General features: G+C 42.3%; 2 protein-coding genes across 6 annotated transcripts; one reads left to right on the top strand and one right to left on the bottom strand.

Annotated features, from left to right (window-relative positions):
* Positions 1-2,568: 2,568 nt before the first annotated feature.
* Positions 2,569-24,602, bottom strand: DDX24 (DEAD-box helicase 24). 4 transcript variants are annotated; one of them, XM_081172938.1, is made up of 9 exons: positions 24,486-24,602; positions 19,346-20,067; positions 14,919-15,302; positions 13,757-13,910; positions 11,608-12,123; positions 7,719-7,794; positions 6,694-6,882; positions 4,422-4,551; positions 2,569-3,477 (listed from the first exon to the last, which is right to left on the bottom strand). In XM_081172938.1, the coding sequence occupies exons 1-9, from the start codon at positions 24,563-24,565 to the stop codon at positions 3,233-3,235; spliced, it is 2,496 nt and encodes an 831-aa protein (XP_081029064.1). In that variant the 5' UTR covers positions 24,566-24,602; the 3' UTR covers positions 2,569-3,232. The 4 variants fall into 4 exon arrangements, with proteins under 4 accessions (XP_081029064.1, XP_081029065.1, XP_081029067.1 ...); XM_081172939.1 differs by having other exon boundaries at positions 24,378-24,506; XM_081172941.1 differs by lacking the exon at positions 24,486-24,602 and adding an exon at positions 24,174-24,197.
* A 13,525-nt stretch (positions 24,603-38,127) lies between these two features.
* On the top strand, positions 38,128-118,953 carry PPP4R4 (protein phosphatase 4 regulatory subunit 4). Of its 2 annotated transcripts, none has more exons than XM_081172810.1 (25): positions 38,128-39,893; positions 40,859-40,932; positions 67,730-67,832; positions 78,893-79,040; positions 80,051-80,124; positions 84,496-84,602; positions 86,880-86,987; positions 93,006-93,127; positions 93,282-93,404; positions 96,737-96,906; positions 97,708-97,827; positions 99,836-99,913; positions 101,400-101,483; positions 101,934-102,116; positions 103,841-103,946; positions 105,509-105,656; positions 107,892-108,036; positions 108,837-108,878; positions 108,969-109,043; positions 110,440-110,515; positions 111,744-111,821; positions 112,489-112,582; positions 113,978-114,045; positions 114,644-114,786; positions 118,758-118,953. In XM_081172810.1, exons 1-25 carry the CDS (start codon positions 39,774-39,776, stop codon positions 118,833-118,835), a joined length of 2,667 nt encoding a protein of 888 aa, XP_081028936.1. In that variant the 5' UTR covers positions 38,128-39,773; the 3' UTR covers positions 118,836-118,953. The 2 variants fall into 2 exon arrangements, with proteins under 2 accessions (XP_081028936.1, XP_081028937.1); XM_081172811.1 differs by having other exon boundaries at positions 38,131-39,893; positions 114,644-114,794.
* Positions 118,954-119,881: the final 928 nt, after the last annotated feature.

Here is a 119,881-nt window from a genome sequence, read left to right as displayed (position 1 = left end):
GTGATGGGGGCGGGCACAGCCAGCCGATTCAGCTTCCCCTCTCCTGATCATTGCCAATTTAAGATCAGGTCCAGCTTGTAATCCAGAGGAGCATCATCTTTGGAGGCAACCTCCATTTGATCAACTTTTGAAAGCCTTCATTTTAATAGCATTTGCAGCCCCAATAGCAAAATCTGCATGTAGGCTTTAAAAATTGAAACTAGATACTGCTTGCTCAACAGAGGTAAGGTAAGGTAAAGGACCCCTGGACAGTCAAGTCCAGTCAAAGGCAACTGGGGTTGCGGTGCTCATCTCGCTTTCAGGCCGAGGGAGCCAGTGTTTGTCATAGACAGATTTCCAGGTCATGTGGCCAGCATGACTAAACCACTACTGGCGCAACAGGACACCGTGACAAGTGCCAGAGTGCACAGAAATGCAGTTTACCTAACAAAACACGCCCCACCATAGTGGCGTACATTAATAACCTTTTTTGACACCTGGGAATTTCCATCTGAATTATTCCCAACAAAAAGGACTCTGGTTTTTCTGGAAAGGTGCTTTTAAACATTTTTTCCCCCAATTCATTATAACTTATTTCCTAATAATAATTTCCCTTTTACATGTCCACCACATATGAAAGAACATACCCTCGACCTCATTACATCTCCAGCACTTATCTGATTCAGTCTTATACATCTTAGCAAGTCTGCTTAGAGTTAAATACCATCTGTAAATCATTTTTGGGTAGTTCTCCATGAGTTATACTGTCATGGGAGGGGGGAACTTTTCTCTATGCACATTCTCCAGTTTGGAAACTTCTATCATGGCACTTCTTACTCGCCTTATCTTTAAATGAAATCCCCAAATGCTGATGATGATCTCCTAATGTCTGCAGATCAAGCTGCTTTCAAAGGCAGAGAGGTTTCAAAAAATAAACCCTACCTACATCCAACCTCCATGCGAGGGCGGTGACTTAAAATCTGAAGGTGCCAATGTTTATTACATCTGGGATTAGGTGTTTGCATTGTACAGCTCTTCACGGAACACCTCCTGGGTACAGCTATATTTGTAACAATGCTAATTGGAAATGTGGCCTAGAAAATAATAGCTCTATAAGTCACTTAACAGTCCCAGGAGCTCCCTTGCTTTTTGTAAGGTTGGTCTGAAAAGCTTCATAGCCTGAAATTGACAAGGAGATACTTGAAACTGTCAAGCAAAACCAAAGATTTGCACAGCCAATGTGGTGTGCCATCTGTCCTGCCCGTCCACAACTCCTATGCATTTAAATAAGGGTATGAGAACAAGAAATCCCACTGGAGCAGCCATTTCTGAATTCTTAACAGTGATGGCAGAAGCTTCACTTCACTCAGGGTACAGAACTTGTGGCCCTCCAGATACAGTTAGGACTACAATAGCTGACCTCCAGCTACTGCTGACAAAAGACCCTCAATTTGGGGGATGGACTATTGCTCCAACTTTCTTTCGGAAGTCTTGAGGATCCAGTTCTTCCTCATGGTCATGTGTAACACAGGAATACTGCAGGTCCTTTTTCAGCAACCAGTTGGCATCCACCTGCCTCAAGAAACAATGGAGTGTGCCTCTGGGGGTGAAGTCAAATCAATGGAGAATCACAGCACCTGCTGTGACTGCAGAGACCAGTACCTCAGAACTGCAGTCGCCTGCGTTGTTTTTGCTGTGTTAGCAGCACCAAAGTGACCCCTCCGAAGTGCAAGCCTGGGCAGTGCGTAGGGAGGTTCTGGGCTGCCCAGAAGACAAGACCCCTCTCTCAGCCTCACTGATGTGGACCAAAGGAAAGCAGAGCAGTACATTTGGCACCAGCTTGACTGCAGGAGTTGCTGGAATGAGGCATACAAGGCGTCATCCAAGCATTATAGGGACTCAACTCTGGATTTGTGCAGGATTTACTCCTTAGCCTTTTCTTTTCCTGAAGCCATCCCACAAGGCAGTTTTACGTGCAAGCTCCTTGTGTCTTGAATGAATTTCATTTAATTATTATTTTATTACTGAATATAGCTTCACAGAGCCTCCAGGGCAGCTGGCTAACACAAATAATAATAGAAATATCCCCTGAGTTTGAGAAAGGTATACATCTTTCTTCAGGTAGGAAACAGCTGTAACACAAAGAAATTTTGGTAAACTATTCCAAAGTTGTGAGTGGTAGAGCATATATGTAACCAAATGATCTTGTAAAGACTGTCAAGCAGGATAGTCGTGCTTATCCTCCTACCCACCTGTTTTTCAGTCAGTAATTTTCCATTGCAAACTAGAAATATACATAACTTACTTGAACTGATTTCCTGCATGAAGTTTCTAAGTTGCTGAGGGCAATGAATTCTGAAAATGTAATTTGCTTTCGAACGCCTCCATAAAGCTACCCTTCCCCCTGATCTTTCTGTAAACAAGCAAACAAACCCACCTCTCCAGTGGATCAGGGATTTTCCTGAACAGCAAAAAGAGAAAGATGGGCTGTACCTTCTTCTCCCACAACCACTGGATGTATTGGAAAGGCCAATATTGTCTCATTGCCGCCGTTTTATGTGCTTTGTGTGTAATAAAAATGCTAAGAAAAAGTTTTACAAATATTTTAATAAAGACTTCAGCTGGGCAAGTTAAGAACAGGAAGAAATTCATTCTCTAATTTACTTTAGGGTACAGTCTATTTCCCCCCCCCCAACATGTTTTAGTTTCTTCTTTCCGCAGAAGAGAAGATTCCCCACGGCTGCTACGATTTAAAGCATCAAATGCTAATGCAAAATTCGAAGAATTACAAACATAGGGTTTTCTTTAGAAACGCATATGCAATGCCCTGCAACACCCTGCAACTTAAATGAATAAATGAACTTGATTAAAAGGATACAGAACTGATACACACACATTTATGCTTACCTGCTCCTCTGGGCTCACTGCTACCTCTGCAGTTGCTTCCACACAACCCCAATCACATGCAATGATTTCCACTCACCTGGTTCTTTCAGGTGGCATGTTTTACACAAAACTCAAGACACTGGACACCACCTGCATGTCAAGTAAACTCAGCACCAAGAAGGACCATGTGGGTGGGTGTCTGTACATGCATGTTGACTGACTTGAGAGCAGCAACAGGAGAGGAAGCAGCAATCATTCTAGAACAGGTCTGTGCTTAAAAGGAGTCTGAATATCCAGTGGCTGAGAAGGGGAGAATTAAGTGTTCCTTATCCTGCACCCCCGAAATGTCCCATCACTTCTTTAACTTCTATGCATTTTGCTGTGGTTTCTTCTTCATCTTCTTCTTCGCTTTTGCTTTTGACATGGTGTCCAACGCAGACTGAGAACGTTCTTCCGAAATATCGGACAAGAGCAGTTTCCCAGACTGAGTTGGGTATTTGGTCTTCATCAAGCTTTTAAAAACGGACTGAGAGAGCAAGTGTTTCAGATGTTTCTTCATCCCCTTTAGCATCTTCTGTTTTTCACTCTCATTTTGCTCGTCGGGTCGGCCTCCTGTAGACACACACACAGGGAGGGGGGAAACATAAATCCCAGCACAAATAATCAAGAGGGGTTCTAGACGTTTTGTTACTTAAAGATGGGGGCTGGTGAAAAGCATAGGGAAATCTACTGATAGATCACTGGACAATTTACAGTACATAGTTAAGGGTTTCTGACTCCCAATAGTTAAATGATGACATGTAAAACAAGATTCATTGTACACCTTTAGGCACCAGGCAAACCACTCCTCTTTAATCTTGCCTAGGCAAGATGAAACATGAACATCTGCTGCACTTGGACTCCAAGTGCATTGATCCTTCAGGAAGCATTAAAATATGAGACTGGCATTACTGAGGTTTGCAGAAGAAGAAGAAGAAGAAGAGTTTGGATTTGATATCCCGCTTTATCACTACCCAAAGGAGTCTCAAAGCGGCTAACATTCTCCTTTCCCTTCCTCCCCCACACCAAACACTCTGTGAGGTGAGTGAGGCTGAGAGACTTCAAAGAAGTGTGACTAGCCCAAGGTCACCCAGCAGCTGCATGTGGAGGAGCGGAGACGCAAACCCAGTTCCCCAGATTACGAGACTACCGCTCTTAACCACTACACCACACTGGCTCTCTAGTGCAGCTTTTTCTTTTTCTGAATGTCTGAACTAGCGCTAAGCTGTGCCCACTCTTGCTGAGTTTGAATGAAGCTTATGCCTTACCTGCTCTCCCCCCACTGCCCAACTTGTATGCAACCTCAAACGTTTTCCAAATGCATTTTAGATAAATACAAGAGTCCATAAATAGAGCTCTTTAGATGTGTGAGAGTACCCAGGTTATTGCCTTCATTGCTGCATGCAGGAGATATGCCCCTTATTACACCTTTCTCGGGGTGGTTCCTCCCTCCCAAGCCCAAACACACACACACACACACACACACACACACACACACACACTTGACTGCTACTTGCCTATTAGCTCATCATCATCTAAATCAAGCTCCAGTGCTTCTGCAGCTTGCTGGAGCCATGAGTTGTGCTGCTTCGCTCGGCTGTTGAAATATTCCACCTTCTCAATCTTTCTTGCCAAGTTCACCCGCTCCTGCAATGAAGCACAGTGAGGTTATGCAGGGACAGGATGTGGGCACTCAAAGCAGTACATGGACAAAGGCAATATAAGGGCTAAGTTAGACATGGCACTGTTTTCACTGGGTGGGACTTTCATAATTGCTTTTTCTTCAACAAATAGATGGTACAGGTCTGTGGATGTTTCTGGCCATTGTTATTATTATCATTATTAATATTTTAATTACCTGCCCTTCACCTTGTTAGATTGCTTCTCTCATAATAGCAGGGGAGATGAAAAAGCTTTCACACACTTTGCCTTTGTAAGGAATTCACGAATTCTAATGAACTCATGGGACCCTAGGTTAACCATTACTCCCTAAATTTTGCCATCCCTGTTATCTTCTGGACATACTTCAAGGTGATGGTTTGTAAAGTAACCCTTGGACCTCAGTCTACAAACATTACTGGCTTACAAAGGGGTCAAGCTGACTTGGAATGAGGAGACCACCTGGGTTGGAACTGGCACTCAGTTGCAAAGTTCACTGGGTGATCTTGGGTAAATCATGGGCTAGTTTGTCCGGCTACCTTGTTTTGCAGACTGCCATTAGGCCAAAATGGAAAGGGGGTCTAAGTACATTAAACTTAAGCTCCAGCATGCCTTACATTGGTCTTTTATGGAACATCAGCAGACTCAAATGGGGAAGGAGGAAGCCAACAATTCTGAATTAGAAAAGCTTTCCCCAACGACAACAATTAGTTATCTTCCACTTGTAACATGGTGATGTACAAGCTCGCCTTAAGAAGTTTGGGTACAGTGTAACTTAAGTCAACCAAGCTCTGTGCATATAAACATATCCTATGTTTCAGTGGTTTAACTGGACTTTTGTTCAACTGCAATTATTAATAAAAAGATTGGAAAATTATTTGTAAGACTACTGCTGCTTCCTCTATTTTGTTACCCAAAACATTTGGGATGGAGCAAGCTACCACCTCAAAACAGACAGAAAAAAATAATATAGACCCAGCTTCAAATTACATAGCATTCAAAACAAGGAAAATGACAAAGAAACTGGAGGGGAAATATATTTATTTTTCACTGTTATTTTATTAATTGAATTTATATTCTGCTTATCCTCCTAAAGGAGCCTTTTCTACAATGCAAAGCAATGGAAGCGATTATGCTCCACTAAGTTATATCAGAACCACCAGAGCAATTCACAAAGTCTTTTGCCCTTAGCTTTCAACACATTTTAATTCAACCATTCTGCTAGATGAATGTTCTAGATGAAAAATGAGATCTGGCAGGGCGCTGCCAACATTAAGAGCTTAGAATGTAGGCACCAAAGAAAGTCCCACGCAAGTCTGCAAATGGGACATGGTGATTTATCTATGCCTATATTCCATATTTAATAAGGGATTAAATTATTAAAGCCGCAGAAGTGACAGCAGGGTGATGAGCAATTTGAAATTCTTAAGCAGCCAAATAAAGGAAAAATTAGTCCTGAAAAACATTCATTACCTGCAATCAACTACTGAAAACTAAGCTCATTAAAAACAGCTTTGATTTTAATGTCTCCACATAACTCCTGCTCTCCTCTTGTCTTTCCTCTACTTGTGATAACATAATGTCTTCTTTTCTGGTCTTCCAACCCTGGCTGGCAAGATCTAAAGGAGAGATGAGCACTGAAGAAGCTGAACCCTGGCTCTACTCGAGTGCAGTAGCACATATCTGTCATGGATGCTTTGGTTTAGATTCCTGCATTGCAGGGGGTTGGACTAGATGACCCGTGGGATCCCTTCCAATTCTACAATTCTATGATTCTATACCCAACTTTATGCCACCTTGCTTTCAACAACTTGTCACAGGTGACCAGGACATTAATGCGGGCTAATATGTTGACTGGCAGAGAAGGGATGGATCACTCTGTCTCTCCTCTACCAGCGCACTTGCTAGAAGCATTTTTTAAAGCAAAAAAAATTACAGCAAGCTTGGCTCATGAACAGCCATCTCAGTCAGAACCACTGTTCCAGATCTCACTTCCCAACCAAGTTCCAAAATCAGGTGTTAGGAACAGACATCTGTTACGAAGCCTTGAGCAACTGTGAAAAGCGCTGCGGTTGAGAAATAAAATAAAAACCACGAACACACTACTTTCAAAGGAAAGATCTATTTCACCTTGATTGCCGTCATGCATTTTGTTTCGACGGGGAAAAAAGGAAGCTCTTCGTTCTTCCCCAGTGTCTTGTAAATCCTTTTGAAATTCATCATGTCACTTGGGCCAATCAGAAGCAAGCTCAGGCCCTCATTGGCAGCTCTGGCGGTCCTGCCGCTTCTGTGCACGTAAATCTCAGAGGTGCGAGGAACCTGCAACAGCGAAAGAGATTAAGCACTTCTGTGGGAACGGGTCTGAAGTACACCAAAAGAGAACAACGCATAGCGCTCCCCAGCAGCAAGCAATTTCACACCTACTATGGCACTGTTTCAGTTTATCTCAATGTGCGCTAACTCTTGGGAGATATTGGATTCCACAATTATGTGCAAGCCCAGAAATGTCAGAGATATCTGAAACGACAGGCTGGTTGGCACATGCCACAGTTACAAACAATGCTACTAACCAAAAAAATCATTTCTGCAGGGCTGAGCAACAGCAGAATAAAGCAGAAAGGAGCAACACTCATAAGGTCCAAGTGTGTCTGTTCCTACATTCTCTTAAGTTTACCTAACAGACTACTAGTCTTGAGAACCTACATGGGAATATTTTAATGACAGTCCATCTATAGGTAGAAGAATGGAAAACATATAAATTATATTGTGGACATCTGTCTTGGAAGGCAATGGAGGAGTGTGCCTTTGTTATATACAGTGCAACAAACAGACACACACCTTGGCTTTAAGAATTAAAAAACAGTGTAAATAATAACCTATTCAGTTGCAATTAAGAGCTAAATTTGCACCATGAAGTATAAATGGAAAACTTGATTTTCAATCCCCCTTAAATCAATGATTTAAATCAGCTTCCCTGCCTCCCTGGTAACTGAAATCATCTTGATTTAAACCAATCCACCATGCCTCTCTTTCTTCTTCTGTGTTACAACCCAAAGACAGGCCACGAAGCTCGCTTGTGGTCTTCAATTTACCGCCAGCCATCAATGTATTACAAATTCATGAACAGAGAACAGAAGTACATTTTGTTCTGGTACCTGGTAATGTATGACATGCTGCACGTGAGGAATGTCAAGACCACGAGCGGCAACATCTGTTGTCAAGAGGGCACAGCTGAAATTGCAGAAGTGGAGACAATGGTTGTTTTATTAAGGAAAGGGGGGGGGGAGCTCCCTAAAGTGTCCCTTAAGTGCATTAACACTGAATTCAGTATTACCAGAAGGCCAGATACAGTAACATAAGCAAAATAGGGCTGTGTCATAAGTACTGCAGAATGAAAAGAAAGACAAAAGGGACAAAAAAGAAGATAACCTATCTATTTAAGACTGCTTTACTTAGCCTGTGAAGGATGGGTGGAGAAACCTTCAGGGGCTACTGGTTTGTTTCCGGTTACAATTCAGACCGCTAGTTTTTGCCTGCAAGTCTTGGGAGTAAGGTTATCTGAAAGGCTTCTTCCATGTCAGCCTGCACAGGTTTTAAGATCTATGGGGGAGGCATCTGAAGCACACAGGGCAAATGTTCAGTAGAGAGCCTTCTTGATGGCTGCTCCCAAGCTCTGAAAAAGCCCTGGACACAAATTTTCACGGCCCTCTAGCAGCCACGGTGCATAGCTGTCAATTTTTCCCTTTTCTTGTGATGAATCCTATTCGGAATAAGAGAATTTCCCTTTAAAAAAAGGGAAATGTTGACAGCTATGCTATGGTGGCTCATCTACCAGAAGCGATGTATTTAGCGATAGATCTTATACCCGATTCTGACCAAACTAAGCCTTCTGATGCAAATCATGCTCTAGGAGGCTTAGTTTGGTCAGAATCAAGTATAAAGTTCCATAAGGTAAAGGTAAAGGGACCCCTGACCATTAGGTCCAGTCGTGACCGACTCTGGGGTTGCAGCGCTCATCTCGCATTATTGGCCGAGGGAGCCGGCGTACAGTTTCCGGGTCATGTGGCCAGCATGATTAAGCCGCTTCTGGCAAACCAGAGCAGTGCACGGAAGCGCCATTTACCTTCCCGCCAGAACGGTACCTATTTATCTACTTGCACTTTGAGGTGCTTTCGAACTGCTAGGTTGGCAGGAGCTGGGACCGAGCAACGGGAGCTCACCCTGTCGCAGGGATTCGAACCGCCGACCTTCTGATCGGCAAGTCCTAGGCTCTGTGGTTTAATCCACAGCGCCACTCGCGTCACATATACTTCCATAGTTAATGCTAAATAAACTACTTCTAGTAACTGAGCCACCATAGCTGCTAGAGGACTGTGAAAATGTGTGTTCTGGGCTTTTTAGACTCGTCTACCCATGTACTATCTGAAACCAGATGTGAAATATATTGGCATTATTTTCAGTTCTCCTACCCACACTATGTAAATAAGTCTAATTTGTCTTTTATGAAGTTTTACCTGCCTTGGGTTTTTTTTTACTTTGTATCTTTTTCGTTTCATTGCAATTTATCATTTGATTTCAGGAGTACGTTACTGCTGCTCGCTGCCTTGAGCAGCATTTGCTAAGGAAACCAAACATCCAACCCACGTCAGTCGCTCCAACTCACGTTAAGTTTGCTTACTCCCCTGCACAAAACAGCTGTCCTGTACACTAGGAGTCTAGGGGGGAAAAGATGCCTGGCCCAATTCCAGTGGCCCTGAGGGAGGTGCTGCTGCCGCCTGGCTCTCTAGTTGCCACCCTAGAGGCAAAAGAAAGGTGGTTTACACACACTGCGTGTGCAGCCGCAAAACACTGTGTGATGCCGACTTTCATGTGTGAAGTTGAGGCCCGCTAGCTCTCACCCCTTCTCTAGCCAGTCTTCCAGGACAACTAGCCGTTAATCAAAGCTATACAGTGTGTGTGACAACTACACATCATAGATTCTTGCTTTGTCTGCACTGGTTGGTAGTTTTGTTTGTGGGAGCAATTCAAATGCTCAGGACTGCAATACTTCAAGGGCTGCCTCTCCCCCTGTGTTCAGCATCTGAGGCCCTTCTTCGTGTGCTTCCTCCAGGTGAGGTCCAGAGGGCGGCAACACGAGAACGGGTCTTCTCTGTAGTGGCTCCCCAATTGTGGTATGTTCTTCCAGGTAAGGTTTGCCAGGCACCTTCACTCAGTGCTGTACCAGCTGCACTGGCTCCTAGTGGAGTACAGGATCAGGTTTAAGGTGCTGGTTTTACCTTTAAAGCCCTATATGGCCTAGGACCCTCGTACCTACGGGACCGCCTCTCCTGGTATGTCCCAGGGAGGAACTTACGGTCTTCAAACAAAAACAACTTGGAGATCCCGGGTCACAGGGAGGTTAGGCTGGCCTCAACCAGAGCCAGGGCTTTTTTGGCCATGGCCCCGATCTGGTGGAACGCTCTGTCACAAGAGACTAGGGCCCTCCGGGAATTGACATCTTTCCGCAGAGCCTGCAAGACAGAGTTGTTCCACCAGATCTTTGGCCAAGGAACAGTCTGACCCCCCTCTCGCCTTCTGTAATCCACATAGAACTCTAGCCCAATGGCTGCCATTAATTTGATTCTGAATTGATTTTAGAATGTATTTCAATTAATTGATTGTGATTTTATGAAAATGGTGTTATTTTTACTGTTGTTAGCCGCTCTGAGCCCGGTTTTGGCTGGGGAGGGTGGGATATAAATAAAAAGTATTATTATTATTATTATTATTATTATTATTATTATTATTATTATTATTATTATTATATATTTTAGGCGCCAGGAGAAAACGTTTCTGTTCAACCAGGCCTTGGGCTGATTAATATTCTATAGCCTTTTAAATGTGCCTTTGGGAAGGGGGGGTGTGTTATTGTTTTGCTGTTTAGTTTTTAATTATTTTGTATTTTATTCCGTGAACTGTGCCGAGATCAAATCATTCAATAAATGTTCCCATTCTTACTGACAAAGCCCTAAAGGTATTCGAAGGTCCACCTCCTGTTCTTTAATTGACAGCTTGACGTTCCTCCCTGAAGAGTCCCCAAGGAAGTCAACAGCACCACATCAAACCACACAGTATCCAGGACACAAGAATTAAAATGAAAGGCATGATACCCCTCAGCCTAACATTGCCAATCCCCTCCCAAAGGCCTGGATAAATAGAACTGCCTTCGAATTCCTCCCAAGCACAGCTAGGGGATGGGGACTGCACCATTACCTTCAGGAGGGGTTCTAAACGTGGTGGGCCACTACAGAGAAAGCCCTCTTGTGCACTCTCATCCTCCTTGCCACTGCTTTCAGGGTGTCTGCCCTCCACCGCAAATTATGGGTTGCGGCATATGGAAAATATGGCTTCTTCAAGTACCCATTTAAGGCCTTGCACACTAGTTCCAATACCTAGAATTGGGCCCAGTATCTCCCCAGCACCCAGTGCAGTGCTCTCAAAATTGGAGCGATGTGCCTTTCTCCGGCAGCTCTGCCCTGCCCAGAGCTACTGCATTCCACTGCTGCAGCTTCTGAACCATCTTCAAGGGAAGCCCCATGTAGAATGCACTGCAGCAATCTGCACAGGAGGTTAGCAGAGCATGGGTAACGGAGGCCACGCTATTGGATCCTGTCATTCAACTGTGTTCAATATCAAAGGCCTTGCTCTGTGTCCTACCTCCACTGCAGGTGTAGCTGGTTGGGACTTAAGAAAGGGCCTTCTCTACTGCGGCCCCCATGCTTCCCACAAAGAACTCCTTCCCAAATTGGATCCCTCCGTTTTAAGCTTTAGGCGAGTCGTTATTACTTTTCCCCTTAAAAGTTTCACCCAGCTTTAAATTCTGGTAAGTTTTTCAGCGTTTACTTGCTAATTGTGCTGCGGCGCATTACTCCGTTCTTGTTCTCATTGTGTTTTTGTCAATTCAAGCAATCCACTTTTGAAAAGCGGCATGATCTTAATTGATAAAATAAACCAAAGGGGGGGGGGGAGAGAGAGAGAGAGAAAGAGAGAGAGAGAGAAACCGACCTGGGGCGTTCAGCAAACCTCTCCAGGTTTTTCAACCTTTGCTTTTGGTGCATGTTTGCATGAAGAGGCAGGAGGTCGCAGTCCAATATCATCAGGAGGGCAGTGAGCCGCTTGATGCAATCTATACTATTTGCAAAAACCATGGTTCTGCCTGGGTACTGAAGGAGGAAATAATACAGGTAGTAGTCTTTCTCCTCTGTATCGCAGTGGATCCTGGTCTCGGTGAGGGTCTCCACGGTGGCCTCTTTCCTGGTCAAGTCTATCACTTTGGGCTTGCCCTTGATGCCAACTTTTTCCATCAGCATTTCCAGCTTGGTCTTCTTGTCTATTTTGACAGCTCTCTTCTTGTGGAGAACCCTGGTTGGAGCCTGGTGGATCAAAGTCAGGGTGGCAGAAAAGACAAACGTCTGGCGTTTTGGGTTATATTGCGAGTCGCTCAGCATTTCCAGCAACTGAGAGAGTTCCTCGAAATGCCCCCTCTCCACCATCCGGTCCGCTTCGTCGATCACCAGGCACCTGTCAGACGGACGCGAGAGACAGTTTTAAGAGCGTTTCGTTTTGAGATAAGAGGAGATCCGACACGCTTCAAAAGAGCCCTACCTGCTACAGCGCACACAGAAAAGAACAATGGCCTGCGGTGAGTGAACAGAACCACAAGCCGATTCTTATTCCGTATGCTTGTATAGATACCAAAGTGGGAAACCAAGGTGCAAGGAAACAAAAGTCTGATGGAATTTGCACCAGCAAATTCAAGGACTTTGCTGTTGCAAAGTGACGACCGCTAGGCCTGGTGCATCAATGCATCTCCCAGGACTGGTTTGAGGGCCAGAGCATGATGGCGCCTTCACCCGACGGTAGACTGTGGGTGAAACTGCCACCACTCCTGACCGTAAGGTGCCAGAGCTGATGCAGCTTGTTATTCCCTTAGCACACTGGTGGCAGAGGAACTCTCTGTCGCCAGCACCTGGTAGAATAGGTTCCATCAGTGCTATGGCCAATGGAGGTCATTATTCCCTTGGCATGCCAGGCACTGGCAATGGAGGGACTCCCTCTGCTGCCACTGCTTGGCGCACCAAGGGAGGAATGAGCACTGGTGGAGGAAGAGGAGTGCGGGGGGAGTGCCCCGCCTCCGGCAGGGTGCCATCACAACTGCCCACCCCAGGATGCACGCCAGCCCTGTCCCCTGGTGCCGGAGCATGAAACTCCGCAACTAGGAATGAGCTGTAGTCCGGGCCCAGGAGGAACCAGGGTGAAACTGATGCCACTCCCGCTAACCCGCAAATGAAATCTTAAATGTAGGTTGTGGTTGCTACCATGGAACGTCTAGGCGCCATTTCTTTTCAATGGGATTTGTTATCATCATCATCTTGTTCATTTCTATACCACTTTATATTTTAAAGAACAAATCTCAAAACGGTTTATAGCATATTGAAACATCAAATAAAGCAATCCGGAATACAACAAATTCAGGCTTCAAGAAAAATATTTCAGATCATTCCCTAAGTGACATTTTGGTTTCCCCAGAGATCTCCAGGTGATCACAGCTGGACCCACGGCAGTCGCAAAATGCACCTGGCGCCTGGCTGATTTCTAATACTGGTCGCCACTTGCCAGTGCCTGGAAATTTGCTTTGAAACGTGGCATGAGCTGGGTGGAGGAGAAAATCTGGTAAGTCAGGCCAATTATGGAAACCGTTTCCATCCTCCACCCACCTCAATTGTTCTATAGTAGCTTCATGGTCTCTGCTGTTCATCTGAATGAGCCACAGTATGTTCAGGCAGGTGCAACAGAGCTAAGCAGTCCGAGTGCAACATCAAGCATGCATAAGTGTCCTCCGATTCTCAAAGCAGCAATTGTGAACTTCAAGGGAAAACCCTGAAAGATCCTGCAAAGTGTTTACTGCAGAGGTGGCTAACCATGGTGCCCTTGGTGTTGCTGAACTCCAAATCCCATCAGCCCCAGTGAGAACCACCAACGGTCAGGGCTGATGGGAGCTGTAGTCCAAAAACATCTGGAGGGTGATACACTGACTACCTCTGTACTATTGCTTAAGCAGGAAGTTCTTTAGCACTGATGATCTTAAAAATACCCAGATAGTATTTGCTCGTTTGGGAGAAGGAAGACATATTAGAAAAGGGATCTTGAGTACCTGAGTTGCCGCAGGTTTGAGAGATGTGGCTGCTTCTCCTGTATTAGCTCCCACAGGCGCCCCGGGGTTGCGATTACAATCTCGGGCTTCCTTTTCAGAACTCGCTGCTGCTTCTGAGGTGCCATTCCTCCAACAAGAATGGTTGCTTTAATGCCTAAAAGACAGAAGACCAATAGGACATTAAGGTCCCTGGAGCATTGTTGCAGCAGCTATATTTCATAAAATGTTCTGGCATGAAAGTCATGAGATGCTGCACCATGTTTGTAAGAAATCACTGGATTTACCTCCCCTCTTTTTAGGAGCACAAACCTCCACAAAAGTATTTCCCAATGTTTTTTTAAAAAAACCAACGAACTACAAAGATGACCTGCGTCTCCAAAACAGCATTTATCCCGTATTCAAGATGGTGTGCGCTCCTCCTAGTAGTGGATCATTTAAAAAATTCAAAAAATCCTTACTGATGCGATGCTGAGCCCCCCCAAAAGTGGAATTCTCAACCTGTATAAATTATGCAAATAACAACCACTCTTATTCTGAATAATTTATCTTGGCTTTCTAGTTGTGTAAGAAAATGAACCGGGCTGGTCATTGAAGCGCCACCACCAATCACTGGACATCTTACTCAACCACCTCTCTGGGTTCTCAGATGTCCACAGGCCATGCCCAGACACCTTCAAACACAGCCTCACAGCAAGGAAGGTCAGAAAGCTGCATTTCAAAAAAGAAAAGAAAAAAACACACCAAGGATTTTCTCAGGAAACTGATTGTGCATACCAGTACCATAGTCTGTGCTTTCCCTGCAGAGAAGACAGAGAACTGTAGGAAACTTTCTCTGCAGAGCATGTTTCCATTTTAGGAAAGGGAAACTGAAGCAATGTACTTCAGCAGCAAAGTAAAATAACGGAAGACAGACCTTTATATGTATGTTAGAGGAAAATAAAAACTGATTTTATATATGCTATTGTCTCATCTCTCTTCACTCTATTGTAGAATCACTTCTAGATGTGTTATAGGAAGCGATTCACAAATGAAATAATAACCACAACAATAGCATTGATGGATGGCCATCTGTCATGGGGGCTTTAGTTGAGATTGCTGCATTGCAGAGCGTTGGACCCATGGAGTCCCTTCCAATTCTATGATTACCAGGAATTGACATTACCTGTGAATCTGTTCACCGCATCAATGTGATGTTTCACTTGGACAGCAAGTTCTCTTGTAGGAGTCAAGACCAATCCCAGAAGAGGATTGTTTTTATGTGCAGCAGTGTTAGGTTTTGGGGAACCCGGATCACGTTCTGTACCCTCCGACACCTTCAGGTTTCCTGCTGCCAAAGACTTGTCGCCATCGCCATCGCCACTAGCTTCACCCCCATTAGGGCTCAAGCCTCCTGTATCCACACTCTCTTCCTGCTCGGGTACCTCATCCTCACCGTCCTCTCCTTCGTCAAGCGGGCTGTCCCTTCCACTTGCCAGTCCTGTTGACTTGCGCCACTGCAGAATGGAATGGATCATTGGAATGGCGAAAGCAAGAGTCTTACCACTTCCTAAACACGGACAAATGAAATGCAGGTTAGAAACCTAGGAACACAAGAGGAGCCTGCTGGATCAGGCCAATGGCCCACCTAGTTGTCACGGGGTTGCCAGGGTACGCCTTTGAGGAGCGGGAACAGTCAGAGGGAGATAGAGAGGAAGGGAAGGATGGGGAAGAGGGAGAGAGCCAGGAGGCGGGAAGGCTCTCTGATGCTGAAGCAGAGCCCCCGAACCGCACAGGAAGTTCAGGAACAGATGGAGAGCCTGTCCCTGTGCCGTCTGCACAGGAAAGGAGAGGGTTAAAACGCAAGGATCAGAGACGTCCCATGAAACTTCCCTGCCTTTTCTGTTGGAGGAGAAGCCGAATCTCGCCGAATCTGAACTGGACGATTCGGACGCATGATTGTAATGTGCTGCTTGTACATATGTAAAATAAAGAACTGTAAATACCTCTCTGAATGAGCAGAGGGTGCTTATTGTGAAGAGCAGATACAAGCCATCACACTAGTCGAGCATCTTGTCACAGCAGCCACCCAGATGCCTGGGGGAAACAGGCAAACCCAAGAGTCCCCCCCCCCATGTGGTTTCCAGCATTGCTGCCTCCAACCATGGAGGCAGAGTCTAGACAACCCTCTTTGAAAGCCATCCAAGCTGGTGGCCATCATTGCCTCCCACAGAACTAAGCTCCAGAGTTTAACTAGGCACTTTCTTTACCCATCCTGAATCTTCCAACATTCAGCTTCATTGGATAAGTTCCAGTGTGAGGAGCAGGGGGGGGGGCATTCCTCTATCCACTTTCTCCATGCGTAATTTTATGAACTTCTACCATGTTGCCTCTCTTTGCCTTTTCCCTAAACTAAAAAGCCCCAAATTCTGTACCTTTTTTTCCACAGGGGACTTGCTCCACCCCATTTCTTTTTAACACATCTTTATTTTTGTTTTTAAAAAACTCATATAACAAACCATCCCCATTCATCCCCACACCCCAAGAAACACGCCATCCATATATAGTGTAAATGAGAGTCAAACATTCAACAGGTTACTCTTTTCTGAATGTTTTCTAAACTGCCATACACTAGTGTACCCAGGTAATTCCATATCAACTTTTTTACCTGGTGTCATCCAATTTTCTTAATATTTTGTATACTTGTTGAATGATCAAAACTAAGCTTAAATCTAAAATTAAGAAACCAAACCAGCTGATTTCCCCCACTAGTCTGGTATTGTCTACTCTTCTTTGACTGCCAGCTCTTTTCCAGGATCTCAGGCAAGGGATTCTTTTACTTCAGCAGTTTCCTGCTCCTTGAAGTTGATGAGGATTGAATCTCAGAAATTCTGGATGCAAAGTATATGCATTATCCCTCAGCCAGGGCTCCCTCTCTTAATTAAAGGAAGGTAAAGGGACCCCTGACCATTAGGTCCAGTCGTGACCGACTCTGGGGTTGCAGCGCTCATCTCGCTTTATTGGCCGAGGGAGCCGGCGTACTGTTTCCGGGTCATGTGGCCAGCATGACTAATCCACTTCTGGCAAACCAGAGCAGTGCACGGAAACGCCGTTTACCTTCCCGCCGGAGCAGTACCTATTTATTTACACCTATTTATCTACTTGCACTTCGTGCTTTCGAACTGCTACGTTGGCAGGAGCAGAGACTGAGCAACGGGAGCTCACCCTATCACGGGGATTCGAACCGCCGACCTTCTGATCGGCAAGTCCTAGGCTCTGTGGTTTAAACCACAGCGCCACCCGCGTCCCCTCTCTTAATTAAAGCCATGTAAATATATGTAGTTGCCTTATAATGAGTCAAATTGGCACTTCTTAAAGCAGGCACCTGTCGTTGCTTATCTCACCAAGGCACTTCACAGTGGGTTCCTTTTCAACAGTAGCAATTAATAAATATAAATCATTGTGAAATCTTTTGAACAGATACATATTTTTTAAAACCAACAAATAAGTGCTTGGACTCTTAAAAAGTACTGGTTCCTTCGCAGGCTGCTAGTCTGTAATAAGACTCATCGCAAAGCAAAATGGATGCTGTGCTTAAAAAATATATTAAAAATTGCAGTGGTTTTGGGCCTGCTTGTTGTTGGGTGTGCAAAGGCTGCTCTGAGGCTTCCACCATCCTAAGGTAACATACATAGCAGTGTAATGCTATTGACGTGCAACATGTGTACTTGGTTGGATTTTTCCTTCTACTCTCTCTCTTTTTTAAAAAAGCTCTATAAAAGGAATTGTCTTAATTGACAGCTCTGATCAGCGCTCTCCACACACAGAAATGAAAACTAGGCCAAGGACAAACTGCATTCTACTCAACTCATCTCTCGTGATGCAATTATCTGTTGCTGCCATTGACATTTTAACTCCTTCTGTAAGAAATATGGAGTCACTAACCCAGAAGTTTCCCTCATAAGGAGTGGAGCTACTTTTCCCAAGTGAAAACTGGCAAACAGGAGGGCCTCTCTTAATCCCTGCCCCCCACACCAAGTCCCCCTGCGCATATGCCCCAGGTCTTGTGGTAAAGGTTGTTCACCCAGGCTGGCATCTGAATCTGGAAGACAGTCCACCTAGGGAAGGGGGAATTGGCAGACATTTCTTCTATCACGCCAATGCTCCCCCTCAGTAAGTGTTGAGATAATGTGAATTCAGGGGAAACGAAGTTGGGACCTTCTCAATTCAAGAAGCCAGGGGTGGTTAACCTGCAGCCCTCCAGATGCTGAACTACGAATCCAGTTGCTGAACTACGAATCTCGTAAGTCCCAGACAGCATGGCCAATGGTGGAGGATTATGGGAGTTGTAGTTCAGCAACATCAGGAGAATGGCTCTGTAGCTTTAGCTCTCAAAAAAAAATGAACGATTCTCTCCCCACCAAAATGAAACAAAACCGAGAGGGGAGTTGCCCAGAGCTCAAAAGGGGACAGGGTGCAATCTGTCATGTTGACAGACAGGTCTTGGCTTGAATTACAGATAATTATTTTCTCAGGGCACTCCAATCACAATGTAGAGATCTCTTACGCTTCTAGGGAAGAAAAGTTAAAATCCCAAAGTCTTAGGGGGCATGGGGAGCTCACACACTCCACCAGTAAACCTTCTACCACCACCTTATGATTCATTCTGAAATTCAGAAGGCTTCATCCCCTCAGAAGGGGTGGTGATGCCTGCAAACTGCATCCAATTTGGCCAGAACATCAAAAAAGTAATGGACTTTTCCTTTAGTTGAGATTCATCAAATTTTAGAGGCGCCCTTCATGAAAATTTCTCTATCGGTCTACAATTTGGCAGGCTCACTGCATTCCGGAAGGGCATTTGTCTCTCAAAATTTTATCCACTTTGGCCAAAAAGGGGAAAATGTTATAGTCACTACAGGTTCCCCATTACAGTGAATAAGGAAAACATAGAGCTTTGTTTTAGGCATAGTGGCTTAGAAGCCAGAGCACAGATTGAAAAAGAGAGTACAAAGCAACTCGGAACAGATTGGAATATTTAAAAACACACAAACACGCAGATACAAGTTGAATCTTAGTGGTCGTGCAGCTGTCTGTCATTTGTTACTGACAATTGGCAGGTTATAAGAATCCATATTTGATGCCTGCCAAATTTAGCTGAGAGAGGCCAACAAATCTAATACACTGAAATTGCCATATAAAATTTTACATTCAAAAAGCACGTTTCAAAGTTGAAAATTTGCACTTTTGCTTTTAACTTGTATTTTATTCTGTGAACTGCCTTGAGATCTTACGATGGAGAATGTTATATAAATTTAATAAATAAAAATAATAAATTGTTGTGGGGAAGAGGGCATTGCTGGTCTTGCCTACAGCAGTAAAATGTCTTGGGCCGGCCCTATCCTCACCACTGATGTCCTGTTGGCCCTCTTCAATTTCACCAGCCCCTGCACCCAAATATTTTTCACCCACAAAAGAAAAAGATGAAATTCTCAGCACACTGTACTTTCTGCTCAGTTACCAAAATCCATGCTTCTTTCATTTGCTTATGGAGGTACAGAATCAACACAACTTGGACAGTGGAAGCAAAACAACCACCGTGGCAATGAGTTATACCTGTCTCTGCAGCTCCAAGGATGTCCATGCCATCTCGAATTGCAGAAGGCAGAGCCAGGGCCTGAATCGGAGTTGGCGCACTGAACCCTAATTCACTCAGTGCCTGAAGAACGGGCTTAGGAACGAAGAGGCCTTTCCATGCAGACATATCCACTTCCTGACCTGAAGATAAAGAAAGGACTTCTGCCGTCCAGTTTTTAGCCTTTTTAGAAGCTTTAGCTGGTTCAGCAACATCTTGGGGAGGACATGTTTTCTTCTTCAACTCTCTCTTCCTCTTTTTCTTCGCTTTCCTTTTCAGGATTGTGGTGTCTCCTTCCACTCTCTCATCCTGCTCAAAGCTAGGGGTGGCCTCTTTACATTCAGCCTCCTGCTCAGTTGTTACCAGTTCCTTCACTTTGGGTTCATCACCACTCTTCACCTCCTGTTCCAGATTCTTCTCCTTCTTCCTCTTCTTTTTGGGAATTGCGCTATGTTCTTCCTCTTCTCCAGGCCTCCTACTAGATTTTCTCTCCTTGGCATTTTCTTCTCCCGCTTTCGAGGAAGACACCAGTTTATAATCTGTAAGCTCCTCAAAGCATACTAAGCCTCCAAGTTGCTCGTCGGCAAAGAGATTTGGGTCAATCTCAATGGGCTTCCATGCCCCTGTCACTTTGATGCCTCTTCGCTTAAGTTTGGATGGAGTCTTAAACTTACTTGAACCTCGCTTGAGCTTCATGACTGACCTTCAAAGAAGAACAAAGGAAAATATTTCAAAAATGGCTATCAGTTAAATTCATTATATAAAGTAAAGGTAAAGGTAAAGGGGCCCCTGACCATTAGGTCCAGTCATGACCAACTCTGGGGTTGCGGCGCTCATCTCGCTTTATTGGCCGAAGGAGCCGGCGTACAGCTTCCGGGTCACATGGCCAGCATGACTAAGCCGCTTCTGGCAAAACCAGAGCAGTGCACGGAAACGCCGTTTACCTTCCTGCTGGAGTGGTACCTATTTATCTACTTGCACTTTGAGGTGCTTTTGAACTGCTAGGTTGGCAGGAGCTGGGACCGAGCAATGGGAGCTCACCCCGTCGCAGGGATTCGAACCGCTGACCTTCTGATCGGCAAGTCCTAGGCTCTGTGGTTTAACCCACAGCACCACCTGCGTCCCATTATATAAAGTACATAACATGAAATTGCACAAAAGGAAGAGATGAAAGAAAAAAGGATACTACTGTGCACTGTTTTAACACTTTATGCAATTTTTTTTAAGTGACTCATAATGCAGAAAAAGTGATAAATGGCAGTACATCATGAAATTTGTTGTTTTTAGAATTAATAAACAAAGTCTGTTTTGTGCTGCTATAGCTGCTTGTAAAAAAAGCCAATCTGGATATTAAAACCATGTCCCAGATTTTCTTAAGCCAATCAGAATTTGTGTGGTTTTCAAGGATTGAGCTATATATTCCTGCCACTGTCAATAAATTTAATATTAATTGTAAATCTACTTTGCTCTGCCTCTTCTTTGATTTGATGCAAGGGTATATCTTTATAAACTGGACTAGGCAGGTGTATCTGATGAGGCCATTTCAAATCAAAATGTAATTCTCTACAGCTCCCAGCTATGAGCATCTCTCCTTCATGCAATCAGCAGTCTAGTTTCTCTTCCCCTCTTGGGTCCTCCCTAAGTTCATTCAGACCATTCCCACCCTCCTTTCCTAGTCCTTCCCTGCTTCCCACGCCATGCTACCTCCTCCCAAGACCCTCTCTTTCCCTAGACCAGAGTTTCCCAACCTACTGCATTCCAGATGTTTTGGACTACAACTCCAATCATTCCAGACCATGGGTGAGCGGGTATTTGAACCCTGGTCTCCCTAGCCTGACACCCTAACCACTATTCCAACAGCATTTAGAGGGCACCACATTGGCTAACTAGCACAGACCTTCTTCTTACAGTCATCCTTACAAGCCTGCTAAGTCCATTCATATGAAAAGTGACAACAGCTACTAGGACTTTTACTGTTAACATTTATCTTGGGGGCTGGGGGAGTTGAATAATCACTCATGTGAGCAACTCCTACAGCAACATGTCTCAATATGCCCTTCATAGGCTTGTGTTCTCTTCCTGGTTCTTTGAACATTTGGTTCTACATATTTTGTTCTGAACAACAATCCTCTCAGATTTGGTAGTGACTGTATTTTTAAAAAAAAACTTTCAGGCAGCAAGCATGGACAACGCTAGCTATAACTGGCAGCTGTGGCACTGGATTCATTAGACTCAAGAGCTGATAGAAGATTACATGTACAAAAGGAATAAAAATTTTCCTTCTGAAATTTGCAAAGGGAAGACATGAAATGAAGTGGTGCCTTGTACTGTCAGCTGCATATTCCCTTATAAAGGATCCTAAACATACAGCTAGGCATTCACAGAATCATAGAGTTGAAAGGGACCCCGAGGGTCATCTAGTCCAACCCCCTGCAGTGCAGGGAATCATAATCTGAATAATATTTATTTGCATCAGCCACTGGCCGTAGCAATAAAATAAAATAAAATGTACTGAAGATAGACGTAAAAGCTTAACTATACAAAATAAATTTGCAATGCAGGATCTTTTGCCCAACGTGGGGCTTGAACCCATGACCCTGAGATTAAGAGTCTCATGCTGTACTGACTGAGCTATCTCAGGCATTTGACCAGTCCCATAATGGTCACAATAAGGTTACAGCAGGAGGACAAATGCTAATCAACAGGTTTGACACTTAGATGGCCCTTACAGTGGTATCTTGAATTACAGACGCTTCAGGTTACAGACTCCGCTAACCCAGAAATAGTACTTCGGTTTAAGAACTTTGCTTCAGGATGAGAACAGAAATCGCGCCGCAGCAGCAGGAGGCCCCATTAGCTAAAGTGGTGCTTCAGGTTAAGAACAGTTTCAGGTTAAGAACGGACCTCCGGAACAAATTAAGTTCTTAACTAGAGGTACCACTGCACTAGCTGGACCATAAAGAAGGCTGATCGCCGAAGAATTGATGCTTTTGAATTATGGTGCTGGAGGAGACTCTTGAGAGTCCCATGGACTGCAAGAAGATCAAAGCTATCCATTCTTAAGGAAATCAGCCCTGAGTGCTCACTGGAAGGACAGATCGTGAAGCTGAGACTCCAATACTTTGGACACCTCATGAGAAGAGAAGACTCCCTGGAAAAGACCCTGATGTTGGGAAAGATGGAGGGCACAAGGAGAAGGGGATGACAGAGGATGAGATGGTTGGATAGTGTTCTCGAAGCTACCAGCATGAGTTTGACCAAACTGCGGGAGGCAGTGGAAGACAGGAGTGCCTGGCGTGCTCTGGTCCATGGGGTCAGGAAGAGTCGGACACGACTAAACACCACCACCACTGTACTAAGAAATAATGACATCAACTTTTTAAAAAATGTGATATATTATTTTAATTCTGCCCATCCTCCACAGGACCCACATTATCAAGCATACTACCCATTCCCCATTATTCTCCTTGGAACAGCCCTGTGAAGCAGGCTGTGCAAACTGTGTGCAACTAACCCAACATCACACCATAAGCTTCATGACTGAATGAGGAACCGAACCAGTCCTAGTGGCTTCTGTAACTGATGGCAGCTTACTCACAGAAGCTTGTGTGCCTGTTTGGAAATGCCTGCAGTTTCATCTGGTAGCCAAGGGGGTACATTTTTCCATGCTCCTAGGTCCAGCCCCCCCCCCCCCAATAGGGCTAGGGAGCTGAAATAAAAGAGTGATCTTCTACACCTTTATTCAATGTTAGTCATACTCAGAACAGACCCACGGAAATATGCTGAATTAAATAACTGAAGTCCACTGGTTGCAATGGGTCTACTCAGAGTATGAGCTGGCTATCGCTCAGGGGCTTACTTCAAATATCTGAGTATTTAACATGGTTAATTGTCCAACATGTCAAGCCTAATCCTAAACTACAGTTTTTGTGGGATTCAGTGTCCAGGTTTAAACATACAGTTGTTAAAACAGGGCTGCAACTTTGGGAAAGTAAGGCATAAGTACCCACATTAACAGATGTACAATAGGTGGAAATTAAATAGCTGCATCTTTCTCCATCCTATACTGTACCTGCAATGATTTATTTGGGAGGGGGCATTGTTCACATCAAATTTGGCTGTCACCTATGCTAAGGTCATGTGATTTTAACAAAATTTTTAATTTTTTTATATTATTGTAAACCCCTGTGATTGATATATAATATATATATTAATAAGCAAACAAATAAATAACAGAAAATGTTATTTACCCCAACCAATTTGCAAGTGAACAGAGGACAAGGAAGAATAAAAAATAGAAATGAACTGTAAGTGTTCGGTTTTCAGAGAATGAGAGACTTTCGGATCTCTGCTAATCAGCAACCTCCCAATTGACCAGTCCACCCAGTAAAAGTGGTACGCAACAACATTAAGTTGTGAGCTTGCGTCCAACACGCAGCCAACTGCACGGATTAACAGTTGACCAGGAAGCCATCCTAAATATGTTTTATTCAGAAGTTTATTCAAAACCGGGGATCTACTTCCAAGTACTGAGGAGAACAATCTCCAAACCACCACAGCGCCATGAAGCTCAGTGGGGTGAACCCCAGCTGATCCCCCTCCCCAGCCGTTTCTCAACCAATCTTACCGTTACTGTCGCGAGATTAAAGGGGGGGGGGGAGAGGGGAGAGAAAGGAAGGAAAGAGAGAAGGTATGTGCCACTCTAGGCTCCTGAGAGGAACAGCGAGGCATCAAAGCGGCAATAACAAGCATTTTTAAGGATGCAGCCTTATAAATGGTAATGAAACTACAAGAACAGTAAATAGCAACCTCGATTTTGCTTCTTTGGGGTCTGCCGTCTGTCCTTTCCTGCTACGCGGTTATCTCCTTCCAAATTCTTATTATATATTCTTATTAGTTGAACTTATTAGTCGCTTGTCACCCAAGGTCTCCAAGAGACTTACACTGAAATATCTATATGCATAAATATATTACACCACACAAATCTCTACGACTGCCAAAAGTAATCCTTGCCTTCCTTCCTCCGCTGGCCTCCGAGGCTACTTCAGCGCGCTTGCCGGATTTAACAGCCCAGCGAGAACCGTTTGCACCCGCCGAGAAAAGTCCCTGCGAAGATCCCACCAGACACTGCACAGCGACGCTTCCGAGAAATCCCACCACGTGGGAGCCTCACGGGGGCGGCCATGATGCCGTGACGTCATCCCTCAGCGCCGGGCTCGCTTCAGAACTTTTATCAGGCTGCCTGCCTGGCTGTCTCTCCAGCATTGGGGAAGGCTGCGGTTGCTACATTGGGGCGGTCATGACTCTGTGGGAAGGGTGGGGGAAAGCACAGGATGAGGCATCCGATTCTGCTGGTTGTTGTTATCCGATGGTCGGTTTAGATGAGCGTTATTGCTCTGGGATAAGTTGAGTGGAGTTTTGGAAGAGTTATGTTATCAGGAAGGGCTCTTCCCCACCCCCGTTGCTTAATTATGGCTGTTTTTTTATTGTTGTTGTTATTATTATTTTATCCTCAGAGAATGTTCAGCACTTCATTAGCTCGAGTAACCGAGGCATAAAGGTAAAGGGACCCCTGACCATCAGAGTCGTGACTGACTCTGGGGTTGTGGCGCTCATCTTGCTTTATTGGCGAAGGAGCCGGCGTACAGCTTCTGGGTATGTGGCCAGCATGACTAAGCCGCTTCTGGTGAACCAGAGCAGCACACGGAAACACCGTTTACCTTCCCGCCGGAGCGGTACCTATTTATCTACTTGCACTTTGACGTGCTTTCAAACTGCTAGGTTGGCAGGAGCAGGGACCGAGCAACGGGAGCTCACCCCATCACGGGAATTCGAACCACCGACCTTCTGATCAGGAAGTCCTAGGCTCTGTGGTTTAACGCACAGTGCCACCTGCGTCCCTCTCCAGCTAATCACAGATTAACAGGAGGATGGTATTGCACGCTTTCTGAGCACTTGTGCTCTCATGCCCGTAGTCTCAGTATGAATCGTTTGGCCCTGTATTTTTTCTTATTAAAAGTTGCTGAAGTCTTTTCACCTTGTATTGTTGTTGCTGCTGCTGCTACTTTTAAAATTGATTTTATTAATTATTGAAAAGGAGGGATGAGAAATTGCATCCAAAAAACATTCCCCCTCCCCCCAAACCCAATTCACAATTTTATTTTTTTAACAATGTCCTGTATAGAATAACAGATTGAAGCAGTAAAAATGTCAAAGTGTAGTCAATAAAATAAAATCATAATTTCCCAAGTTGTCCATTTTCTTAATGTTACCGTCTTTCACGTGACCTATTTGCCCATTTTTCCCATAAACGCCAGATTCAAATCTTGTGCACAACAAACTGCGAATAAATCCACATCCATCTACTGTTACTTGTCCTTCACCAAAAGGTCCAATTCTTGCCATTTCAAAATGCAATATTAAAAACAGTTTAAATCAAATTAGTCACAAGAATAGGGCAGGTTCTGGGGGGGGGGGGGAAACCATACATAGCTCAACAGTAGAGCATATGCTTTGACTACAGGCTCAATTCTGCCTTTCCACTTAGGGGGGGGGGGACAGGTTGTAGGTGCTGGGAGAGATCTTTTTCAGGGACGCTAGTGAGTAGCTGCCAATAGCAAATACTTAATGGACGAATAGTCTGGCTTGATTTGGACAGCTTCCTAACTGCATATTGTGCATTGAATTCATTTATGGTGCTGGCTGGGCTTTGCAGGGGATTAGAACTACTGTGACATCTGCAGCCCTCCTGTTCAGGATGGATATGGCAAAAGTGCAGGCAGGATTATATAGGCCTGGATTAGATCTAATACTGTCAAGTGATAGCAGTGGAAACAGCTTGGTTGCCCCAGATTCCAGGAATGCCCTTTGGTTGGTTGGTTTTCTTGCAGATAGCTATCCCAACTTCAGCTGGTGGGGAGTCAACTGGGAGAGGTGGGCAGATAAACCTCACTACCTAATCCACCTACATTCTGTTCAGTGCTAAGTGTGTGTGCATTGATTTGCTATTGCTCGATCATGGGTTTAAAGCCCACGTGAGAGGGTTGAGGAGCATCACAAACCAGTCTTGGTCCCTGCTAATAAACCTTGCTGCTACATCTCCACCTTAACAACCATACATTGGGTGACCATGTGCAGGAGCCCTGTGCATGTACCAATGCACATCACATTTCTCCATCTGAGAAAGGACTCTGACTCAGGATACCATCCTTACACAGAAGAGCTGTGAGTGTCTATGTCAGTAGAGTCATACCTCAGATTACAGACGCTTCGGGTTGTGAAATTTCGGGGTGCGCACTGTGCCGAACTCAGAAGTACCAGAACGATTACTTCTGGGTTTTGGCGCTTGCACAGAAGTGCTAAATTGCGACCCATGCGGGTCGCGGGTTGCAAACACTATGCAAACATGCCTCCCGCACGGATCACATTTGCAACCCAAGCATCCATTGTATACACAAGTCACCCTTCTCATGGTTGCGGTGTGGCTGGCCTGCTAGCCTCCTGACATGTTGGACGGACATGTGACGGGCTGATGGAGCAGCAGTTCTTACCTGCAATCATAGTTCTACTGAGTCAAGTGGCTGCCAAAGGCCCATCTAGTCCATCCTGCTCTCACAGTGGCAAGCCAGATGTTTTTGGGACTCCCCCAAGCAGGACATGAATGCAACAGCAGTCTCCCCCATCAGTAGCCTTGGACAGCTGTGAATGTGAAGATGCATTTCCGGGAATTCTCTTTTCTGCCCAGCTGTTATGGGAGCAGCCCCATCTTCCGCTGCATCCAGTAACCTTAAAATAGTCCTCACCAACTGATAGAATTAAGGAACAGGGAGTGCAGAACTCCTCTGGAGTGCTGTGCAGTTATATCATTTCCCTTTAAGTGTCTGCTGTTCTGACCCAGCAAGGCTGTTAATGTTCTTAATACAATGGCTGTATGGATTTGAATGTCACTTCAAGCTTCACCTAAGAAAGAACCATGTTATTTTCTCGTACTTTTCCTATTGTTCTCCTTCTCTTGCCCTCCCCGCACCTCCGGTGTTTTTCACTGAGAGAAGGGGCATGTGGAGAGTAACATGATGAACGGGGGGGGGGGGGGGGGAGTTCCAAGTAGCTAAAGTGCACTGCCAGAAGACACAGCATGTTATTTTCCCCTGTGTGATCGAGAGCATTTTGCAGGTTGATCTTGGCAAAAAAAAATATCTACGGCTTAAATTATACACCAGAAACAATGGAGAGTTTTTGAGTTAAGCATGAAGACAGACAGATGGCCGGAACAGCTTCTCTTACACTATGACACATAGGCAGAGACAGCAAACAGGAGATTTCTGGAAGGGAAAGGATGGGGCCAGACAGTGAAATGCAATTATTGCAATAATTAGTATGATTTCATCTCTCTAAGACTATCTCCAGTTGCTTCTCAGTCATTGGGGTGCTTGAAAATTATTCCTTGATGCATCCGTATTAGTAAAGAGAGACTGAAAAGCAGCACCTTGAAACCATTTTCTGTCCTAGGAAATCATTACTATACGTTACCTCAGAGGCACAGGCATAAGGAGATTGAACCACTCTGCCAACTCTTTAGGCTTTGAGGAGGACTGTTCAGGTGGCTTCTGCAACTGTGCTTTTAACAGAGACTTGATATGCAGGGATTATGCTTTTCAGAGCAGGAGAAAGATTTTATCATCTGCTAATAGCTACAGATCAAGCTGCTGTTACAGTAGGGTAGCCATGTGTCCAACTTTACAGCCCTCTATTTCAAGGGAGGTCAAGAAGGTCCTATGAAGGGCTCTCTGGTCCTAGTCCAGTTTAAAAATAACAAAACTAGAGAAAGAGGAGCAGGGGATTTGAAGATGCCCATCAGCAATTACCATCCGGATAGGAGACTGAGCAGGCACACAAGCCACTATCTTCTCAGTTATGGTGAGATGTGTTTCTAGTAATTATTATAGTAAATATTTATAAATGTGCATCTATAAATATAAATTAGACTATGCAAGGTTTACGTTAATTTTTTTGGCCGCTTTTTTGTGTGATGCATTCCCCTCCGCCCTCTTTTTGGCAACACATAAGTTGCCCTATGTTACAGGCACAGCTGCAGAAGGCCATTGGAAAATTGGGAACCCTATTAAAATCTATCATAACAAAGAACTGATGACCCCAATTTATTATTTGTTTGTTTTGCAAACTGGCACCTTGCCTGGCAGCTCCTCAAAGTGGATGACGCAAGTCCAGTAAAAATGAAAAAATGCAGAATTAAACTCAACATAAAAAAGACTTTGATCTACAACATGCTTACTGACACTTCCAAATAACGCTAATAGCATTGTGAAACAGGGCTTGTCCTTCAGAAGCCATGCTGGCTTTCCTTCAGCAAGGTTCATTATATGCTTGTCAACTTTTAAAAAACGAAACAATAAATTCCACCAGTTTTCGCAGGAAAAATGTTAAGCTAACCAGCCTATAATCTCCAGGATCCCCCCGCATCCTTTTTGCAATATTGGCGTTACATTGGCTTCTTTCCAATTCTTCAGAAATGGAGACTGATCTGAGGGACAAGTTACGTGTTTCCGTTAGAAGATCAGCAATTTCACATTTGACTCCTTCCTCCTTGAAGCATTACACCTTCACATTGACAGAATTACATATCATGCCAGTTCTTTAAAGTACAATACACTTTAAAGAATTTGAAAGTCGTAACACTTGAAGTTCCTAGTCTTCCCTACCAGCTGCACAAACATTGTTACATAAAAAGAATTCAGGGCCTTAATGAATTAAACAATTTTTTTTGTCAAGCCTCTTCTTTGCAACTTAACTGGAAAACGGTTTCCACTTATAATTTTTCAATGCTATTACAATCACCTTTTGAGGAAATCCCTTCCATAGAACTTGCTTGTGTCAATTGATTTTGAACCTCAAGGAGACATTTTCTTTTGAGAGACTGGCTCATTTATTTATTTATTTATTTATTTATTGAGTGAGTGAGTGAGTGAGTGAGTGAGTGAGTAGTTTTATGCAATGTGATCTTGTGCCACCTTATTAACAGAACATCAAGGTTTTATGATAATGATTATGTTTGTGTTTCTTAAATATTCATTGTGTTTTGTAAGCCTCCTTGATTTCAGCTTAGAAGACACGGTTGAAATTTAGAGAGCAAATGTTGAATAAAAATGAGGCCCTTTTGAAAAGCGTTTATAAAGCCTTAAGGGCTTCAGTGAGGCAAAAAAAATTCACAATAGTCCATAATTTAAGTGCCATACTATTATAACTTCTGTCTGAGCCATAATGCCTGCTTTCAAGTTATCAAAATGTGTTCATGATTGTCTCTGACTCAATATCAACTAAACAACCAGTATCCAGGTTCTTGAGTCACGAGCCAGATCTAAGTGTTCTTGGAGGAAACTGATTTTCTAAATCCATTACAGTTGGGGTTTAGACCTGGATATGGTACAGAATTCATCATGTGAAACGCTGGGCTGGATGAATCCCTAGCCGGAATTAAGATGGCTGGAAGAAATATCAACAACCTCAGATATGCAGATAACACAACCTTGATGGCAGAAAGTGAGGAGGAATTAAAGAACCTTTTATTGAGGGTGAAAGAGGAGAGCGCAAAATATGGTCTGAAGCTCAACATCAAAAAAACGAAGATCATGGCCACTGGTCCCATCATCTCCTGGCAAATAGAAGGGGACGAAATGGAGGCAGTGAGAGATTTTACTTTCTTGGGCTCCATGATCACTGCAGATGGTGACAGCAGCCACGAAATTAAAAGACGCCTGCTTCTTGGGAGAAAAGCAATGACAAACCTAGACAGCATCTTAAAAAGCAGAGACATCACCTTGCCAACAAAGGTCCGTATAGTAAAAGCTATGGTTTTCCCAGTAGTGATGTATGGAAGTGAGAGCTGGACCATAAAGAAAGCTGATCGCCGAAGAATTGATGCTTTTGAATTATGGTGCTGGAGGAGACTCTTGAGAGTCCCATGGACTGCAAGAAGATCAAAACTATCCATTCTTAAGGAAATCAGCCGAGTGCTCACTAGAAGAACAGATCCTGAAGCTGAGGCTCCAATACTTTGGCCACCTCATGAGAAGAGAAGACTCCCTGGAAAAGACCCTAATGTTGGGAAAGATGGAGGGCCCAAGGAGAAGGGGATGACAGAGGACGAGATGGCTGGACAGTGTTCTCGAAGCTACCAGCATGAGTTTGACCAAACTGCGGGAGGCAGTGGAAGACAGGAGTGCCTGGTGTGCTCTGGTCCATGGGGTCACGAAGAGTCGGACACGACTAAACGACAACAACAATGGTACAGGAACTAACTGCATTCATAGAATCTTAGAGCTGGAAGGGACACAAGGGTCATCTAGTCCAACTCCATGCAATGCAGGAATCTCAGCTGAAGCATCCATGACAGATGGCCATCCAATCTCTACTTAAAAACCTCCAAGGAAGGAGAGTCCGCCACCTCTCGAGGGAGTCTGTTCCACTGCCAAACAGCTCTTCCTTTCAGAAAGTTTTTCAAATGTTTAGTTGGAATCTCCTTTCTCACAACTTGAAGCCGTTGCCTTGAGTCCTACCCTTCAGAGCAGGAGAAAACAATCATTCCCTCTTCCATGTGACAGCCCTTAAAATATTTAAAGATGGCATTGATTGCTCTGTATGATTACCTCTGTCAGGATAGAAACAGGGAAAAGGTGTCCCTGTTCATTTTCCTTGACTTTTCAGCAGCTTTTGATATTATCAATGGCGGTATCTGGTATCCTTATCTGCTCCATCTGGGCTGTGCAGAAGAGTTTCCCAGGTGATTCGCAAACTTCCAGATCGATGCATATAAACTTCCACCCACCAGGTGCAGTTGGTTAAATGTGTTGGCCCTACCTGGTGCTAAGTTCTTATAATATTGGCATAGCTTTTTCTGAAGAGGAGTAGTAGTGATAGGGAATAGTAGTCTGTTCAGTCCTAGTTCCTGTCCCCTTATGTGATTAACAATTGTGTGAAGCATGGGAGTCTGTAGGAGTTTTTCTGTAGAAGGCTGACCAAGTAAAACACTGAAGGGGGCAGACAAACCAGTTTTCACTATATAAAAAGAATGGAAAGAATTGTGGCTGTACAAATTTGTCTTGTATCTTAGGTTCTAGAACTGCTAGACTTTTTTTAAAAAAAAAGAAAGCAAGGGATCCAGAAATTATCGTTCATCCAGGGTGGGTGAGATTGGTGAGGACTCCCCCTACCCCATGGATGCCCATGGTATGAAGGGCAGAGTGAAGCATAGATAGAGTTCTGCATCCAGAGGAAGTTGATGCATGTAGAGCAGACTTACCTCTATAGACATGCACCCACAAAACACTTGGATTGTAGGGGAATTACACATTGCTGGGAACTGCAGCTGGTCAGAGTGCTGCTGCACTCATTTCCAGCTTGTTTGCAGGTTTCCCATAGGAGGTCTACATGGCCTGATCCAGGAGGGTCATCTTATGTTTATTTATTCAATTTATTCATTTTTATGCCACTTTTCTCCCAAATTAGGACTCGTAGAGCCAATGGGGATATGGGTGTCAAGGGTGCTGCCTTGCTCTCTCTTGCACAAACTGTGACAACTGACAAAGGCTACATTGTCTTCTGAATGTGGTGTAGCCTTTCTTCAAAAGACTGGAGTCCTGCTTTCTCTTGGGATATGAAGATCTCTGTAGCCAAAACACATACAGATACTGTGAGCAAACCATTCAGTAGAGCCCATGTGTTTTTGGTAAAGAAAAAAAGAGATGGTACTTTTGAGGCTTTTCCTACATTAGTAAAATGAACTGTTTTCACTAGGTGAAATTCCTACTTTAAATATGTTGTCATTTTAGACTTCTGGGTTGGTGCCTCCGGCAATGGCGGAATTCCTCTGATTGGGAGGAATTTGCACCGTGGGAATTTGGGTCTGTACCGCCATGGCGAAGGCGGAGACCCGTAAAAATCACAGGCGGGAGAAGCCTGTGAACGTGGGATTCGGCGGGCACCTTTTGCGCCTCCCCTACTCGCGGGGAAACCTGGTTTCGGGGATCCGGAGCGATGTGGGGTGAGTGGCGCGGTGCTTCGAATCGTCTGCTTCTTCCAGGGAGCGAAGCCGCATAGCTGTTGTCGGAGAGCACTGACTTTTTCCTGTAGACAATTTGTCTCTAAAGTAATTACCCGTGAGTAGAGCTGAATTGGGAAGAATTGGATTTTTAAACGTTTAATCTGGCATCGAAACGGGGAGGTTCAATACAGGAAGTCTGCCTCCCCCTTTTGTAGATAAACTGAAGCAAGGAGGCTGCAAGCTAAAGTCTTGGAAAGCCTTTTGTAAAAGACTAAATTTCCATCGGTAAAGAACTAACCCCCCCCCCCTTTTTGGAGATAGGAGAAATGGGGGGGGGGAAGTGGTGGACTGAATATGCCTGTAGGAGAGAGTTAAGAGAGTTAAAATACCACTGCTCTGACCCTGGAAACGGGCTGCTAGCAGGATTGATGTTTTTTGGAACTTCCATTGACAGCGTTTAGAACATTCATTGACAGGTAGCTAAACAAGAGAATACATTGTTTCTACTGTCTCCGGTTGTTTTCAAAAAAAGGAGGAAAGTAACTGAAAATTGAAACTAACTTTGGATTATTGAAACTGTGTTTAAAAGAGGACATACTGACCGATACAAATAGAAACTGTTTTCCCCTAGTGGAAGCTTTTGAAATTGGTTACTCTGCAGGAGCTGGGCTAGGGGAATTTCCAGCTGCAAGATAAAAAAGTGTGAGACTTTGGAATTGACCTTGAATCTCTTAAGTGTTATGGCAAATGGAAAGGAAAAAACAGACGGGATGTCAACAGAAGAGGCCTTAGTGGCTGAATTATTGAAAATAAACAATTCGCTGGAACAACTTCACAAGAAAACAGACGTGATAAATGTGAAAATGGATGCTGCAAATATTGAAATTGACTTAATCGTAGAAAGTTTAAATAACTTGGGACAAAAGGTGAATACCAATTCAGAAACCACCCAGAAACTGACACAGGAATCTACTCTGATACGGCAAACTGCAGATGAAGTCAGGGAAAAAACCCTTGCTGCTGAATCTAAAGCAATACAACTGGAGAGGAGAGTCCCATCCATACAAAGACAACCTGATGAACATAAGCTGACATTTGTTATGATTGAACTTAAAGAAGAACAGATGAATTTGAGGACCAGGGCCCTATCTGAACTGGAAAAGGAAAGCTTGACAGAGTTTCAGGAGGCGACAGGACTAACATTGGTTGAGAAAGAGAGGTATTTGGGGGTTAGTATGACCGCCAATAATGTGAATCTGTTTAAGGATAACTGTGAAGGATGTTGGATTGAAGAGAAGGGGGATTTGGAAATATGGACAAATCAGAAGTTGTTACTGTTGGTCCGAGTTACTGTGGTGGGGATGAGGGCTGCTGTGTTGCTGGGGATGTTGCTTTTGTTTCAAACATTGCAAGCTTTGGATGGGATGGAGTGTTTCAGGAGGTGGCAGAGGGATGTTTCTAGAGTTGTTTGGCAGGGCAGGAAGCCTCGAGTAAAACTTAAGATATTGATGGATGCCAAATAAGGAGGTGCACCTGCCCTGCCAGACCTTTAAATTTCGTTGTGAACCATCTGCTTTTTGCTGGTTGAGAGAATGGTTGCTTCTTGAAAGCACTGAAGTGTTGGACAATGGCAGACGAAGTTGATGGACTATATGGAATTGGCGGAAATGACTGGCAAGATCCGAGACCAGGGAGAAGAGTCGGTGGAAGAAGACTGGAAAAAGTTTAAAGACTATTTATAAAAATATTGTAAAATTAAGGACTGTTAGAAAAATGTTGGAATGAAGTTATATGGCTTTAGTAGAAATGTCATAAGGAATTAAGTATAAATAGATTAATAGAAAATTAAAGGAAAAATAAGGCAAGAATGTGTTAAGATAATTATAGGATAGAAAACAGAGTAAGATGGAAAGGAATTGCTGAAACAATTAATAGAAGTGGAATACAAAAAGGGAGGTGTGAGGAGGTCGCTGGAAATAAGTGAATGAAATATAAGATATTGAAAATGTTTGAGGTGTTTTCAAATTGTTTTTGTTTGTTTTTGCTTTGTTTTGTTAGTCCATGTAGCATTTTTGTATTGTATTTGTATTGTTTTTTCTCTTTTCTTTTTTGTTTGTAGTGTTGTATTGGAAATGTTGAAAAAGTAATAAATATCATTTAAAAAATAAAGAAATATGTTGTCATTTTAAGTGTTGGTTTCTTTCTCCTTTTCTTGACAAAACATTTGTGCCTTTAAAAGCTGCACAACTGCCAGAACTTCAACAGACTAGACCTCATTACTGTTTTTCAATCTACAGAAAAAACTGTCCTAGCTGAATTACTACATATTGGGCAGTTGCTAAATGCACAGTGCACCTATCTGGATAAAAGGTAGTAATCACTGTTGTCATCATAACCTCCTCATATATATGGCAAGAGAGAGGGTGGGGGAAGTGAAATATCTGCACGTATAAAAATTCCTAGAATAGAGATGCCAAACTGCCAATACACACAAGCCCCGATAAAAATAAGAACATTACTTAACACAGCTTCCAGTTTGTTGCTAAGAAACTACTGCTTCATAGTTTCATTATTTTCGTTTGCAGAAACATTACTGGTTGTTCTCTTGCATCTTGGTGTCTGCTTAGTATAAAAAGTATAATTAGAATGTGCATGAAGTCAAATAATATTTCACATAATTTGATTCCCCCCCGCCCCAAGCCTTGTGGGGTTGGTCGGTCTACCATTTCCTGTTAGCGTAGTGAGTTATCCAGCATAACATGGAGGGAAAGGAAGAGTTACAGGAGTCTAGAGAGGCACTAGCAGCAAAGCATTTTGAGCATAAGAACCGTCTACTGAAATCATTTTTCAGTACGGCTTTCAGCAACAGCAGAGTAATTTGGGGCTTGTAGCCTTGGGGTGCAACCCTAAATCCATCTGTATAAATGGAGGTATCTCCTGTAATCAATGCTGTTCCATTTGTACAATAGCACTCAGGCCTTTCCATACTGTGAGTGAAAGCGTGCCCCTCCTTCATTTCAAACCTTGCTCGCCTCCTGTTTCCAAATGCTCATCTCCAGTGCCATACGCTTGCTATCCATGACCAACTGTGCCTGTTTTCTGCTACCTGTCCCTGATAAAGAACTGTCCCTGTTTGTTCCTCTTTGTTTCTGCCTTTTCCTGAGATGCTTTCAAAACTCTGTTGGTGTGCCTGTGATGTAATGCTCTAGAGAGCTTTCAAGGAATTTATATATAAAACAATATGAAAGATTCCACAAAACAGCATGGCAGGGCTATGGAGGTGGGATAGATGTGCATGCAACTCAGCGGAGTGCAGTAGAAATGCAGCCCTGTTTGGCACATGCAGTATTTAAATGGAATGAGGTCAAAACTCAAATAGAAAACGCCAGACAAATAGGATGCGAGCCATGAAGACGTCAGGGCAGAATCACACCGTTATCTATGCTCATGGAGAGTAACGTCCAATGTCTGCTTATTCAGGGTGTATGTCATTTTAATCATTTTACCCTATCTGTGGTATAACCCTGTTTCTTTTCAACATTAAGTACATCTCAGATTATTATTCCTTACTTTTTAAAACGAAAGCTAAGAGTCTGGGGGCCCTGCTGCCATGGGGTATGGTACATGTGCACAAACCTGTGCTGTGTAGAGCAACAACAAATGCAATTCTTGCCTTTGAGCTGATGGCAACATTCCAGTCACACACAACTCAGAGGGTTCTGTAGCCTCCTCACACATCTCTCCATGGAAGAGGAAAACTTCCAGCCCGGCAAAACAAACAAAAAACAACTCAAGACTGCAGGGCTGGGGAGGGTGCATGAACTTGGGAGACTCTGTACTTGCCAGGCAGTGTGGCCTGTAAGGCCACATCCAGCCCCAGGGCCTGAGGTCCCCCAGCCCACTGAGAACACAAAATTGAGGAAATTGGTTCTCCATATTTATTCCTAGCAACTCTTGGCAGAATTTTCCCCAGGAAATGTCAGTTCACCCTGCCCTTTGTAGGATCTGTACGATGAAAATTTGTGTATCTACCGGTAATTCTGATTCTCCAGTGCTCTATGCTAACAGATTGACATTTATTGGTTAAAAGTAACAGTTAATTGTCTAATTAAATTGGCGGGCTCACCAATAAATATATAAAGTGCCAGTAAAAAGTGTATTCAGTCTTCCATTACATCTTATTATTGAAAATGAATTTTGACATGCCTAATTAAGAAGCAACCACCCCCAGGCCCAACCTTAACATGAAACAGCATGAAAGGTTTGCCTTGGGTAGCACATCCCTCCTGTCTCTTTGCATATTCAGAGTCGCCTGATTCTTAAAAGTGACTTCTGAAGTATAAGCAGGGGAATAAGAAATTGCTTATGTCCCCACAGCAGTATGGGCAAGTTGCAGAGACATCTAGGGCTTGTTCTATCCTGCCTGGGGATGCAGAAGTGAGGAAACACTACCACATTTAACTATTTCTCTACCATGAACCAAAGCAACTCTCAGTGTGCTTCCAGATACAGTAGGTGTTTATTGTGGAAGGGTACTCCTCATGCATGCAAGTTTTTTACAGCATCCACAAGACAATGCCGGCTTGCCTTTTTTTTTTTAGTCCATAATTTCCCAGATATAGCTGGGATTCGGCTTTAAAAATAGCTCAAAAACTTCTTTTTTTGAGATTCTGCAAAAAAGCTCCACAATCTTCAATCTTTTGAAACATGGCAACCCTAACTGTTGTCAGTGACCAAAGATCAGCCTGCAAATGAAGCTCCCACCTGGATGTATGTGCCCATAAGGTGGCCTGTCTCATTACAGTGGCCAATGCGCCTGAGTTGATGCAAAAAACTAAAGATGAATTTCAATAGGAACAAATGTTAAGTTTCTAAACTTAAGACACAAATAACCACCTGAACAAATATAAGATGGGGGACACCTGGCTTGCTAGCAATACATGTGAAAAGGATCTAGGGGTCTTGGTGGACCACAAGCTTAACATAAGCCAACAGTGTGATGCCGCAGCAGCAAAAAAAAAAAAAAAAAAAAAAAAAAAAATAAAGAGGGGGAAGAAAAGAGCTAATGCTATTCTAGGCTGCATCATCAGAAGTATAGTGTCCACATTGAGGGAAGTAATAATACCACTCTATTCTGCCTTGCTGGGGTCTTTTTGTTTTGGCATGGGAGGCCCAAGAGCATAAGGAGGCCCTGCTGGATCAAGACAGTGGCCTATATTTTGATTACATATTTTGTTCTGTGAACTGCCCTGAGACCTCTGGGTATAGGGTGGTATATGAATTCAATAAAGAACAAGATCGGGTCTAGCCTCCTGTTCTCAAAGCATCCAACCAGACATCCCAATGGGAAGCAGGGCCAATACATTTTGGCACCTGAGGCAAACCACTGTGAGGCCTGTTGTACAGGTGGCGTGGCGGTGTGTGTGCGTTGCTGATAAGGGGGCAGATTTGGCTTTCACAGAGTGCACTGCTGTCGCTGTGTCAGCGGGTGATGCGTTCCTAGGGGGCCAGGTCTGCTGCCCCTGCTAATCCCCCCCCAAAGGCCATCACCTCACCTTGCCTTACGGGTGGGCCGGCCCTTGGCCCCGGAGCACGTGACCACCACCCCCTCCCGAGGGGGAAGAGCGCAGCCAACCAACGGCCAGCAGCCGTGGATTAAAAAAGCCGTTTTGTCTTTCACCACCTGAAGCGGGGCAAAGGGATTGACGGTGCGCGTAGCAGGCGGCGACGGCGGCTAGTTTCTCATGAGGCGGGCCCGTGTGGCAAACGGGAATTTACCTCAGGGAGAGGGGTGGGAAACAACAAATTAAGCCGAAACGGAGCCTTGCCCCGTCATACATAATATAATACTATATATATGATGTGCCTGGACCGTCTTCCCGGGCGCGTTGCGATATTGGCGCGCTCGGGTCGGCCCTTTTTGCCCCTCCGGGGCCTCTGTAGCGGCTTCGTTGCCCTGGCGACGGGCTCGGCGCTGCCACACTGCCCGCGGAGGCGAAGGCGGCTCCGGCTCCCTCGCCCCTCGGGCTCCTCGAGTCGCGGGGGAGGGAGCGCGGCGCCTCTAGGAGCTGCAGGGCGAGGGAAAGCAGGCAGCCCGCCTGGGCCCATGAAGCCGCGTCCCTCGGAAGGGCCCTGAGTGGCCCAGCATCTCCCGGGGTTGGCATCCGGCCTTTCCGGCTTGGCGCTCTCTTGTCTCTCTCCGCTCGCGGAGCCCCATCCTGGCCCGTCACCAGGAGGGGGGCGGGGGAATCGCTGCGCTTCGGGGGCGGCGGGAAGGCAGGAGAGCCGCTCCTTTGGCGGGGGTGGGAACGCACCGCACTCTCGGGCTTATATATATGATAGAGTCGCTGCGTTTCCCTCCGTAAGCGCACCCCCCAAAAAAATCCATCTTTCCCGCCCTACAAAAAAAGGGCTATAGATCTTGTCATTCGCCCACCTCCCCGTTCTGCCACCCAAACCACCCCGTCCCCCCCCCGGGAAATCTTCTCCCCTGTTCTTGGAGCATCTAGGAAACGGTGCCTGCCCTCCCTAACCAACCCTTCTTGCGGGGGTGCAGGTCCCTCTAATCCGCACGCCCCCTAAATTCACATTTAAAATACAAACCGATAATCCCTTTGCACTCGTTCGGGGAAGAAGTTGTCGATTTCTCCTCCATCCCCCCCCCAACTGCAAAACCCTCTTCAGTGTTAGCTTTCAGGTGGGCATCTGCCCCCATCTGTCCTGGAGCAGGGGGTCCCAAGATCTGCCTCCTTTCCTGGGCCAAAGAGGAGAAAAGTTGCAGCCTCAGATCCGCTTCCATCCCCCACCCCCACGCCTTGCATTTCCACCCTTAGCGCCCCCACCAAAAAAAAAAAAGAGAGAGAAAAGCAATCAGGAGCGAAGTGAAAGGAGGGCGTGCGTATATGCGTATGTGTGGTGGAGAAGGTGGAGGAAGGGAGATGTTGGTGTCTCCTTCTCCCTGGAAACGCTGGAGGGACTGAGGCGAAAGTGAAGCAGCAGGAGTGAAAGTTTCCTTGCCGGAGCCTGGGCTGAGTGGCGAGTGATGCTCTTGGAGCAGCAACGGCGGCGGGTTGTGCTGGTGCCGCATTGTGTTTGCTGAGGCTCCTCCTGGGCGGTGGGGGCTCAGTAGCGTCCTACGAAGAGGAGGAGGAGGAGGAGGAAGCAGCAGCAGCAGAGCAGCCTCTACTCGCCCACCTCCACCAGTGCATCCTTTTAAGACGAGAAGAGGGTGTTTGTTGCCTGCTTGCTCTCCTCTCTCTCTCCAACCCTCTCTCCCTCTCTCTGGCCTCAGTGCAATGTGAAGCTTGCACACAACCCTGGTTTTGTCAAAGACTGGAGCTCCAACCTAGTACATGCATCCGATAATCATCTTCTCCTACAAAATGGATTTTAGCCAGAACAATCTATTTGGTTATATAGAAGATCTGCAGGAACTTACTATTATTGAAAGGCCAGTACGCAGGAGTCTAAAGGTATACCTCTCTCTCTCTCTATATATATATATTTAAAACTGTACTTTCTAATCAAACTGCAGTTATTTCAGATTGGAATCTATTAAACAAATGGTGCTACTATCTGCTATATGCAGGCTCAGCTTGTTTTACAATGAAGAGATAGTTTGCACAGATAAGGGCATTAAATCATGTCATCTTACAGTAGAATTATTTCAGAAATGGGGTTTTAAGTGTGAGGTGGGGGAAGAAATACTAGATATAAACTGCTTTAACTTGAATTAGGTTTTGTGATTATATAATTTGGGATCTTTTCCCATTCCTTTCTTTCAGGATGTAGTTTAATAAATGGTGTGTGTGGGGGGGACTATTCCTGATTTTTAAAAAGTGCACTACCTAATTTTTGAAATGTTATCGGAGATTCTGAGTATTAAAAACCAAAGGCCTCAAAACCCTGGAACTGTTTATAGACTTCCAGGAGACTGTTCCAGAGAAAGTGAGTTAAAAATTACAGCCTGACATTCTGATTCAGAAACTGAGGAAGGGGACAGCTATAGACCACATGTTTTGCATGCACAAAATCCTAGCTTCAGTTCTTACTGTCTCTAGTTAGCAGGGTCAGGAAAGACCCTTACCTAAGAGCTTGGAAAGCAGATGCTAGTTGGTATAGATCCTATTGAGCTAAATGGATCAATGGTCTGACTCATACAAGACAGCTTCATAACCAATTAAGCAGGAGCACTTGAATTCATTTTCCATTGGCATCTTTTTAATTTCATGTACTCTGATTTAACTTATTTGTGTTTCGAGCTGTACAACATAATTAACAGCATCATCCTAGGCATAGTCACTCAGGAATAAGTCACAGTGATCTCAATGATTAAGTATATTTATGTACTGTAAACTTGGGTTGGAAGTAGTTTTTAACAGATTCAAGCATGGACTTGAGATGTTAATTATGTTAATTTGTGTTTCACACTTGACAGACACCAGAAGAAATAGAGAGATTGACAGTTGATGAAGAACTCAATGATATTGAAAGGGCTGTATATCTACTCAGGTATTTCTTCAGATAATGTTGTAGAGGGTTTTTTAATGTTACTTTTTATCTAAATGTTTCCATCTCCATTCTTCATGTGGTATTTTTAAGGTTTTGTTTTTTTTAAAAAAAATAGGTTTGGAATAACACCATGGAAGAAAGTTTAAAATGTGTGATGGTAGCATTTTAATTATTAAATTTGTATAAGGCCCATCAAGCACATAGTAGCATGAAGAAACGATGGGCATGCACAGATGCTTAGCTACTTTCTATTAAGTTGGCTACAGTACTTTCTACTATGATCCTTCCCTCTGATGAGTTGGGCTGCTATTGTTTTTCTTTTTGAGGGTCACCAAATTGTGTGGTGGTATTAATAAGATTTCACATTGACTAACTCCATAGTACAACTTTATGTTTTAAAGGATTTGTTGTGTAGCACCTGAGAAATGCAGAGATGCAGATAACATTGTCACAATCATATCTGGTACCCTTCCCCACCCAGTCTGCTTGAAATGCTTACTTAACAGATGTTTAACTGCCTTGAACATTAACTGTCCGAAACATGGGCTTCCTTTGACTTTCATGTAGATATCATCTTTGAAGGAGGTGCTGTTCTGAAAGATTTTCATTTAAACTTGCATTTTTATACAATGCTCACTAATTGAAGTGCCAGCTGTAAGCTTCTTTTCAGTTGATCAGTTATTTTTAGAGTGCTCCAGAGCCATGTTTGTCTCATTCTTTAAAATGTGCTCTGCTAATATAATCTATTTGCCACTTTTTAAGCCAGCATTTTTATCTGCCACTTATGCTTCTGATAATAGTTCCTATCTGGCAATAGCCATCATCTTGCTCTTTTTTTGTGTGTGTTTTATTTTTAAATTATCTCACTCACATGTGATTTGGAAGTACTTGCTTGAATTCACCATTTACCTGTTTCATTGTTGTCAATAGTATACAGTTCATGCAGATATTGGGTTCCATAGCTGTGGGTGACCTTTGCGTTGTTTGGAGACATAAAATAATTTTGTACATGGCTACTACCTCCACCTCATGAATATTGTTCCTCCAGTCTGCAAACCACCTCATATTTAATCACTTGCCTGGTCAACTTAGATGAAAAGGAATTGTATACAGGAAAGCGAATGGACAGACAGAGGATGGATGGAACACTCCATTGCTGCTGCTCCAACCTCTCTTAGCAGGCTACAAACCTTTTAGGAGGCTAGTAACTTTGGGGGGCCTGTTTAAAAAGATATGGTAAATAATGAAAAATTCTTCTTATACCATAGTTTGTTATTTTTCAAATGGGAGCCACATCTCATTTCCTTGGTTCCAGCCAAAAGGAACTGACCTCCACACAATCCAATATTTATGTGTCTTGACTGGGTAAGCAGAGATTGGACCAATGTCTGCTTACTAATCACTGTAGTAGAGGCCACTCTGGTGGCTGTCATTGGTGATTCTATGCCTACCCTTAGCGTTTGCACAGTCTGATGATGCAAGGCAGGTTTCTGCCACTTTTTGGCCTCACATGAATAGAACACGTTGCAATCTGTCAAAAATGGAGAAAGAGAATAATGCAATTGTATTGGAAGGTTGCAGGCCTCAAATACTTTTTGAAACAAAAAAGTCTCATTAAGATAAGACTTTATAATTGCTGATGTAGCTAGATAATTGCTAAGATATGATATATTTAACAGTTCTTAAGAGTTTAAGAGGATTCTTAACTGGTTTTGTATTCTTCTTGACTCCCCCCCCCCCCCACTTTACTATACAGTGGCCCAGTTCATCTGTCATAGTATACTCTAGTTCATGGTTTGCTATGAGTGCACTGAGTTGAGCTGTTTCTCCGCTCTTTGCTCACATATACAAACTATGACCTCTAGTTTAGTGTTACAACAGTTACGTCTGATCCTGTTTTGTTCCAGCAAACCTTGGTCCCTGTTTTTATTGTAACGTTAAGCCAAAGGTCATGGTTTGTTTCTTCCTGGCATGAGCTGGGAAGAGGGCAGGGCAAAACCGGAGCAATTTGCTTGTGCACAGTAAACCATGGTTTATGGCTTATGACATGAGAATTAGGTCAATTTGTAGTCTCGTGTTGGTGGAACACAAATTCTTCCGAGTGTTCCTTTCCTCTGGTTTGGCTTTTAATTGTTTTCTTTTTGAGACATATGGTGAAATAAATAGTGTCGAGTGTCATCAGTGTAGCAACACTAGCATGCTTTTCTTGTTTGGGTAGTCTAGTTGTTCCTTGGTGCATTCCCGCCACCCCCCCCTGCCCCGGCCAGTGATGCCAACCTCAACTCCTAGTTTTTTCTGTACATTCAGTGGCACATAGAATACCTCTTCCTGATTGACCACACTTTTCAGAACAGGCTTTTCTGTAACAACTGCAACAAAATGGCTTGTGTTTTTCGCCTATAGACTAGTTTTGTTTGTTTGCTTGCTGTTTTTTGTAATTCTATTTTCTTTCAGTTAGACATTTCTTGTCAAATTTCTGGCTGAACATCACCAGCATGCTGTTGGCTTGACTGATATGTGTTCTTTCTTTCTTTTTCCCCTGTATGATTCTCTCCTTGAATCTCTAGCATTATTACATAACTTTTGGACATTATTTCATTTTGGGCTGGTTCACACTGTTCCCCAGAACACAGGCTCTACTTGTAGTAGGGTGCAAGAATGAGCTTTGGGCAGACATTTCCTCCTTGCCTCTGTCTTGCACAGGCTTTTTAGAATCTTTTCTAGAATCATAGAATTGTAGAGTTGCAAGGGACTGCAAGGGTCATCCAGTCCAGCCCCTTGCAATGCAGAAATCTTAGCTAAAGCATCTATGACAGACGACCATCCCACCTCTGCTTAAAAACCACCAAGGAAGGAGAGCCCACAACCTCCTGAGGGTGTCTGTTCCACTGTCGAACAGCTCTTGCTGTCAAGAAATTTCTTCCTGATGTTTAGTTGGAATATCTTTTCTTGTAATTTGAAGCCATTGGTTTGAGTCCTATCCTCCAGAGCAGGAGAAAAATAAGCTTTCTCCACATATTGTTGTATGCATGTAGGTTCTGCCCGTCTACCTATCCCCTTTTTGCAGCACATAGATGACAGGACTACTATTGTAGAAATTTTTAGTTAATTGTACAGTGTGCAAATCTGCGAATTGACCCAGGGTGAACTGTTGCTGCCACTGTGTGCTGTATCAAATAGCAGAGCTCTTTCTTTCTTTCTTTCTTTCTTTCTTTCTTTCTTTCTTTCTTTCTTTCTTTCTTTCTTTGCCTTGCAAGTGAAGCCTGCCTTATTTGGACATTTGACCTCCAAACTTTGCTAGTTTCCATTTTATTTTGAAATCTGAAGATTTTTGTGTGAAATGTGTAAAAATGAGTGTGCTTTCTGAATCTGGATTGTAGGGGAAAATGTGTTGAAGGTAACCTTTAAAAAAAAAATGTTGTGCCCCAGACAACATGGGAATAATGAGGTCATTTGACTTGATTGGTCAAACCATGGAACTTTATATTACTCTGATTTCATGTTTTGTACCAGAGAAATAGGAATAGCATTGAGATACTCAATGACTTGTTCATCCCAGGATCCCATCTCTGACAAAGCCACTTACTTGGTCACCTGTGCCAAGTAAGAATTGCTCCAAGGGATCAGGAGTTCTTACACAGCCACCAGTCAGCCTCATGGGTGTAGGCAGGGGGAGGCACCTGTCCCCCCCCTAAATCAATGCAAATCAATGCAAATCTTAGGTTCTGCCCCCCTAACAAAACGCCTGCCTCCCCAACAAAAATCCTGGCTACACCCATGGTCATCCCCTTCCCCTTGCACCTGGAAATATTTTTATTAGAAACAACACAGAAAGCATGCACAAGGTATACAAAATGTACAAAGAGACATACTCAATTGACAGCCAAAATGTTAAGGAAAATTAATTTGAAATATCCAAACTGGGGGGTTGGATGGAGGAGAGAAAAATCTTATATGAAAATGAATCTGTAATAATAATAAAAAGCCAACTATTTCTAAAATATATTCCTGAGAGCATTGCAGACATTGTTTTACATTTTATTTATTAAATTTGTATACCGCCCTTCATCTGAAGATCACAGGGCGGTTCACAACATAAAAACGCAAAATACATAGGAAAGCAAACGGAAAAACAAACCAATAATACTCCTCTCTCAAACACATTTAAAAGGTCACTGAATGTTACTTAGCCAAAGAACTGGTTATAGAGAAATGTTTTTGCCTGGTGCCTAAAGATCGGTAATGAACTTGCCCTGGGATATTTCAATTGGAATACTTTTTGCCCTATTCTTTTTGTGCCAAAATTTGGCAATCTTTCCCTAGTTTGCCCCAAAAGAAAGCGTTGTGCTTGTGTGTCCTGCCTTTGCAGTTTATTTGCACATGATCAACACATACCAAATTTTCTTGCAAGTTAAGGTGACTTCTGATTTTCCCATTTTTGCCCAGCACTTTGCTTGTCCTGCTTACTCTTTGCAGTTTCTCCTAGTTCATATTTATAGCTTACTACTATCCTTTTTGCCTTTTTTCTTTAACCAATCAAAATATGGTCATAATAGTAGCTGTACAGTGGTACCTCTGGTTAAGAACTTAATTTGTTCTGGAGGGCTGTTCTAAACCTGAAACGGTTCTTAACCTGAGGTACCACTTTAGCTAATGGGGCCTCCCGCTGCCACCGCATGATTTCTGTTCTCATCCTGAAGCAAAGTTCTTAACCCGAAGTACTATTTCTGGGTTAGTGGAGTCTGTAACTGAAGCGTCTGTAACTTGAAGTGTCTGTAACCCGAGGTACCACTGTATATACTCAAAATGTTCTCACATACTCTTGTCATTCTTTCATCAACTCTGTGGGGTAAAGTAAAGGGTAAAGGGACCCCTGACCATTGGGTCCAGTCGTGGCTGACTCTGGGGTTGCGGCGCTCATCTCGCTTTATTGGCCGAGGGAGCCGGCATACAGCTTCCGGGTCATGTGGCCAGCATGACTAAGCCACTTCTGGTGAACCAGAGCAGCGCACGGAAATGCCGTTTACCTTCCCGCTGGAGCAGTACCTATTTATCTACTTGCACTTTGACGTGCTTTTGAACTGCTAGGTTGGCAGGAGGTATTATTATCCCCATGCATAATACTAGGGATAGGAACGGGGACTGAAACGGAGATAATATTGGCAACTGAGGTGAGATTTGAATGTGGAACTTTCTGATTCATTGCTTAGTCACTGTGCTATACAAGTGCTGTACTGCATTTTAGGCTTTATTATCCGCCTCTGAAAAGCAGTTCAACATGCAATTGCATTCAGCCCTTATGATTACTAATGTTACAATGATATGAGCATGTGGTAAGGTAACATTCTAAATATCATTTCCCCCCCAGTATAGAAGTTCTTATAAGGGAAAGTACACCGACTATGATATTTTCCTGTTGTTCTTGAATTTGACTTCCGTTGCTTTTGCTTTGTTATCCTGTTCCATATGTATTTGGAAAAGCCACTTTAGCCTCTCAGACCACCTAATTAGAACATAAGCTCTAATAGGTCTTGCCTCTTGGGGCTTAGCTTCTGACTTGGGAGAGCCTCAGGACATTTCTTTTTGATGCTCAATACTCCTCCGCCTCCTTTGTTGCATTCTCCCCTCCCCTTTAAAACCAAGGCCTTACACTTTCAAAGAATAACATAACCAATGGGTTATGCCTCCTGGGGTATTACGTATTCTTATTAAAGATTGGGGGAGAAATGTTTGCTGCTCATTATCCTTGTGAGGAGTCATTAGAGCTGCCACTCATGGTAAAAATGAAGAAGAATCTTAACGTGCGCATTTACCTAGTCATACATTTTATTGCCTAGGATCATGCCATTCATCTCATGTACCAAATAGTCCAAATATGTAAGCCAAATTTCTTCTCTCGACCCTTCAGCGAGGAAGGATCTTGTTCCTCATGCACTTTGAGGCTTTAGTTTGAAGAGAAAATGTGATCACCTGAGGGAAGCGGATGGGGGTGGGGATCTTGGCAAGGGAAGCCTTGTTACTCTTTCACAAAGGTAGCTTTCATGAATGGTTGTGTGTAACAGTGCTGTCAGGGTTTTTACAGCAATTACAGAGTATTCATCAAAAGCTGGAAAAGTATTACGTACAAGGGAAAGGATCCAGGAGAAGGGCACAAATGGAAAACAGGGACCAACTATTTCTGAGCCTAGCCTAGCCAGCCTAGTTGCCCCAGAGTAAGACAATGGACAGAGGGTGCATTTCCTCTTTAAGAGGTGGCATTGAAACATGTACAGTCTTGATGCTGAACCAAATGTGTTGAATGTAGAAGCACATATAGATATGCATTTATGGCAGAAATAGCACACGTGTTGCAAAATACCCACTGCAGCACTTCTGGAAGTTTGTAACGCTGGCTATCGAGCTGACAATATTTTTGTACCTTGGGTCACTTTCTCGCAGATTCTACCAGATCCTGAGTTTGTAATAAGTCAGGCACAGCCTTTCATTTTAAACACCCATGATATTTTATGTTTGTTGTAATTGTAACTTTTTGCACTGAAGATAAATTAATTATTGCTTCAGAACAAATGCACTTGAACCAGAGAAGGGGGAGGAGAGAGTGAAGGACCCATATGGATGCCATGTACTGGAAGTATTAGTTATGCTGTCATGCAGGCATGCAGATGAAATAGTTAGCTCTGGGAGGAAGAGCAGAGAAAATGTTGCTCGTACTGATGCAGCCGAGCTTTTGGATCAGGAAGCTTTGCACTGATATCAAGCAATGGATGAGTCACTGGCTCAGCGTTGCTTGTCCTGAAATTCCACTGATAATTGTAAACAGTAAAATCCTTCCTATTGTTTTCATTAAGTATCTGTTTCAAGATTATGGTGTGCAGTGAGATGTTGCTACTTCTTCCAGTTTAAGTAGTAGTGGTGTGTGTGTGTGTGTGTGTGTGTGTGTGTGTGTGTACATACACACAAATGCACACATGGGACCTACAGCAAAATATTGCATTGTAAAGTGCTCGTGTTCAGGATGCCGGCCAGCCAGATTTTTCAGGATACTTCATTCTGCCATCACTGAGCCCTGGATTTCTGACCACACTCTTAAAAGACACTCAGTATTCTGTGGACATTGAGCATGCTCAATTTGGATGTTTCTCCCACCCCCAGGGCCTCCTCACCCTAATTTTTAAAGATTACATCCCCATTTTGGCTACATGAGGCTTGACACCTTGGCGAATGAGTTCATTATCATTGTGTGTGGGATGCTTATGTATATATATTTGTATTTTGGACCATGAGAAAAAAAAACAAGTAGGGGAAATAATATATGGATAGATAAGAATAGAAAATTATTCTGCATGTTGAGTATATCGTTTTTATATAGGTTTATTCTTATCTCCTCTTATTTGTGATTCACAGCTTGAAAACTGTTTTAGCAGCACATTAAGTACCCTTTTAATGTCACCCTCACTTGTGATGTGCTTAATATTTTTTTTTAAACCATTTTGTTTAACATGTCTCTACTACTAGTCAAACTATTTTTTTTTTTGCATATAATGTAAATTTAATAGGTTTTATGGTGGTCAGGGCAATACTTCCTTATTCTCCTGATATCTCTAAAATTTAAGATGCTGGGGGATAGCAATGAATGATAGGAGAAGCAGAACTCTGCTAGTACCTTTGGTTTTTGTATACCGTTGGACTGATCCACCAAGAGTATTATATTTTCTTTTTTCATATATTTTTAAGTGTGCAGTTCAGCTCTTGGGCATTTCTTAATGCTCATCCTTAACTGTTACACTGTAGATGTTTTTGTACTGTGATTTTCTTTTCCAGCTGTGGAAGGAAGTTAATTCTCTTACTGGAAGTTTTACCAGCTGAGCCCTGTCCCTGTGTGTGTCATTAAGATACACATAAAGAAATAAAACACAGCAATCTTAATTTTGGAAAATGGTGAATTACAATAAAATGCAGTAAAACTGACAGTTAAGTTAGTAGGTGAAACCATTTTGTTGGCTGAGATCAGAATACTGGAATTTTAGTGTATGAAAGTGATGAGGAGCCCCGATCCAGAGAAAATTAGTTACACCAAGAGTTCCACTGAAATCAAGGAAATGTTGGTAGTAACTCATTTAAGTCTCACTGATTTCAACATCATTCTAGATTCAGGTAGGTAGCCGTGTTGGTCTGATACAGTCGAAATAAATTAAATTTAAAAATTGTCCAGCAGCACCTTAGAGACCAGCTAAGTTTGTTCTGGGTATAAGCTTTCATGTGCATGCACACTTCTTCAGATACACCTGAAAAAATCAATTTTTATTGATTTCAACATGGCTTAGGCAAGGATCTGTTCCAGGATATGTATGTCTGTGTAAAAATGAAGTTCCAAAAATGATAAATTAGATATTTGTTTCATTAATTATTTGAGGGACGCAGGTGGCGCTGTGGGTTAAATCACAGAGCCTAGGAGTTGCCGATCAGAAGGTCGGCGGTTCGAATCCCCGCAACGGGGTGAGCTCCCGTTGCTCAGTCCCAGCTTCTGCCCACCTAGCAGTTCGAAAGCATGTCAAAGTGCAAGTAGATACCGCTTCGGTGGGAAGGTAAACGGCGTTTCCGTGCGTTGCTCTGGTTCGCCAGAAGCGACTTAGTCATGCTGGCCACATGACCCGGAAGCTGTACGCTGGCTCCCTCGGCCAATAAAGTGAGATTAGTGCCGCAACCCCAGAGTCGGCCACGACTGGACCTAACGGTCAGGGGTCCTTTTACCTTTACCTTTATGATCTACATATATGAAACCTTTCCAGTGGCTTAAATGAAACCTGGGCCTATTCAGTAAATAACCACTTTTTCATTGCTGTGTTAATATAAGTGCAACACTTTTTAAAAAGCTGAGTATGAATCAGCTGTGGCAAGAAAGCAAAGTCACCTTAAATGATTCATTCATGCTGTAAGAAAGCTGTCTCTGATCTATGGCTAACACCTAATAAAAAAGAAAACATGGCAGCTTAGCTTGATATGGTGTATCTGTTACTTCTGAGAACCTGATCCTGGGCAATGGAGACAGTTCAAAAGGCTGAAATAATGTGGGTGGGGAGGGGATCCTAAACTTAACTAGTGATCCCATTATTTAGCTAAGGTCCAGAAAAGTGGCAACTCAGAGAATGGGAGGACAATAAGACATTAAAATGGTCCTGTCAGGTGGTATTTTGAGAAGAACTGAGAGAATGGTGCTCTTTGACTTTGTCAGAAGGTAGCAGACGTTATCAACAGTTAATTTTTTGATAAATAAAAGCACACACATAGACATGAAATAGCTAATATTTGGAATAGGCTCAAAATATTCTGTAACTTGAACGTCTTCATTTGAGGAGAGCATGGAGCAGGGTGTGTGTATGTAGCCTGAGTAGGGGTGTGGCTTGGGAAAGAGGCCTGAAGAGTTTTTTGAGAGCTGAAGGGCCACATTCAGTCCCTGGTCCTGAGGTTTCTTAACCAATGTTTTTGAAAATCCTTAAAGAAGTTGCACCAGTTTACATCACTTTAAATTAAGATTTGAGTCATGAACATACATGTTTTCAGTGTTGAAGATTAAAATGAACAAATTGTCGTTCCAAGAATGTGGATTGTGTGAAACTTTTTAAAGTTTGGCATGCAGGGAAGTACGGTGTGGTTGTTTCATCATAGTATTCATTTACATTAACGTCACTCGTATTGAACGAACTACAGATCATTCCACTTTAGGCAGATTTTGTGATAATCATTTGTGAAGTAATCACATGGCAGCTTCACCAGCTACTACAGTTTGCTTGGATCTAGTCAACCCATATTTGTAAGATGACAAAGCAGTGCACATAAACTTTCTATCTTTGTACCATTCTACTGCACATAAGGGTGATGTGGAAAAAGTAAGATGTTGATAAAAGCAGATGCAAGTTTGCTGTATGTTGGTTTGTAAAATTATAGCACAATCTGTGCATGCTGTTAGATCAGCTTGTTGGATATAAAATGGTTTCTTAAAATTATTCCCTCACGGTGACATAAAATGTGCAATTTTGTGGATTGCACATTTATCTGAAATATGACACACACAGCAGTGATTTATTCATACTTTTGCCTCTGCTGTACGTCACGCCTGAATCACAGTTTTCCCCATAACAGTATAAGCATGACAACTCAGGCCAAGCAATTTGAGGTAAACAAAGTGCCCCATTAAAATGCATTGCCCTAGCTGGAGCATTCCCTTCTTTGAAGTGCTGACCCATCTTTAACAGAGTTGTCAGGTTTGCATCTGCAGACTATGTTCATGAAAGAGTCCCATGTGTACTTGAAAAGGCTCTGAGTCGCAGAACTCTTGATTAGTGTGCATGAGTCCAACTGTAAATAGTTGCCAGCCTCTCATTCTTGTGTCCGTCTGTCATTCCACCCGGAGATCTCAAGCTGCTGCTTCTCCACTGGTGATGGTGAGGGTGGGTAGGGTGCCCACAGGCGTATGTGTGTGTGTGTTGTAAACTGCTTAGAGATTCTGTTTGCATTCAAGCAGTATGTAAATTTTGTACATTATCACAAACCTAGCCTACTCTAGATACGCTTTTCACATTGATCTGCAGACAGCTCCATTCATGATAGCATTTTATACCTCAGTGGAACTTTTGCAGGCAAAAACTGTAGGACATGATGGAACACTAAATGTTACATTGTATTATCCAGCAGTGCTGCACCTCATGACCAAGATCCTCCTGTAATGTTTACCTGCAAGATTCCCCACAATGTTTATTAATAGATTCCTCAATGTAGGTTCTACCTCTTTTATTGCTTCTTGTACAGTGGGGCTGAGGGAATTGATGAATTAAGGTGGGGTGGGGGGCTTTAATTATTACATTTCTTTTTTATTTTATTTTACAGCAAACTTTATAAAAGAAAGAAAAAGTGATGAAAGGAATAGATCATCAAAGTCTCATCAGGAGTTGAAGATAACCAAGGGGTATTAATTGCTATTCTCACATGGAACAGGAAGCAATAACATGAGAAGACCCTATAAGCAGGAAGCTTTTAGTTAAAGGCCTAGAAGCTTTACTAGTGTAGATCATATTACCCTATTGTATTATCAGCCACCTTGTGGAGTAAGTAGGTTAAGGACCAGTGCCTGATTCAAGGTCACAATTGAGTGAGGATTTGAATTCTGACTTTCCTGGTCCAAGTCCAGCACTATGTTTGCTATACAGTGGTACCTCGGGTTAAGAACTTAGTTCATTCTAGAGGTCCGTTCTTAACCTGAAACTGTTCTCAACCTGAGGTACCACTTTAGCTAATGGGGCCTCCTGCTGCTGCCGTGCAATTTCTGTTCTCATCCTGAAGCAAAGTTCTTAACCCAAGGTACTATTTCTGGGTTAGCGGAGTCTGTAACCTGAAGCATCTGTAACCTGAAGTGTCTGTAACCCGAGGTACCACTGCACTGGCTTTCAGAATGTTTAAAACATGAGATCTCCCTCCCTTACCTGTAGTTCAAAGGGGTACAATCCAGGAAGTTCTGCAGTGTGTGCTATTTTTGCATGTTTGAATCTTTAGAACTTTTCTGATTACGATTGTGTGTACATTCCAGGTACCCACTGTCCATGACCTTATCCTACCTGAATTTAGTGGAATGTCCAAGTAGAGTCTAAAAACTTAGAACTGTATCCACAATTAGGGTCCTTTCCTTTTTGAGGGCACCTGATAATGCAGAGAGAGACAAGTGCAAGTTGTAAACTTGTAGACTTTATCCTTACCTTCCCCTGAATATGGAGATCAAGAGGAGGGATGGTACATCCCTTTCCTTCCATTTAATTTGTGAAAAGGGCTTCTAGCTTCAAAGTCGTGAGCGGAAGGATGAACACCCACACAAGCTTGTTGGTGATTTCCAATTACTTCTTCAGTAAGAAGGAAACAGCATGTCAGCTTGCCATTAAGGAAATGCTTTCCACTATTTCTAGTACTGTGTAGCTAAAGCTTTTCTAGACGGGAGATATATTTCCTTATGTTTATAGCATTTCTTTAATTTTAAGATTGTGAGTGGGGGAGTTTTCTGTTGGCAAACAGCAATTAAAGCTTGAACTTGGTGAAATAAACTCTGAAAAAGAAAGAGGTTACCAGCATACACTTGATTTGGCAATGTCTCAAAATAGCCATTTGTCTGAATTATTCCATTCTTGCTGGCAGTTCTTTCGTCAGAAAACAAAGGAATAAGAAACTTGGATTGAGCAAGCTGATCTTGGTAAACAAGGTTACTATGATACATAGCTACAGTAGCATGCAGCCAATTCTTGTTTTTATTTAATCATAGTTAAACAACAGTGGGCTAATCATGTTGACTATCTAATGGTAAATTAAATAAACCATTGAAATGTAAGGACTCCCTTCTTTAAAACAGAAGTAGTAGGAAACCTGTGTAGAATTAGCCCATTAAATAATTCAGACACAAGCTTTGTGGCAGGTAAAGGCCAGTTTGTAACTAGATATCTTAATGAGAACAGCAGCAAATTAAACTAAGTGTATAGAGTGCGTTAGTTTTGGTTCCAGACAACTGAGACAGACAATGTAAGTAAGGTGAGATCTTTTGTTCTAAAGGTCTTCTAGCTGTCGAAGTGGGAGGTGGACTTTCCCAGCAAGGTGTGGAGAGTTGCCAGAGTGGCTTCAGATTTCTTTTATTTTTTTATTGACGTGAACAACTTAAAAAACAACAACAATCAAAGCATAATAAAACATTAAAAGTTCATAACGGGTAAAAAAATAAAGAAGAAGAAGCAGCTTGCAAAAAGCCCAATTCCCAAAGCCTTGTGATATTAATATAAAAATAGTCGTGATATTAATATAAAAATAGTAACAACAACACCTTTTCACCTGTCTCTCTGAAAGAAGACACCTGAGTCCGACAAATGGGCTTCCCAGGCTCTTGGGGCCACTATTGAGAAAGAAGGATGTTTTTTGACCTCCCTCAGTGTCTCACTTGGGCCAAGTCAAACAGAAATGATGAGATTCTTCTTTTGGGCTTTGTGTTTTCACTACAGCACCATTAGTGCATACTATCATTTACAGCGTACAGTGGTACCTCAGGTTAAGAACTTAATTCGTTCTGGAGGTCTGTTCTTAACCTGAAACTGTTCTTAACCTGAAGCACCACTTTAGCTAATGGGGCCTCCTGCTGCTGCCGCACCGCCAGAGCACGATTTCTGTTCTCATCCTGAAGCAAAGTTCTTAACCCGAGGTTATTATTACTGGGTTAGCAGAATCTGTAACCTGAAGCGTATGTAACCTGAAGCATATGTAACCCAAGGTACCACTGTATCATAAATCTAGCAACTCCCCTATGAGGAAAGATTGGGGCTTTGGGGCTTTTAAGTTTAGAAAAAAGGTGATGTTTGTTTTTATATGAGGAGGTGCTCATTTATGCCACCAGACACCCACAACTAGAAGAGCTGCATGGTGTGCTATTTCTGCACATTTTAAATGGCTGCTGTCCTCCTGCCAATCTGTTTACCTGGGGCCAAGTGTGAACTGTGTCAGAGGAATAGTATGGGCTCCACGCCTTCCTGTTGGGGAGGCTCAAATTGTCCTAGGGAGACTCACAGTATGAAAAGTTCTGTTTTGTAAAACCATATTGAGGAAAGAGTGAATTGGGTTAAGACCTTAATAGACATTGTAGATTGCTATAGTGCCCTGTGGCTTGGTTAAATAACACAGCAAGCCTACCTCACCACCTTTGTCCAGTATATGTAGATTGCAGTTTGGTGCTTGCAGGAGTATTACGGCATTGTGTAAACAAAGGGTGAAATGTGACTAGCACCTGCTTTCCATTGCTCAGAATGTTCTAAGATGCTTGTAGACTGATAATTTCTTAAGTGTTAGGTATGCCTGCTCAGATTGCCATGAACTCAAAAACTTATGTTGACCCCTGTATTGATCTCTGCTAGCCATAACAGACTGGGGATAAGTGGAATTAATGTAGGCAGCACAAGGGGAAGAAAAGAAAAAAAAAGATTATTGTGCAATTGCCCCATGCTAGCTGGAACTCTTTTCCTGGCACCTTTCACTGGTTTTCAGGTTGAGGCCCGGGAATTTCCTATGCACAGAAATGGGGGGGGGACATCTTTGGAGAACCTCTGATAGAGCATGCAGTATTGGCCAAGATGGACTAATGGTCGTGTGTGTGTGTGTGTGTGTGTGTGTGTGTTTCTGCTTGCTCACATAAGCACATGTGTCCCCCCCCAATATCTCAGATTCATATTTTCGTATAACAGACAACACATTTTTCTTCTGCATAAAATGTTTCCTTTATCAGATGAAATAAGACTGTACCTGTATTATTATTATTATTCATATGCATATCTTCTGTGGGTGTTTCTAATCTCTTTGTGTAGAGAATGTAAGCACAATCAGAAGTGGCAACTATGCCCAAAGCAATGTCAAGCTTGTAACGTTGTAATCTCCTAAAATTTTGATAACAAAATGCTAACAACAGATTAGTAACAATTCACACTGGTTGAAACTGATGTTATAACTCTGCTATCAGTACTGAAATTAGCAGTTGGGTTGCTGCCACAAAGGCAATGATATGTATCTGCAGGTTTTTTTTTGTCTTGGCAACTAGTGCACTCTGGAGATGGAGAACTGAAAACCTGGAAGGGAAGTTGATGTTGACTAATCACTGATGCCATATGCTGAGTCTTCTCAGCTAATGGGTGAATGAATATTAGACATATCATGTCTTAAAGAATGTGGTTCTTGAATTCTAATAGGTGAAACAAAGAGGATAGTAGCAATGATTATTCAAAGAACGTGGTATCATTGAAGAGGTTGTACATAAAGTACAGTAAACCCCAGCACGCCCAATTCAATTTCTATAATAAAAATTACAGGCTGCTCCAATCTTTGTCAACTGGTGTAAGATTCCAGGGGTCTTGGCACTCAGCCAGGTTTGTGGTTCCTTCAGAAATTAGGCACAGCAGACACTGCAGTGTCTTTATGAAATATGGTCTGTATGAAATATCTTTATCTAAGATTTAGTAAAAATCTTAAAAAGCAAAAAAGCCTCATAGCAATATATACACATGAGAGGGTAAGCTAAGGGTCTTTGTCACAACAGGGTGCTTGCTGGAGACTTCACATGATGTGATTCTCAGTTTTGTGAAAGTGTCCAACATATGTTCAGCTCCTGGGCTACTGCAGTGGTTAGAAATTTGGTAGAGTGTCAGCCAGGGCATGGATATCATATACCATACTTTTCTGTGTATAAGATGAGCATTTTTTATTAAAAAATCATGTCCAAAATTGGGTGTCTTCTTATACATGGATAGTGCATATTTGGAAGTTGGGATTGGTTTGTGTCGTGAGCCAGAAATTGTCAAGCGGGTATTTGGCATGTTATTGGTGTCTGTGACAAGGGCTGTTGTTGATTGGCTGTCACTGCAGCGCCAGGGTGGGTGATTGGCGGCTTCTGGTGTTGTGGGGACAGACGATAGGTGGTCTTTGTGACATGTGCGAGTGGTAGCGTAGGTCAGGTGGGTGAGCGATTTTTGGCAATTCTTGCTAAAAAAAGCTGAACAACTTTTTGCCACCCCCAAAAAGTTCAACAACTCATGGCAATCTCCCCCCGTTTTCTTAATTTTACGTCCCCCAAAATAGGGGACATCTTATACACGGGGGCATCACGGAAAAATAGTATGTTAAGTATAGTACAGTAGTATGTTAAGAATTGGAATGATAACCTAAGGATGAGGAATTGTGGCGGGAGGAAAGAGAGATGCTTTAAAAGTGGTTGTGGGCTTTATCAAGCATTAGAGAGTAATCTTTTACATACTTTCAGCAAAACATTTCCTTTGAAGACAGTAGGACACTCTGGATCCCTTGCCCTGCATTTTACCTTTCATTTATTGTTCATTGCCACAAGAACATAAGCAGAGCCCTTCTGGATCAGAGTATCCTTTTAGCTCAGCATTTCAATTGAAACACTACTCTGACCTGAAAACCAAAGCAGGCAAACAGTGAGCACAGTCATGCTTTTGATTTGTACAAGAGATTTCTTTTTTTAAGTACAGAAGGAGCCCATTGTGCTAATTTCAAAGCTGTTTCTTCAAAAGAAGTCTTCACCTGTTCTTGAAGTCTCTAGTTTTTCTTTGTAATATAGCCAGACATTTTCACACATTTGTGGTTTGACTTCCATAAGTATTCATATCCACATTACCGGTACTGTAGTTCTAAAACCTGGCTATTAGTTTATGTTCCTGGATGAGCTTCCACCACTTTTGGTTTAACCACTTGACCCTTTGTGGTGATCATTGTAGCCTCTATGTTGTTTTACAGTGGATGTGAATCACAGTAAGTGTTTTGTATAGGAAAAATCCATAATACGAATCAGTATGAGGCATTGTAGCTTGACACCATTGGTACAAACTGAATGGGACAAATAAATTGTCCATATTTTGCTATTCTTGCCATTTGCATTTTGCAGTCACAAGTGATTGACCTGGTAGGAAGGAATTTGATCGTGTTTAGTACTTTGTTCATAGCTATGTGAATTAAATAAACTAGATATGAAATGTCCATTATGACTCAAATTTTTCTAGTTTTCCAAAAACTTTTATGTTGTGTAAATGCTGAATCACCATTAGCAAGCTACAGTGTCTGTGAATTTGAGCCTTTATTTGCAAAAACAAAAAAACAAAAACAGAACCACTAGTTGCTGATATTATGGAGCAAAGCTAAGTTTTCATCAGTGTCAGATATCCAAAGGAAAGATATGCTTGCTTTATGCCATGACCTTCCTAATATCTTTTAGAATTTAATGAGAACTTATAAGCTGCTTCCTATATTAGTTTCCAAACCAGAGTAAGGAAACAGAAATATAGAGCTTGTTCCAGTTGAACATAGGCACAGTGCATGGATATATGCAGAAGAGTCCTAGTGGCCTTATTCCTTGTATTCCTACCAATGTGAGAGTGTTAAGTTGAATAGCAGGGAAAAGGAATATTATACATGTGTTTTGTTTCCCATGAGTTACTTGTGCTCCAGAGCATAAAAACCTCCATATGTGTGTGCTATGCTTGTCCTTCACTGAATCCATAATATCAGGGGAAGCTTACTGCAATCTGGGCTTCCCAACACATATATCTCTTAACAGCGCAGACATTTATACTGATTTATAGGTCTGATGGTTATTAGTGTGTTTATGTACTTCTGTATTGCAGCTTATGTATTGTACCCCACCCAGACCTCTGATGAAGGCTGTACATATGACTACAGTACAAATATCTATGTATTTAACCCAAATACTATTTGGGCAAAATAACTTGGTGATGCATTTGTATACATTTCCCTTAATTAAAATTCACACTGTGTAGTATGTGTGTGTGTGTGTGTGTGTGACATCACATGCCTCATATCTGTATGCACTGTTGGTGTGTGAGCATCTACTCTTGGGTTTTGATTTATTTCTGCAGCAGAGTTCTTTTTACAGAAAATAATAATAATAATTTATTATTTGTACCCCGCCCATCTGGCTGGGTTTCCCCAGTTTCCTTGCACCTTCTACTTCTTTATAGCAGCAGCAGCATTCCAGCTATCTCTTAGTGAAATTCCCATTACAGTCATACCTTGGGTTACAGATGCTTCAGGCTGCGTTTTTCCGGGTTACAGACCCGCTGAAACCCCGAAGTACCGGAACAGGTTTCAGCGGCCGTGCATGCAGAGAAGCGCTAAATCGCATTTTGCTCATGCTCAGAAGCGCGAATCACAACCCGAGCGTGCGCAGACGCGGTGCTGCGGGTTGCAGACGCTGTGGGTTGTGAACATGCCTCCCGCATGGATAACGTTCGCAGTGCGAGCGTCCACTGTACAGGAATAAACACCATTTGGCTCAGAGTCTTTATTATTTACAAAACTTTACATTGGTCATCAATAAAGAACAAAACAAATAAAGAAACATAATCTTTTCCTCCTTTTAGCCATCCAGCCAGAGACCTAATGCTGACTCATTCACATACTCATTTACACTGACCCCAACTTAGTTGATCTCATGCCCTGATAAGGACACCTGTTCCTGGGGAAATTTTCCGTTGCCTAGCAACTTGTTCAAGGCCATTTACAAGTTTTTTCTAGAATATTCCAACAGCCCTCCTGACTTGAAATTCTGCCTTGAACACCTGGTATTCTCCCCCCTCCTTTTATTCTGTAAGTCCCAATTCCATAGTCAGCATTTGAAATTTTACAGCAGTCAAATGCTTTGTAAAAATATCTGTAGTCATAAGCTCTGTGGAACAATACCTGAGCTTGAGCCACACTTTAAAAATGCAATATTTCACATGTGCATAGAGTATATCTAAGTGTTTTGTTTTAGGTAGTATCTGGGTTAGCGGAGTCTGTAACCTGAAGTGTATGTAACCTGAAGCATATGTAACCCGAGGTACTGCTGTATGATGAATGGTTCCTTTAAGGTATCTTAAAACACGTTTCATTGCATTCCAATCTTGCTGTGTTGGCTTAGACATTTTTCTGCTAAGTATGTCAGTTGCATTTGATATGTCAGGCCTGGATATGTTTGCTAAATAAAGCAAACTTCCAATTACACTTCTGTATTTGTCAATATCCTCAAATTCTTTTTCATCATCTTGCTTTTAATATTCTAGAGTCATTGGAGTAGCAACTGGATTACAATTCTCCATGCCATTTGACTCCAGCAGAGCCTGAATTTTACTACTTGGGCTAATCAGAAAAGAGCCTGATTCATCTCTGTCTATTTGCATGCCTAGGTAATTTGCCTGTAATCTGTTAGAAGTTGGATTTTTCTATTTTACCGTATCCAGTCAGCTGTTCCAACCAGTAAGAGCTCACAAGCTGGGTGGTTAATAAATAAAAAAGGAGAAGACAAACAAGCAAGTCAACATTATTCTAGAAAAGAACACAGTATGTATTACAGTGTTCCTTTACCCTTTGGGTCTGAACATTTTAAAGTACAGTCGTACCTTGGTTTTCGAACAGCTTAGTTCTCAAACGTTTTGGCTCCTGGTTTGTGAACTATTTTTGGAAGCTGAACGTCCAGTGGGGATTCTGCAGCTTCAAATTGGCTGCAGGAGCTTCCTGCAGCCAATCAGAAGCTGTGCTTTGGTTTCCAAACGTTTTGGAAGTTGAACGGACTTCCAGAACTGATTCTAGTAGTAGATAGGTAGCCGTGTTGGTCTGCCATAGTCAAAATAAAAAAATTCCTTCCAGTAGCACCTTAAAGACCAACTAAGTTAGTTCTTGGTATGAGCTTTCGTGTGCATGCACACTTCTTCAGATACACTGATTCTGATTCTTTTTGACTTCCAAGGTACGACTGTATTGTAAATTGATCTTGATTTTCTTGTTTTATCTATTTGTACACCACTTTGTTGTTGTTGTTGATGATGATACAATAAAGTGGTGTACAATTTTTTATGAAATAAATAAAATCAGCTGGACTCCAACTTAGTCTATAGGAGTGGATTCCTTAGAACTTTTACCTCTAGAGATGATGGAAAGTTGACTAAACCACCAGCCATTATTGTTGAGAAGACAGTTCTGGATGAATTCTGACTCTAGTATATTTAACTGTCCAATCCCTGACCCACTGACCAAGTTTATATAGCACGTTAAACTTTAGTGAAATGTGCAGAAGCAAGAAGGAGTTGCCACGAGCCTTAGTCTTTTGTGATCCCCCTCACTTTTCTCCTACAGCCAGAAAGAAGACTTCAGTAGGCTTTTGCTTTGCTGAATATTTCCTTCCTTTGTCCTGTGCATCACAGCTTGTGGTTTATAATAAATTCTGGTTAATTTAACAATCCATGGTTCAAAGTTTACTTGTTTTGAAACTGAGCTTCTTATATGCCCAGATGACAAAACAAGCTGAGATTTGGGGAAAGTGGTGTGTGTGGGGGGGGGGAGCTGTTGAAGTCCTCTTCCTGACTACCTGGTTGGAGGGTTGTGCTGGATCCTTCCATACCATGCACATTTCACTGGATGCCAAGTTGCACCCTAGCCTGTTTTGTAATATAGGTTTAACAGTTGTTGATGTAGGTCTGACTGTATATAAATTTAAATCTCCCATTGGTCAGTGGGAAAGAAAATCAAGGGATAGCCACTAACAAGTTGTGCCATCAGCCAAGATCTAACCATGGACGGAAGGAGTATTGGGTATGACACATGTGTGCTCCTCTCCTGTGCTGCCCATGACCCATCTATGTTTCTGCCCTGTTTTGCCTTGCATATATGTTTGGTGGTGGAGCCGCTCAGCCAGCAGAACGACTCTGCTAGCATATCTGTAACTGTGGTGTCATATCTTGTATTCCTCTAGTGCAGGGTATCCCAAACTTCGGTCTCCAGCTGGTTTTGGACTACAGTTCCCACCATCCCTGACCACTGGTCCTGTTAGGGATGATGGGAGTGATAGTCCAAAAACAGCTGGAGACCTAAGTCTGGGAAACGCTGCAAGTGTATTGGGGCTTCTGCCAAATGCTAAAACCTTCTTGATCAGTGGTTCTTGAGAATCTGTACCTCTTGTCATGCACTCGGCTGATTAAATTATTGTTTTTTTGCATATGAGTAGAAACAATAGTTCTGAAGCAAAAATTATACTTTCTTTTTAGGACTTCTGAGTAGACTTGGCAAGAATTGTTTGAGCCCTAACAAAGATGATTGATTGGTTGTGCCCATGTTTTGGAAGAAAATAGGTTTTTAAAGTTGGTATTGGTCACGGGGACTTGCTTGATGCTAAAGACAGTTTCCTAAATATATCTTGAGTTGGAGGATCACGGTTAATATGCACACTTGAGTTGCATGAAATCTGTAATTTGCATATCTTTCTCATGAATATGCAAGTTCCTGTTCTGTGAACGCCTTGTACTAATTCTATCGCACTCTGATAATAGTAACCTTTAATTGTGACAAGCTTTCAGTAACTCATGGAAATTTTTACTATGTGGGTCAGAATATTGAGTGCTAATAATTCGTGGTGAATTTGGGCTCCATTTTATCTTGAGGTTTCGTATTTAAGTAAGTCACATATTTAAATGTATCTTTTAAATCACAAGGGATTAGGAGCTTGCTTTTTATATTTTATCTATAACAATAGTGAACTGAATCCTTATGAAGTCTGAATGGCCCTATTCATCAACAAGAGGGAGGTGTCAGCATAAGAGGGAGGTATCAAAGCGGTGGAGGATGTGAAAGACAGCCCAGTGAGGACTAACCATGCTTAGTGGGCTTAAGACGGTAGTGAAATGGAGTATCCTGCAAAAGGGCATGAACATTTCTTGCTGAACAGGAGCACTCCAAACCACAGCATTTTGTTGCCATTCTTACGTGTATTAACGCAACATAAATATTAAAACCTTGACAGATTGAACTCTGTAGCTAAATATGACTCTGGTTATTAAGATTTGTGGAATTGTTGTATTTTAAATTGATTTTATCTTATATTTCTGCATTGTTTATCCTTTTTTTTGTACACCATTTTGGAATTTCTCCATATGTTAAAGCAGTTTATATATATTTTAACACAAATAATCATATTGCTGTTGTCAGGATTCCAATGAGCTTTCAGGTTGTTCAAAAGTTATTTGGAAGACTGCAAAGAATATATATTGCCCCCAGCCATGTGAAATGACTTTTTAATATACTGTGGAGAGTCTTGTCATTTCTATCCTTTGTCCTACTATGTTTCATGATGCGCAGCTTGAACAGATTAGGGCCCACTGAATTCAACTGGAGTTTCTCCCAAGTAATTTAAGAATTGCAGCCTTACTATTTCTGAGGCATGCATCCAAAACTGTTAATGGATCTGCTTATCCACTTAGTAATGGTGATAAGAAAGCTCTCTAAATATGTTTCTGAAGGCAAGGCATTGAGATAAGCTCATATTCAGAGTTTGCATCAGTCATTATCTTGAAGTCTATTTGAGCAGAACGCTCTGCCTTGACTTCAGAAACATAGTGCTAGAGCAGGATCCTCCAGCTTCTACAACCTTCAACATGCTCTAGACTAGCTAGAAAAGTTGAGCTTTGTATTTATTGGGTGTGATCTATTCCTCTGTGTGTGTGTGTCTGTGTGTAGAGAGGAGGAATCAGTACCAGTAGCATACCCACGACAACTGGATTGTTCTGTCTAGGAGGTTTTTGCATTTGTTACTCACTGAATTACCTCTCACCATGGAAATAGCTGGAGCAGAACTTGTCCAACTGTGCAGATCTTCCTACTGGAATCAAAGAGTGTAGATGTTGTGCAGTCTTGTATATAACAGCACAAAAGGTAACACCCAACTCTGCCATTCCACTAGCAGAGCAAATTTCCACTTGAACAATGCAAAGTTAACTTGGTAACCCCCACTCAAGTTGCAATAAGACATACAAGCAAGGCAAACATTCCCATAATATATGCAAGCACTCCAGGACTATAGTTCAGTCTTTTTCACAGGCTCCATCAACAGTCTTAAGGGAGCCCCAAGGTTGGTAAAAGTTATTTAGGTGGCTTGGCACCCACCCCCCAAAATGCCTAAAGGACAGACTGTAGTCTTGTGGCCACAGGATACTGACTTAGTGTTGCCATTGGGTTTTTTTGTAGTTGGTGGGGTGATGACAAACTAACTGGGTGGAAGCGGGATGGGATGAAGCGTTGAAATCCTGAGCAACAGCATTGAGCCCTGCAACATTTTGTTGCAGGACCTGATTGTTTGTAATCACTATATATAGCTTAACTTCTATAGAAAAAAATTGAAAATGTAGAAATGATTTTCCCTCCATGAAAACCTTAGCATTGTGAAGTTTGTTCACACAATGGCAGAATAGTTAAGTTGACTAAGTTTTGGGAGAGCTTTCCTGTGGTTAGTGCTTTTAATAAAATGACACTTTCTAGACAATGCTGAATTTGCAGCAACCCCTAATTGAAATAAAAAGTGTGTGTGTATATTTTGATGCATCTTACAGTGTTAAAACTGCTGGAGTGACCACAATATGATAGATGGTTTTAATTCAGAATCGCTAAAGAGCAGAGGATCACCAATTCTGCTATTTCAGTAGAAATAAAAGAAAAATCTTCCACAGTTGGAAAATTACAGCTTGTGTAGGTGTTAAAAACCCTCTGCTTCTCATTTTAAATTGACAGCTAGCCAGCCACTTGGAGCTCTTTTTTTTAAAGGAAAGGCCTCATTTTTCTTTAGAATTGCATATCATCACACCACTTTTTTGCGTTAACATACAGTTTACACAAATGCTGGCTTCCTCTTTGTGCCAAAATGAACGAATCTCTTCCCATCCCCCCTGCCACATCATTTTATTGGTTAACTTCACGGAAAAGGATTCACATATATGTGTTTATTATAGTATAGCATGTTAACGTGTGATGAATATTATTTTTTTTAAGCAGGATTAATATGAAAAAGATTTATCTAGTACAGAATTAAGAACTTCCCATAAAGACAAATCTTGGAAGCAATTCAAAACTTGGCTATAGTTTGAGAGACTGACACTGTGTACTTAACATTTCCATCTGGACCCTTTTATTTTTTAAAATATGTGTGAATTTATTAACAGAAACATGAACACGTGAAAGTGCCTTATACTGAGTCAGATGGTTAGTGCATCTGGGCATACTGTCTTCAAGGTCTCAGACAGATGTATTTTCTAGTAACGCTATCTGAATTCCTTCTAACCATATATGTTGTGGTTTGAATCTAGAACATTGTGCATTCAATTTTGAGTTTTTTGAGTTATGTGCCTCTTTCAACTACAAATAAGCAATGAGGTTATTCTTATGCTCCTTATCTTTCTTCCCTCCCCAGCCCATCAAAAGGACCCCAGTTGAATATCCCTAAAGTTTTTATAACAGATGTTATATTATTCAAGGATAATGATTCCCCAGTATGAGAGTTATCTAATACATATACATACATATACCAGTATATCTATCTTCCTATCTATTAGTTAAATTAGTGAAATCCAATATTCTGCATAATAGCCTGCCTTATTACTGAAGAAACCCATTCTGATTGTATGTCAGGATGTAGATTGGAGTCCGTAACTGAATGTTGGTTTTCATCTCAAATTTGTCTACTAAGGGTATTTCCCCAGCACTCAAGTTACAGTTTCCCCCATATATAGCATAAGGCTCAAGGGCCAGAACCAGCTATTGTGAGGCTCCTAAAATATCATCCCATGCTCATGTTATAAATTTGTCTCCTGTCCTGTATGTAGAGAAGCCCATGGGTTCTGCATACAGAAAGTGCTTGGTTCCATCCTTGGCATCTCCAGGTAGGGCTAGGAAGGGATTCCTTGTCTGAGACCCGGAGAGGCATTCCCAGTCAGCACAGATTATACTAAACTACATGGACCAATACTCTAATCCAGTATTATGCAGCTGCCTATGTTCTGTTCCTATGTAAGCCATAGACAATCAAAAGCATACCAGCCACTCAGTCAGTAGCAAGTACTAGCCTGGAGGAGCTGGACTTTGGACAACTCCATGTTAACAGCTTGTTCCAACAAGGTCTGGAACCCAACTGAGCTGTTGTGGCAAGAATGGACAGCCTGCAGCCCTACAAATATTTCTGGACTCCAGCTCCCATTAGGCCAGGAAGCATGGCCAGTGGTCACAGATTATGGGAGTTGCAGTCCCACAGCACTTGGAGAGCCACAGGTTCTCAATCCCTGCTATATGGGGAGGAATATAGAAGGACCTTTTCCAGGTTCTGCTTCCTCTGGATGAAATGGTTGGTGGATGAAGGAAGAGTATCTTACGGTACTTTGAAAGCAGAGCTGCAATAATTTGATTCCAAGCACTTAGCATCTTCACTCCTTTTGTTCACTGAGATCCAGCTCTGTGAGAAGTGAAATGACAAGGAACCTGGCAGAGGGCCTTCTTGGTAGTGGCACCAACCCTGTGGAATGCCCTCTCATCAGATGTCAAGGAGATAAGTAGCTATGCAACCTTTAGAAGGCATCCGAAGGCAGCCCTATATAGGGAACTTTTAAATGTTTAATGTTTTATTATGTTTTTATATATCTTGGTAGCTGCTCAGAGTGACTGGGGCAACCCAGTCTGGTGGGTGGGGTACAATTAACAACAACAACAACAACAACAACAACAACAACAACAACAACAACAACAACAACAACTGGTTATTACAGATTACTCTTGCTTGTGGTTTCAGGGTTGAGATTACATTCTTACCAAGCCCCCTCAAGTTAGCAGTTGCTTTATTGGTGATGCAAAAATACCGTATTTTTCGCCCCATAAGACGCACTTTTTCCCCTCCAAAAATGAAGGGGAAATCGGGGTGCGTCTTATGGGGCGAATGCCTGCAAGCCTCGCGCGCCCGGCAGGAGGTCCGACCGGGTGCGCGAGGCTTGGGGCGGCAGCCTGTCGCCCGAAGCACGGGGAGCCCTCTGGAGGGCTCCCCCTGCTTCGGGCGAGTGTCTGCAAGCCTCGCGCACCCGGCAGGAGGTCCCACCGGGTGCACGAGGCTTGGGGCGGCAGCGGACTGCTTGCGCGCACCGAGAAGCTTGGGGCCAGCTGAGCTCAGCTGGCCCCAAGCTTCTCGGTGCGCGCAAGCAGTCCGCTGCCGCCCCAAGCCTCCCGCACCCGGCAGGAGGTCCCGCTGGGTGCGCGAGGCTTGGGGCGGCAGCGGACTGCTTGCGCGCACCTAGAAGCTTGGGGCCAGCTGAGCTCAGCCCGCCCCAAGCTTCTCGGTGCGCGCAAGCAGTCCGCTGCCGCCCCAAGCCTCCCGCACCCGGCAGGAGGTCCCGCTGGGTGCGCGAGGCTTGGGGCGGCAGCGGACTGCTTGCGCGCACCTAGAAGCTTGGGGCCAGCTGAGCTCAGCCCGCCCCAAGCTTCTCGGTGCGCGCAAGCAGTCCGCTGCCGCCCCAAGCCTTGCGCACCCAGCGGGACCTCCTGCCGGGTGCGGGAGGCTTGGGGCGGCAGCGGACTGCTTGCCGGCATGCAGAAGCTTGGGGCGTGCTGAGCTCAGCACGCCCCAAGCTTCTAGGTGCGCGCAAGCAGTCCGCTGCCGCCCCAAGCCTTGCGCACCCGGCGGGACCTCCTGCCGGGTGCGGGAGGCTTGGGGCGGCAGCGGACTGCTTGCCGGCATGCAGAAGCTTGGGGCGTGCTGAGCTCAGCACGCCCCAAGCTTCTAGGTGCGCGCAAGCAGTCCGCTGCCGCCCCAAGCCTTGCGCACCCAGCGGGACCTCCTGCCGGGTGCGGGAGGCTTGGGGCGGCAGCGGACTGCTTGCCGGCACGCAGAAGCTTGGGGCGCGCTGACCTCAGCTTGCCCCAAGCTTCTGGATTAGCGCAGCGCACCTGGGGGGGAAATAAATTTTATTCCCTTTATTTCCCCCCCTAAAATCTAGGTGCGTCTTATGGGCCGGTGCGTCTTATGGGGCGAAAAATACGGTACTACTTGCTACACATCTGGAAATGATAAGACTTTCATTGGCTTGTAACAGTTTCTTGCCTCAGCTGCATGTTGCTTCTGTTTTGGTAAAGCAATTAAAATGGTGTTTTAAGGATACATTGTGACTTTACTGAATGCATTTCAATCACATCACATCCGAGGTAGAATGTTTTCGTTATGTATTGTTATGCTACTTCTAGTTAATTAAATGAAGATTTGTGTTGCATGCACTTTTAAATTAAATTTCAGAGCGTTAAATACGTGTAATTTATGTATTGTAATGCTTAAACAAGAGAGATATGAGCAAAAGTTTTTTGGTTTTTTTTGTCTTTTGCTAAAGATGTTCTCATTGCAAAATACTTTAAAACAAATGTGTTTTTTTATAAGTTCTGGTCAGGATATCCAAGGAACAAGCGTGGTTGCAAGTCTTCCAGTTCTGATGCGACAGAATCCTGCAGAGACGCTAAGGAGAGTCCTGCCAAAAGTTAGAGTAAGTGTAGTATGCCTTACTTTGATTGTTGTTTTTTATCTTCTTTAAAATAATTGAATGCGACCCACATCCCATTCTTGCTAATGACAAAGCTCCCATTGATTTTAACAGTTGTGAGTCAGACCTTCAATAAAGAAGGCAACAAAAGAAAACATGTTTTTCAGATTGAATAACATACTCCAATAGCACTGTATTGGTAACTCTTTATAATTAGTGTATTTGTATGAGATTTTAGTTATTTAACCATATATGGAAAATTAAAACTGCTAGCTATCCTGGTGAGATGAATGCATGTTTATTGCATTATTCTGGGATATCAGTGCTATTGGTTTCCAATAGTTGTCTCCAGTCAATAATTTGTCTACTGGTTTATTTATGTACGCATTTAAGGCTTGCTTATACTATCCAGGGCTGAGGGCAGATTACAAAACATTTATCTTTTTTTTAACAAGGGAGTGACAGAGACAGGTTTTGACTCAAAAGGGCTTGCAATCACACACACACACACACACACACACACACACACACAATGTTTTAGTTTGAAAACTTTAGACTTTTCACAAGCCCGTAGGTATAATTTTAATTTCCTCCTCCAAAACCCTAAGCTTTCACCAAGAGAACTCCTTCCACCCAGTTCAAACACCTGCTCTTTCACTTACATGTTTTATGTGATCCAAAGAACCCATTATTTAAGGAGCTTTTCAGCTAGCTCTGGGCACTTAGTGTGGCCTTGGACTTGTCATTCTTGAACAATAGTGCTCCATGCTGTGTTGTAAGATGAAAAGGCCTATGGAACACGCAGAAGCTCTTTGGTACACCTAAAGTAGTGGAGGGATTGCAGACAATAGTGCCTCTGTGTAGACTGCCTGTGCTAATGGAATCCTGTTGTAGCTTGGAAATGCTTGTATAAAATATGAAGTTATTTGAGATCCTTATTGGAAGCCATGGTCCAAGTGTCCTTCCCATCCGAGTTGAGGAAGGTGGAGACTGGTGACAGTGTCTTCTTGGTGGCGGCACTATGGTTGTAGAGCAACATCCTAAGGGACACTTAAATGGTGCCTACCCTTCTAACTTTTAGGCACCAAATGAATACATTCATGGGGGGTTTGGAGCTTTTAATTAGATTTTTCTTTCTGTGCTGTTGTTTTTATTGTTTTCTGGTACACCTATGAATTTCTACTTGTATTCATTCTTAATCTTACTGTTGCCTTTTGGATTTTTTTTTCTCTACTTGGCTTTGTATGAAGTAGTGTTTTATTTTTGTTGTGGCTGCTTTGGATATTTAGGATGTAATTCTATACTGCAGTCTGGCACTTGAGGTCCTATAGGTTTAGACATGAGCCTTCCTATGCTGGTGGAATGCGGCCATGACTCAGTCATCCAAGCCATTCTGCTTATGACGTTGTGCTGTCAGAAAGGCTGAAATGGGATGGGAATGTGGGCAGCATGGCAAAGAAGCACACTTAATTTATATCCTGCAAAATAAGTTTCCATCTCCATTGCAGAGCTAGAACCAAGAATTTTACTCCCACTGATTTCAGAGTAAGGGGATTTTTTTTTATTTTTAGCCAACAATTAAAGATTTTGACTGTGCTGTATGTGTTGTTTCTTTGTTGTCAAGGATTGATATTCAGGGATCCATTTTCCCCACCCTAGTAGCAGAATATAGTGTTTTAAAAAATGTTTTTAGAAGTTCTTACTGTTTTTAAATACTTTATTTTTATTTTTAAATTGATTGCTTTGCTTCTTTGCTGTCTGCTGCCATGATCCTCTTTTGGGAGGAAGCATGGGAGTTTAGATGATGATGATGATGATAACACTACTAATAATTATATATGACCTCGGGGGGGGGGGGAGGCTTGATGGGATCTAAGACAGTGAGCTCTCTTTTATTGACTCAGTCAGGTCTCCTGATTGGATGCTGCCAGGTTGTACGAGACAGTGAGTGGGGTTCAAAAGAGATGAGGGGGGAGAAAGACGGGTTGAGAGAAGAACTCCATGCCCTCCTGAGTCGGCCACTGGAGGTCGCTGCTGTCAGTGTGTTTCTGTGGCTGCCTTCATTGCATATCCTGGTCCCTGCTATTGGCTGCTTGCCAGAAAAGTGGCTCATGAACCCCTGAGTGGCTGATGACCCCTTGTCCGTTCCTGTCTGTATGTGTGCTCACGTGTGGTGCTTGTAAAACTGGCTGTGAGGAGCATTAGAGGATTCAAGCCCCTGTCTGTAGGGAGAGATGCATGGAGACTAGCAGTTGGGGGAACATCATTGTCTGCGCCACTGAGGCTGATGGAGTGGGGCAGACGTGGTGTGCATGTTTTGTGTGTGGTGAAGCAGGTTGTGTGCCTTAGCCCCTTCATGTATGCTTACCATGTGGTGGACGCTGGCAGAATTTTCAGGGACGTTGTGGGTGTGTCTGTCATTGCTATGCTGCTTGTGTGTTTTCTGTGTTGTGTGTTTTCACCTTGTCCCCCTTGGGCCAAGCACGCATGGATGCAGCGGCTGTTCCATCAGTGGAGTGGCAGCACAATATTAACGTAGAATTGCTCTGTCTATTTTCGCAGCCTCTTCAGTCTGACTTACAGGAAGCATTTCCCTTTTGTTTAAAGATTTGTTCCCTTTTGTTTAAACAATTCTATTTTCTTTCTGTTAAAAGTGTGACATCTACTGAAGGGTTCAGTTGTTAGTTGTTAGGTATGTGGCCTTCTAGTAAGGAAGTAGTAGGAGTCCTAATGATAAATTGCCCCCTTTTAATTGGCTGAGCCATGTGTGGCATTTGAAATCTTGCCGACTGAAGTTCTGGAACACATCTGAACATTTGTTTGTTGGTTCTTCTTTCATTTAAGTTCTGAACAAAGTGGCAATTTTCTAATTTAGCCCAAGGGCTCTTTAATATATTTCCAGCATATTCCCATCCGCCTCTTTCTTCCTGCGTTTCCCTGAATTATTTGATAGACTTTAAAGGTCATCCATAATAGTGACTGTGTGGAGGCTTTGGGGGGAAGCAGAACAAACGGAAAAGGAGTAATAATTGTAAGTGCTTGCAAGAGCCTCAGACTATCATTGCTAATAATTTGGGCTAATCTTTTTCATGTTGTCATGGCTCTTATTCTTAGGTGGTCTGCAAGTTGAAAATTATGTTGGTTCACTTTTCTCTTTAAAATGACAAGATGAGAAGAAACTTTTGACTTATTAAAAATGTCAGCTTACTTGACTATAGTGTTGTGATATGGGTATCTTCTGACTTTTTACTGAAGGAAGAAGACTTCTAAGAATAGCTTGACTGTGAGGTCTCCCTCAGCAGAGGAGGTGAAGAGTATTTTGAAACGTACTGCCTGTTTGGCTGCTATTTGGCCCTTGGGCTTCAGGCTCCCATGTAACCCTCCTCAACTCTCACCTTTGCCCTCAGCACAGAGAAAAGGTATTGAGTGAGGGCAACCTTCTACCTTTAAATCTTGAGTTCAAATAAATAGGAGGTTTCTCTGGTGCATTCTTTTGGCTTCTGCAAGCGACAAGATAAATGGGATAGGAAGTGTACAAGCCCAGAGATTATATTCAGAAAAACACGTGGGAGCTCAAATTTTGTAAGCCATTAAGGGTGTACACACTTGGTGTCCCTCCTTCAACCTTTTTGCATTCAGTTCTGCAGTAACAGCATTTTACGGAATGCAGTTAGATTTCTCCAATTAGGATGAAATCATGGACTCTTTTGTTGCCTGGAGAGGGCTTAGGCCTGTTTCAGATCCTACTCTAAAAATAGCATCCCCATCCAAAGAAGCACCTAGACAAGTGAAGTTTCTACTTCTTTGAGTTGCTGTTCGTAGCAGTTGACTGTTATAATTTGAGATGACTGTTGTTGCCATTAGTAGTATTGCACAAAGTTCAGGCTTGCTAGATTTTTCAGAAGTATGTTAACATATTAATTTGCATGTATTTGAATATACTGTATAAGCTAATTTATTTTGAGATTTCAGGATAGCATACAAGCAATCATTTTTTTTTTTTTGGGGGGGGGAATCTAAATATAACAAAATGGCTTAAAGCACAACACATTTTGCATTCTGTCATCCTTATCCTGCTCAGCTAACACAACCAGAAAGGTCTTATACTGCTTTCAAAATATTCACAGGTTTTCTGTAGGTAGTTTCACCATTTCTTAGAAAACTTTATTTCAGTGGAGTGGAAATGGTTCTTCAACATGCGTTTTAACACACCCGACAATAAACAGGGTTCTTACTTTGCCTGGGAATGTGGTTGATAATTGGATAATCTTGCACTAATTATTATTTCACGTCAGAAAACTAGCTGGTCAGCTGATGTGGAACAGCCAGGCAGTGACTTGTTCTTGGGTGCCAAATAGCAAGTAAATCCATGACTACTTTTGCCTCTCTTCTTAGATAGTATATCATTCTATTATGGCTGTAGTCCAACCTGCTCCTGTTGACATTATTTTGTCATATATCATGGGCTGAATAATGATTTTGCATGGGTAGGGACTTGGCAAAAGCAGCAGTTATGCCTGCCCTGTGTATCCTTCCATGCTTTATGAATTATGGTTGAGCTACCATGAAACCCAAAACTCCTCAGTCTTCCAGCTCAGTGCAGTCTTCCTATTTCACTTGCAAATGGCAGTTAAAGAGCACTCAAGCCAGGAGGCAAGAAATGAAATATTATTATTGTTGTTATTATTATTAAATTTGTATACCACCCTATACCTGCAGTTCTCAGGGTGGTTCACAGGATAAAATATGTGAAGTCCCATTTGTGATCATGCTTCAAAATAACGTTATAATAGTCTAACCTCATGTAGTCTGGTTCTAACCTCTTTCACATGAATAGGAAGTGGATCTGAGCTGCAGAAATGATTCAGTTGAGCCTTTCATCCCATCCTTGGCTCCCAGTCCTTTCCACCTGATTTTTTCACGACAGGATGCAGTGGGAAAGGAGTAAAACGAACACCAAGGGTTTCTTCCATAACTGGAACAGAAGCGGGGGGGGTGGTGCATCTTGCTACTTCCTCCAAGGTTGTCACCTTTGACAAATGTCTTATTTGTCTAATGGGCAAGCCAGCACTGTTCATTCTGAGTTTCTTGCTATTGCAAGCTAAGCAGCTGGTATGTGGGAGAAGATTGGAAGGAGATGCTTAGTATGCATTAAAAAAAGGACATGTAATGGTTTGCTCCCGGAATCTTGGGATTTATGCCGCTGTTTACAAGCTAGTTAAGTGTAAACCATTCTGAGAAGATGGATTTAGACAGAGGAGTGGCTCATGGGCATGCTCTGACATCCGCAAATTATAATAATAACACTGGTCCTCAAAACATTCTTAGCAAGGTGTGGCAATGTGATAAATACAGATTTTGTACTGTAACTTTTTGACTCCTGGCCTGTTACATATGTTCTAAATAATAGAATTTTAGTGTAAGGTCGATTGCTTTTGTTCTGGTAATGCCTTAGGGGTATATCCAATGCTGCTCATATATAAACAGAGCAGACTTCCACTTATGCAATGGGACTTCACCTTCCGCTCCTGCCTGCAGTCTGCTGTGTTCCCTCAAAATCTGCTCCAAATGATTGAAGAAATGCACTGGGACAGCTTTTGGTAGTGCAAGGGGGACTGCAGTGGAGAGCAGGGAAGTTAGGCTCCTCTTGTGTAATATTGGGTCCTTCCCATAGTTAATTTTCTTGCCGAAACTCAAAAGTCAAGTTGGCTTAGTGCTCAAAATGTCTTGCAATCAGGAATGCAGGAAGTGTGCACATTACATACAAGGATGATGCATTCTTTTATTTCAGAAAAAACTGTATTTTCAAGGAGAAGGAAGTGAACATCTTTGTAGGATCCTTTTGGGTCAACAAAAGGAGTATTGCACTTATGGCAAGTTCAGTTTAAGTGTATGTGAGTTAGAGGTCAGGCTGCCCAATGGCCCAGCACAAGGTTTGGTTTAGTAACTTTACTCCTCTAGGTCACAGTTCCAAAGCTGCCATTGTTTATCTTGGGAACAGAGAACTGACCATCATTTGAGAAGGCTTTTAGATATCATCTGTTGCCTTTCCCAAGCAGCAACCACTATTGCACGAATCCCCATGGGACCTTTCTTCTGGGTAGGCTCTGGTACTTTTTAAAGACTGTGGCAGGCAGTCTGTTGATCATTGCGTTTATTTATATACCGCTTGATATTAAGGAAAGCTCCAAGTGGATTACAAAAATACTGAAATGAAATAATGAAATCAGCAGTAGCCAAAAAGAAATAAAACATATCTAACTTCTACATGTCTCTATAGGCTTACCTAATCAAAAACATTTTAAGCAGGCACCAAAAAAGAGTACAGAGAAGATTCCTGCCTAATGTCAATAAGTTCCAAAGTGTAGGTGCTGGCACACCAAAATATTGATTTCTTAGAAGTATGGATCTAGTATTATATGCACCTATAACAGTGCCAGTTCTGCAGATCCAAGTAGTCGAGTGGGCATAAATGAGGTCAAGTGACCCTAGTCTGCTCATGCTCCTAATCTGCTGGTGCTTTCTTGCCTTTCTCCCCAATGTTCTGTCACTCTCAATTTGTTTTCCCACTACAAGATATCTGTGCCTTGTTCTATGGGATTCTAAGGGATGTTCTATGTTCTAAGGGATATTTAATGGCTTTCAAGGGCAAACCCTTAGTGAAAAATCAGAGAAACTTGGAATTGTAAAATATATTTGAATTACACTTATCATCCAGTAAAATGCTAAATATAGCTCTTTAATCAAGGCACACAGTCACTATGGTGAACATATATAAATCTTCCTCCTTAAACATGAATAATTGATTTTCCTTATAGTTTTATGTTTCGTATGTGTAATTCTGGATTGACATTTCCATATTGAGCTGTCATGGTTGTCCATCTTGCATAGAGGAAATGACGTGCGCACGTTCTATTCACGCAACAGCTGTCAGCACAATCTTTAAGCCAGGATGTTTCACTTGGATGTGAAGTGTTTCAGTTTTGTGCCATAAATTTCCACCTTGGTACAGCTCTTTCTATGTATCAGAGTCATCAAGGAAAGTTGAAGCAATGCACCTTTTTTATTCCTTTGTAATACTTTTGTGTAGGTTTTAAAAGAGCTTGACAGTTTATATTGTCAGCTTTCACTCTGACAGCATACTAGAAATTAGAACTTACTTAACATTTCATTTATTATATTGTTAACCATTTGAGCAGATTACTTTACCATTTAACAAATAGGCTGAGGGTATCAATAAATCTCATTCTACGTATAATTAAAAATACGGTATGTCTTGCCTTCCCACCTCCCAGATGATATACCTCATCTTATGCGCATTTGACTTGTGCAATTTCAACTGTACACAGTGGAAGACAGTCTGGTTGAAATTGTGCAAGTCAAGTCCCAAGCAAGCCCAATAACTTACGAGCTCTTTCAATGGCAAGACCCATTTGGTGGGCTGGTTCTGGGACTGGTAGTAGTAGTAGTAGTAGTAGTAGTAGTAGTAGTAGTAGTAGTAATAATAATAATAATAATAATAATAATAATAATAATAATAATTTTATTATTTGTACCCTGCCCATCTGGCTGGGTTTCCCCAGCCACTCTGGGCGGCTTCCAACAAAATATTAAAATACAATAGTCCTTAGATATTAAAATCTTCCCTAAACAGGGCTGCCTTCAGATGTCTTCTAAATGTCTGGTAGTTGTTTATCTCTTTGACATCAGATGGGAGGGCATTCCACAGGGCGGGCGCCACTCCTGAGAAGGCCCTCTGCCTGGTTCCCTGTAGCTTTGCTTCTTGCAATGAGGGAACCGCCAGAAGGCCCTCGGCGCTGGACCTCAGCGTCCGGGCAGAACGATGGGGGTGGAGATGCTCCTTCAGGTATACCGGGCCGAGGCCGTTTAGGGCTTTAAAGGTCAGCACCAACACTTTGAATTGTGCTCGGAAATGTACTGGGAGCCAATGTAGGTCTTTCAAGACTGGTGTTATGTGGTCTCAGCAGCCCTCCCCCCCCCCCGTCACCAGTCTAGCTACTGCATTCTGGAGTAGTTGTAGTTTCTGGGTCACCTTCAAAGGTAGCCCCACATAGAGCGCATTGCAGTAGTCCAGGCATGAGATAACTAGAGAATACACCACTCTGGTGAGACAGTCTGCGGGCAGGTAGGGTACCAGATGGAGCTGGTAGACAGCTGCCCTGGATACGGAATTGACCTGTGCCTCCATGGACAGCTGTGAGTCCAAAATGACTCCCGGGCTGCGCACCTGGTCCTTCAGGGGCACAGTTACCCCATTCAGGATCAGGGAGTCCTCCACACCAGCCCGCCCCCTGCCCCACAAGAACAGTACTTTTGTCTTGTCAGGATTCAACCTCAATCCATTAGCTGCCATCCATCCTCCAACCGTCTCCAGGCACTCGCACAGGACGTTCACCGCCTTCACTGGTTCTGATCTGAAAGAGAGGTAGAGCTCTCACAAGATCTCGCGGGACAATGTGACTTCCCGCAAGATCTCATGGGAACATCCCTAGCACTTTTAGAGCTGGTATGCCAGTAAGGCTGAGAGCTTAAAAGCTCTTTTCTTACTGGGTAACCCCAAGCGGACCCAGAGTGAAAAGAGCTTTTAAGCTCTTGGCCTTGTTTGCTGGGCAAGGCCCACTCAGCACACTAGCTCTAGGATTGCTGGGGATGCTCTCTCACCCCCCCCCCCACTTCATCAGCCACTTTAGAGGAGGCAGGCTGGCTAGCTGCAGGGAGCTCCAAGGATTTGGCTCTACGCAATTTCGGCGTATACACATAACCCTTGGAACCGAACCCCCATTTAAGATGAGGCATTGCTGTACTATAAACGTTCTTTCTATATCAATAATTTAGGAAGTAAAGTTAAATATTGGCCTGTACATTTTAGACGTCTCTTCTAGGTATGCAGTAGATTTGTATCTCCAGCTCAGAGGCACAACACATAAATTGAAATGAGTTCTACTTGATTTGTGTTGACAGACCCATGCTGTGCACGGAGGAAATCGCATGAATATAGAAGCCTCACTAAACAGGAAAGATACCTAAAGCCACAGTTAATGATATTCAGTACAAAACATTATAATCCATTTACATCTTTGCCATACTGATGCCTGATGCACAGGAGTCTGTCAGTGCTTTTGGTGTATTTATGCCATTTATTGATTATACAAATGTGCGTCATTGTGATAGACTGATTGTGTATGGAGAGAGGGCACCTCTCTAGACTCTGTATGAAGACCCACACTGTACTGCAGGGGAGTTTGGGCTGCACTTTGCTGGGGGCAGGGCAGGCAGGTGTTGCTCACACTGCCACATTTCCCCCTACTGAATTTACCTCTCCCCACCACAAGTGGAGTGGGTGGCAGCCATTCTGCAGGAAATAAATGAGTTCACTCAGTACTGGTTAAGAATCCCCATATCCTGCCCCAAGTTAACTCCGTATCTGAGGTGAGGCACAGGTTTTGCCCCCCAAACTGTGTTATTTTGTCCAATAGAATTTAGCAGGATCAATTGAAAACAGAGCCAGACCTCACAGACAACAGAATCTTGGGAATCTTAATACATACTGGGTGAACTCTCCTCAGCTTGTTTGAGAAGTGGCTTTGTATTTTGAAGGGGGTTTTTTGTGGGTGTTCAAGAAAAAGCTTGTTTGTTTCCAAGAACTCTGTTTGGGCTAAACACTGTGCATGCATGCTGATTGTGCTGCAGCTTATCAGACTGCCCACTGTGAATTGTAATTCCCAGCACCAGCTATGGCTGCCACTTGGAAAGTGAGCCCCCATCCCACAATGCCAAAAAAAGTACACCAGGGAGCAAGTGCGGGGGGGGGGGGTTAGAACTGGATGGTGGCAGCATTAATATAAAGTTTTGGTAACAAACAATTCATAGAAGTGACCCGAGTGGCGAAGATGCCAAACAATAGTGGCTCAGTTTTGTTTGTTTGCTTGCATTTTTTAAAGCCAAGAAGAGTTTCAGCAAGAGTAAGGGGTTAATATTAAAGAACAAATGCACATCCACAGCCTAAGCAGCCTAAGCAGCCTTGACTGCTGAACTTGCACTTGTAGCAGAATTCTAGTTCCAGAAATTAACTTTTGAGTGAAATGTGTTATAATTCATACCACTTGAGAATTAGCTGGATTATTTTGTATTCCGAGCCAGGAGTGTGACCAATACACAACATTGGGGCTATGATTTATATAGTTGTGTGTGTATATCGAAAGGAACAACCTAAACAATCCAGTGTGTTTAAGTAATGAGGATGGGCAGAAATTGTTTGTTTATTTAAAATATTTATATGCCTCTGTTCATACAATGCCCCACAGCTGTTTACAAGATATAATAATAACAACAACAACAACAACAACAATAATAATTCAGCAAAATCAAATAAAGAAAGTAAGAACAAGAACAAGGCAGGTATGGTGCATGAATTTTTAGAAGATTTATAGCAGCCACCTTTAATGTTCATAGGCCATATTAGTGTCAGGACTACCACAGAGTAGGACCTACTTTTGGTGGAAATGATGCAACCCTTTGATGAATGTTGCTGTTTATCACACCAGCGGTAAGGTCGGCCTGAATTCTGGTTTTTATTGGCTTTTTTCCAAGAATAGTGATGTGACAGTCATATATAACAGAGGTACATAACATCGGTGACCAAATCAAATGTAGGCTGGATTGTATTCTGCATACACATGGCACAATCTAAAATGGCAGCACCCATTGGATTGAATTTGATAGGATATTTGTGTGCATGTGGGTCAGTGAAGAGGGGGCAGAAATGAATAATTCAAAACTGAGCTTCTTCTGCCTAGGCAAGAAACTCATCAAAACTAGCTGGGCAGTTTATATTTGGCAAGAAGAGAGGATTGAAGATGAATTATTAGCACATTGCCTTGCATTCTCTTCTGGTTTTATGAAATTATGGTGCGTTTTGTCTGGTACAGATAATTTTTGGCCTGACCATGCTCTTTCTTGCTGTAATGGTTATGTTTGCCTTTCATATCTATAAGCCTCACTCTTTGATTTAAATCTTCTCTCTCCTGCCTCGGATTACACAGGAGGTCCTGCCTGTTGCAGGGGTGGAAATGCAGTTAACAGCGGCTGTTTCACTTTTGACTATTCTACAAGAGGAGTCAATATCCATCCATACTTACTCCCACTCCTTCCTACACATCATTCTACAGAATCTGGAGCACAGAGATGCAGGTCAGAGGCATGACATGCTGCTGATTTCTTAGCTTGCTATGCTTTTTCTTTGCTCAGTGATATACTATTTAAAGCAGTGCATGCACCAATAAAAAAATAAAACAGTGCCATAGTATGATCTTGCCAACACTATGTATAATGCAGTATGCAGTTGATTACCCAACACCTGATTTTGAAGTACAGTAGAGCTTTGAGGGCCTTAGCTTGAAGCTCCTAGTCTACATTCCCCTTTAAGTGATCACTGCCTGTGCTTCGGTTCAAATAGCCATGAATTGTATCAGCAGATTTACAACAGATCTCATGTTGTGTGTATGTGCTCCGGAAGCTGACTTGATTTTGTTAGCACGGTCCAGAAGAAAAAGAATGTCCTAGATCAGGAAACAGCCTTTCAACATCCCAGAAATGTTCCATCTTTTAAAGATCTACGCAGGAAAGAACTGAAAATGCTACTGCTATTCTAGCCTGCATCAACAGATGTATTGTGTCCGGATCAAGGGAAGTAATAGTACTGCTCTATTCCGCCTTGGTCAGACCGCAGCTGGAATACTGTGTCCAGTTCATACCAGGCCACTTGCTTCTAATGAAAAAGATGGACAAAAAGCACTCCCAAACTCCAGACCTGATCCTTTAGGGTGAGTGCAGGCCCCTCCAGAAAAGGTGGGTCACCATTCACCTGGGAGGGCAAACCCACTTACTAGTAGTACTTTCATTTGGCTTAGATTAAGACTCAGTTTATTGATCCTCATTCTATCCATTACTGCAGCCAAGCACTGTTTTAGCACCTCTGCTACACTGATGAAAAAGAGAGTTGCATATCATCTGCATATTGCTGACACATCGTTCTTTAACTCCAGATGACCTTCCCTTAGCAGTTTCACGTGGGTGTGTCCATCCTCATGTTAGTTGCCATTTAAGAGCTTGGTTAATTGAGGTCACAACCTGAAGTAGCTTCCTGAAATAGGAATATGATATAACATGTATATATCTACAGTCTTTTTTGTACCTAACAGGTGTCAGTAATGCATGGCTGGAAACCCTTCTTGCTGCAATAGAAGCTTTGCCAAAAGAAACCATCAGACATGAGGTAATTTTGTTTTCCTTTGAATATAACAGACAACATGAATACAGTCTGGGAAGGGGGGAGGATGTAGTGTGTCCTAGAGTTTTCTGAACATTTGGCCTAACATTTTTATTTAGGGTCAAACTACGCATGCTGTTCAATTATATTTGACTGATTAAAAGCACTTACATACTGCTTAATATTACAAAAAATTCCCAGCTGTGTGCTTCAGGCAACAAAATGTAGTTGGCTCCAGCACTGTGCTATTGAGTTGCTATAGGGCTGTTGCAGCAAAGTCCATCCATCACTGTTGTCTGTGAACATAAGCCAAAGTCGGCGTATCCCAGTTCCTGAAGCCACTTCTGTTGTTAATGACACATGTTCCAACTTCCATCAGCTCCAGCCAGCATCACCAACGGTCAAGGATGATAGGAATTTTAGTATTAACCACAGGAGAGCCACAGGTTACCCTTTCCTGCTTCAGGTGTTCTTCCAGCTGCAAGGGAGCCAGTTACCTGTAAGAGCTCCTGTGTGACTAGGAGAAGATCTGAATTCCCTCATCCCCTTGGGGTAGTGATGATTCCATGGGAAGGACCCAATAAATATGTTTCACACCCCTGTGCTTGGTTCCTCTGAATATTCTCTCAGCCCCATTGGAGCTGTTCACAGATAGGTTGCTCTCGTGTGACTGGGAGAACATCTAAAGGGCACCGCAAGTGAATTTCAATCCATTCAAAGACAGCAGTGGTTGAGGCGGGGGTGTCTTGCTGGTGGCACTGCATTGCATCTGCCAGGATGGACGAGGTAGGGGTAGCTCTGGGTTGGCAAGGGTGCATGCATCTGACATACTGATTGTTTTAAAGCAAGGTTTCCCCAAATTTGGGTCTCCAGCTGTTTTTGGACTACAGTTCCCATCATCCCTGACCACTGGTCCTGCTAGATAGGGATGATGGGAGTTGAGGTCCAAAAAGAGCTGGAGACCAAAGTTTGGGAAACCCTGTTGAAAAGCAAGCATAGACAGTGTGTGGCCCATCTAGTTGAATTAATGCAGGCCATGTGGCGGCCTGCCATTTTGGTGGTCTGATGAGCTGCGCTTGTCCAGCTTGGTGAGTCACACGTTTGTTTGTTTTTATTTCAAAAAGATTATACACTGCTTAATTACCCCCCAAAACTCCACCCTCAAAGCAGTTTACAAAAAGATAAATCAACAAAATCAATAAAAATTTGCAGCCATACTTTAAAACATACAGAAGTTAGAGTACTAAAATAGATTCAAATTCTAAATTGGTGCTTAGAAATTTGTGCAGGGCAGTTGTAAAGGTTGAAGGCACAAGGTACGTGACGGTTTTTGAGCAGTCAGAATATCCTGTACAAATGTCAAATATTATTGGCATAGGAAAAGTTCTCAGTATGTTGTGCACACTCCATTGTAAATTCTGAGATAGGGCAGGCATCCTACTGAAGGAAAACTGTATCAGATGAATGGTTGCATAGGAAATGAAATAAATGACAAGAATTTTAAAATCAAAGGGTGAAAAAACTATAAACACTGGTTTTGGGAGGTGCAAAGCACTTCTGGCTTTAAAAAATCCACTTAAAAAATTAATTGACTTCTTGCATTTTCTCCCTGTAAAACAAGATAATATTAACTTTCATGAGTAGCGTTGTGCAGAATATAATTGGTAAGATGTTTGTAGCTTCGTGTCAGGTATGGCATATAGGCCTTTTCATAATCTAATTAATTAGAGTAGACGAAAGCACTCTGGAGTTTCATTTGCTCTAAATGTCAAGTCTTCCTTTTCAGGTTTGTTTCTGATTTCACACATTTCATTCACAGACGCTTCCCCACAGGCCACTCCTGAAAGAGAGATAACAAAATGGGGATGGCTTATGGTGTGCTCAGACCACTGTAATATTTCAAGTGGTCTGCAATAGAAAATAACATGAAATAACCAGTCTGGTTTATTTGTTTGAGGTTGGGGTTTTTTGAGCACTGGGTTTTCTTTTTCAGAATCATGTGTATTGTTAAGGAGAAGCAAACGTTCTGGACAGGAATCTCTCCCCCCCGCCCCTCGCTCATTCACTGCATCAAGACTGAAATTGAAATAAGTGAATGCATATTTATGGCAGTGTGTGTAGGTGTTGGGTGTGGGATGCAAGTATGCAGATTCAGCATTTATTATTGGGAATAACCTGGCAGGCCCCAAAGAGAGGGAAAAGCCACATCCAGACGTTGGAGTTAGGAAACAGTACTTCTGCTGTAACAGTTAAGAGAGGACTGAGTGGGAAACCATATGGAGGACAGGGGCAGGTCAGCCACCAAAACTAACCTAGAGGCAGTGCTATTTTTCTAGAAAAAGAGGTGCCAGAAGTCCCTTGTTCTCATAGAGTGGCAATGGCGCCCACCTGAGAGGCAAGCTCCAACTGGAAAAAAAAGCCCTGCCAAGAGGCTTCCCGGACAAATCCATACATATAACTGCACAAACTGGACTCCAACCAATGGCATCAAGTTGCAAGAAAATAGATTCTGACTAAGTATTTGGAAAAAAACTTTCTGACAGCAAGAGTTGGTTGGCAGTGGAAGAGACTCCCATGAGAGGTGGTGGGCTCTCCTTCCTTGGAGGTTTTTAAACAGAGATTGGATGCCCATCTGTCATGGAAGCTTTAGCTGAGATTCCTACATTGCAGGGGGTTGGACTAGATGACCCTTGGGTTCCTTCCAACTCTAAGATTCTATGATTCTATGAAATGACCACTCAAGAGCTGCAGTTATCTCACAACAATCCTGTGAAGTAGGTTAGGCTGAGAGATAGCGACTGGCTAGTGAACTTCGTGGCTGAGAGGGGATTTGAGCCTGGGTCTCCCCAACCATAGTCTGAAACTCTTAATGGCACTCCCAAAAGAAAGAAGTGTCTCTGTTTTGCTCTTACCTGCTGCCCATCCCATCAGGCTGTCCGCGTCCATCACAAGTGCCCATGCGACACTCCACAGGGACAGGCACGAACCTCATAAATGTTTTCTTTTTGCTTCATCTTGCACTGAGTGCCACCTGCCATCCTGAGAGCAAAAGAACCCCCTGCTGTAAAAATCAATACAACATTGTTCCCAACCATTCTCCCACCCACCCTATTCCTTTGTTCTCAAGATGGCGGTTCATTATATTGCATGCCCTGTTAAACGAATCACCAAAGGAAGCCTGTAGGTTAGGGCTGGATGCCTGGAGGCATTGTCAAAGCAGAAGACAGATGATCACTAAGCAAATAGGGCGAATGGGCTGAAGCAGAGCAGATCTTGGCAGAAAGATGGCCAGGTATGTGGGATATACAGCAGCTTGGCATTTTTCCTTCAACATATTTCTCAGACTGAGGACCTAGGGAAAATCTGAGGCTTTTCAGGACTGTGTGAAATTCTTTCAGTCCCTCTTGTCGCCTCTTAATTGCAGAGTCAGCAAACAGAAGTATCTTTTAATAACAGCTGCGCTTTGGGGGTGTCCAAGGGCAGCGTATAGCCTGGCAGCAGCTCCATCATTTTGTTGCACTGCTGTGATGCTGCAGATTGTGGAGCTCTTTGGTTTGGCTGCAAGACTCCCTGGCTCCAGACCCCAGGCGCTTTAATGTGGAGCCAGGGAATGACAAATTGAAATGAAGTCAGAGTACTAGTCCGAATTCATCTATAAACAGGAATAAATAGATGTGCTGGTTTTTTCTTGGCCTTTGGACTGCCTGACACTCATGTCTACAATCTCACGGAGTGCCTTGTGGGAGCATTCCCATGAATTAAAACTGTAAAGTGAGAAGTGGTTCTTGGTTTATATGATTCGTACTGCAGATAGCTTACATGTTCCTAAATATTTAGAAATCATTTACAAAGCAACATGCTAGTCCCAACTAGTGGGAGTCACAAAGCCTCTGACAAGAAGCACAGAATTGAAAGCATATAATAGTGTTTTGAGCTACGATGCTCTTGATTCACTTTAATGTTGTTAATGTATGTGTTCTTAATGTACTGTGAAAAAGTCATCTCCTGGAAAGGGGTGGGAAGTGCTACTTTTGCAATATAATTATAAATGCCCTTGTCCTGTCTTCTTTCTGATCTTACATAAGGAGTACAGCTAATTTACACCAACATTCCCCTTAGTCTGCATTTTGGATTTTTTTGGAATTAACTTGAAGGCCAATAATTTTCTTACATGGAGGTCATTCCTCTGAAGGTGAAAGAGTGTATCCCATTTTGCTTCAAGTAGGGTGTGAATGTTGTAACTTGCAAGAATGCTGACTGGGCAGCTGATACTAAGATCAGTTTTAATATGTGAAGTGGTTCTTGATTATTTTTATTGTTTTGCTTCTGTTTAGCCCTCGATTTGCCATTTGAATTTCTTCTTCTGTTTCCCCATAGATCCTGAATCCTCTTGTTTCCAAGGCACAGCTTTCCCAAACACTTCAGTCTCGCTTGGTTAGTTGTAAAATCTTGGGGAAATTAGCTAACAAGTTTGAAGCTCATATGTGAGTAGCTTGTGTGTTTTTCAGATGTCCTAATAATTAAAACTTGCAGAAAGGGAAACAAATTGACCTGCTTTTGTGTTCTATGTGTAAATGAGCACTTTGTCAATTTATTTCAAACTGTATAATCTACCAATGCTGCTGCTGTGCATCCTTATCCTTTCTCCAGAAGCTCACCAAGGTGACACAGCATGAGTACTTCTTAGGCTGTACCCATAATAAAGACCACAGTTTTTTCTCACACTTAAGGCATGATCCAAAAAGGTGTTCATCTGCACTATTGAATTTTCAAGGTCCCTTAAATAAATTGTCCAATTTCATCCTGATTTCCATAATTTTCCTATTGGCTGCCATGTTTTTCTATGGGATCGTTTCCAAACTCCTTGCCAAGACTGCTACCCCATATTAGAGATTGTGGATAAAATGGTAGCATCCCATTCTGCATGAAGCCAGTTTCAGTAACAGCCAGGGTGTTCCTTTTTCATCTTCAAATGCCACCTTGTTTGTTCCTCTGATGGACTTGGGATCTCTTTGCTTGTCTTAAAATTTCACAGAATAATAAAAATGTCGCAGCAGATGCCCTGAGATTTATTAATGTTGGATCTAAGTTCACAGTAGTCTTGTTTTAAAGGTGGAAGATCTTACTGTCCAATACTTTTTGCCAGTTTGCTTTCAATTTCTCTGCAAAACTCTATTATAATCCCACATAAAGGTTTATTTTGAAGGCATGCCCCCAGCTGTGGTGGGTACCCTCTAGCAACTGATTATTTATCTTCTGTCAAAGTCAGTGAAGGCCTGCTATTTGTGTGAGGTTCTGCTGTTGAATTCACAGTAACGTTTTGTTTTATAGGGAGGTATCACAGTTCTAAATATTTTTGGTGGCGTATCCCCATGTGCTCACCAAATGTTAGATTTTACCAAAAGTATGCTGATTTTAGAATGCCACATCCTGAACTCGTGCTTGTGCACCAGATTTTAGGATTAAGCTACACAGCTGGTGTCCCAAACTCAGTCCCCTTTTTATAGCTATACTGATAGGGATGCCTGAGGAGTGCCAACTTCACGATTTCTGATATGAATGCACCTCCTGGACTAATGTAACGTACTGGGTTCCATACTTTTATGATGGTTGTAGCATAGTTCTCAGCTTAAAAAATGTTTGAAGATGCACAAATTTTTGTGAGTATTTTGAAAACAATTGACATATTAATATTGACACATGTGACAATGACGCAAACAAGTAATAGACTGAATCGTCCAAAACTATTCAGTTTGGGGGCTGGTTCACATGACATGCTAAGCCACAGCATCTCTGCCGATTCCATGCTAGGTCACTCCCTCTTCCTCCTTGGGGGGCGGGGCAGTGATGGCCGCAGCAGCTATGCCCTCCCCCCCTGTCCAGCTCAGGGGTGGGGCACTCATGAGTGTTCCTTCACTGACCACAGAGAGAAGTGGGTGCCGCTGCCACCCAGCCCCAGAGGCCTGGCCCTGTGTGGCTGCTGGGACCACATAACACTGGATCTGAGAGATCTGCATTGGCTCCCAGTATGTTTCCGAGCATAATTCAAAGTGTTGGTGCTGACCTTTAAAGCCCTAAACGGTCTCGGCCCAGTATACCTGAAGGAGCGTCTCCACCCCCATTGTTCAGCCTGGACACTGAAATCCAGTGCCAAGAGCCTTCTGGCAGTTCCCTCATTGTGAGAAGTGGTTACAGGGAACCAGACAGAGGGCCTTCTCAGTAGTGGCACCCACCCTGTGGAACGCCCTCCCATCAGATGTCAAGGAAATAAGCAGCTATCCTATTTTTAAAAGACATCTGAAGGCAGCTCTGTTTAGGGAAGTTTTTAATGTCTGACGCTGTATTGTTTTTAACTCGATTGGAGAAACTCAGCCAGATGGGCAGGGTATAAATAATAAATTATGATGATGATGATGATGATGATGATGATGATGATGATGATGGCTTCCCTTCCTGTGGCTCCGGCCTTTTGATGTTGTGGGGGCGCCTTGTTGTGCCTCTCAAAAAATGTGCCTGGGGCCATGCCCCCCCCCAGCCCCCCATGCTACACCACTGGTCATGCCTATATATTCCTAAAAATTGCAGTATTTCCCATACATGTTACTTCATTATGCAAAATTCAAAAAGGCAGAAATGCAGTTTATATATTGAAAGTGATGTGATGATTAAGGTTTTACTTTCACATTATTCAGCTTGGACATGTCAACTATATGGAGTGAGTTTTTTCTGTCTATTGATTAATGCAATTCTTGCCTTTTTAGAATTAAAAGAGAAATTCTTCCGCTGGTAAAATCACTCTGCCAGGATGTAGAATATGAAGTTCGTTCCTGCATGTGTCGGCAACTGGAGCTTATAGCTCAAGGAATAGGGTGAGCATAAGTACTACAGAGTGGAAATGACTTCAGAAGATCAACGGTGTAAATCGGGGTGGGCAACCTGTGGTCCTCGGCCTAATTTATGTGGCCTGTAGCCTAATTCAAGTAAGCCCTTTGCAAATGATCAGCTCAGGAGGAGGAGGAAGGCAGTAGCAGAAAGAACAAGAGAGAAAAGGGGATAGACGTGCCTACTGCTGGCTTCAGTCCTGTTCTCAGTTGACTCCAGCCACTCTTAGAAAAAAGGTTGCCCATGCCTGATCTGCAGCAGAAAGTGCTGTGGCCCCTTAGAATATACCAACTTTACTCTGACATCTACATATACACAGTCGAAAACCAACTTCATCAGATGTTTAAAATACTGGTACAAAGTAGTATAGAAGTAAAACTAGTACAGTGGTGCCTCGCAAGACGAAATTAATTTGTTCCGCAAGTTTTTTCTTCTTGCGAGTTTTTCGTCTTGCGAAGCACGGTTTCCCATAGGAATGCATTGAAAATCAATTAATGCGTTCCTATGGAAACCACTTGCCAGGCTGGCGGTGCGGAGAAGGGCTTTTCTCCCCACCGCAAGCCTTCAGGACAGGTACGGGAACAGAGGGGAAGGGGCGCAGTGCTTCTCCTCTGTTCCCGGGGCTTGCGGTGGGAGGAGGGTTTTTCCTCCCCACCGCCAACATTCAGAACAGCATTCTGAATGTTGGCAGTGGGAAGGAAAACCCTCCTCCCACCGCAAGTCTTCAGGACAGCCATCCGAAGGCTGGTGTGGGGAGAAGGGCTTTCCGCCCCACCGCCAGCCTTCGGAGGAGCCTTCCGAAGGCTGGCGCGGGGAGAAGGGCTTTTCTCCCCACCGCCAGCCTTCGGAGGAGCCTTCCGAAGGCTGGCGCGGGGAGAAGGGCTTTCCGCCCCACCGCCAGCCTTCGGAGGAGCCTTCCGAAGGCTGGCGCGGGGAGAAGGGCTTTCCGCCCCACCGCCAACCTTCGGAGGAGCCTTCCAAAGGCTGGCGCGGGGAGAAGGGCTTTCCGCCCCACCGCCAGCCTTCGGAGGAGCCTTCCGAAGGCTGGCGCGGGGAGAAGGGCTTTCCGCCCCACCGCCAGCCTTCGGAGGAGGTCCGAGGACAGTGGGGAAGAAGCGCTGCGCTTCCCCGCTGTCCCGGAGATTTCCCTATGGGCTTTCGTCTTGCGAAGGAAGCCCATAGGGAAATTCGTTTTGCAAAGCGCCTCCAAAACGGAAAACCCTTTCGTCTAGCGGGTTTTCTGTCTTGCGAGGCGTTCGTCCTGCGGGGCACCACTGTATACTAATCCCTACCTATATAGACACTCTCCCTGTGCCCAGTGTGAATCACCTACTGCCCACCCTCTCACCTGCTGCCATTATCTCTTTGCTTCATTTGCTTCCTAACTCTTATAGCCTGCTTCCTCGGCCCTCTTTCTTCAGTTCTGTCTCCCTCCCTCTCAGTTTTGCACACATTCTCAGGGTCTCATCGCATATTGCATGCAGCCAGGTGTATCTTGTATTCACTGGTTCCTTTTCCTTTTCTCCTTTTCATAGTAACAAAAACCAACTTCTAAGGCTCCTAGTTTGGGGAGAGAAGTTGCAGGTGCCTCAAAGTACCACCCCAGTTGTGTTTTGCCCCATAGCGGAAAATATACAGGCACCTATATCTTTTGTGTTGCAGGATGAAAAAGCAGCCTGGGACGTGGGTTTCAAAGAGAAAAATAGCCCAAAGTAAAGGACTTTTCTTCTGCTGAAGATCACAGCCCCAGAGGCTGCTTTCAGTTAGAAAAGAAAATATTGGACAAATTATGCATGCAGCTATTTGTAGTTTGGCCCTTCTCCTCAATCTTTCTCTGGCTCTCCCTTTTTTGTTAAGCATGTTCATGTCCTTCTACTCCTTAAAAAAACACCCTGCCTCTTAACTTTCTAGTCCAATGTTAGGGTGCCTTCTTGGTCCTCCATCTTCTTAACCTGCCTCCTGCATGCTTTTCTACCTCTGACATTTCTTCCTTAGCTTCTTGCTCTGTCTCCATCAAGAGATCCCTACTGCTAGCTGTCCTTGATTCCTTCTCCCTCTCCCACCTCTGTGCCCTCTGCCTCTTCTACCTTGGTCTGCAACAGCTTCCTTCTCTGCTTGCCAAGGGACTTCCTTTCTGCATTTCAAGTCTTTCCTCAAGGTCCAGTTCCTCAGCAAAGCTATTCCTGCCCCAGCATAATTTCACCTTATCTGGCTTTATCACTCCCTTGTCAACTTTCGTTATCTTCACTTTTGTCATTCCTGTTTACATCTACTTAGAATCAAATCTCACTAATTTCAGTGGAGGAAGCAAACCTATATACACACTCCTTTTTGTGTGGTCTCTCTGGGAATGAATCCAACAATGGACTTCCTGGTTCACTGGAGGCTTCCTACTTTTTCTATGCATTCAGACAATGGGAGAAAGGACTTCCTGGTTTGGCTTGAAAGAACCTGGGTGTATAACAGATTTTCCTTGGTAAAGAAGTGATTGCTGCCTGGAGGAAACAATGGAGAAATTCAGGGTTTCAGTGTACCAATGGGGCCAGCCCCACACCCACAGCTCTTGTGGTAGTGATGGGTGTGGATATGCCGACAATTTGCTCTGCCAGCCTGGAGGTGGTGTAGTAATCATCATGTGATGGCCATGGGGCCAGCTTAGGATCGGGTGTATCCCAGGCTGCCTCGGCCTCTCTGTCTCCTCTCCCATGGAATGCTGCATTTGGGGGCTTTCTGCTGGCTACCAGCACTGTGGATCCCACCAGTGTTACTTGCGTGGCGAGTTCCCGCCCCCCACCAGGATAAATAAAGACACCAGACACCAGAATTTAAGGTTAAATGGGCGAATTAGGCCACAACTTTATTGAATTCAGGAATGAGAGGCATTGGCTTAGGCATTGGTCCTATCGACTATCCGGCTCCAGCCCATTTGCTGGAGACACGGGAAGGGTTAACACCATAGTGGGGGAGTCTCCTGCTGAGGCACGTCAACTAGGAGCTCCCCCGGGTCACCGCTCGGGGGCGTGCCTTAGGCCCACACCTCCATAGGCTTCGGACAGGGCCACGCCGCCCGGAGTCCTTTATCGGACTACCCTTCATTCTCTGGGGGGAGGTGATGGCGTTCCTCCCCCCCACATCCTCTAAACCCCTTCTTACCAATGCCTAACCGTCAATGCTGAGAAGTTGTGACGAGTTGCTACGAGGTAGGCGAAAAACCAAAAGGCTGTAAATTGCCAATTGGGAAAAATTCCTACCATGCCCCTTGTGGCGACAGACCGAAGTCCATAGCAAAGTCAGAAACCTACCTAAAGGGAGGGAGTGTGGGAAAACGTGGGGGCTAGCTGGCAAAAGAGGGCGAGCCCCGGCCGCGCCGGCCCTAAATAGGACAGGCCACGCCCCCCCAGGCACCCGATTGGCTGGCTGGGTGGACGATGCGGCCGGGATTCCCCTGCTCTCGCGGGGGCTGAAACCAGCCCCCGCTCACGTGGGGTGGGCATGAAGCCCGCAACCCCACCTCCTGGGCAGGCCGGATGTGGCTTTGTACCTGGCAGGGGGCTAAAAGAGAGCAGCATATGACAGCCCTGCAGTGCTGTCCAGTGTTATCCAATCTGTTGGTGTATTGATTGGGGTGTTTTAAAGTGAAAAGCAGTTAAGGGGGTTGTTGAGTGTAGTAGCAGCAGTGGGTGGGAGGAAAGGGGTGATTAACGTAGCTCCCATTCTCTTTTCCGCTGCGGCGAAGCGGGGACCCTTTCAGAAATCACAGGCGGATGAAGCCTGTGACCGTGGGACTCGGCGGGCACCTTTAGCGCCCCCCCAACCCACAAAGTTGTGAGTCAACTGCTATTTCCGTGGAGCGAAGCAGCACAGCCGTTGCCAGAGAGCGCTGCCTTTTTCCTGGGACAATTTGGCATCTAAAGTAATCACCCGTGAGTACTTAAACATTAAACAATTGGACTTCAAATAAGAACTGGCGATTAGAAAGGAATTGGACTTAAAAATTTACCTTAATTTGGTACTGAAACGGGAAGGTCTAAACAGGAAGTCAGCCTTCCGTTTCCTTGTAGTCAGAAGAAAGCAAAGACAACGTAAACTAGAGCTTAGAAAATCACTTTCAAAGGATTGGTTTTCACCATTTAAAATCGTTGAACCCCCCTTCGGTAGCAGGAGAAGAAGGGGGATCTTTTTTGGACTGTTTAAACCTGCAGAAGAGAGTTTAAAGTAAAGTAACTTTCCACTGTCCTGATCCTGGAGGGGGGTGTCAGAATTGACGTTTTGAAGCTCATTGACCAGAGACAAATGTTTTTGACAGACAGTTAAAAGAAGAGTAACATTGTGATTCCACTGTTTCCTTTCGCATTTTAAAGGAAAAAATATTGACAAAATATCTTGAAAAAAGAAACTTTGTTGCTATTGTCTTTAAAAGAAAGAACAACCAGAAGTTTTTCCCCTAGAGGGGGACTGTGAAACTGTAACTAATTCTAGGAAGCTTGCAGCTGCTACAGATTACAACCGTGGGAAAGGACTTGTGACCTTGTAGGACAATGCTTTCAGAAGCACTGTTGGGTGCTTTCTGTAAAATAAATGCCCTATTGGATCAGTTAAGTCAGAAGACGGATTTGATGACTAATGTGGCCAGAACATTTGAACAGGTAGTAGGAAACTATGTGGAGCCCACCCAGGAACTTAAACAGGAGTGTGCCATGACAGAACAGTTGAGAAAAGAGGATGTTGCTGAATTTTGGGTGCCAGAAAGGGAGGAACTTTTGGCCCTGCAGGAAAATGAGCCTTTGGATTGGACAAATGAACTTGGAAAAAACCAGATTTGGAAAGATAAAGTTTGGATTGATTTGGAAATGGGGGGTTGGACTATGCAGAGATGTTTGGACTTTCCAAGTCTGGCAATGGGCCATCAGATGTTTGGAGTTGTGGGGGCTCCCAATTTTGGAGGGAATTTGAAACATGTCTTAAAATACCACATGGAGGCTAGTCTGGACTATGGGAAAGGGGCTGATTGGTTGAAAAGGGTCAAAAACACTACCAAGCTGGAGTTCCCACGAGTGAAAGGAAAATATGAAGAAGAGCTGCGGAAGGGACATGGAAGAGACTTGAATGCCTCGGATATAAGATCACCAGGTTAATGTGCCAGACCAATGGGATAAAAAGGACTGACAAACCCGGGACCAGGAGGAAGGGACGCTGGAAGAAGATTGGATTGTTTATTTCTTTTTTCTATCATTAGGAATGCCTTATAAAATTGATGAATGTTAGAAAAATGTTGAAATGAAATTACTTGGCTCTTGTAAAAATGTTTAAAGAATTAGGTAAAAAGGTAATGGTTATAAGAAGTTGGTAAAAGTAAGATTTAAGTCTTAAGCTTTAAGGTTTTTATAAGATAAGATGAAAATAGAGTAAGGTAATGTAATGACAGAATACTATGAATTATGGAAAGGATTTGCTGTGACAACTATTAACCAAGATACAAGAAAAGGGAGGAGGAGGAGGAGGTGGTCATAGAAAGAAGGTAATGAAAGTGGAGAATTTGAAAATGTTGGTTTTATTTTTTCTTTTTCTGTTTTGTCTTTTTTCTTTGTAATTTTTTTAAAAAATTCTTTTTTCAATAAATATCATTTAAAAATAAATAAATAAATAAATAAATAAATAAAGTAGCTCCCATTCATGGGTGGGGGAAGATGGGGATTCTTGGGGTTGGGTTTTTGTTGCTGGGATAAACAAACAAATAATTATATCCATGCCAAAGGTCACATTGTTTCTGATAAAAATGAGAAAAGGGAAAGGAAAGGATGGCCATTTGACCTCTGCCTGGTGTCTTTTAATAATTTAACAAAACTTAAATACTGCTTGATTGTAATAAAACCTCTGAGCAGTTTACAAGGTACGCTGTATGGGGAAATACAAGCTCGTTCTTGAAGCCCCTGCCTGTTTCTGGAGAATCTGTGGATAGTGCAACAGTTGTCTTTTTTTACTAAATATTTTGATATTTTTTGTAGGACTGAGCTAACCAAAAACGTAGTGCTTCCTGAGCTGGTAGAATTAGCAAGGGATGAAGGCAGCAGTGTACGTCTTGCAGCTTTTGAGACCTTGGTTAATCTGCTGGAAATGTTTGATGCAGGTAAGATCAGAACTGAGTTGCATTGAACCTAGTACTACAGCCATTCCTCTGGTTGCCAGACTATGTTCTTTGTCAATATGCTATTCTTCACATTTTGATTAAAGATCACAAAAGGATAGCTCTGTTCATCTTTATAATATTTTCTGTTTTTCAGATGATAGAAGTCAAACAGTCCTCCCATTAGTGAAATCCTTCTGTGAAAAATCGTTCAAAGCAGATGAATCTATTCTGGTTTCACTATCTTTCCATTTAGGGAAGCTTTGTAATGGACTATATGGTATGATCAAATGATCCTAGTATGATATATATTTTAAGGGGTGCTGGGTTGTTTTTATTTGCATTGGAATCTTAATCACTGCAACCCCAAATAAATGAAATAAATGATTTTATTAACAAAGTAAATATGATCAAGGTGAAAACTGTGTATAATGACTTGCTGTTGCTCCCTCCCTTGACATGTGACATTTATTTGAATTTATAGTCCACATTTGTTTGCATAGCAATAGCATTGAAAACAGATACAGTACATCCTATGAAAATTCATTTAAAACTTTGTTAACTACTAGCAGAAATGGCAGACTTGTCCGTGAACTGTTGTTCCTGACATTTTTCTGAACCCTCATTTGATGCAACAGTTGAAGAGGAACAGAAGAGGGAGAGATTTGTTATTATTGTTTGGAGTTAGACTATTTTAAGGTCCATTCCTGTTGTGAATATTCTTAAGATGTCTGAACAGTATGCAAGTGCCAGAAATTTTAGAACTTTAGGTCTGACCTAAGCTTTTTACACTAAAATGAGGTTTGCCATGGAATGTCGTGAAGGGAATTTGAAAAGGGTTCTGTGCTCTTAACAGTCTGGTTCACATAAATAATTTCCTGATCAGTCAGTGCAGAGGTGTAGCACAGAGTCGAAAGCAGATCAATGCCACAACACAACAATTCTGCCCCTGCCCCTTACTTGCTTCCAGCTATGAATTATAGAATCATAGTATTCCAGAGTTAGAAGGAATCTCGAGGGTCATCTAGTCCAAACCCCTGCAATTATGATAGCAAAGACCAAAGCAAGGTTCCCACAGAGTTCCAGCAAACACCCTCTTTATAAAGAGGACTGATGTGATGGGGCCATTGATGGAAAAACCCATTCCCTTTCTCTCAGTACAGTAGCTGTACCCACACATTTGAAAGGTGTTAATAATGACAGATATAGCATGCATACCTCCAGTTACATTTCACATGAATATTCATTGATCTACATTTGTTATGTATACGGAAGTCATGAAAACTATTCAATATATAATGAATATTCAGTGTGTTAACAATGAATGCCAGCCTGTGGAATGTGTAATATTTTGTCCTTGGATTGTCAGTATTTTCCATATGCATGTGCAAGATAACAATACAAATAGCTTTGCCTCAGTGAGTTCCTCCTCTCAGGATGAGAACTTGGTGTGCCTTAGTTCTTCCTGCTTTGGAATGTAAAATCTCTGCTAGTGTGTTAAGTTTCAGAACTAGCCTCAAGGCCTTATAAACCACAGACAATGCCTTAGCTCTAAGGTCTTATCTTAAATGATCAAAAGTCTACTCCCACAATGCCTTCTCCCTGTAAGATCCAGTGCAGGTTAACACCTATCTGCTTACAACACATTGCAGAAGAGCCCTAATGCAAGAGCTGCAATATATACCTCTTTCATATTAAATCCTCAGAGCTGGAGTAACAGTCCCCATGGCTGCTGTCTAAAGCAGAGTTTTTCAACCTGTTTAGGTCCACGGCTCCCTTGACCAACTACATTCTTTCTGCAGCACCCCTGTAGGGCTCAGGAGCCCAGTTATGTCACCCCTTGCCTGCAGAGCTGGCAGCCCCTCATCCCTTTCCAAACACCCTTTTTTGTGGAGTGTTCCCTCAGCCTCTTCTCCCCTCTCCTTGGGAGTCCTCTGGGCAGCCGCAGCTGCTGCCCCTGGTCTCTGAGCTGCCCCCCTGCCCCAAAGAGAGGTGCCTCCTTATACTGCCCCACAGGGGCCTGGGAAGCACCCCTGGCCAGCCCCAGAGGCACCATTTCCTTGGGGCATTTGTAGCCAGGGCTGCTGCAACAAACAGCTGTGCAAGCCTTTGGGAGGCAGAGACGCAAGAGGGCATCAGAGGAGGGAGGGAGGGAATGAAAGAGGGACAGAGGTCAGTGTTTCCCACAGCACCCCTGACCATCATTCAAGGCACCCTAGGGTGCCACATCACATTGGTTGAAAACCACTGGTCTAAAGAAATATGTGGCTGAAATCACAAGCAGAGGTAATGATGCCTAGCTTTGTGTCTTAGGGAAATTTCAGATCACTGTTTGCAGCATGATAGGGAGTGCTGGCTTTTGCAAAGGGGAAAGAAAGCCCTACTGTGTGTGAATAAGCCCTTCTGCATGCCCGAAGGTGCTTGTTGGGTTGTAGCACTTCCATTTGTAAATTCTATAATACAGAAATAAGAATATTGTGCCTATGGATGAATAGCTAATTCCTCCAAAAATTTTTTTATTTTTTTAATAAATATTTTTATTCAGTTTTCAAACATAAAATAGAAGATCATTTAACAGTTACATAAAAACCCTTCACCAAAGAAATAACAAACAAAAGAGACATACAATTACACCAACAAATAATATAGCAAAGCAAAAAACAAAGAAAGAGAAAAAGCACAACTGTTCATAACCCTTTTTTTGTATAACTAACTGGACTTCCTCACATCTCCCTACCGTGCGTTCTTTGTACTAAAAGTGCCAGCAAATTATTACCTTGTTTCATTTCTTAATTTATACCTTTCAAATGTTATATTTCTAAACTTCAAGTAGTTTTTATCAAATAGTTGTAACTTAAATTTAAACATACTATTTCTTTAAGTTTCGATCTTTTCTTATATATCACTTAATTTTCTATATCTTTCAATCGAGTTACTGGAACCTTAGTTTTCTAAATCGTGCAATTTCTTAACATTCATACAATTTGTAGTGTTTTTGTAAATAGTCCTTAAACTTTTTCCAATCCTCTTCCATTGTTTCTTCTCCCAAATCTCGGATTCTGCCAGTCATTTCGGCCAGTTCCATATAGTCCATCAGTTGCGTCTGCCATTCTTCCAGTGTGGGCAAATCTTGTGTTTTCCAATGTTTTGCAATAAGTATTCTTGCTGCTGTAGTTGCATACATAAAAAAAATTCTGTCCTTCTTTAACACTTTCTGGCCAACAATGCCCAGAAGGAAGGCCTCCGGTTTCTTGGTAAATTCCTCCAAATTTTTAATGCCTTTTCACACTAGCATAGGAAGCTTTCCCAGGGGAGTTGTCTCATGGGAATGGACAAGGGCTTTGTACTGTGATTTCTGGAACAAATGGTTTTTTTCCACATCATGGTGCAAATAAACCTCACAAGAATTCTGCGAGGTGGGCAAAGCTGAGAGAGGGTGACTTGCCCAATATCAGCCAGTGAGCTTCATGGCAAAACAGGGATGCGCACCCAAGCATCAACAGTCCTGACTCCAATGCTATAGCTGCTATGCAAACCTGACTCACTGGACAGACCATTTTTGTGCTGTTATGTGAACGTAAAATAATAAACGCATATTGCATTTGTTTGAAGGGATTTTTACACCAGAGCAGCATTTGCGATTTTTGGAATTCTACAAGAAGCTTTGCACACTGGGATTAGAGCAAGAAAATGGACACAATGACAACCAGGTGCAACTCCAAACCCTAGAACAGGAAAAGAAGTACATCTCAGTGAGAAAGAACTGTGCTTACAATTTACCAGTGAGTGGACTACTGTTTTACTTAAAAATCCATTTATAATACGTGAATAATGTGTCTGTAATTCATATAAATCAGTTTAATAGTAATAATGAAGTTGGTACATCTTCTGGCTTTAAAGAGGTGGAATGTCCCCACCTCCAGGATGCTTTCCCCAAACTAGAAAGTGTACTATAAGCAGTGGGTTTTTTCTGGGGGTACACAGGGGTACACATACTCCTAAACATTTTGTGAAGCTTTGTACTTTTGTCCATTTACTGTATTTCTTTTCCCCAATTTGAACAATAAAATGGTGTTTTCTTGAGTCAAAATAAGAGTACCTCTAAACATTTTTTAAGAAAAAAAGCACTGACTATAAGGCTAGCAGGGCTACATCCCTTGCTGTTACACTGGCAGCGGCAGAGGATGGTGGAACAGGCACTACCACTTGCCTGCTCTCTTGGGATCTGCAACAAAATGTTGCAGTATAAAGTGCTTCTGTTCAAGTTCCAGCTGCTCCATTCCATTTCCCCCCAATCCTCTGTTTTCTGTTCCCTTTCTCCTAAAAGTCAGTCAGCATTATGTGGCCACAGCATACTGCCCCCACCCCCAGTTTGTTTGTTTTTAATATAAAGTTGTTGTTGTTGTTTAAAAAAACACCTTGCAAACCTTGGGATTCCACACAGCCCAGTGTGATGCTTCTTTCTTATATTTTGATTGTTCCTTTTTGGCTACATAAGGGTAGGCATTTGGAGAAAGAGTCCACTCTTTGTGGTTATAATATGTTCCTGTCCACATTAAATGTTACATCATTTCTATTCCTAGGCCATGATGGTTTTCGTGGATCCCAAAAATTTCAATTTGGAACTGTACTCAACATTCTTCTGTCTATGTCATGACCCTGAAGTCCTAGTCAGGCACACGATGGCTATTGGCTTCTATGAAGTAAGTCAAGGAATACTCCTTGGATTAATTTCAACAACTATTCATTGTATACAATCTCATTGATATGTTCATCTTTAATATACAGTATTAGTGTATGCTAACCTCCCGAATTGAAACCAGTGCAATTTATAACTTACTAACTTTGGATTCTTACTAGTTTATGGTTGTTTCATATGACTGCATTGAGGTGTCTTTTATGTATAATATATATAATACAATATAATATAAATCCATGTATACTTTTTCCATTACGAACAAATAAGTGCATGAGGCTATGAGCAGGCCATTTTCAACACAAAGTTTGTTATTAGGACTCTTGATTTTTCCAGTTGTTTATGTGCGAAATATTTCTTGCTGAAGCAAGTCCTGAGTTCACAGGAAGTAAAGGACAACAGATTAATAAAGCTATTGTAGTCAAGATTTTTAAACACAAATATAAAACTCCTTCATTTTATTTAATGGTGGCTACTGAGTCTTGTATGTGTTTTATGTGTTTAATATGTCTGTATAATCAATGTTTTATACATTGTTTTTTATGGTTTTTATTGTCTAAATTATGCCAATAAAGGCTGAATGAACGAATAAAGCTATTAGCTGTATTCATTTTCCCCCTCCTTCTCCCCCTCCATGTACCCCACACCCCCAAATTTGCTCTAGGGGTTACCCCAACCCCTCCAAGCAAATCAGGAGTGGAATGCAGAGAGGCATGTGGTGGAGGTGAGGGAAGGGAAGTTTCTGTTCCACTTGCACGGTGCTTTAATTGATTTAACCCAGCATAATGTCAGTTTTAGATTTTAGGGTCTTGCTTTAGAAAATTAATTTGGGCCAAAGGAGAGTTCTATTTCCTTGTCAACAGACAGAAACAGTACAATGACTGGGGAAAGAGAGAATCGAAACAGAAGGGAATTAGATACAGATGTGAGAGGAGGTGGGAGTGGTGTACTTGGCAATGCTTCTGCATAACTTATGTAGGACTGTAAGACCTGGCATTTTAATTGGCTGTTGCTGTAGAATAATTTTATGTACTCATCTGAAGCACTTTTCATATGAATGAAAAATTACCTATTAGACTTTAAAAATACATATCTTTGGTGCCTTGTGTTAATTACCACCTTGGATTACATCAGTTGTCCTGTACCATAGTAATCTACATATTTCTGCTACTGGATATATTTTAAATATATAGTATTCTGCAGATGACTACAGTTCCCTCTTTCTGTTCTGATAGTAAACAATCATAGCTCTTAACAAGTATGTTTCATCCAGAGAGCTAGATAATTTTTTCCCTATTGCTTTGACATCCTCATAAGAAAAAGTGATCAACCAATCCAGTTTATAGAATCTATCAAATGATGACAATTCATTAATATATATTTTTTATTTTTAAAGTTTCCATTATATTGACTAACCAAGAAGCTACTTGTGATTCAGTCCAGTCAGTGTCACCATTCCATGGACCTGTGTGGGATGGTGGAAATATATGGGGTGGTTTTCAACTATATATTACTCAAAGTAAATGTACTCATTAATTTCAGTGGGTCAGCTCTGAGTAAAACCTAGCTGAATGCAACCCATGGTTTCTGTTGGGAATGAGGAAAAAGTGAGGGAACTGTGTTTAGTATAGTAGTATATGTAGCCAACTAGGAGTAGATCAGCTATATTATTTTAAGTTAATAGGAATTACATGGCAGAAGGCTAAAATGTTTGGCTGTGTCAAAAGATTGGATATTTGAAATGTAAAAAGAAGCAAAATGTAATCGCAGTACCCAAGGGCACAATTTGAAAGTGTGCTGTTGCCAGGATGTTTATTTTCTGTGCTACTGTGTGATGCCACACTGCTTAGTAGTGAGAAAAGGACCTGACCTCAACTCTCTTAAGTATGATTGTTGGTATTAGAGATCTAGGCTACATCCTTGTTTCCTTTTGGCTATTCAGACCTTGTTGAAAAATAAATATGACCAGATTAAGAAGGCTAATGTCCCTGTTTTGTTGGTTCTGTATTTTTCAGGTTGCTAAGCTTTTAAATACTGATGTGTATGTAATACATAAAGAACTGGTAGCCCTATTACAGGATGAGTCATTAGAGGTAATAATAACCTATTTGTTGCTTACGTTAAGATCATTTACAATTATCCTAAATGACACTATAACAAAACTAAGTAAGAAAGGCTTGGTGGAATGAATCATTTCTTCTTGTTGCATGGTCTAGTCATAAAGAACATGATAAGTGTTTAGTAAAGATTTATTTGAAAGTGATGACTGAACTCTTTTCACTTAAGCCCATATGTCATCTTCCCCAGAGAGGTTAAAAAAATGTGGAGCCAAATGAACTAACGTACCGTAAACACAGAAGTGCCCTTCAAACAGTACTGATTCTTGGATTAACATTAAATCAGAGTAGGGTCAATCTTGGATTAACTATCCTTCAATACCTTTGTAGAATACTTGGGCTTGATCAAGTCATCACTTATAAGCAGATGATGGCACAAAGCAGGGAGAGACTACCGATATTTTATAGGCTAGGTTAAAAAATCATATTCAGGAGTCATCAGTGATAATTCTCTACTTAACACTAATAACAACTCGTTTTGCAATGAAGTGTTTAGTTGTGTCACAAAATTTATGTTGCTAAATCAAAATGCATGAAGTCAGGCTGTAGAATATACCATATTTTCCCGTGTATAGGACTAGGTTTTTTCCTAAAAATAATGTCAAAAATTTGGGGGTGTCTTATACTGTATACAGATACATCTCCCTCCATTTTCTTAAATCGGAGTCCCCCAAAATAGGGGGCGTCTTATACATGGGGGTGTCATATAGACGGAAAAATACAGTAAGTTATAAGAAGAAAAAATGAGCAGATTGAAGCATATTCAAATTAGAAAAGAATTGTTCGATAGCTATGTTGATGGTTTCTCAGTATTTTAATACATGCTGGAAAGAAGAGGAATCGTGGAATTAGAGTGGGTTTAGGCCTCTGTCTAACCAATGCTTGATGCAGGAAATTCAGAGATAGACAGATAGCTATCTAGTCTCTGCTTGAAGACCCCCAGGGAGGGTCTGCTTACTACTTTCCTAAGTAACTGGTTGCATTGTAAAACTGTTATTTTGGTTCAGAAGTTTTTCTTAATTTTCAGCCAACTTAATCATCTTGTGACTTAAGCACATTAAACCTGGTTCTGCAACAGTGAACAAGGTTTTGCTCTCTTCCATGTGACAGCCTTTCAGATATTTGCTCTTTTTTGTAAGTTCTGGGAGACAAAAGATGTTTTAGCACCACACGAACATACCGTTGCTGACTGGATAGGCATCTCTGTTGATGTTAACAGCCTTCATCTGCGCCACAGCCAACTAACTGTCCAGTCAGTGACTGTAGACTTGTATAGTGTCTTACCTTCACCACTGCCTCCTGGCTCCTACAGATAAGGGTGGGAATTTTCCTTTCCCCTTCAATTCCCCACACAGCAGCAGCTGTAGTCCTATGGAGAAGACTAAAATGAAAACTAGAGAGATGTAACGTGAATGATGTCTTTGTCACATAAATGTCAGCGACTCATCTTTTCTTTAACTAGGTGTTAGATGCATTAATAGGCTACCTTCCTGAAATTCTTGAACTATTGTCTACTGGAGGAGAAAACATTGGAACAGAGAGCAAGGTAAGGTGGCAGAATCCTGTTCTGAGCATCGGAAGTGTTTCCCAGTTGCCTCTTTGAGGCAACTGACTACCAGCTTGTAGCACAAAGCAACCAAGACCACGCCTTCTGCTGCTTGGTAGACATGGCCCAAGTATCAAACTCACACAACCTAAGCTATTTCTGGAGCTGACATTGAGGATTTGGTTGGGATCCAAAGAGCCCATGTGTATATGTAAAGCACTTGTGTGCACACTGGGTGGGAGTCCCGGTCCTCCTTTTCAGCTGTAGCCCCCTGCTATGTTGCTCTAGGGAGAATTCAACTGGGGGTGGGGGAGAACCACAGTGAATGTCCAGAAGACCGCGCATGGCAGAGTAAGCAGACTTTGTGTTCATTTGAAAGATGGCAGTTTGTTGTTCAGTGATATAATTTGCATTTCTTCTCCCATCCCCTGGATCCTTGCCATTCTTTAGTTACTGAATTTCCCAGAGTTGATCCCAGCGCTAACAAGAGCGGAGCAGAGAGCAGCAACCTCTTTGAAATGGAGGACTCATGAGAAGCTACTACAAAAATATGCCTGCCTGCCTCATGTCATCTCAAGTGATCAAATTTATTATCGCTTTTTGCATAGAATGTTGAGCATCATTATGACAAACGTGAGTTCCCTGTGACCTCTCTCTCTCTCTCTTGCTTCCTTGTACTTCCTTCTGAAATATTATAGGAGGCATGGGCATAGCCGGTGGGGGGGCAGTTGTCCCCCTAAACCAAGTAAAAAAACAAAAATACTTAACAAAAAGTAGAAATAATCAGAATATTTGAAATTGAAATGATCTCTGAGGTCACCTAGGTGATGTTGTGGCGCATTCTAACAATGCAACTGGCTTCAGAAATGGGATGGGCAAAAGCAAGCTTAGATAGCAGCCCTGCTCAGAGAGGGCTGATATATAATTTTATGGTATTACTCCAAAAAGAAGTGGTGTTATGAGCCATCAAACCTCAGAAAAACACGTTTTCCAAAAGGTTTCTGCAATTTTGGCCACTAGTGTAGTTGTATGGGGTGGGATGAGCAGAGATTAAATCCTGCTCAGTTTGCCTTCACACTACTGTTCACTGCTGGGAATGGGTGTGCAGCCAATGCAGAATTTAATGATGCCCAAGTACCCGTTAGATGTGTCAGGAGTGTTGTCAGTGGGTGGGCGTGGTTTAGGAGAAATGGCCTTGCAGACAAACTTGGCAAGTTGATTCCACTCTGCTGGCACTATCTGCCAGAGCTTCAGGTGCAGTGGTGGATCTTTCACTCTCCTGCTCTCTGAGCAGGGCTGCTATCTAATCTGAAGTAAACCCCACTGAGTTCAATGGGTCTTATCCCCAGGTAATTGGATGTAGGATTTCAAACTTAAAACAGCAAACGACACGGCAGTATGAAATGCCAGGTAGTGGAAAAACATTTGTTAGCAGTGTGAAGCATAAGAAGTTTATTTTGTTTTATTTTAATGTTCTTCATTACTATTAAGTATATTTTGTCACTGAAGTATTCAGCAGGTAGCATAACTTCTGAAAATTAAAAGTAAAGTGGAATGTGGTCAAAACTCTACTACTTGTGCTGAGACAGCAAAAAGAGAAAGAGCTCTATTTGAAGCCTCCCAGAGGGTTTACACCTCTATTCTAAATCCACTCATTTGGAAAGCCAGCTTCTTGTATGTTTTGGATGAAGACCTCAAAGGCATCTGTCTTAATCTATTGATTGCTGCAAGGTTAGAGGCTCAGAAGCACATGGGGTTTGCCTAACTCCAAAGCCTACTCCATTCACTTCAGTGGATTGGGCAGATTGACTTCTGCATTTAAACAAAAGTGTTCCCCTCCCCCCATTTCCTGACTCATGTGTTCATGAGGGAAATAAAAACTTGCACTGACTTCACACATTTCCCTGCTCCCCTCCCTACCCAATTGTCTCCCCATAGGAATAATGTCACATTATGAATGCTCTTAGCATATGTTATGTGCAAAAATAAGCAAAATAAAATAAGCTGTAAAACGCAATATATTCAGTTAGAAACCAATCAATTGGGAACGATTTTGAGAATTTACTACCCGCTATCACACAAACATTTGAAATTGCTTCATTTTTTAGATTCAAGTTTTAAGGATTAGGCTTTGGGGAGTAGTGGCAAATTCAATTTAAGTGCATTTCAGATTTCTTAAGTACCAATTCTTCAGTTGCTTCTACTCTCTCCCTCCACCCCCCCTCCATACCATTAGCCATTAATTATCCTTAATGCTCTTCAATCAACAATGTGAATACAATCCATCAACAATGTGAAAACAATCTGAATACTTACAGAGACTGTAGGATTAAATGTATTTCCTTTCTTTCTTGAAGAATGTTTTACCTGTCCAAAAAGCAGCTGCTCGAACCCTGTGTGTATATTTACGTTACAATCGCAAACAAGAACAGAGGCATGAAGTCATCCAGAAACTGATTGAGCGTAAGTCCTGATTTTCTCTTTGTTTTGAGGACAGCAATGTAATTTGGAAAAAGGGATGGCAACTGTGTGTAGAGTTGTACAAGAGGGGAAGGTTCCTGTCTTTACAGTGCAGCAAGCATTTTACAAACTTAAAGTCCCAGGTTCAGTCACATCTTCAGTTAAAGCAGGGATGAGGAACCTGTGGCCCTAGACATTGTTGTACAGCTTCCACCATCCCTCATCAGTGACCCATGCAGGTTGGGACTGTTAGGAGTTGAGTGTAATAAGCTCTGGAGGGCTTCAGGTTCCCCATCTCTGAGCTAAAGGTGTGAGAGAGCCAGTGTAACATAATGGTCAGAGTGTTGGACTGGAACTTGACAGAGCAGGGTTCGAAACCCCATTCAGCCATGAAGCTCCCTGGGTGACCTTGGGCCAGTCACCATATCTTAGCCTAACATACCTCATTATAGGGTTGCTATAAGGATGAAATAAAATAGGGAGGGGGGGAAACCATGTACACCATCCTTGGAAGGTATGTAAAGGTAATAAATAAAGTAAAATAAATGAAGGATCTCAGTATAGCAAGACCTTATAGAACTCCTGCCAATTGGAATAGAAATGGACCAGTGGTCTGATACCATGGTGGTGTAACATGTTCAGACACTTCAACACAGTTATATTGGTATCAGAGTAACCAGAGGCTTCATTTCCAAAGTGCTGCATTTTAAAGTTTCGGTAAACTATCTAATCTACATCTATATAGCTATATTTATAAATTTAGAGGTTTTAAATAATGTAATAATGGCTGACAGACGTCAACTTTCTGATCTGCACTTGTAGGTCTACCAAAAGAATACGCAAAGGATGAGAGACAGTTGATTAATCTAAATGTTCATACTTCAAACTTTCTTAGGCAATAGCATCAAATATATCTTGGTTTCCAATTCAGGCATTAATTATTCCCATGGGAAACTGCATTTTTCTGGTGGTCAAATCAAATTGAGAAAATAAATTGGTCCAGTGTAGATGAAACACTGCTGATCTCAGCTGTGGTTATGATGTGGTCATGGGACCCCTCTGCCTTCGTTGCTCCCTAGCATGAATTTCCTCCACTTCTTTCCCTTGTCAGCTTTAACCCTGTACCATGGTATCAATGTCAACCATGGTTAGTGTTAACTATGGTAAGCTTCTCTAACTAAGATTGAAAACCAAGCTGGCTTGAAGCTGTTTTGCTGACCCACCTTAAGTGGGAGGCTGGCTGTTGGTACAATGTAATGCTAAAACCTGGTGGAGTTCATGCTAGAGAAAGAGGAAGAAGGGGGAGGGAGCCCATGGTCATCTCTTGATCTTTCAGCATTGTTTTAAAGATTAACAGTGTTCTGTCTTGACAGGACTTATGACTAATCTTTTCACATTATTGAAAATGACATAAAACATTTTCCAGGATCAGTTTGTATTGAGCTCATCCCATTAAATTAACTTTGAGATTATATATTGCATTTCTATGCATTTCTTGTGCAGTAAAACAAAATGAAAATCTACATATGGTGATCGTCAGTTTCTTTTAATCATTTTTTTTCCAGAGTTGGGCCAAGGAAAAAGCTACTGGAACAGATTGCGTTTTTTAGATACCTGTGAATTCATCATAGAACTCTTTTCCAAATCTTTTTTTTGTGAATACTTCTTTCTCCCAGTGCTTGAGCTTACACATGATCCAGTTGCAAACGTGAGGTACTGCACAAGTTGTGTTAAAAAAATCTATGTGGCTTGGTCAAGATGTTTTATATCAATGTTGTATAGAGCGGGTTGGCAATTTGCTTGGGATGCCTTGCATTCATTTCTTGAGTAAGAATTCACCTCTACACCACCTTGTTTGTTACCCAGTATTATCTCAGTATTAATGCTGCAATATATTATACTGTTGTGTAACAGTGGCATGGCCATCCTCAGAAGAGGTTATCTATTCTGAGTGCAGTCCTTAGTCTTTTGAAGTCTGAAGCTAACATTTCTACTGATTTAAGCAGGTTTGATATTGGCTGTTTGACAAATTGTGTATTAAGCAGCACAGAAATTAAAATATATAATAGGCATGATGTTGCCCAGAGGCATATGGAGGAGAGAAGGAAATATGAGGAGAGAGGTGTGAAAAATGTTTACAAGGAAGAAGCTGAAGTGGTTTTCTATGTACCCTTCCAGATAATATAAAAAGGAAGCATGAGCAAATAACTTTTTGAAGTTGAAAGGGACTCTGTAATAGACAACTTCAGAGACAAAAAAGCAGGTGGAGATGAGGGCCACACTCCAGCAAGTCCCTAATGGGTGTGTAGCAGAGCTTGTCATGATTATTACGTATTCATTATATTAAATACATTTCTAACCCACCCTTCATCATAAGATCTCAGGGCTGGGTACAGTAAAAATTGCAGGCCCCCCCCCCCCAATATGTAAAATACTATAACAATCAAACAAAGAACAAGTATAACTTAGAGTGCAGTACAAACTTTAAAATTACGGAAACCACAGGACTGCTGCAAATGCCCAGGGAAACATATGAATCTTTCTCTGGCAGTAATAATGTCAGTGCCAAATATGTTTCCAGGAGAATGACATTCCATAGATGGAGTGTCACAGCACAGAATACATTTTTATGTCTCACTGCATGATATACGTGTCTCAATGGTAGAACGTCAAGAGGGGCCTCCTCTCCTGATCTTGGCTCATGTGCAGACAGATACAGGGAGAGGTGTCCCTCCAGCTCTTTGGACCCCAAGTCTTTTAGGGCTTTATGGGTTACCAGCACCTCAAATTCACCCCAGAAGCATGTAGATAGCCAATGTAAATCTTCTAGAATCAGCGTCACGTGATTCCAACTAACTGAACTGAACTAATACTATGGCAGCTGCATTCTGCAGTAGTTGAAGCCTCTAAGTAATCTTAAAGTACATTGCAGAGGTCCAAAAAGGAAGTTATTAGAGCATGGATTATTGTGGTCAAGCTCTTTCTACCCAGAAATGGCTGTGGCTGGTGAACTAGCTGGTTTGTTTGACTTGTGGACACATCTACACAAATTCACATACATAAAGGATAGTGTATGTTTTAAGAGTGTTTGCTTTGAAGGGGGCTTCTGCCCAAAGTGGCATGTCCCGTTGCTCCGAAATGTTCAGCAGATTGTTACTGCATTGCCTTATTTTAGCAAAGATTGCAGTTTTTTACTGGTTCCTTACTATTACTTTATTGCCCTATACTGTACACGAAAGGATAATTAAAAAGCAGGCCAGGAGAAATTGGTTGCTATTAAGTGATGGAACATTATAACTCTCCAGCAGCTCATAACATTTATTGTTTAGCGTTTCTATATTGTACGGTGTCTATTGTACTGTTGAGAGGACACATAAATAGCATGGTCCTTGCCTCAGAGGCCTAAAACCTTATATAGATAGACAGGACCAAGCTAAAGAAAAGGACAGTACTTTCTGTTCCTTTGCAATCAAGAACTCAGGAATCCTTTGACCTAGAAAAGGAGAGCGTTTGAAGTGACAGGGCAGAAGAGATGCATGGGTCAAGGTGGATGCACACTTTTAAAAAGAGTAAACAAAACAAAATATATAGGATAGGGCAGTCTTTCTCAACATTGTGTCCCCAGATGTTGTTGGACTACAACTCCCATCATCCCTGACCACTGGACCCGGAGCTAGGAATGATGGGAGTTGTAGTCCAGCAACATCTGGGGGACCTAAGTTTGAGAGGCTGGGGTAGTGTGCTGTGCACCACAGTATTTTTCACTAAGCTGCTACCAGTCAACGTGGACGATGTTGAGATTGATGGATCAAAGGTCTGTGTTAAAATAAGGCCTATGTACATAAACCAAAGGGATACTAATAAAGGAGAGATACACTGTTTTTTTCTCTTAACCTACTGCCAGATCTTTACTTTCCTCCTATATAAATCTTGCTTTTCCCTCTGTAGAATGAAGCTTTGTTATTTATTGCCAAAAGTGAAGTCTACTCTCAAGGTTCCCACAGATAAGCATTTACTGCAGCAGCTAGAACTGTGTGTAAGAAAACTTCTGTGTGAGGAGAAAGACAAAGATGTTCTGAGCATTGTTAAAAAAGTATGTGGGGTGGTTTCTTCTTTTACTCATCCAGTATTTTTTTCATGTTGCCAGTGCATTTGAGTAATTTCCCGGGGTTGTATCAACTGCTAGTCACACACAGAGTAAACCCACTGGGTTGTGCTTAACTAAGTCCTACTTAGAGTAGACCCATTGAAATTAATAGGCCTTAGTCATGACCATTAACTTCATTAGTTTTACTCTGAGTAGGACTGGTGTTGAATACCACCTATGAAATATAATGGACATTACTAATGCTGATTAATTTCAATGTATCTACTCAGTATAATTTAGTTGGACACAACCCTTGGTCATTCAGTGATTGCAAATGTCTTACTTCTTAAAATTGTGTTTATATAGCGTAGTGGGAAGAATTCTGAATATGTTTTACCTATTTGCAAAAGTGTGAACTGTGATTTAGTGCCTGTTTCTAGAGCTGAGACAGTAAAAGACAGTAAATTTCACAATTGTTAGAAATTATTCTAAGTTGTGTTATCTAGATTTCAATAGACCAGAGAATGCTGATGATGACAGAACACTAGCTGGGCTTCCTTACTATAATGTTTTACTGTACTACTCTAACAATGCAAAATGTCTGCACACAAAAAACTTTAGTGAGACTCCCATGTTGCTAGTTAGTTCCTTTTCTTTTTTTTCCATATCTTTACCCACATTTATGTGGAAATCTCTGTGGAAAATCCCACAAATATTTCAAGACTCAGTGTTAGGAGATCAAACTGCCTTTTAAAAAAAACAAAACATTAAAACAACCTAAAATAATAATTAAACTTTTTAAATAGATGGTGCTGGAACTGGACAGAATGGAAGCCTCTTTGGATGTGGTAAGTATCTTCTAAGATGATAACCTGAAATAACAAGCTGAAACCATTGGCATGATCACTGATGGCTTGTTTGTTTTAACCTTCAAACAGTTTCAGAAGAGGTTTTATGAAAATGATCTATTGGACCAGCAAAAAGAAAGAGAGGAGCACCTACTTTTGGAAATGGTATGTTTACGATAGACATTAAGCTAACTGAGTATCATGTAGACTTTCCAGTGGATCCAGAGTGAAGATTTAAAATAATTCCCTGATAAAGCAGGGCCAGGGAACAGCAATCCTAAACATTCTCCATATATGTAACCTAAGACATACTGTGTCACAGTGCTTATTTGTCTGAGAAGAGGTCCTGGTGCAGGAGGAAATGGACAGAGCCTTTAGCAGCTGCAGTCTACGTATATAGATTTCAAATTACTGGCAGGAGAAAATGCCCTGTAAACTACATCAAGTTTGTGATTCTTTTAGCAGTAATAATAATATTTATATAGTGTAACCTAACGTTATCTCAATAACCCGTACAGCAATTCTGCAAGGTAGACAGAAGCAGCTTGCTGGGATAGGCAGAGCTGCGCTGCTCACTTCCTGGCAGATGGGCCCCTGTTGCTTACCAGGAGGGTGAAGTGGTGGGGAGGTCAGGGTGTTGCAGACGCACTGATGGAGTCAATCTGGCACTCCTAATAGTGTGTTTGCAGTGTGCCACCCTTTCTGCTGCCTTGCCCCTGTGCCTCTGTCTCCTGGTAAGCAACAGTGGCCCACCTGCCAGAAAGCTAGCGTGGCAGCTCTGTCCTTCCCGGCAAACAGCTTTTGAAGGTAGGCTGGCACTGCGATGTAAATAAAGGAACAGTGCTCTTAGGGTATCAGATTTCATAGTCAGTTCTAGCAGAAGAGCTTTTGCTGCGTGAAATGGAGCCCAAATGGTACACACACCCTACTGAGAACGACCCTTTTCTGCACTATTCAAACACCCTCGTTTATCCTCCCTGTGGCCAGTGGTGAGGTTGCTTCACCCTGCTGCATGGCAGACCTGTCCCTGTTCATGACCGAGGCAATATTTTATAACTGGGACATCTTGAATCCCAGTTTATATTCTTAGTCTCTGTGCTAAAACTGTTTTCTTGCAGTAGTCTCAAACGTTTCACCATATATGTCCAGGTCATGAGTTCAGGTTTGGGTTGCACATGAGTTCAAGTTTGGGTTACTCAATTTTCAGCATAATTCCTATAGTCTACCTCGGCATTTCAGAGGGAAAGCTGAGGGAAAGCGACCACACTCTGCTTTGTATAAAATATCACAACCCTGTGTGATATTACTGGAGAGGTATTTGCAATTGGGGAGGGGGGCCGCAGAGGGGAGAGACAATTTCTGGGGAGAGTGTGCTATGAGCAAATGGCTGTTTAACTAATAATAATAATTTATTACTTATAATTGGTGGCATTTCAGGCTGCATCTTCCTCTCTTCTGAAGCTGACTGGGTTGTGGAAGCATGCCTGTCTGCAGCTTGCAGCCAACAAATTTTAGGTTTTAAATTTCCATTACCACTGTTGTTAAATTGTTTCCACAACAGGAACAATTAGAAAAAGAGAAACAGCAAAATGAGGGCAGGTCTACCAGTATGAGCGATAAAATGTATGAAAAGAAGCGTAAGTGTTCTTTTGTTTCTTTTCCCAGAGGCTTCTTAATTTCTTTCTATGGGGAGTGGAGGATGCTGAGGTGGAGGTGGCAAGGACTATTTCTAAACTGGGTTAATGTTGCATTCACAAACATGGGGGATGGCGATATTAATCTTCTGGCTGCTACTAATTTAGTGTGAGAAACGCATGTCAAAGCATTGCACACTCTTACAACCCAACATTTAGGAAATGCTTTGGCTGGGGTCATACAATCAATAACTTGTGTGACTGAAGTGGGCAACTGGGGCAGATCCTGTTCTCTGCTGCTTACCAGGCAAAACCTCATTCAATACACTAGAGCAGATGGTTCCAGAGTAGCAGGGTGCCAGGCTTTCTGAAAATGTTCTTTTGGATAACTTGTAAGCTTCCTCTGATCCTGCCTCCTGTAATCTACAACCATCTAGCCCCGCTTCCATTACTAGGCCTGACTATGTTTTTGTGTTACATGTGCATTGATGCAAATTATTGTTAGTGAAAGCTATGTTCCTTTCAGGCTCAGAAATTCTAATTTGAAGTGGGCTTGCAAACAATAGTTATAAGAGAACATGTCCTGCATAGGTAGCACAAAACCATAGTCAGTACTGGAAGAGAAGTTGGGAGGAATCGCTTTGGAAAATAGAAAAGGAAGGAATATATTTGCTCCTGATTTCAATCCAATCCAAATAAATTTATTGAACTAGCCATTGGCCATGACAAATCTGAATCAAAACTAAATACAAGCAAAAGGGGTGTAAAACCATGGTTTTCCAGGAGCCAGCATTATATCTACACTAGGCCAATACCTTTTGCTGCATCAGCAACAAATACATTCTAGATGTAGACCCCAAACCACACTTTCCTAAGTGCTTCATGCATCAGTTTCAATGGTCAGCCCCTTATTGCTGAAAGAAATAACATGGGGCACTTATTCCAATTCATGCCCTGTGGCAGGAAAAATTCATATCTAAAACATCTGCAATAGATAGTGGTCTGCTCTTCAGTATAGTCAGTTTCTGCTGTGATTGAAAGCATGGCATTGATACATTGATGGGACACATGACAGATTTTACTCCAGGATAATGTATTATCCCATCTGCTTTCTTCTAGAGGTTCAATATGGTTGTGTGGTATTTAAGATGTTATGACAGACTGTCATATTGTGCAGTCTTTACTTCTTCAGATAATCTGAGTGGAATGCTTAAAATGACCTTTGTTTTAGGTAGAGACAGTAAAGCATCAACAACTTTGGCCAAAACTATACCAATGTCTGTTTCCGGAAATCCGGGTGCTGCGGCAGGTAAGAAAGAACAAACAAACAAACACCTTTTGTCTGTTTTAAAATATATGTCCACACCACAATGAACATAAGAAAACACAGGTAGAAAACCCCAAGATAGACAGCTGAGTGGGCTCCAAACCCATTGAAGTTGCCAGTGCAGAGTTGAACAAATGGTGAACGGTAGGAGCCAAGATTCAAAGGTGCTCTATGAATGTCCCTGCAGTCTTACGCTGCCAGGACCAGGTGTCCTTGCAACCATAGCTTCTATATTCCCTGTGGCTGCCCACCCCTCTGCAGTTGTTGCTTGAAAATCCTCCGTGTCCTTTAGCTAACTGGACAGTTTGGGTTTCAGGCAACCTGCCTGCTGGCTCTGCTTCCGCAATCTCTCTCCTTAGGTTTCATGGCCATGTACCTGATACAAGTTTTTTTCTGCTCATTCTCCTTCAATTATATCAGGCCCTGTAAATTCAGGTAACTGCTTACATGTTTTGACCAAAAATCACACAAAATTATAAATAGACCTTTATGCTCAGCGATGAAAACTGATTGCCAGAACTCTATCATGCTTTTCTAGGTCTCTGTTCCAATTGTTTTTTCCCTGCAGCGTGAATCCTCCTATTCTTGCCAGCAAATTACGTAATAAGCCCACAATAAATTGCGTTGGGTTTTTTTAATTGTCCCCTAGGCAAAGAAGTGAAAAAGTCAAAATTGGTTCGAAGCCAGTCTTTCAGTAGTCAAGCCTTGCACTCAAAATATGGAAACATAGACAAGTGTCCCAGGTATGTAATATTTATTTTTTCTATGTGTCTGTGACAGAGATGGCAATCCTATAGACCACTTTGGTTGTTCTTTATGGAAACGTACTTCTCTTTCTCTAGTTGTATACTAATAGTGTTATTCTTTAGTTGATTTCTAGAGAAATGATGGGCAGTTAGGGATAGATGGATCAGATAATTTCCATTCTGCATTAGCTTGGCTAGCAGTCTGTTCTTTCCCAGTTTTTGCAGTTTTTTAAAAAGCACATCTAAACTATTATTGCTTTATATGCATTTTTCCGAATATGCATTTTGTGTGCCTCTTGTCTCAAAAAGAAACATTTTGTTCATATGTTTGATCAAAAACCACACTGCAAAATTTGGAGAAGTGTGTAACCAATTGAAAGTTTCATTCTAATCCCCATGTAACTTCACAATGATTTCTCCTCCATCTGAAAGAACAGTGATAAACTGTAATGATACAGTGGTCATTTAGCAGAACCAGTCAGGGATGAAAGTTACAGCCTGTTCTGGATGGAGTAGCACTTCTACTGACCAGGATGGACATCTGGGGTGCTGCTGGAGTCAGTTTTACAGGACTGCCTTTGCAAAGTTTCAGTTAGTATACCATTTGCACCCTTACCTCACATGCCCTAGTTCTCAGTCAGTAGAGCATAAACCTCATAATATGTGGGTGGTGGGTTTGTTACCAATACATTTATGGGCACAAATTGAAGGTTCTAGTCACTATGTATAAAGTCCATACCTGAAGGACTGTTTTCTTTCATGTGAAGCAGCCCACCTATCGTGTCCATCATTGGAGGACATATTCCATACCTGTCAGTTACCAGCATTCTGATTGGCTGGGATGCAGGACAGGTCCTTCTCTGTAGTGGCATCCAGGTTGCAGAATTATCTTACCTTTAAGGCTCAGCACCAGTAGCCTCAGTATTGATATTTATGGACCATTAGGATATTCTTGCACTGTTATGTCTTGCAGTTGTTTTTTGTCTCTGCTGTATTTTGTGACCCATTAATTTGGTTCTCCCCTCCTTTAAAGCCTTTGTATTAGTAACGTATTATAGATTGTTTTAGTTTCTGATGTGAGCTTCCGTGAAGATTTTTGAACTGAAAGGCAGGATACAAATGTTTTACAATAAATACATAATAGAGGTCCTGGTGTCAGCCTTTGTTGCTACAAATTCTCCAGGCACATTTTGGGGAAGAGGAAAGGAAAGGTGGAGGGAGGGTAGAAGTGCCTAGAATGGGATTTTAAATCATGCAAGTTCTTTTCCATTTGGGAAGGGAAATTATTTGTTATTTACCTGGGCCCATTCTGAAATGCGAGGGAGGGGGCCTGCCCATGACTAATGATGGTTATTCTTTATAACATCATCACATATTTTTGTACCCCTTCAGCAAAAGTTCTTCAACAGGATATACTTCAGTCTCAGCAGTAGGAAAAGGTTCTATGTTCTCCTTTTCAGGTAAGCAGCTTGGTTACTTTTTGGGGTTCAGGGGGGAATGTGTTTATTAGAATTCTTTTATTAGTTTCCCCTTGTGCTCAAAGACATTTGGGGCCCATTGTCCTTAGCGCTGGCTAGACAGAAATAAATAGACAAGCAGCAGGTCTAATATGTAGAATAAGAGAGCAAGAAGAACAGGTATTTAAAGAGGAGTGGAAAAATTTTGTTGAGTATATTGAAAATAATTGTGCACAGCTGAAAACACGGGCAATATTAAAGTAAATTCAACAGTATAGCATATATTGAAGTGATGTAAGATAGGAGAACAGAATTAGATGGATACACTAAAATATGCAGGAATGGTGAATAAGTTAAATGAAGCTTGGAAGGGGAGGGAGGGAAGTCAAAGAAGGTATGGTATAATAAAAGATAATTTGAAATGTAAAATATTTGAAAATTCAATAAAAAATATTTTTTTAAGAAATGAAATAAGTAAACAAGCACACATGATCTTTATAAACATTATGTACAAGCAGCTAACAAAATCACAGCTCTGGTAACAACAGCTGCACCCACATACTGCCAATTACTGTGTTAACATTTCCTCCTTGTCTTTCAGATGATTCCTTCCGTACTCGCTCTAGCAACCCCAGTGGGACTGCTGCGTTCTCCTCTGCTTCCACCTTACCATCTTCCTCTCGTAATACAAGTAATTCAGTTGATCAGAAGAGCAACGGGAGTAAAGAAAGCCATTCGCGGAAGGTTAGCTTGTAAGTGATCGACTAAAGTTAGGGCACAATTTTAAGGCTATGCAGCCATAAAGTGAAAGGCTAATTTTCCATCCTTGAATTTTTAGTTAATTAGCTTTTATGATGAGAATATTCTCCATGTAGGCATTTCTGCAAGTATATGAGGAGCCTAGTTATTTAAAATTACTGCATTTACCCACAGCCTCAGGATCAGTGTGGAGCTGGTGGTTGCAGTAGATTTGCAGTTGTTGCAAATCTGTTGTATTCATTAATAGGACTGGACAAGCCAGAGCTAAATTACATAGCAAATCAGAATTGAGCCCTCTGCTCTGGTATTTGATAATTTCTTATTGGGGAGGCTGTGCCTATTCTGTTTTTTTGAAAACTATTGCTATTTATTTCTTAAGCTTCCTCTGATGGAGCGGCAAATATGTCCATTCTAAAACAATACAATCAAAACTTCAAAAAACTGTTTAAAATGTGCAACCTTCCTTCCTTATTTTACCTTATTTCCTAAAATTATTGTTTCCCAAAATGGCTCACATCAATAATAAAGAGGGAGAGAGAAAGAAACAGGCCCTGCCATGAGAATTGCAAACTAACTACAAATATGGTGTTCTTGTTCCCTGGATGTAAGGAGAACTAGAATTCTGGCAGCCTGGCTAGCATGAGGGCTAGAATAATGTCTGTGCTGAAGACGTTTCTATAAGTCTATAAGTCTATAAGGGATGGTAGGGAGAGTTTTACACTGCGAACAGTAATTTCCTCCTACCTGGTTTTCATTTTTATGATGAGGGTATTTCCTGATGATATTTTAATGCATTTTGTGTTTGTCTTATTGGATATATATTTTATTGATGTAAACTGCTTTGGGTTACTTCTTGCGGGGGTGGGGGTGGGGAGGAAACTATAAGGTTTTTTTAAAATAAAAAATTCACCCTCCATGGACTGTATTAGATGATTGTGACATCTTTTGTAACAGAATTTGTAACAGAATTCTTAGCACCTTCACCACACTACAATTCCTGGGATTATTTGGGGAAAGTCAACATAGGTTTGTCTAGTATAGCTAAACTTTGTGTGACTGCATCTGTGTGCCCCCAATATATGAATGCTGGAAGGAGGTTAACTACCTGTAGATTTATGGATCAGAGAAATGTGAGATTCTAGAAGGCACATGTGTTCAGTGTGCACACACGTGTTATTTAATCTGGTTTTGTTGGTTATGTATTATTTCCACCTGAAAATATGAGTGTTACACACGGTTGCACCCCAAGGTGTGTGTGTTTTGGTACTACTTAGCTCGGAGCACTGGGAACCCCCAGATATCTGAATCAGCCCTCTGCTACAGAAGGCCCATGAATTTCATTTGTAGCACATGGTAGAATGTGGAAGGGTTTCATCCAGCAAGTGCCTCAAACCCACAGGAGACCACACATAGGGGAGGTATTCTTCAGGGGGGCAGGAAGGAAGCACATACAAACTCATTGCTAAATGAGTTTGCGTTAAATGAGTTATCCTAGAATAGACGGCAGCCCTGAATCATAAACATGGGGATTAACAAAAGAATCTGTTCTGCTACTATTATTCTGTTATGCTGGGCTTGGTTTTATTATCCTCTGTGTGTCTGCTCATTGTGAAGGGCTTTAGAAATTTTCTCTCAACATAATAGCTTACGCTTACACTCCTACATGGCAACAGATTTGAATATATATCTGGAGAGGAATCAGGTGTCCTTACTTTGTAAAATGAATCACTGCAATATGGGTTAGGGCGAGAGTGTGCGTAATAATTTACCACATGGGCATACAGTGCTGAAGTACATGGCAACATTCTAATTAATTCCAGTAATTTAACATCTGCTCCCAAAAGACAGGTATCTTTAACGAGAAGTGAGTTGTTCACGTATCAGTGATCTATAATGCTTCTTTTCATGTATACTTTAAGACACATTGCTCAGTGCTGGCTGAACACAGTGTGAGCTGGGAGGACTTGACTTCTCAGCCGAGCTCTGTTACCATCTTAAGTTTAAGGAAGGTAGTTGCCTTTAGGTCATATTTTCTCACAGTTTATGGAAACAAGTCCTTGCTGAAGACAAGATAAAGAACAGGAGTGGCAAACTACTTTGCCCCATAGACTGGGTCTGATCCCCCCCCATTTGTTTTTGGCCCCAAGACCACCATCCAATTGGGTCTGCAGCCTGGCAGTGGAATCTGTGGAAAGAGCTGTAGGGGAAAATACAGAGGTCTGAGATACACATCACCCCCTGGACCACCTCTGAGGAAGAACCCTTCCCTCAGCTGAAGCAGAACAGAACAGGAGGGAGGACTTTGGCATGCTTTAACTTTTCCTGAGTCCTTAGCACTTGGGAGACATAAGTACAGCCCTGAGTTCCCTTTCCTGTTTCTGATCAGCATAGAACTACAATGAAGGAGTCATTTTGCGCCCCCCCCCCCGAGATTTGTCAAACAGTGAGGATAGAAAGTGAAAGGGGCGAAATTGCTCACTATAGCAAAGCCAGAGAGCAGGGCCAAAGTGTGCTGGGTGATCAAATCATCTTCTCTCCAGATTGATCAAGGGGTAGGTGATTTCCATCTATGATGGCAGTGGCATGGGTGGAAAGATTTCAATAACTCCTTTCAGCCCTCGGCATACAAATGCAAATCATCCCTCCTCAGTCCTCAGCTCAATCATCTGAAGAGTAGAAGGGGACAATAAGCCCTCTCCTTCCCTGATCAACACAGATCAGATGAGGAAGGCAGGTGTTTTTGTGTGTGTGCGTGTGTGTGTGCGTGTGCCTGTATGCATGCCTCCAAGATGTGGTTTATGGCTAAGATCAAGTGAGCTAATGGTTAGATTTGGGTGTGCCCAGTGGAGTTGTTGACTCCCCCCCCCCCTCACTAAACAAAAGAGACACAGACCTATGCTTTGCAACAAAGAGTGTTTACGAAAACCCCAGTTTCCAAATCAGTTTGATACATGTTATGATGTGCTACTTCCCCCCAGCAGTGCAGAACTAGAAGTGCTGTTCTTTGGATCCCAGCCAAAGAGTTTAGAAAGTCGGTCTTAGTCGGCTGCCAAGGCATCAGCCTCTAGCTGGGAGAAACAAAGATGTAATAGCCGGTTAACCACTTGAAATGGCCCTTCCAGATGACACTGAGCATATGCACAGGGAGGTGGAGAACAGAACATTCTTATCCCTCACCACTGCCATGCCATAGTTCCCACACCATAGACTGTATGTTGTATTCAGGGATACTTAATGGGTTTTTATGCTCTGTGGCTCCTCTTTTGAATCAGGAGGAAATGTATTGCCAAGGCACAGTTTGACTAAGGGCCCCATATGAACCAGTGTGAAATGTAGAAGCAGATTGCATCCTGCCTACTTTGAACTGTTGATCAGTTTTTAAAAACTGATGAGAAATAATACTGTGATAGCTCATATTTCTAATAAAATACACTGAATTAATAGATTTAGTCCTCTCTAGATTGTTGCCACAAGTTGAGCCCCCAATGTGTGCCTTTGTTTAGCAAATGCGAGTTTCCACACTCATTTCAAAGTATGGAATAGTGGAATCAATACCAAAGAATGCATTCATTGATTGATTCTCTGCATAGAAACAGATGTGCAAGTTCTTTTACGTGAGGGAGAATTCCATCTGCATTTGGGAAGCCAGACTTCTGTACACCAAAGCCTTTATGGTGGCCAAAGTGACGTTGGAGGGATGCAGGAATGGGACACAGAGACACCAAAGTTGAGGCACAGATATCATATCTTCTTGTTCTAGTCAAGGGAGGAGAATGGCTTTGGGTTTTTACCTTGCAATAAATGTGTTGAGGATCACAAAGTCCATAGGAAAGAATTTTTAAAATATGACTGTACTAAGTCAATTTTTTCCCCCATTGATATACTTAAAAGCAGTTCTGCTTTATTCTGTTCCAATCTGACTTGTGTGATTTGGGTTCTTTTGTTTTTGCCTGAAGGAAAAACAGGAAGTCAAACTCCTAGAGCTGGTGAAAAAAAGGATGCACACCAAAGACCACTGGAGGCAACGTGGATAAAGGATTGGCAGGAGTTGGAGTAAAATCTTGAACAATAAGGACCAGAGAGGAGAGACTGACTGCATCTCACAATGTTAACATCTTTTGTCAGTTAAATAAATTCCTATGTTGTAAAATATCTTCATAGAAATAATGTAATATGTGCAGAATTCCAATGTTGTAAGTGAAGTGTTTAATTCAATGTTACTTTAGCAATGTGCTTAAAAACTGCTGCAGCTAAAGAGACAGGGTTTTACCTCCCCTTCCTCCCTCTCAATTATGCCTTTTAATAGTTCAGGTTCTTCAAATTGGAATACAAGTGCCCCCTACTTTAAAATATACTTATTTATGATTGTAGGGCTCCTACTATATATTTGCTATGGAAATAGGACCATATAGGTGAAATTGCTCTGCATATAGGAATAACCGACCAAGTAACATCTTATCTCTGAAAAAAAGCTTTAGTATTGAACCTGGAAGCATGGACAAAGAAATATTGAGTAGTCATTTACAATACAGTTGTGCTATAATTTTAAGTAAGATTGCTTACCTGGTGTATACAAATTCTCAAGAGGGTTTTCCTTTCACCTTTTAATAAGAACAAATACCTCCAAAAATGCATACAAATGATTATTCATGAGTTTCATATCTCAGTTTCGTTGTATAAATACTTTGTTTTAACTTCTAGTATTTCAGGTTGTAGTTTCTCTTTATCCAACACTTTAGAAATAATGCAATCTAGTTTTTAATTAGTTGTTATTTCAAGCTATCATGCTTTTAGCTATGTCAACGGCATTTTGTTTGTATTCATCCTAACATTTCTATCAAAATTTGCCTGCAACATGCAGTTCTATTTAAAAAGTTCTATTTATGCCAATACTTGAGAGAGACTGTATGAAGCTATTGTCAGCTTCTCTATTTCAGAAATGCAATCAGCAAAACTATATTGATATCAGAAATCTGTTTTTTAAAATATATTGGTGTATGATAAAGATAATCTAATTTGTGAATGAATATGTGTGTGGTTACTTTTTACAATGTGGAATAATGAATGCTTTACGCACAAT

This window comes from Podarcis bocagei (assembly GCF_964188305.1).
Source record: "Podarcis bocagei genome assembly, chromosome: 1".
In the NCBI taxonomy this organism is placed as follows: Eukaryota; Metazoa; Chordata; class Lepidosauria; order Squamata; family Lacertidae; genus Podarcis; species Podarcis bocagei.
Note: the sequence above shows the minus strand (reverse complement) of the source record. Positions and strands in the feature narration are given on the sequence as shown.

Bases quoted from the DNA above. Each gene is read 5' to 3' on its own strand.
- DDX24 (XM_081172938.1), bottom strand. From the start codon at position 24,565: ATGACGTCACGGCATCATGGCCGCCCCCGTGAGGCTCCCACGTGGTGG. The intron at 15,303-19,345 runs GTATAACTCATT...GTCCGTGTTTAG, and splicing joins CCTTGGAGCTGCAGAGACAG to GAAGTGGTAAGACTCTTGCT. The intron at 4,552-6,693 runs GTGAAATAGATC...GCTTCATTGCAG, and splicing joins AATGCATGACGGCAATCAAG to GAGCGGGTGAACTTGGCAAG.
- PPP4R4 (XM_081172810.1), top strand. From the start codon at position 39,774: ATGCATCCGATAATCATCTTCTCCTACAAAATGGATTTTAGCCAGAAC. The intron at 40,933-67,729 runs GTATTTCTTCAG...TTTTTTTATAAG, and splicing joins AGGGCTGTATATCTACTCAG to TTCTGGTCAGGATATCCAAG. The intron at 84,603-86,879 runs GTGAGTAGCTTG...TTGCCTTTTTAG, and splicing joins AACAAGTTTGAAGCTCATAT to AATTAAAAGAGAAATTCTTC.